This window comes from Macrotis lagotis, chromosome X (genome assembly GCF_037893015.1).
Source record: "Macrotis lagotis isolate mMagLag1 chromosome X, bilby.v1.9.chrom.fasta, whole genome shotgun sequence".
Lineage (NCBI taxonomy): Eukaryota > Metazoa > Chordata > Mammalia > Peramelemorphia > Peramelidae > Macrotis > Macrotis lagotis.
This window is the reverse complement of record NC_133666.1, coordinates 402705770-402825340: the sequence shown is the minus strand read 5'-3', so window position 1 is coordinate 402825340 and position 119571 is coordinate 402705770. Positions and strand designations below refer to the sequence as shown.

At 34.9% G+C, this 119571-nt stretch overlaps 1 protein-coding gene across 6 annotated transcripts; it reads right to left on the bottom strand.

Annotated features, from left to right (window-relative positions):
- Nucleotides 1-9785: 9785 nt before the first annotated feature.
- On the bottom strand, nucleotides 9786-104004 carry JPH1 (junctophilin 1). Of its 6 annotated transcripts, none has more exons than XM_074205983.1 (6): nucleotides 103626-104004; nucleotides 94540-95296; nucleotides 48760-48878; nucleotides 31340-31986; nucleotides 18034-18129; nucleotides 9786-17859 (listed from the first exon to the last, which is right to left on the bottom strand). In XM_074205983.1, exons 1-5 carry the CDS (start codon nucleotides 104002-104004, stop codon nucleotides 18049-18051), a joined length of 1983 nt encoding a protein of 660 aa, XP_074062084.1. In that variant the 3' UTR covers nucleotides 9786-17859; nucleotides 18034-18048. The 6 variants fall into 6 exon arrangements, with proteins under 6 accessions (XP_074062084.1, XP_074062085.1, XP_074062087.1 ...); XM_074205984.1 differs by having other exon boundaries at nucleotides 9786-17826; XM_074205986.1 differs by having other exon boundaries at nucleotides 9786-17552.
- Between the last annotated feature and the right edge of the window lie 15567 nt (nucleotides 104005-119571).

Below are 119571 nucleotides of genomic sequence, written 5' to 3'. Positions count from 1 at the left end.
AGCAAAGAGTGCATTCCACATGTGGAAAGATGGAAGATGGCATGTTGGGTTCAAAGAATAGCTAGCAGTCTAATTTGGATGGACCATAGACTGTGTGAAGGGAAGGCACATGAAAGAAGGCTAAAAAGTTGGTTGGGACCAGATTGTAGAGATAAGCCTTAAATGTCAAAAGAATTCAGAGGCAATAGGGAGCATCATAGGGCTTTTAAGCAAGAAAGTGATACAGTAAGACCAATACCTTAAGAAGATTATGTTAGCAGTAGGTGGAGTATAAATTGGAAAGAGCTAAGACTAGAAGCAGAACTACCAATAAGAAGTCTAGCACATAATCCAAGCATAGAATCATAAGGAGCTGAACCAGAGGTATGCTCTAACTGGTCCATAAAGAGCCAACTGTTAAATTTTCAATTCATAAATATCTCAGAAATCTATAAATTGTACAAATCATGTCTTGATTTATTATTTTGTTGATTGTTTAGACTTAACAAAGTGTTAATAATGCAGATTAAACCTAAAATGTGTCCAGAGTATACTTCCCCTCTCCTCTCCCGCCCCACCCCCAGGTGAAAGTGAGGGTTGGATGTTAGTGGTCATCCTAGTGAACAGAAGAGGATAGAAATAAAAGGTTATGTGGAGGTAGTATCTATTAGACAAGACAACTGATTATATAGAAGCGGTGAGGGAAAGCATATGTCAAGAATGACAGAGATTATGAACTTGCTAGTGGAGAAAAACCTTACATATTAGTAGAATCTAGAGAAATTAGGGAGAAATTGAAAATTTTCTGAGCAGGTAATTGTGAGGAGGATGATAGCCTTCAAAAATAAAGTTGGAAGAAGTGAATTTTAGATAATATGAAGTTCATGGAGGGGAAGCTGATGTGTTCTGATATGAATGTGTTGAGTTTGAAATAACCAAAAGGTTTTCATTTAGAGATCTCTGGAACCTAATTAGTGATGCTAAAGTGGAACTTAAGAGAGGATAAGCATGGATATATAGTTTTGTGTGCAATCTAGTAAGAAATGATTATTAAATCCATGAAGTAGATGGAATAGCTAAGGGAGGTAGTATAAAGAGAGAAAAGAAGGGGACTCAGGACAGAATTTTAGGACATAGTCGCAATTTGTAGAAGATGGATGATTACCCCACAAAAGAAAATGAGAAGGCAAGGTCAGATAGCAGACCTTAATGTGAGAGAATCCAAATAATGAGAGGATATTCAGAAGGGAGTGATTCAAAGTGTTGATAATTATAAAGGGATTCAAGGGGATAAGAACTGAGGCAAAACTATTAGGGTCAGCAGTTAAGAGGCAGATGGCATACTAAGGAGAGAATTTCTAGTTTTTGTAGTGTTCATGTCATGGAGGGTCTGAGGCATAGGTTTCTAGTGATGACAGGGCAATTGTGTAGGGCCAAAATGGTCTCCTTATGTAAAGAAAGGGCAGAAGAAACATGACAAGAAGGATGAGAAACACTAAGGAAAACTCCAATATTAATGTGAAAACAATAGTACTTCTAGAATGACTTTGTGATGAAGAATGCCCAATAAAAATGTAATACTTCAAGTTGTATTTCTTGTTTTAATAATTAAACCTTTGGAATTCTGGTTCTAGACTTCCTAACTATTCATAATGGTCAGTCTTTGGCATTCCCTTTGTCCCAAGAATTTTACAGACTCAAAAAGTATTGAGCATCCATTTATTGAGAGTGATTGTATTTGTTTTACCAGTATCATTTTTGGATCAAGAAATGTCAAAATGATCTTATATAATAGATGAAATGAAAAGAATATATAAAAGACTCATCAATTATACGTCCATGAGAATATCTTGGAAGTCCTGGAAAAAATGCAGGCTTACCAGTTGAATAGAAAGCATATCCCAAACCTGAATGTTAACAAATATAAATGAATAGGATAATAGCTACCAGTGGACAATTATTCCCAAACCCATGAATGAGAACTACTTTCTAGTAAACAATTAGATTTCATAGAGGTGGAATGTATATACATAATCATTGTCTAATTTAGATGACAACACTTCCATAAACATTTAACTTTTGTGTCATGAACAGAGATTCTTACTTAAGACAGACTTTAAAATAGTGCATTCTAGTGTGTGATAAAAGTTTCTGAAACATACAATAAATTGGTACAATTCTGTATTGGTAGGAAATTCTGTAAAGAAACCAAGAAATTTTCTTTATCTTTGTAACCATTCTGAAAGTACCAATATTCCCAGTGCTTTAAAAAAACAATGGAACTATTGAGTTTAAAACTTCCTCAGTGATTTTGGCAAGAATACAGTCTATCTTAACTTCACCATTATACATAGCAACCAAGATTACTTTTTATTACAAGTGAAGGGTGTTTTCATTATGCCAGTCATAAACTAAATATGTTCTGCTGCTATTCATGTTTGGATAATGTGACAGTAGTAATTGTTCATATTTTATAGATATGAAAATTAATGCTCAAACAGGTTGAATGACTTGATAACAGTCACATGACTTTAAAGTATAAGAGACAGATTTTGAACTTAGAATTCAGGTCCAGTACTCTTTCCACTATAACTTGTGGCATCTACCATGTATATATACATTTTTAACACTTATACATATGTGTGTTTATATGTATCTTTTTGACCATATAGATATTACTGAACAATATGTAGCTTTGTAACTATATACATATTACTGAACAATATTAAACTTAATGTCATAAAAGTTTTTAGAACTTTGTCTCATAAACACCACATGAAAGACATGACAGGTATATTGCTCTGTTTTATAAATGAGGAAACTGAGGTATAATCAGTTTGAATTAATTAATTAGGACTAGATTGGAAAATAAATTCTGGCTATCTCCCAATTCTTATCACTGAATGAGTTTGTTTGCAACCCTCTTTTTTTACTTAATATGGGTTTGAAGTCCCAAAACAGTAAATAAGACAAAATAAGAAGGGCAATAACTGACTGTGTCATCAAATAGTTTTATTTTATAGTCAAGTATAGACATCATTTCCAATGTGTGCAGACAGTAGATTCTGATACGGAATATCATGCACCTGTTGAAATGTCAAAGTGAATTAGAATTACTGGGTGAGAGAGTATTTCACATTAGTCCCTTTCACACACTCATTTTACAGATTGAGAAACAGAGGGCCAGATGAATTAAAAGACTACCTAAGATCACACTAATTAATAGTAGAACCAGGATCAGAACTGGCTCTTAATACTTTCAGTTCAATGTTTTTTTGCATTAATTCTCTTTGCCTTTGAAAGTGTTAATTTGGGTGTTAAATGATCCAGATACGTGTCTCAATTCTCTAATTCATTTTATATGTGCAGATAAGGCTTTGCTCCCATATAAAGGTCTAAGAGATTTCTTTTGGATGGAAAGTCTGGAACTGAATTATGGTAGAAGTATCATTTGAGTCGAGCCTTAAAGATTAGATAGGATTTCAACAGTCAAATGAAAGTCCCTCTAGGCCTAGGAATCGACAATGAACACAGGCATAGGGAAGTAAAGGATGTGTTTAAGTATATGATTGGGCAGGGACTAGTAATATAATTTGGTTGGAGTAGAAGGTATGTTGAAGAAATAATATAAAATTGGAAAGCACAGTTGGGCCAAGGGAGGGACTAGCATGTGAAGTTGAGTAGTCTGGTCTAGGTCTTGTCTTAGATGGCAGAGGCAGAGGCAATGGGGAGCTATTGGAAGTTTGCGAGCAAGGAGTAAAATGATCTTTATGCATTAGTAATATACATCTTTTTTTTAAAGCGGTATACATCTTGCAGTAATATATATGTAATTTAAAGACCGTTGAGCCTGGAAGATCACTTGGTACGAAGCTAATTTCTAGTATTGAAAAAATATGAATTTTAGGGTTTATTAGCACAGAATATGGGTTTGGGTATGGTTTTTAGGAAGTTCTGTTGAATATGACATTAGAATGCAATTGACACATTAACATGGCATTATTAGGGTTATATTAATAATAATAATTAATGTGATATAATATAACAATCATTATTATAGTGCTTTGAAGTTTAAAAAACATATTTCTTGAATAATCTTATGAACTAAGGTTAGTTTGACTATCCCTCTTTTACAAAAAAAGGAAATTTATAGGCTCATATAAATTAAGTGGACTGTCTATGATCACTCAGCAAAGAGGCAGAAGCTGGATTTAAACTAGTCTCTTGGGGGCGGCTAGGTGGTGTAGTGGATAAAGCACTGGCCCTGGAGTCAGGAGTACCTGGGTTCAAATCCGGTCTCAGACACTTAATAATTACCTAGCTGTGTGGCCTTGGGCAAGCCACTTAACCCCGTTTGCCTTGCAAAAACCTAATAAAAAAAAAAAGAATCTAAACTAGTCTCTTGATTCCAATGGATCTATGGTTCTTCATATGTAGGCTTGATTATTGTCCTGTTCAAAAACTTCCAGTGTGTCCCCTGTTGCCTCTTAGAAAACATACCACAAAACATCTCCACAATTTGCTTCCAACTTTCCTTTTGAGTCTTACGTTTTTTTTTTTGGAGGTAATCAGGGTTAAGTGACTTGGCCAGGATCACACAACTTTTACTCTTGAGCTTTATCTTACAACTCACCTTCACGTACTCTCCATGTTCTTCAGATTTAGCATTTCATTTCCAACTTCAATGAATTTGCACAGCTCTTCTGCACAATGCATTCGCTCCTTATCTCCACCTCTCAGAATCCTTATCTTCCTTGGAGGATCAGTTCAGGTACTACCTCCTTCCTGAAGCCTTCCCTGATTCCCTTTTCCCCATTAAATTGCTCTCTCTTTTCTTATATTATATCAATATATATAGCAACTTTCTTAGGAGCAGGAATTGTTTCATTTTTGCTTTTTCTATTTATATTGGGGGAAAATAAGAAAAGAAATAAGAGTGATGAAAGAAAATTATGAAAAGAGAATTAACATTTTGATAAAAGCACAAAAAACCCCCCTAAAGAAATTAACACCTTAAAAAACAGAATTTACTGGGCAGTTAGGTGGTACAGTGGATAGAGCACTGACCCTGCAGTCAGCGGGACCTGAGTTCAAAACCTGTCTCAGATATTTAATGTTTACTTAGCTGTGTGACTTTGAGCAAGTCACTTAACCCTATTGCCATGCAAAAACCAAGAACCAGCAACAAAAGAAACAAAACCAGAATTTCTCTAATAATAAAAATTCATTGAAGAAAATAACTCCTTAAAAAGCAGAATTGGCTAAATGGAAAATGAAGTACAAAAGATCACCAAAGAAAATAATTTCTTAAAATAGAGTTGGGCAGGGGGCAGCTAGGTGGCACAGTGGATAGAGCATGGACCCTGGAGTCAGGAGGACCTGAGTTCAAATTCAGCCTTGGACACTTAATAATTGCCTAGCTGTATGACCTTAGGCAAGTCACTTAATCCCATTGCCATAAATTAAAAAAAAAAGTAGAGTTGGGCAAGTAGAAGCTAATGACTCCTCAAGATGTCAAAAACAATCAAACAAAAATAAAAGAAGAAAAAAAAGAAGAAAATGCAAAATATCTCACCAGAAAAAACAACTGATTTGGAAAACAGATCAAGAAGAGATAATTTAAGAATTATTGGATTGCCTGAAAGCGATGGTCAAAAAAAGAGCCTAGACATCATATTTCAAGAAATTATAAAGAAAAACTGTCCCAGGATCTTAGATCCAGGGTAAAATAGAAATTGAAAGAATCCACTAATCACCTCCTGGAAAAGATTCCAAAATTAAAATGACCAGGAATAGTTTATCCAAATTCCAGAGCTCTCAAATTAGGAGAAAATACTGCAGTTAGAAAAAACTTTCAAAATTCCACAACATTCAAATATTGTGGAGATGCAATCACATAAGATTTAACAGCTTTCATATTTAAGGAGCAGAAGGCTTGGAATATGATATTCCAGAGGCAAAAGGAGCTAGGATTACAACCAAGAATAACTTGCCTAGTAAAACTGAGTCTAATCCTTCAGGGGAAAATTGGACATATAATGAAATATTAGGACATTAAAATATTGAGTAGAAAATTGGATATTCAAACCCAAGACTCAAGAGAAGCATAAAAAGTTAAACAGAAAAGAGAAATCACAATAGATTATACTATTTATATAACCATATGTGAAAATCATACATGTAACTTCTAAGAACTTTATCATTATTAGGGCAGTTAGGAGTCTACATATACAAGAGAACATGGTTATGAGTCAATTATGTTGGTTTAAAAAAATGAAGAGGTAAGAAGTGGAATGTATTGAAATAACAGAGAAGGGCGAGGAAGAATTGGGGAGACTGTCTCACCAAAAAAAGCTAAAGCTTTTATAGTGGAGGGGGGAAAATGAAGTTTGGGTGGTGGGCAACACTTGTATCTCTTATTACAATTGATTTAAAAAGGAAGGCATATACACACACACACACACACATATGTGAGTGTGAGATGAGTATAGTCATATATTGTACTCAATAGGTAAGTAGGAAATGGAGAGGATAAGAGAAAGAGGTTAGAGGATAAAATGAATTAAAGGAGGTAGTGTTCTAAAACAAAACAGGAATAAAGAAAAAGTCGGGAAGTGGCAATGGGGAGCAAGGACTGTTCTGACCGGTGAGTAGGAGGGTAATGAGAGAAACTGTAGCTATTTCTGGAAAGAATGTCCAGAGATGCAGTATTAGCTGGATAGACTTGATTTTAGTGAGTGCCAGGAGATGGAAGGAATCAGAAAGGAAGTGATATAATATGAAAAGAAGTTTGTTAATTAAGGAGCTTAAGTTTTGAAGGGTACCAGGGAAGGAATGGGATGATCTAGAATGAGGCATTAGAGAAAGGTTTAGATGGTTGGAAGTGAGGAATTAAGTTCTTTGGTGGTAATTGAGTTCTTGGACATTTGGGTATTCAACATTACAGAAATGGGTAAAGTAAAGGAGAGTGGAGATGTAGGAAGTTGGGGGGGGTATGCTAACTATTGGAGAATGAATTCTGGTAGAGTTATCAGTGAAGTCTGATGATGAAGGCAAGTAATTAGAAGGGTCAAGGTTGCCTCAATTAGATTCAGCAAGGCCTTTAACTGCCTGGAAGTTGTTTCTGTATCCTAAGAAATATCTGGAAGCCCACCTTGCATCAGACATGAGCAGAATTTGGTGTATTCCTTGATAGCAGTGCAATGTCCTAGGAGCAGATTATGGCAAACACACGCAGGGTTTTGTTGTCCAGAAGCTTCCTGAGGAAGGAGATGATGAGAGCTATCTTTCTTGTGGGTTATAACCAATCTTATAAGATCTAGAGTTGGAAGGGATTTTAGAGACCATCTATCTCAATTTTACAATGAGGAAACTGAGGCCTAAAAGGACTTGCCAAAAGTCACAGAGTTTGGAAGTCTCAAGCGGAGTTTGAGTTCAGGTCCTTTGACTATAGAGCTAGTATCATTGCCATGGTAACATTCTACCTTCCCACTCTATCTTGGCAACATCCTTGTGAAACAATAAATGCCAGCATATTTGTTTGTTTTACAAATGAAGAAAGGCTCATGTAAAATATGTTAAAATTAATAAATTGTCTTAGTGACAAAATTGGAACTAAACCTAGACCTTTCAATTCCCAGTTTAGGCCTTTTGGGTACAAAAATGTTTCTAAGTTACCATAATCAAATTTTATACTTGTCAAGTTTCCTACTGTCTGGATAAAATGATATGTTTTCTGTTTGGTCATTCATGTCGTTCATTCATTCATCCCATTTGGGGGTTTTTTGGGCAACTGGCAAAGACACTGAAGTGGTCTGCAATTTTTCCAGTTCATTTTATAGTTGAGGAACTTAGAAAAACAGGGTCAAATGACTTGCACAAGGTCACACAGCTAATAAGTGTAAGGTTTGAGTTTAGGAAGATGAATCTTCCAGGACTAGCATTCTAACTCACTCTGCCAACTAGCTGCGTAAGAGTAATAGGAAAAAAAAATAATGGCTACTGGTGCAGTTCTCCCACTTCTTTCTTTTTATTTACACTTGTGGTTCCATAAAGTGCTTTAAGTTGGGTATAATAGGGTCTGACTGGTTCTTTTTGAATCTTGACAGATTTAGGGGGAATGAGTAGAAGTGGCAGAGAGCAGACTTAGATAGGCTATGTATAAGAAATTCTTCTTAACCATCAAAGCTATTAAAAAATGGATCAGGTCGTCTTCCTCCAGCCTCAGGAGGTAGTGAGTTCTTTCCTACTTGAAGTTTTCATGAAAATATTGATTGGGCACTTATCTGGGAAGTTGGAGAGGGGAAGGATTGTACTCTATGGCCTCTGAGGTTAATTCCAAATCTTAGATGCTGAGTTTCTCACATGGAAAGACAGAAAGTCCATGTAGCAACTGGGCCAAATGCTGGCAAGTGGAATAGTATTTGTTAGTCACTGTTTGTTACTGTTTGTCCATCTTTGTTGGAGAGGGCCAGTGATATCTACAGGATGCTATGTTGAGTTGCCAATGAATTGGATTTAAGTGAGTCAAAAATTATACCAAGTTAACAGTCTCATTGTCTCTACAGGGATGATTAGCAATGGCACAGGGATGATAGGTTTGGAGGTCCAAGGGAGCTTAGGGGCCACTAAATCCAAACTTCTCATTTTCAAGATGAGGAATGAGAGACATAAAGATAAAGGAGCCTGCCCAAGGTGATGCAGCTATAAGTGGCTGAGGCAGGATAGAAACTTGGGTCTACCTGACCCCACATCTAGCTTCTGTTCTTTCTGCTGCATTACTTGACTAGTTTAGGCTAAGTTTCATGTGCTCTATAATGCAACAGTTCTGACTTCTCTAGGTGTCATTTTACTAATGGTGTTTTGAGAGAATTCCAACCTTTATTTGGGGTAAAGCCAAAGGAAAAAAAAGTCTGCAACTTAGTCAAGGGTTGGGGGCAGGAAAAATGGAATACAGAAATCCACTCCACCATAGCTTTGGGGAGTCAGTAAATTCCATCCTGAGTAAGGAAAAGCAGAAAAAATTCCCCAAACATAAGATTGACTGGGCAGGGTACCATTGGTACTGTCTTGTTTCTGTTTCCCTCATTCTAGAATTTAAAATTAAACTTTTGTTGAGAGATCAGTCTTGGTCTGTGAGGTCCACTGAAGGGCTCCTGCTCCAAATGCACAGGAAACAAACCAAGAAGGAACACAAAAGAAATCCTGTGCCCCCTAAAACAGGAAGAGGAATGAGCTGAGAATGAAGAGAGGATGAGCAATTGACCCCTGGCCCTTTCCCTAGGTCTCCGTCTGGCAAGCTATCCTTCAATTTTCCTTAAAACCTTTTAGGAAGCCCTTCCTGACATGGCTTCCTTTATTTCCATGGTTTCTTCAAGTACCAAATAAAATCTCATATTCTACAAGCTTTTCCCAGCCCTTTTTAATTTTAGTGTCTTCCTTCTGTTGACTGTTTTCTATTTATCCTGTATAGAATTTATTTGTACGTATTTGTTTACTGTTGTCTCCCATTAGATTGAGGGCTTGGACTCTCTTTTGCCCCTTTTTTGTATCCAGAGCTTAGCATAGTACCCGAATCATAGTAGGAATTTAATAAATGCTTATCAACTGACTGACTGTTCCCATTTTTTGTACTGCAGTCATCCCATTGACTAATTACTACTGATATATATATGAAAATATACATATATAACCATACATATATGTATATAAACTCACCCCATACACATTATCTCATTGAAGTTTCATAATAACTAAGTGAGCAAAATACTTGCAGGTATTTTTAAGCCCTATTTTTTCAGATGAAGAAACTGAGGTACAGAGTGATTACATGATTGACCCATTCATGGTCACACTATTGCAGTCAGTGATAGGTTTCCCTGACTTCAGGTCTAGTACTATTCACTATACCTCAATGTCTCTTATGTAGTACTAGAAGGGATCTTTACAGAACACTTAGTTTCATGACCATGTAAATGGAAAGGCTAAAAACCTTCCAAAAAAACCCCATTATAATAATCAAGTCTGACCCCAAAGAAAGTATGAGTAAATATATCTCCCAAATTTCTTTGAAGAGCTGGTGAATGGAGAACTGGTAGGGAATATGGGTGTGGAACAGTAAATATTGAATCCAATAGTTGCTGTGTTGTTTAGTTTTGCTGAACTGTTTTATTTTATTTTGTTATTCTTTACTACAAGAGACAGCTCTCTGGGGGAGAGGATGGGATATATTTGGAAATAAAGATGATGTAAAAACACAAGATATCAATAAAATATTTAAAATCTTAAAAAAGGGAATCAAGTAAAATACTTTCCCCTTTAAAGATGAGAAAACTGTGGGTTAACAAACTTCAAGAAACCTGTTAAGTCCCTTTTATCCAAGGAGAGACTCTGATATAAATGGAAAATGCCCCTATAGTCAAACATTATACTGTCAGAATAGCCAGGAAGATGGCTTTTATAGGGAAATGACAGTTAAGGAATTTTTTTAAAGAAATGTAATCTTATTTCTTTTCATAAAGTTTAATTTGGATATAGAGCTATACATAGTAATTAACAAAATTAACAGTTTGCCTAAGTAGAGAGATCTTCTTTAAAGAATAGAAGATAAGAATGCTTTAAGAGGTATTGTTGTATGATGAACAGATGTCAGGAAGACAAGGTCACAGTCCAGACCAAAAGAACCTTACAAATCTGTGCTAGCTCCCTTAGCAATTCTCAGACTTTCCCCTTCTCAAGTGACCTATGTAACTATATGAGTGATTTAGGTTGACCAACATTTGTCCAATCTGGACCACTTCCTAGTAACCTAGATGTTTCTTCACATAGATATTTTGGGGAGACATCAGTACTTTAGTTCTTAAAAGGTAAATGAGGAGTGACCTAATTTAGTCTTGCCCTCAAATGATGCTTCATGATAATAACTTGCAGGGAAATTTTGAAAAGCATTTTTCTATAATTTCTGATATATGCCTTAAATGTTAAAATGTTAGTGATCTGAACTTCTAAGTCAAATGAAGTGCTTACCAAAGCCTCCTCAGACAGTTAATTTCCTTCATCTGTTCCATGGTACAAGTAAGGAGCTAATGCAGGATGTTTTCCTAAAAGCCCCCTTACTTCCTGCCAATCATTAAGCCTTTCCTCATAACAAAGCTTCCTTCAGTCCTTGGTCTCAGAGGGAATTAGGTAGGATAGGATGAAAGCTATACATGCAGACTGATAGCACGTCCCTCTATATTTTCTATGGTTCTTCAGCTGTTAACTAGAAGAAAACACTGCACACACTAGCAGCCTACACAGATGGACAGAGGGAGTTCTGTGTAGGCTTGCAAATGTGGGAATTTGAGAACAGGCTGATAAAAATAAGAGCATTATTAAAGGGTGCATACTTAAAGAAGAACATGGTCAAACTTGAGAGGAAAGGTCTGTTAGACAAGCTATCTTAAGTTAGGGAATAACTTGGGTCCAATAACATCACAGAATCTTGTCTTCCTTCACATGGCTGTCGCATAGCTACCTGGGAGGCAACATTCATTTTTAGCTCACCTAATTTACGGCAGTCACAATGATTCAATCTCTAAATCTGGGTACATGTCTTAATATTTTTCTTGCTGATTTTTTTTTTCAGAACTGTGATTTCATTGGTGGGGAACTCCAGATGAGGAAGCTCTCTCTACCCATGTAGCTGGAGGATATCAGCTCTGCAACCTATGGTCACAGAGAGTTGGCTGGGCACGGAAAGGTTAGATTGTTTGGAGATCACAAAGCCAGTGTTATAGGGATTAGATTCTAGGTTTTGCTGATTCCAAGGCCAGCTTTTTATCCTATACAGAATGCTGCTTCTTTGGCTGATGACTTGCTTGATAAATAGGCTATTCTGATGGGGATGGGGGTAGAGTGATGAAAAAAGGAACAAAGTTTGGTAAATGTAGGTTTTCTGTGACTTGAGTTTCTATGTTTACTATGGGGAAAACAGGGGGAGAGAAGAGGGTATTTAGGGTCTATGGCTTCCCATTCTCTCTAATTATTATGGCATAACAGATACAACAGAAACAGTAGATGAACTGGGACTCAGGAAGACTGAAATTCTACCTAGGATAGTTACCAACTTTTTGAACTTGGCATGCCATTTTCTCTTCCCTCAGCCCCAGTGTCCTCCTCTGTAAAAGAGGGGAGAGTCATAGCACTTCATATAGTTGTGAGAATGAAGCAAAACAATGTATGGAAAACATTTGGTAAACCTTAATGCAATAAATATTATTATTTTTAATTTTAAAATAATTTTATATTTTTTATTATAACACATACCCCTTAAAATAGCTAATGAAGTATACAGTTTAGAAAATTTCTACAAATTTGTTAAGAAAAATTCCACGAATTTAGGATGTTGTAGAATTTGAAAAGATCCATTCAGCTGTTTCTATGGCATCTCAGGAAACTATATTTCTCATCATTCCTGCATCAACCATAATCTTCTAGCCATCATTAGTGGGACTATCCTCAGTTCTTGGAAGATCTTTGGGCCTGGTGTGCCTTCATTTTCTCATTAGATATATTTTCATTTATCTAAAGTCAGAGTCATTTATCTGTTTGATAATCCCTCTTTTTAAGAACAATGACTAAGCCCATTAATTCATTTTTCTCTACTCTTGTGATTATCTTTCTAAGTTGTACACTTACTGGTAATCCAGTTCTTGTTGCTAAGGTTACAAACACTGTGGTGGATCTGTCAGATACATTTCTTACATTCCCTAATTGTCTCTTTCTATCATGCATTTTGATAATAGACCTTAATGTTTACAGGTAGTATTTATAATGGTCAAGATTCCTGAATATGTCTTTAAAAATTTTTTTTATTTATTTAAGCCAATGGGGTTAAGAGTTACTTGCCCAAGGTCACACAGCTAGGCAATTATTACATATCTGAGGCTGAATTTGAACTCGGGTCCTTCTGATTCCAGGGCCAGTGTACCACTGTACCACCTAGCTGCCCCCTCCTGAATATTTCTGACTCAATTATGACATGCATCAGTGAGGACATGTACCTTTTGATGGGCTCTAAGGAACTTTGAATGAAAATTCTTTGTGCTTTGCTTTATGTTTTTTTGGTAAACTACTCTGCAGCAAAGCTCTACTAAAATTCTGCGCTTCATTATGACATAGAACTGTCTCTGGGTTCTTGAAGGCAATAAATTACAGGGAAGTTCAAGTACTGACAGTTCCTATCCTCTTGGGAAAACTTGGTGTCTGTGAACCAGACTCTTAGTTAAGGGTGGGGATCTCTTTACAAGATGTTTGGACAGTGGGTTTTTTTTTTTAATACATAAACACTTTTTTTCTCTCTGTTCATATAATATATATTATACTATGCTATATGTCTATATGCTATATATAATATCCTATAGATAGTATATATGTATATGTATGAATATATATGTATTGTACATATAGAAATTTTTAAAAATTAAAAAAATAATCACAAGGCAGGCTGTAATCTGGTTCAATGGAGGGGTCCAATAATGATAATAATTTATCTTTAAAAATTATTTTTATTGAAACTCTTTTCTTCATATCACATTCTCCCCATTCACTCTGCTCTCCTCTTTCCCAATCCATTATATTTTTTAGCACAGGACAGGGATGAGAATATTAAAAAAAGTGATACTGTGGTGATAAAGCCTCCATATATTCCTTCTTGTATAACCATTGGGATGGATTATTAATTCAATTTGACATTTTTGAAGTATAATTGATTTTAAAAGCTTGGGGATAGAGTACCTCACCCACAGATAGACTTGGACTGTAATGTAGACCTTCCATTTCAAGTTCAGAGTGCTTTTCACATATTACACTAACTGGAAGTTGCAATCATATTGCTGGTTCTGGTCTGGGAATAGACAATTTTGGAATTCATGGTGAATTGCTCGATATTAGAACTCACCTCATTATAGTAAGAGAAGGAGAACTATTCTTCCTCATTGTGTTCCTGGGATGAGAACTGAGGTATGAGAGGAGAAGTAGTAATGAGTAGATTTTTAGCATAAGGAAGCCTATGCCAGAAAAATAGTAGGAGTACTTTATTTAACCCATGTAACAGTGCAGTGGAGTGGTTAAAGTAGTGGACTTAAAGGTAATAACAATTGCTAGCACTTAAAAAGTGTTTCAAATTTTGCAAAGCACTTTACAAATGTTACCTCTCATTTGATCCTTACAACAATCCTGGGAGGTGGTTGCTATTTTTACTCCCGTTTTACAGATAATGAAACTGAGGTAAATAGAAATTAAGCAATTTTCCCAGGGTCACAGAGCTGGTAAGTATCTGAGTCAGTATTTGAATTTAGATCTTCCCAGCTCCAGGTCCAGCAATCTATCTGTTGCACCACCCAGCTAGTTTCTAAGCTCAAACCCTACCTGGGTCATTTAACTAGCTATGTGGTCATGGGCAAGTCTTTAGTCCAATTTGCATCACACATCTTCCAGAGCCCCAAAACAATGTCTGGTTGGATATTCATGGTACCTGGCTCAGTTGGGGGGGGGGGGTGTCAAATTATGACCTATTCTCTTTATTCTTTGGCATAGTCTTTAGGTTGCCCACAGTTTCTTTGAACCCCTTCCTACACAATAGTATCATATTTATAAGCAGTTTGCCCTTCCATAATATGGGTCTTTGTCTCCTGTGAAAAGTTAAACCTCTGAGTTGTTTTTAAAAATTAATTAACTTGCTAAAAATCTCGAGATGATCAATTACTTCACTTCATTGTGATAATGACTCAATCACTTAATTAGGGACCTTCTATCCTTTCACACAAAGAGATAACTAAAGGATGGAAACTGTAAAATAGGAGCTATTTGGTGGCAAAGAGACCTTTTGCTGCCTAGTATGCTTACATGTCTGGTTAATCTTAAACCAACAGCAACATTCTGGGCTCAAAAGGGAGCTTAAAACTCAAGGAGATTCAGTAACCTGAGAGTTAATTGGGCTTCCAAGGGTTTCTAAATTGCCACTTATCAGCTTAGGCACTAGGAGACTATGGTAACATACTAATTTATTCTGGGCATTAAGAAAAGGAGCAAAATAGCTGAATCAATTTTAATTAACTGAAAGATTATTATGTAGGAGAGAAGTTTATATTAACTTAGAGAGTTGCTTTAAATGTAAAAGTAAATTCCCTTGATGAGGCAGTAATCCAATTTTTGAAAGTGTTAAATGAAATGTTATATTTAACATTTAAAAGTGATTGTGTTTTTTAAAAGGGAGAAGGTGGCAGAAATAAGGAAATAAATAATTTTATGGGAAACTTCTGACATTGTCCTGCTTTGATCCATTTTAAATTCTACTGTTAAACTTCCACTGGCAATGTCAATAACAAAAAAGTACACACTGTACAAGACTAATTTAAACACAAAGGAAAACCACCTACAACTTTATTAATAACCAACTTTTTTATTAGAGCAAATACAGTTGTGAAAACTGTACATTATACATTTTGGGGTCAAGGACTATAAATAAAGGAACTCATAGGTAAAGAGTTCTTTCACAGCAAGAAACTTTAAATAAACAAAGTGACATATTAAGTAAGTACATTGGCAGACTTCATGTGCTGTCCAAAATGTAGTGTACAGTATAACAACCCATTATAAATAGCCTTTCATGTAAAATACAGCTTGTGCACATTTTAGAAAAATACCAACAATTTCTGTTTGAGCTTTGTTTTTAAAAAAGCTTAGAAATCATACATATATTTATAAATGGAACCACCATGCTTACTTTATAAACATTTTCTGAAGTTATCTATTACTCATTATTTCCAAAGCATTAAGTACTTTAAATAAACATTTAATAAGAATTAAATATTTCAGTTAAAAAATCAGCTTTCCCAGTAAGGAGACATGGAGTAGGACAAGAAGGAGCAGTGACCTCAAGTACCAAGTTTTATATAGAGACAAACATTTTATATTTAAAAATCTTGCTTCCTAAATATCAAAGTAAAATTAGGATTTTCTAAAAAAATAAATACACATGTTGCAATTTTCATTTGCTCTCTTTCTGCTTTCTTCTTGATTCCATACTGGTCACACACAGGATTCTCAACATACTGTACTTCTGCAAAAAATACCACTGGGTTACTACCCTGCAGTTAGCTGGCTCAGGAGACAAAGCATTAAGTCCTCACCTATGTTACTGTAAGTGCTGCCCTGAAAAGACAGCATACAAGTTGGAAATAATTCTGGTTATATATTGTGCACAAAATAAGGGTTTACAAAAAAATTTCCCAAACTGCAAAGGATTAAATATTGAAATAAAGAGACAAAGAAGTCTCTTCCTTCCTCCAATTTATTTTTTAAATAACAAAAATGTTTACTTTGAGGACAAGCATCCTACATACAGTTTCTGCAAGTAAATATGCATGCTTTTAAGTAATAAAGAATATAGTAATTACAGATTAACATCACAAAATAAATGTAACTCATGTAATAATAAATACTGCAAAAACAAATACCCCAAATGAAAATTTCTAAGGTTTTTAAACTTGAAACAAAATTACATATGGTCTTTAAAAAACACAAAAGGCATAAATTTGATAAGCAGTGATTTTAAAAACTTTGTATGCTCTACCTGAATGTATTCAACACAAAATTAATCTATTCCCCCATCCCCCAATATTAGTTATTATTATTATTGTCTTAGCCTCATTTTCATTGGAACTGGCCTCTAGCAAGATCATTCACTTATAGGGTATGTCAGTGATGAAACTGAATCCTTTGAACACTTATTACTATCAACAAGAAGGCATTTAAAAAAAAAAAGAAAAAACAAATCCCCAAACCATGCAAAGCCTTGATTCTACTTCTCAGAATCCTTTTGTAGTCTAGCTTCCCATTTGTGAATAATACCCCAAAGAGCCTCCATGTTTCATAATTTATTCAGTGTGATACTAACATAAGCAGGTCAACTTTAGTGACTGCTCAGGATACATCATAGTGCCTCCAGACTCTGCCCAATCAACATGAAAGAGAAACAGAGTTTTACCAGTTTAGGAAAACAAATGTCATGAAGAGCTCGACCTTCCTATCAAAATACACATGTATACTAGATTTCTGTTTTGCATTTACCTCAAGATGCAACAATTACATTTTCACTAGCCAGGACTTCATACCATTTATTATCATGGCTATACATCAAATTTAAATCAATAGCAAAATGAACAGTCATGCACAAGCAAAAGAAAATGTAATCTCCCAGAACACCACAGAAGTTAAAAGCAGCAGGTAATGGCATAAGACTGGTGAGTGATGCTGCTAACTATTTCTTCTAATGAGAAAGGAGTGAATGTTGGAGTCACTTCCACAGCAACAGTATCCTCTGACCGCATTCCTCTGGCAGTCGTTTCCCCAGCTCCCTACTAAAAATGTCAGATGGTAAAACAGTAAGGCAGCTGTTAGCTTCCATCAACAAAAAGTGCAGCTCCATACATTTCCAGTTTAGTCATACTCTGCTAGGACAGATGGAGTAGCCAATGCACTTCACCGGTTGGGGGCTGCAGCAGCAGATTTTGTGTTTTGTTTGGCTTTTGCTTTTTAAATAAACAAAAAATTATTAAGTTTTGCTCTCCAACATAGCTGCTTGCTTCAGCTTTCAGAGGACCCCAAAGCCACAAACCATCCCCAAGGGAACTGAACAGGTCCTCTGGCTGAATTTTCCAAGTCTCAGATATGTCTCTTGCGATCCCATCCTAATTCCAAGCCTCCTTCCCTGTGTCTGAGCATGACTGGTGTGTTGCCATTTAAAAGGCTGATGACACTATTGCAGAGAACTGTGGGCTAATTCCACTAGTTGTCATGACTTCACTGAAGGGTCAAAACAGTGATATCAGTAAGGAACTACGTTGAATCACATTCAGGCATAGCCAAAATGAAAATAAAGGACATTACAGAGATATTAAAAAACAAAAACAAAAACAAAACAAAAACAAAAAAAAAGTGATTATAAATTTGAATAAGGGAATTGAAACTATTATGTCTTGTGAGTTTACATGAAAATGATACTAGTCTTACCTTTCCTAATTCCAATCAAGTTAGAAAGTGAACAAAAAGAATGGCTAACCCAATATTCAACAGCATGACCAGGACAATCATGACTGAATTAGGACCCTGAAAATAAAATAAAATAAATATTACTTTTAAATGTAAATAAATTCAAATCCTCAAATATAAAGTTAGCCCATTAAGTGAATTACCAATTAACACAGTTTTGTAACATAAAACACAACCAGTTGCCAAAGTTGTAAAGGGTTAAAAGCGACAATAATGTATCTCAATTGAGCACATACAATGCTAGAGATTATTCTAAAAGTGATAACACAGCTTTATTTAGCTAGCTTCTAACATCTGAATATCAGTCCTAATAAAGATAGAATCTTTACCTGAGATGGTATTCACGGTCCCTGTGGATTTCAACTACTGAGAATTCAGTTTAGGAAGAATTATTTCTTCATAAATGTAGTTAGGTTAAGTAAAACCTTCTCCAGCAGTTTCAAAAAGAGGTCTTGCTTTTAAAAATTTTTTGATTATATATACAAGTATAATTTTAATTATAAATATTGTTCTTGGTAATCTTATGAATTGTTTGATGCATTAAAAAACATTATTTTGAGAGGGGAACATCAGACAAGACATACACAAAAAAGGTTAAGAATCCCTGCTCTAAACCAAAGAATTTAAATAACAAGAATTTAGAGAAAGCTAAAATGAAATGCTATTTCTCTTACCTTTTCCTGGTACCCTTTTAGATACCATCGCTTTTTCAAGATTTTTATACACACACACACATTTATACAAATCCACATTATATATACATATAATATGGGAAATTATACTTTTTTACAGGTTAGTTTGATGGGAGGTATACTTAAAAATACATGTTAGATATCTAGAAGACATGGAATGTGTGATACCTATCAGACTTCTGAATAGAAGAATTTAAGAGTAAACAAGGGATAGGGAGCATTGTGAGATATTAATTGGAAGTATTCATTTCATTAAAAAGTTTTTGTGTATATAAAATCAATGTAACCAAAATTAGAAGGAAAGAGAAAACTAGGAAAAAATTTTATAGAATTTTCTCAAATAAAGATTTCATCTCAACTATATAGAAAACTTTGCCAAATTTATAATAATGACCCCAATTGATAAATGGTCAAAGGATATGAACAGACATGTTTTCAATGACAAAAATCAAAGCTATATATAGTCATATGAAAACCAAATCATTATTGATTGGGGAAATACAAATTAAAATAACTTTTGAGATATCATCTTATCAGATCTTATTAGATTGGTTAAAATGATAGAAGGAGAAAATGAAAAATGTTGGAGGGGAGGTGGAAAAATTGGGACACTAACACACTGTTGGTGGAACTATGAATTGAGCTCTCTATTTTGGAGAGCCATCTGGAATTATGCCAGAGAATTAAATCATTTGACCCAGAAATACCACTATTAGGTATATTTCCCAAAAGTAATCAAGGAGAAAAGAAAAGAACCTATTTATTATAAAATATTTAAAGCAGCTCTTTCTGTGATAGTAAAGAACCAGAAACTGAGGGAATGCCCATCAATTGGAGAATGGCTGTGCTATAAGAAATGATGAGTAGGCTGATTTTAGAAAAGCATGAAAAAAACTATATTGAATAATGAAGAGTGAAATGAGCAGAACCAATAAAATGTTGAATACATTAATAGCAATACTGTTCAAAAAATAATTATGATAACTGAATTATTCTGAGATCTAGTAATACTCCAATCAACTATGAAAGGGAGATGCCATCTACCTCCAGAAAATGAACTGATAAATAGAAGTGTAGCATCATTTCACATAGATTTAAAAATCTATGTTAAATGATGACCTTTTCTTGCCAGATGGAGAAAGGGGGAGAAAGGGAGACAGTTCAGAACTTAAAAAGTAACAGAATAAATCACTTAAATTAAATAAAAAATTTCTGACAATTTTGTAATAGTAGATCAGATTTAAATTACCCATCTTCAGAATTAACTTCATAGATGCAAATTTTCATTTCCTATACACATATCCAAAACACACTCTAAATTCAATATTACCATGTTCAATGATGATTTTCAAGGCAGGCTCCCTTTTTAACATATACTCTTTACAAGAAGAGTCTATTCCCACCTAACTAAGTTATTTACATGAACTGTTCTAATTAATTTGCTGATTTGATTTTTGTTGTTTTTCAGTTGTATCTGACTCTTCATGACCGTACTTGGAATTTTTTGGCAAAGATATTAGAGTGGTTTAACATTTCCTTCTCCATTTCAATTTACAGATGAGCAAACTGAACCAAACGGGTTAAGTGATTTGTCCAGGGTCCCACAGTTAGTAAGTTTCAGGTGGTCTTCCTGACTCCCAGTCCTAGCATTCTATTATTGTGCGATTTATATGCCCTGTTGATTTGATTACAAGTTCTAAGGTTCATACAATTTTTTTTTTCACCAGACTCAGTCCAGAAATCAGTCTTTTGTACTGGCTATTCTTTTTTTTTTTTTTTGGTTTTTGCAAGGCAAATGGGGTTAAGTGGCTTGCCCAAGGCCACACAGCTAGGTAATTATTAAGTATCTGAGGCCAGATTTGAACCCAGGTACTCCTGACTCCAAGGATGGTGCTCTATCCACTGCACCACCTAGCCACCCTCTGGCTATTTTTTCACTCCCATTCTTGGCCTGAGCATAGGAGCTGAAATACTCCTTGCTCTTCACTATCATTTCTAGACTCTTCTACCATTACTTAGTAACCTCTCCTGTGCAATTCACAGTATCAAAATTTTCTACCTTATTAAAAATCATGCTGTATGTTATCTACTGGCCCCAGGTCATTTCCCTCTCCTTTCTTAAAGAGATCATTGCTTGATTGTTCCCTCTTCCCTACAGCTATTCTTACACATTCTTCAAAATCCATATTGATGTTCCTTCAAAATTTCCTAACTTCTTAATCCCTCAATTTCAAACTCTACAGCCCATTCCTTAACCCACCTTAGCCATACAGCAATAGTCATATCCCAGATTCATCATTGCTCACAAGTGTTCCATTACCTTAATAAAAACTCTAACATTCCTTTATTTTACCCTAACTTCCTTTCATTCCATTCCTCCTACCCAAACCTTTTCTTTGAGCTCACTGTGAATGTCAGTTTTTCTATTCCTCAGTATTTTCTCAGGTCAACTACCCTAATCTGATTTTACTTTCCTTCCTTCCCAATCTTCACCCTACAGTTAAGCAATTCAATTCCACATGGTCATCAACCTGAATCCCTTGCCGCCTTGTTCTTAAACTCAAACCTTGGATTATTCCCATTGTGATCTTTCTTTGCACCCTACTCATGTGTTGAACATAGCTGGGGAAAGTCATAAAACCATGCTGACTGGGCATACTATAAATTCATTTCTCCCCAATTAACTCCTTGACTCACTCCTTTCAGAAGCAATAGTACATCTTTTCTCTTTTCCTCAAGTGTCCCTTACCCATCTTTCTTCCCCCAACAGTTTCAGTTGTAAAGTTTACTTCTTGATAGTGAAACTGAGGCATTCAACACGCAGCTCTATACTTCAACAATTCAGTGGTGTAAAACTCAAATAGAAATGGATCCCTGGAGACTACAATAGAGACTTAGAGAACAATAAATCAACATTATGTTATGTTCTATTTTTATTTATTTTGTTAAACATTTCCCAATTACATTTTAATCCAGTTTGACACCTCTGCTTTTATCTCAAAATCCTTTGACTCATCTTTTCTTTTCTCCTTTCTCATTTTCTGTGAGTCTCTAATAGGGAATCTCTTTTTGCCAAGGCAAACCCTTATACATGTCCTTCTCCAGTAGATTATATCCCTTATTAATATTTAATTTCTCCCAATCTAGTGCATCTTTCCCTGTTCTCTTCTCCTGCTGCTCCATCCTTAAAAAAGCACTTCACTAGACTCTATTTTCCTCAAGATGTCATTCAGTACATCTTGCCTCCCCCTTCCTCAGGATGCCTAGAAAAAGCTAAGTCTGTTAGCTTCCTCTCCTCTCCTTCAGCTCTTTGCAATCTTACTTGAACTCTCACTCAACTGAAACCACTCTTCAAAATTACTAACAATTTCTTAATTTCCATATCACATGTTCTTTTTTTTTTCACTCCTCAACTTAACTGACCTTTCTCCTGCATTTGAAAATCCTGACCATCCTGTCCTCTTGGATACTCCCTCTTCTCTGGGTTTTTGTGACATTACTTTCTCTATATTCTCTTCCTATCTGACTACTTCCTCTTAGTCTTCTTTGCTGGCCCATTTTTGATATCAGACCCCCTAAAACCCTAAGATTGTCCTGGGTCCTCTTCTCTTCTCTATTCATCTAATCAATTCTTTTAGTTTCAATTATTTTCTCAATCCGGATGACTTTCACATCTAAATATCTTGTCCCACTCTCTCCTTTACTATCCAGTTCCACATCATCCACAGCTAATTAGATATTTTAAACTGGAAGTATAAAAGATATCTCAAATTCAATGTTCTCAGAGAACTTATTCTCCACCCCCCACAAATCCACCACTTTTTCAAATGTCAGTACTTCTATAGAAAACACCACCATTCTCTCATGCTTATCATGTGTTAACCTCATCTCCTTGCTGTCTCATTCCATATATTCTATCACTGTTGTCAAACTTTGCTGTTCCTAGGACTACAATTTCTTTTATATGACCCTTTTCTTCCTATTCATGCACATACCACCTTAATTCAAGGCCTCATCATTTTTCATTTGCATAATTCCAAGTTTCCTAATCGTGTTCCTACCTCACTACAATTGTTTTTCCACTCAGCAGTCAAAGTGAGTCTCCTTAAATGAGTCTTCCCTGCTCAATCAATCTCAGCAGTTTCTATTGCTTCTAGAATAAAATATAAACTCCTTTGTTTGACTTTAAATGCTCTTCTCAGCCTGCCCCCCATCTTTCCAGTCTCCTGTATCCCCTCCTACTCCACAACCTAGCCAAACTAGCCTTCTCTTTGTTCCTCTCTTATGATACTTCATTTTCATCTCTACTTCTTTATGGAATATAATTCATTCTTACCTTTGGTTCATAAAATCATTCACTTTCTCCAAGACAGAACTCAAACATCATCCTCCAAATATATTTTTTCACATTCCTGCCCAACACCCCTCACTGCTACTGCCTTTCTTCCCAGATGCCCTTGTTTTTAACTATTTTGTATTTATTCTTCATATTCTTATATATATATATATGTGTGTGTGTGTGTATCTAATGTTAACTCATCAAAATGCAATTTTCTTGTGAATAGGGATTTTTCATTCTTTATATTTTTATTTCTATTGTCTAGCATTGTGCCTGATTTGTAGTAGTCCCTTAATAAATGCCTGTTTATTAAATGGTTAATAAGCATATCCTTATAAACAAATTATATCGTTTCTTTCACTTTAGTCATTTCCCACCTTTTTCCTTGAAATGAATTCCCCCTTGGGATAAAGATAATAATTAAGTAACACATGTGATGCAAAAATCTTTTCTGACCAAAGGTATGGCATCTTGGAAGTCCTCTACTTTGGCACTATGTGGGAGAAGTTACATTTCATGATCTCCTCTTCAGGATCTTCCATTTCTGAGATTTCAACTTCTTTTTCACTTAGACTGTTGGCATCACTGTGCATATTATTCCCTTGGTAGTGCCAATGATACTCCTCTATCAGGTCATACAAATTTTTCAGCATTTTCCCCTACAGTTGCTATTGCTAACTATATTTCTCTCCACCCTATTGCCCTACCCCCATCTGTTCTGTTCTTTCTCTTTCATTTGGTCCCTCCTCAAAAGTGTTTTGCTTCTGACTATCCCTTCCCCCAATCTGCCGTCCTTTCCATCACTCATCCTTCCTTTCCCTCATCCCATTCTTCTCCTCCCTTCCTGTAGGGTAAGATAGATTTCTATACTCAATTGAATCTCAAAGATATTTTTAAAAGGATATTTTGCATCCCCTTATCTCAATTTGATACAATAGGGTAGAAATTATCTTCCTTTTTTTTTAAGATGAGAAAACTAGTTATAGTAGAACTGTATTTGAATAGATTATAAATTAACACTAACTAAACAACAGATGTAATCAGGAGAATTTTTCTAAGATGTCCCCACCTACTAAGAAAGTGTTGATAAAGAGAAATTCTCTCAGGGTAAGGAGAACAATCAATTATGAGATAGAAAATGGGCTGGCAAAATCAGGAAGAAGAAGAAATAGAAATGGGGGAGGTCTTGAGCTGGCATCTAGTAGAAAGAACAAAGATACTTGTGGATGATAATACTGTAGGGATAGATCTTAATTTACATAAAATTAGACTGTAACAAAGCAATTTTAGTATGCTGCCAAGTTCTTTAAAATCACACTCTATCTGCATAATGTAGTCTTCTTAAGACTATGGGAAAAATAAGATGTGTTGATAATAACTAATTAACTCTTCTCACATGGAATTTTAAAGGTGGTTTCCACCTAGTACAAAATGAGGCCTAACTTGTATTAATGCTAATTATATGTTCTATGTAATTAATAAATGAACAAATGACATCTTCAGGTGATTTGGTTTGGACTCTGCCATCATTCACCATAGAGACTAATTAGATGCTGAATTTCAATTTACTTCAATTAGTAGTCTGTCAATGAGTATGTTATATTGCAAAGCATTTCAATTCTTTCAGGACACTGAAATTCATACATTACTTCTGAAGTGAAAAACAGGGCACCTTAGCCTATACCAACAGGGCATCTTAGCCTGTACCAGCCATGGGTCATTAAAGACTGTGCCAGAGTATGGCAAGTATCCTTTATAGAAGAAGACCTGATATTTTGGTAGCCCTTTAAGATTTGCAAAGCACTTCAATTACATTTCATTTGATTCTTTCCAGGACTATAAGGACTCTAGATACTATCCCTAGTTTATAAGATGAGGAAAAAGTTAAAAGATATGTTCATAATCAAACATCTAATTAAGTGACAGAAACTGGAGATCATGGTTCCCTCTATCAGATTGGTTCTGGTGTCTATGTTAAAATTCCATATCCTTTGTTCTTTCCTGTAATCAGTTTGTGGAATTACCTATGAATTTGGTAAAAATGTTTTCACTTGTATAAATTCTAGAATAAAATTATGCTTACTAGTTAGTGTGAGACTCATGGTTTATAGGGGGAGATCAAAGGAAATTATATATAAGAGATCTAGATTCTAATGATGGACAAATCTTTTAAAATCTGAGCCACAGCCTTTCCCATAAGTAAAATGGGGATGATAATCACTTATTTTAAAAGTTCTACTTTATTAAGTTCCATGATATAACATATAGGTAAGTACTTAATAATACTGAAGTCTTAGAAAAAATGTGAGATATTATTACTTTTGGGACACATTTGGGATCTGATTTTCAATTTTAGTGGGAAAGTCTGCAAATCAATTTATAAATCTGTCCATAAGTAATAAAATATAACACTGGTTAAGCTACTTTCTGGAATATTCTCTGTAATTTTTTTTTAAAGAAGCCTCAGTAATGTTATATTGTTAAGCTCAAGTAAGCAGCAATATGAAGAAAAAAGCCTATTTTGTCACTTTTAGCTTTAGGCCACAGTATTTTAGACAGGTGCCAGTGGGTGATCCTTTCATTCTTCAAATATCTATGTTATGTGCAGTGGAAGGCAAAGTCCCAGAAATATGACTACCATGCCCAGTGGGAGCTTGACATAGCAAAATGAAAAATCAGTCTTTGCTTTTCAAGAGTGATCAGGGAAGGTCCAATAAAAGAAGTGGCAGCAGCATGAAAATTTAGTCTTAATTAGAACTAATATAATATCTTATATAAGAAAACATGGGCCAGTCAAAATTTTAAATTAAATTTTAACTTTAAGGAAGTATAGTTTTATTCACGAGTATGTTGTTCTTATATCCAATTAGAAAGAATATTCTTTTGGAAAGAAATTCTGAATCTGATGTGAAAAGTAAAGATAAGTGAGTCAAAGATAACTAGAAATTTATCTGGAGAAATCATTCCTAATGATATTCTAGTGTTAGTTAAATGAGCCTGATTACTTTCCTAATGATATTCTAGTGTTAGTTAAGTGAGCCTGGTTACTTTCCTTTACTTTCCAAGTAAAAAGGAGCTATTTTGGACCAAAACTAAATGTATAAAACAGTTCCTTCATTATCTGAAATAAACCTGAAACTTCTCTCTAAAAATAATTATTAACAGATTATTCCAGGTTCAAGCCTGATTTGCTTTGGAGATTATTTAGGGCTTACTTCAATTCAAAAGAAACTATGTATGACCTGAGGAAGAATTCTATTCAGGTAGTGCTCAAACTGTTCTGGAAGAAGATCAGAGTAATGACTAGAAGAAACCAGAAAAAAAATCAGGGGTAATTTTCAAAGATAATTGGTTAGGATCTTCTACTGGAAAATGTCTCAGCTTGCTCTGAAGACAGTATCTTAAATCTGTTTCTACTGGTCCAAACCAAAGTCACCATCTTGAAAAATCTCATGAAATTGTGTATCAAATGGAAATACACACTTAAGGAATAAGGTTACACATGAACAGTCACACATTTGTGTAATACAAAATCCTCATGGATAATTTCTAACTCCTCTCCCCTTCCTCAACGTATACATTCCCTCAAATAAACTGTGCTATCAACCTGTATCACAGATTTTTTTGTGTCTAAGATATGGAAATTATTTAGAATATTTAGAGAGGACCTAAAATTACTCTCCAGATGGACCAAGTTTTACTGTAGAACTCAGATATTCATTAGGATTTATCTGCAGAACTGGTATAATAAAATTATTGCTGCTCCATTTCAGTTTGCTTTAGTCTTTCTTGTTCTTGGGAGTAGTATTTTCAGTAGGTACACCAAAACTCTTAATTTTCTGGTTTAAAAGTTTTGGTTTTTATTCTGTTCATTTTCCTATCATTTGGAGACAGATAGACATTTCTGAACTTGTTTATTATAAATTTAAAATCTTCATGTAAAACGAACCATAACAAAGTTATATATTGTTTTTCTTCTCAAATTTATAGGAAGTATAGTTTTGTGCTAATGGTATCCTAAATCCTCTCTAAATATGCTAGATAAGCTTCATCTCAGGCACAGACACAAAAAGGTAGACAGATTGATTGGTAGCATGGTTTATTATAGGAATGTATGTGTTGGTATTAAAACACCAAGGAATGGATACTGATATTCAATGACTATTTGGGACAAAAAAAATTGTTACTGAGGATGTGAATAGCAGCTCCAATTCTCAAAGATGACAACATGTAACAGTTACAAAAAAATTTTTGTAAATAAAATATACCTTATTCAGGATTACTGCAGATTGCTATGGAATCAGGAAATCTATTATTCAATGAATCAGAGCAGGGAATGTATTAAATTATTGAGGGGTAGTCTTTTAAAGTCAACTAGACATTTTTATTCATCTCAGATGGGTATGCCTTCAACCTTCCATAATTAACATATTTGTTTTCAGAAAGGATACTATAGAAAGTAGGAATAATAAGAGAATTAGAACTCTTGTCTCCTGACTCATAGAACACTAATAATCAACATTTTATAGGGTTCTTAAATTTACAAAGGACTGTCAGTCAATAACATTTATTATGTGCCTTCTATGTGACTGGCACTGTATACACATTAGAAATCATTAGAACCTTATACAATTCTGTGAGGTAAGTACCATAGTTATGATTCATAGTTCACAGATGAACTGAGGCTCTAGGAGGTCAAAGGATTTAACCTTAGTGTCACAACTCATGAGATCTGAATCCATCTCCCTGACACTGAACCTAGTACCAAATCTGCTACATTATGTTGACTAAAATAAATAGCTCATACTTAGCAATAATTTATTCTAGTCCCCTATTTGATATATAAATCCTCTCTATAATATTCTCAATAAATGTTCATTCAACTCTCTACTTGATTGTGATTAGTGATAGGGGTGCAACCCTTGTAACCTATTCCATTTTTAAGACAACTATTGTGTTGAAATTTGCTTTCTCTAAACCATTACTCTTTTTGATTTTGTTTCTCTCTTAAACTACCCAGCTGAAATAAAGACTAATACCACATTTTAAAAGATCTAAGGAATAGAAATGACTTTCATGGATACACACACAAAAAATACCTAGATACCACTGGCTCTAATTTTTTACATGCATGAACTCTTGAAGAATAACCAATAAATGGATATAAATGCTAAAAAATGAATGATAGGTAAATATGTTTAATAAATTCAACAACCCTGTCAATGTATACCGTCTTACTGATTCCTCATTAAAAACAAGTACTCTAGAAAATCAGAAAATCTAGCAAATCAGATTTACTCTATTGAAGGATGATATTTTTGAGATGATAAAATTCATTTGGGTAATTTATTTTTGGCAATTTAAAATATATTCATTTAGAGAAAAAACTAAATTTATAGCAATGGTAACTAATATGTCAGATATTTGTAATAATCTCAGAAATAAGAAGACCCAAAGGGATAGACTTCAGATATATTTTAATTTTAATTAATGAACTTCAACTATTTTATCATCATATCAAGGTTACCATCAGTCTGTCTTTTTTGTCAGACTATTCCAAATCTGAATTTAAAAAAATGTCATTTTGAAATTGTTAGTTTCTTCTTTAAACTGATTGAAGTTCTGTTATTCTACTCGAGACATTTAGGCTGCTTTGTAATTGCTAGATAGATTTATATTATTAATTGTAACTGCAGATTCTATAAGAACTACTGAGTCTGGGAACACACTTTCTTCATTGTCACTGTTTACCAGATATCACTATATAGTGAAGAAACAGGCTTCACAAGTCATGTAGGAGGATCAGTCACATGTAGAATTTACCAGCAACACAATCAAAAGGAATTAAAAAAGGTCTTGTGGTGAAAAATAGTAAGTTAGAAGCAGTGATAATAAATAAAATAGGAACAACAGGTAGCAAAATTATCCACTAAAATCTTGGCTGTCTAAGAACATTTCAATACATTTTCTTTGCATAATCTAAGTTCTTTTGTAAAATGTGGAATTTTTTAGTCATCACTTAGGAAGCTGGTAATGAGGAAAGATATTCTGGTTGCAAATCCTGTATATGATATTACCTTCATACATACATCTTTGAATTTCAAAGATGTATGTATGAAGGTAATATCATATACAGGATAAACTAGCCATGTAATATATCTTTAGGTATACGCCTGCTTCTTAAAAAAAGATAAATTATTTAATATTGAAGCAATCAAACCCCCACAACCCCTCATATTTTGGTTTTGGGGAGTAGGCATGGATGATTTGGACTTCTGATTCCATTGGCATGGGGTATTCTTGATGGGTTGCTAGAGCCCTGATGGAGCCCCATCTGTGACTGAGATTTGTCTATAGGCACTGAGAAGTTAGATGAATTACCTATCCTCACACAGCTAATGTTAAATCTCCCTGACCATACAGCTAACCTTCTATCCAACAGACTGTAATGTCTCATTTTTGTAATAAGGAATTGAGGACTAAAGAGGACTGATGTGTGTCTATTTGGTTATGGATGCTGAATAGCTCTAGCATCAAAGTAAGGTCTAGAAGCACTGTCCTAGAACTATTACTTATTCCTTGGCAATCTGGCTTCTATCTTTGGCTATTCTTCTAACAGTGTCTCTTCAAAGTAATGCCCTCTAATTTTAGACTAAATCTATGGCTTTCTGTTCTAATTATCCTTGTCTGATCTAACTGATTTGATACTGTTATCACCCTTCTCTTTCTTGATATTTTTTTCCTTGATATTGTGATACAATATTCCCATGTATCCCTTCCTACTGTTCTTCAACATGGAGATGGGGAGGTAGGAGGAGGAGGAGGAGGAGGAGGAGGTTGTGTCATAGGGACCTATTCTTTTCCTAAATGAACTTATTAACTTTCCAAATGTTTAAATGATCATATTTATGCACATGATCCCTAAATCTTTACCTTCCCTGGCAAGATTTCCCCAGGGATTGATATCCATCTTTCCAAATGCTTACTGAATAATCCCTAAGTACGTGAATTGATGGCACTGAGAATTCAATATGCCCCAACCTGCACTCATTATCTTCTCCCCAAAACCTGTCGCTTCTATATTTCTGTTGCTATCACCTCCCAGTCATGCATCCTGGTAACCTTGTCATCCTCTTTAATGTATCCCTTTAATGTATCTCCCTTGAACTTTTCCTTCTCTCCCTTAGTCTTTATGTCCAAGAAGTTATCAAGTTCTGCTGATTTTATCTACCCCATTGCTCTTACAATCATCTCTTTTTTCCCATTATCAGAGAAATGATCCTAGTTTAGACAGGCCTTCATCTCTTTTCCACTGTACCTGTGTCCTAATTGATCTCCAAACTATCCTTTACTGCATAATCTTCCTCATGATTGACCATATAAGTTCTCTAGTTTAAAAAAAGAAACATTTTAAAAAATCCTGTAGTGACTCCCCACTGCCTAGAGAATAAAGTATAAACTCCTGATCCTAGAATGTATAGTCCTTTACAACTAACTGACTTCCAGCATGCCTTTCCAATACTACTTTTATTTGTGTACTTTCCAGTCAAATCATCTCATATTTTTCCCTCCTCAGTCATTTTTTTCACACTTCCTTTACAATGGACCCCTTACTAACTCCACATTTTTCTATCTGAAGTTCCCTTTTTTCCAAGGTCAAAACTCAACAACATTTCCTTCTTGAAGTTTTTCCTGGGAACCCCAGAAAAAAATCATCTCTCCTTCCTCAAGCTTTCAAGCACAATGCTCTTTTGTACTTACCAAACTCACTTTAGTTTTAGAGTCTTTTTTATACATTCCTTTTACTCACTACTAGATTTTAAGCCTCTTGAAAGCAGCTTCTGTATCATCTCTTTTTTCTCTTCCAAGTCTATCACAGTATTTTGCAAACAGCAGATATTAATGGCAATTATGGAGCAAGCACTCCAATTTCTTCCTAGCACTTAAAAAGTTGCTCCTAGTGCTGGAAAACATTAAAGGTTAACAAGTGGGCAGGCAACCATTAATTTTCTGTGTTACCTAAACTTGACTGAAAAATGAATATTAGAAGATTTCTGAGTTGAAAGTGCTTGGATTCCAACTAACATTCTAAACTTTAGAAACAATTCTGTGGACATACTTGGCTTATGCAATTAAATAAACTCTGGGCTAGTAATCATTCCACACTGCAAGGAGGAAGGAAAATCCCCTGAGAGTATGTTTTGGGAAAGAGGGAAAAGTTTCCTATAAAACTCACCGAATTATCTTCTTTTCCCAAAGAAGAACATGAATCATTGTTTGCTGGATTCTTTGGTGTGGCAAGTTCAGACTTCTTCATTTTTGGCTCAGATTTGCTTTCTTTGGCAGCTAGTTTTGTCGTGGACTTAGAGGGACTTGACTTCTGATGTGGTTGCTTGGGCACCAGTGCCAAAGAAGACTGGTTCCCACCTCTATCTTCCTCCTTGTCTTCTGGTGGTTGCTGTGGTGCATTCAGTTTCACATAATAGCCATGATACTGTGAATGCAACTCCCCATTGCCAGGGTGGAAGGAGGTATTGTGGCGGCCAGAGTACTTGGACTGAGGCAATGCTGTTACTTCCTCCTTTGGTGGTACCTTTGAAAGTAGGGGCTTGTTGACAATTGCTGTCACGTGCTCATCATCTATACCCTTATTTTCTTGATTGAGTCTTGCCCCTGAGCTGGGGTTTTGCTTTTTCACTGGGGAGGAAGGCTGAGGAGAGTGACTTGATTTTGGGCTTGGCTCAGGGGATCTAGGGGGAGTTGTGCCTTTCCGATAAAAATGAGGAGACTCTTTTGGTGAAGGTGGTTTTTCTGGGACTTTTTCTTCTGGGTTTTCTTTAGTTTCTATGCCTTCCTGAAATCTCTGTTTGATATAATCAGGACCTGTAAGAGATAACAATGGGACAAGTTACTAAAATAGGATATGGATGCTTTATTAATTCTGATGACAGTTTCTGCTGGATTAAATTCACTCATTCTACCTTTAGATGTGAAGCAGAGATATGTTTAGGCAAGCTACACATTTTAATTCGAAGGTGGATATATATTTGCTATCATGGTATAGTGATAGAAGGTTGACCTTTGAGTTAGGAAGATCTGGGTTCAAGTTCAACATCTACTATCTATGCAGAAGAAAGGAAGGAAGAAATAAAGGAAAAATTATCATTAAGTACCTACTGTGCTTAGAGCTGTAAAAATATATCTCATTTGATATTCATTTGATCCTAAGAGTTACTATTATCTCTATTGTATAGTTGAGGAACTGAGGCAAACAGTGGGACCTGCCCAAGCTCAAATACCTTTAGGTGTAAGGATGTATTTGAACTCCAGTCTTCCTGACTCTAGGTTTAATGTTCTATTTACTTAATACTGCAAAGATTTTTAAGTTTCTCACAAGCTGTACACCTGGAAGAAGTTTCTATACTTATATTTCAAATTCCTTATCTTGATGACAATAGATCTAGAACCACTTCTTAATACTACCCCTACCACTGGCCTGCACACACGGGTAAATATAGAAATAAAAAGTTTGAGAAGACTCAGATGACCCCTTCCTATATTCAGAAAAGAGTATCAAAGATAATGCCAAAGGGACATTAGTAACAGAACTGTAATTCACAGCGAATTTATCTAAACAATTCTGAGCTACATGATACAGTCCAAATCTTATGAATTCTTTTTTTGAACATGGGGTTGTGCAAGGCACTCAAGGTATGAAGTAATGTTAGAAAGAAACATTAGAGATGGTTTTTAACGTTATTTGGACAGGAGACTCTTAAAAATCTCTCTTAATCTATTCCAACATTTACTATCAGAAAAGCTTTTACCTAACCAAACAATCTATGACAAACTTACTTCTCCATTTCCAAATCAACAAAAATAATGGGAATATGTTAAGACACAAAGAGAGGGGCGGCTAGGTGGTGCAGTGGATAGAGCACTGGCCCTGAAGTCAGGAGTACCAGAGTTCAAATCCGGCCTCAGACACTTAATAATGACCTAGCTGTGTAGCTTTGGGCAAGCCACTTAATATCATTTGCCTTGCAAAAATCCTAAAAAAAAAAAAAGACACAAAGAGACTCATGATTCACAATCTCATGAAATTGCTTGGAAAGTCGGTAACATCAGAACAAACTCTGTGGGGCATGGCATTCTCCTCAGTTGTGAGCTGGAGTCTTATTTTTTTGTGGACCTCTCTTAGAGGGAAACATTAGGAAATAGGTTGAGCAAAGGGATGAATGGTGGCAATGAAAACTTGGACAATTATTCCTATGGTCTAGAAGTATGAAATCTCAAGAAATAAGAACAGACATTCATATAGTTAATGGTTTGAGATTTTTCAAGGTACTTTACATACATTTTCTAGCTTGATCCTCAAAATAATCCTCAGAAGTAGGTACTCCAGGTCTAGATGGGGACATAGGTTACATAGTTACTCATGGTCTATCACTTTTTCCATTACATCAAATTTCTTCAAAAGAAAAATGCTAGTGGCCATTGCAGACCTCATTATTTTCCATAAGATAACTTTTTTTTACTTGAAAGCAATGTATGTTCTATGCCTATTACAATCCTGTCTCTGACACTTACTAGCTGGATAGGTAATTTAACCTCTCAGTCTCAATTTCCTTATCTATAAAATGAGAGGGCTTAGAGTGAATGTTCTTTAAAGTCCCTTCTAGCTTGAAATCTATAGTAATATAACAACTGTTTCACATTCTCTCTTCTCAGCTGTATATGATTTTCTTTCAGGAACCTCCTCTCTTTTTCATATGAACATATTATTTTCTTTGGCCACTACAATCTTGACTCCTTCTATTAAAGCTCAATTAGGGCAACTAGGTGGATAGAACACTGGCCCAGGAGTCAGGAGGACCTGAGTTAAAATTCAGCTTCAGACACTTAATAATTACCTAACTTGCTTGGACAAGTCATTTAACCCCCACTGCCTTGCAAAAAAGAAAACAAAACAAAACAAAAAGCTCAATCAGGTAAGAGCAATCAAATATTTGGACAGAATGTGATGGTTTCCTCTTCTGGGAACAGAAAATTGACTGTTTCCTTCCGATTTCTTTCTAAGTTACTTTTGTTTCTTTTAGTGGCGTGCTCATTGGCACCACTCACTCTAAATATATGCACTAAGGATTTTGCACAGAGGTTTTACAGTATTTGTTTTTATTCCACAGAATCATACATTTATTATAAGCTATCCCAATAGTGCTAAGAGGAATGTGATTCTGGAGGTGGACACAAATGCAATCCGAAAACAATCATATTTTTCCTATAGGTGCTATACAATATAGGAAAATATTCTATCTCAGAGATTAGATATCTTTAAGGTCGGTCATTAGATGTCTTTAAAACCTGTCAAGGAACTTGTATTTGCTGAGTTAGTGTCACTAGGCTAATCTTCTGTATGAGGACCAGATGGTTCAGCAATTTATACAACATGCTAGAAACTTATCTTGCCATTTAGAATGTATTATGAACTAAAATTATTGTCAAAACTTGATGAGCAATGGTTAAAAAAAAAGCCCTGGTATTTGTGTCTGAGATCCTTTTGCAAGGAATAGATATAAATATTCATGAGACAAGAGTGGGGGCACATCAGTATGGAAATTTAACAAGGCAATAGAAATCATAGAAGACATCAAGCATTTCTATTTCTAAATTATTCTCACAGGATTGCATCATATGGAAGTGATTCAAAGAACAGAACAAACAAACATTTAACCTACTAATAGGAATTGTGTTCCCCATGGGTAGGGGTTGAAGGGGTTGCATCAATAAATAATATTAGAGTATAATATTCTTCCATAAACAGCCTTCTAATTTAACTTAATTTATGGATGAATCTTATTCCTTAGAATCTAGAGGACAGTCAATTAATGAACACCTTTATTTTCACACTAATTTCTTACTATGATGACGACAGAGTGTGAGTCATTGAATAGAATAAATTAAAAATAAAATAGTCCCTACCCTCAAGGAATTCTTTCTATACCACCAGAAGGTTTACAACGACTTCTAAAATATTATCTCATTTGAGCTCCGTATTGCAGAAGAAGGAACTTGAGGCTAAGAGAAACTAGGTGACTTGTTCAAGGCCACATATATAATATGAGTGAAATTACAAATTGAATCTAGGCCTTGATTCCAAGTGCAGGCCTCTATCTACTGGGCCACATCACTCTTTTATTATTTCAACGAATTCTGGGAATGGCATAGAACAGTATGGAAGGAAAATATGCATATTCACACACACACACACACACACACACACACACACACACACACACACAGATATCTTTCCTTTTACAATAACACCTTCCTTCTATTCTTCCTAATCCACTACCTTCTCGCTTCTCCTACCAATGACCAATACCATTGACTTTTTAAAAAGAACCCATCTAGATGTGATATGTAGATGATCTATAAAGTAATCAAATTATTTTCTGTGTTTTCAAAGAGTTTATCATCTAGGACAAATAATACTGTTTTGTAAGGATATATGTTAAGAATAGGAAGAAAAAAACTAAATTTCAAATATATACATTATTAAGAGTTTACATTGTGCATAAAGTATCTAGAATACAAGATACCACTTTGTAAAAGTGGTCAATGTCTATGTCTCAAGAAAGCCTTGGGGGGAAAAAAGCCTTGAGACAATCTGACTTGTCCTAGGTTGAATTAGGTAAAACCTGACTTTAACATTTTAAAAACACACCTACCCTTTCCCTCCTCCCCCATAGAAATAAAAAAGAGTCACATTTGATTAAATTTAGTAACAAGATTTCTGACCATCTGAATCAGCCTGCAAAGAATCAATTGGAAATGAAAAAAGCCCTCTGAGTAATGAGGAAAAAACCTACTACAAAGCTCATACACTTTACTTTGTAAGAAACACATGAAAACTCTCTTAGGCTGTGGTTTACTTGTTGATTAAAAAGTGTGCAGAAAATTAAAGGTTCTTGCTATATAATAAGCTTTGCTACCTAAAGGAAGTGCAGACAAGAAAAAGTGATAGAAGAACTTAAGACAGACTTAGTGATTCCAGTGAGTAATTAGGAATTAGGAAACACCCCATCAACTAGAAAAAATACAAGAAAAAATTGCTCCTCATACTTGATAACCTCTGTCAACATGTGTAAAAAGATGGGGACCAATTAGGTCAAAGGAAGAAGAAAGATTCAGCTATGCCTTAGAGGCTCCAAGGAGAAGGAGGAAACTGAAACCTTGAGAGCTTATTTAAGAGCATCAGGAAATTACCTTGGATAGAAATAGGCTTGGGAATAATGGAAGAGTGAGTATTACCCTAACAGCAACATGGGGGTGATGATCAACCATGGTGGACTCGCTCATTCCATCAGAACAACAATTAGGGACAATTTTGGGCTATCTGTGATGTAGAATACCATCTGTATCTGGAGAAGGAATTGTGGAGTTTGAACAAAGACCAAAGATTATTACCTTTAATTTAGGGGAAAAAACCCCATTATATTATTATGTGACTTTGCTATCTCTTATACTTTATTTTTCTTCCTTAAGGATATGGTTTCCCTCCTATCACATTCAACTTAGATCAATGTATACCATGGAAACAATGTAAAGATTAACAGACTGCCTTCTGTGGGGGGGTGGGGAGAGTCAAAAAAGGTTAGGGGTAAAATTGTAAAACTCAAAATAAATAAAATCTTTCTTAAAAAAAAAAGTATAGTTTTTGACAGAATGAAGTTTGTGATGAAAGTTTGAACAGTGATCCAGGGAGAGTGCAAAGAGGAAGAATGGTGCAAGTTTGATTCAATGGGTATATGGGGAACTGTTTATTACTTGGCAGTTAAACAAAAGTAAATATATAGGCAGAAGAGGGAAGTGAATTATTTTGTGACTTTAGAGAACAGAGTGTGATAGTAAATGAACTTGTATGTACCAGAGCAAGTGCAGAGTTAAAGTCAATAAGATCATTATATTTAGCGGTGGGACAACAGATTAGTTAAATAAACATCCCTCATTTTGTTCAGTCATTTTTCAGTCATGTCTGTCTCTTTGTGACCTCATTTGGGCTTTTGTTGGTAAAGATAGTGAAGCCATTTTCTTCTTAAGCTCATTTTGTAGATGAGGAAATGGAAGCAAAATGTTGAGTGACTTGCCCAGTATCCCACAGCCAGTAAGTGTCTGAAGCCAGATTTCAACTCATGAAGATTCGACTTCCTGAGGAAAGACTCAATCCCTGATTTTGCAGATGAGGAAACTCATCTATAGAAGTGAAGTGTCTTTGCCAGGGTTACATAGAGGATAAATAGCAGGGATAAGAGCTGAATCCAAGCTGTGCATTAAGGTTTAGACTGCAGCAGGTAGAGAAGGGGGAGGAATGGGATTGCTGGCCCAGAGGATAACCTAAGACACATGGTGAATACAGTAGTGTGCATCAGTAGCATGAAGTTATCATACCTAGACAGCACAGTGATCAGAGCATCAGACCTGGAGCCAGGAAGATCTGGGCTCAATACTGCCTCAGACACATACTAGCTTTGTGAGCCCAGGCAAGTCAATTAACCTCTGTCTGCCTCAATTTCCTTATCTGTAAAATGGGAATGATGATAATAGCCAGTATTTAAGGTTTACAAAGCACTTTAAAATATTATCTTACTTTATCCTTAGGTTAACTTTGGGAATCATGTACTATAGTAACAATTGCACCTATGTTAGCTAAAGTGTTATATCAATGCTATTTTTTTTACAATATGTAGTATATATGCAACTATATACAAGTAAAGTAAAATAAATGACACTCAGAATGACTCATAAAAATGAGATTATATTATATTATGCTATTTATTTACTAAGACAGAAAAGAAATTGAGATTTACATAAAATGATTAAAATAAAATTTTTCAGCATTACTGTTATTGGACTTTAAAGTTGCAAATGGCTTTAAGTATATTATTTTGTTTGGGCTTTACAGCAAGGCTATGAGTACTAGAGGCATTATTATCTCCATTTCAGAGATGAATAAACTGAGGCACTGAAGAATTAAGCAACTCAACCCATGGTCATGTAGCAGTAAAGTCGGTGAAGATTTAGCTCAGATCTTCTCACCTCTAAGTGCAGGACTCAATCAATTATCCTTTTTCAAAATACCCACTTAAACAGTACATTCCTTTTATGGGAAAGAAAACTCATTTCTCAGAGAAATATTAAAATAGTACTTGAACGTCAAAGTATTTAAACATTAATTCCTTTTAAAATTGATTTTCATCCAATTTGAGAACTATTTGGCAGCCATTTGGTGATATTAGTTTCAAGAAATAACAACAAAACAGAATTATTTAAGTTGCATGGAAAGATATTTGGGATTTTAAAAAATAGGATTGCATATTTTGACAACCAAGCAAAAGATTTGCTGGATTTTGATGTCTGATCTAAAAGTGATAACAGAAACAAGGGATAGTTTTAAGATGAAATATTTTGAAATGAAAAGACAGAAACTTCCTTCGACTCATTAGAAATTTTTATCACTTTACTGACTGTCCATAAGCTCTTATATTATACCAATATAAGACTTAAGCTGTTAAGACAACTCTCACTTCATTTGTTGTCATAACAAAAATATTGTACATGCAAAAATGTTTACATGACCCAAGACAAAAGCTAAGTCAAAAGCAAAACTTGAATGTTCATTTCCAATAAACAATTTTCCTTAAATAATTTTTGTCCCAGTTTCTATAACTTGTTGAACCAGAATCAAAACAATTAAAGAATATTCTACTACTAGTTTCAAGTTTACTGCTGAATATTAAAGCATGAATAAAAATGATGAATAAGAAAGTATTTAACAAATGCCTTGGGAAAATGCTTTTAAACAGAAAAGCAATATAGTACCGTAACTTTAATCTGATGGGTCATTTAATTATTGAAATAGTCTTCAAATATGGACTGGCTAATTGGGTATTCATACTTAAAGTTACTTGATTAAAGGTCTACTGATGTCATTAAATGCTTTACACACACACACACACACACACACACACGCACACAAATACACAAAACACACAACACACAAGCATACAAGCATAGAGGTAATTGTTCTATTTCCTGGAACTTTTTCAGTTCCTTCTACAATCCAGTATACTACTTAGCAATCTATCATACCAGTTTGATGGTGAAAGCACTGAGTTAATGATATTAAAGAAAAGTCAGTTAGAAAAACTATTCCATCCAGAAATGGAAGGGAATAGGTTCTGAGAGTGATGGTAGTCAAAATTTCCATCTTTCTTTTTGAAAGAAAGTAGTAGTGTCTATGAATCTCAGATGATTTTATTTAGTGTTCCAAGTTAATGGTATCCTAGGTGGAGACCATTTGACCCACCTAACATGTTATCTTCTGGCAAAACAGGTTCAGAAGAACTACCTAGAGCACAGCTGGTCCAACAAGACTGAGATGCTAGTTAAAGCTGCTAACTTTTGTTCTGAAAGGCAGAATGAAGGACAATTACTAATAGCTCTTACATAGAAGGCACACATAAAGTCAAAAAAACTTAAAAGAACAAAAACCTATTTTGTGGTATAGACATGAGTACTTGGAAGTAACCAGAAAAGATTTTCTTAGGACTGTGATGTTTGATATGGAAAGGAACTCCAGTTTTCTATATAATTTATAATTATGTAGTGATAATTTTATTTCTGAAAATAATACAGCCTTAGGTCCCTAAGGCTAAATAGTTAGTGAATGAAAGTTTCTTATCAAGGATACCCCAAAACTGAGATAGCTTAAATGCACTAAAAGCCTGCTTTTGAAGGAATCTTACAGAAACTGGAATGAAGAAAAAGGGTTAAGTTTTCTAATTTGACTAATTTTTTTAAAATTCCTTGTTAGTGAATGAAAGTATCTTATCAAGGATACCCCAAAACTGAGATAGCTTAAATGCCCTAAAAGCCTGCTTTTGAAGGAATCTTACAGAAATTGGAATGAAGAAGGGTTAAGTTTTCTAATTTGACTAATTTTTTTTTTAATTCCTTAAAAAGTGGCCTGGGCACATCCCCATAAGACCAGAACTTGGAGAGTTGAACTTACATATTCTTGTTGTTAGTTTATTTTTAATGAAAAGGTTTAAAAATTATTTGCCTCAATGATTCAATCCCTTCAGATCATAAACTTGTATATGAGGTCTGTATGTGTCTGGTGCAAGACTTCTGGTATGATCTGAAGGATCTGGTAGGATTGACAATGTTTTATGCCTTCCCAAGACCAGTCTAAGCTAATGATGAAGTTTTTAGTTTTAACAACCTTCAGGGACTATTTGTCTTTTTTTTTTTTTTAGGTTTTTTGCAAGGCAAATGGCGTTAAGTGGCTTGCCCAAGGCCACACAGCTAGGTAATTATTAAGTGTCTGAGGCTGAATTTGAACTCAAGTACTCCTGACTTCAGGGCTGGTGCTCTATTCACTATACCACCTAACTGCCCCAGACTATTTGTCTTAAAGAATTTTACCTTTCAATTGGAAATCAAGTAAGTGTCCTTCAAATTGTGCCATATGTATGTCATGGAACACTATTGTTCTATTATAAACCAGGAGGGATGGGATTTCAGGGAAGCCTGGAGGGATTTGCATGAACTGGTGCTGAGGGAGATGAGCAGAACCAGAAAAACACTGTACACCCTAACAGCAACATGGGGGTAATGATCAACCTTGATGGACTAGCTCATTCTATCAGTGCAACAATCAGGGACAATTTTGGGCTGTCTGCAATGGAGATACCATCTGTATCCAGAGAAAGAACTGTGAAGTTTGAGCAAAGACCAAAGACTATTACCTTTAATTAAAAAACCCCCCGATATCTTATTATGTAATTTTGCTATCTCTTATACCTTATTTATTTTTTAAGCCACTAGGTCTTATATTTTAAGTTTTTTAATTTGGTAGGAAACTAAGAACTAATGCTCTGTTGGCATACCAGACTTAATTGTAAGAGCAGGACTTCTGGTATTCATATGCCTATAAATGTTAATGGTGAAAATTTAGCATAAGTATCCCTCCTCCCTTCTGACTCCCCACTCCCAATTTCCCTTACAATGTAATTCAAAAGACAGTTTATTTTTTCATTATTATTTGAATCAAACGTGTGATTTTGTTTATATTGTTAACTTCCAGTGTGGTAGTTCCATCTACCAATATCAGCACCTATTATACAATCTGAAGAGTTGCTTAAGGTATGAAGTTAAGTAACTTGAAAAAAAGACACCTACCCAGTGCATGTCAGAGGTGACTGATAAAAAGTTCTTAGATCTAAGGTTGGTTTTCAATCCACTGTCTCTACTGGAAACATTTAGCATATTTAAAGAAAAAACTACCATGTTAAGAAATAGTTTATTTTGAATTATTTCTTTAATTCAAAATATAAAGGAAAAAACCCCAAAACAACCCAACAACTCCAAATCAAAAAAGCACCAATTAAACAGAACTGCTTTACAAAATGCTAAAAGTTCTAAAACACCTGATAGAGCAAGCCAGACTTTCAACATTTAATAGCTATTTATTTTGTTGGCAACTGACAATGATTCAAGACACTTTCCTAATATTGTATTATAATATTGACTGGTTACTACTTTAGAACTTTTCCACATTCAAGTTCTAAAAAAAACCCCATTTTTTAAAAAACTCCACAGGTCATTTTTTTTTGGTGAAAAGCCAAAAAGGATATTATAGACATGCTTGGAGATGAGAGTAATCAAAGACAAATATTATAGTTAGAGTTTTGGAAGGAGAGTCAAGAAATATTTGGCAGAGAGGGATGATAGCCATCATTCCAGAAGGCATCTTGGAGAATGACATGCAATGTTTTAAAGAATCAACTATGGGGTTGAGAGCAGGGATGAAGGGGAGCTGAAAAATATGTTTTTCCAACTATAACAAAGACAGTGAACTGGATATATTAAAAATAAAGGTCCTACATTAAATGGGGTTAGTAAAAAGTTTAGAATCACAGAATCATAGAAGGAACTTTAGAGACCATCTTCTCTGTTCCATCATTTTGCAGATGAGGAAACTGAGGGCCAGACCAGGGGAAGTAACTTTTGCAAAATTCTGAGACAGACTCTGAAGCCATATCCTCTGATTCCAAAGTTAGTGCTCTTTCCACTGTATTATGTTGGAAAAATAATTTTTTTGATGGTATACTTCATCTCTTTGCTTGAAGACCATCAATGAAGGGAGACCTACTTCTTTTTTTTGGGGGGGGGGCAGCTCATTCCACTTTTATTAACCTGGAATCATTAGGAAGTATTTTCAGATTAAGTTTGAATCTGCCAGTTTCTTCCAATGCTTTCAAGGAGAACAAGTTTGATCTGCTGCTTCTCCCATGTGACAGTTTTTGATATACTTGAAGACAGCTACTGGAGATTTGGAAGGATTCTTAGCAGTCAGCCAATCTGATACACTAACGGAAACACCACTAGAATACACTCAAGAAATGATCATCCAACCTCTGTTTGAAAGCCTCTAGGAAGGAAAAAAATCTATGCCTTTTTCATGTAGTTTATTCCATTTTGGGATAATTCTGTCAGGATTTTTTTTTTCTACTGTCAAGCCTAAATAGGTTCCCTTCCAACTTATTCCCATTGTTCCTGTTTTTGACTTCTGTAACCAGACAGAGCAAGCTTCGACTTTCCTTTATATGACAGTCTTTCAAATACTTGAAGATAATTACTGTGACCTCCCTGGGACTTTTTTTCAGACTAAATATTCCCAGTTTATTCAAATAATTCTTATATGACATGAATTTATGACCTTTTAACATTCTGATAGGCATCTCTTGGACACTTTAATTATCAGTGGATAAACCATAACGCCCAGAAATGAAGACAGTACTTCAAATGATGCAGAGTACACTATTCCTGCAAGGTATATCCCTCTAAATGCAGTCTTTTGGCTGCCACATTACATTGTTCACTCATATTGAGCTTGTGAGTTCATTAAAATCCACAGAACTTTTTCAGAATAACTGCTATTTAGCCATGCTTCTTACATCTTGCCCTTGGAGTTGTTTTTTTTTTTAAATATCCAAAAGACTTTACTAATGAATTAAATTTTATTAGATTAGTCCAATGTTCTAGCCTGTCAAGATTTTTGGATCTCTAGTATCATTTATTCATAAATCCTTTTGTCTATTATCTAATTGGATCTATTATTCTAAATCTTCCATCTTTTTCAGGACAATAGCATGAGGTATTTTATAAAACTCTTTGCTAAAACCTAAGTAATAATAACTGGTATTTATGTAGCACTTTAAAGCTTGAAAAGCAATCTACAAATATATTATTTAATTTTTTTATAATTAAAGAAACTGAGCTTAAATAACTTACTCAGGATCATATAGTGTCAGAGATAAATATATCCTAGGATGCCTCAACTATCAGTTTAGCATGACTTCTTATTGATGAAGTCATGCTGGTTCTTTGTAACAGATGCTTTCCTTTCTAGAGCTCCTCTATCTCTTTAATGATCTTTTATGAAATTTTCTGAAGAATTGAAATCAAGCTCATGGGTTTAGAGTTTGTACACTCTACTCTGTTCTTCCCTCAAAAAAGCAAAAAAAGGGATATCTGCCTTTCTCTGATTTTTGTGTTACCTCTTCATTTTCCATAATCTTTCAAATGTCACTGACAATGGCTCAGCAATCAAATCTTCATGAGGGCGATCAGCCTACACTTGGAATAGTTATACAAATAACACAGCTGTGGCAGAAATACAAGCATTGCACACTCAATGCCAGTCACTGCACAATTTTCCCTACTCCTCTTAATGAGTGATATTTTTATTCTTAAAAAAAAAATTACTTGTGGGTGTTTATAACTCAACCATAAGCATCTAGTTAAAACTTTTACAAAACTCCACTAAGCAACTTTTGCTTAGTCTCCACAATTCCAACTTTTTTATAGCCTTTCACCAATTTTCCCACCTCCCAAAGAGTTCTATCAATTTACCACACTCTTTTATTACTCTCCTTGTTTTTCCTTCCTTACCTTATCAATTACTTTCTGCTTATCCTTCTTGATTAACTCTTCAGTTCAACTCTCGGGTTTCCCTTTATTCTCCTTAAATCTCTTATATTCCCCCTTAATTGTTCCCCTGTTTGTCTTCAAATTGAAAGTAGAATTTGGACTAACTGCTGGGACTTGAGATTGTTTTCCTTCAAATTTTCCTAAGGTTTTCCCAAATTCCTCCTTACATTCATCCTCTGATGTACTTAAACAATCCAAAATTATCTAAGTCTTTCATGATTTTTTTCTACTTTTCATTCATTCTTCTATCCATCTTTCTCTTCTGACACAGAAGTCAGACTAGAACATCTGATATTTTCATTTCATTTAAGCTATAATATTCCTTTGGAAAAAAAGAAGACTGAACTTGGATCATAGTTCTTGAATTCAAATCCTAAACTCTACCTCTGAGATATTTTTGACTAAGTCACTTATTTCTGGGTTTTAGTTTCCTCAACTATAAAATTGAGGGAATTGTATACTACCATTTCCTGTTTTAGTTCTATGATCTCATGTCATGAATTGCTCAACTCTACTAACAATTGATTCTTGAGTTTAGCAGCAAGGGGTGAAAAATTATAAGGATTTTCCTCATCTGTAATGATACTGCTTTCTGTATTTATGAACTTAAATACATAACCTAAGATCTTTTTCTTTTTTTCTTCAATTGCCAGAAAACTTAAAACAAAACACAGCGCATGATTGTTATAAGTCCAATTCAGGTCCCTGAAAATATCACTTCATTTCCAATACCCTCTAGACAATCTGTCCAATTTTAATTTTTAAATGTCATGCTTTATACTATACTTTAACCCATAAGATGCCCCAGGAAAGACTATAAAACATTCTCAATTTATAGTTCAAAAAACCTAATTATATTGTATGTACACGTCCATACTCAGGATAGTGTCAAAGAAATAGTGTGATAAAAAAGAAGGGCTACTCACATGGTGAGAATGAGAGATATATAACCTATATACTCCAATGGTATCTTCCAGTAGAATATAAACTCCTTAAGAGCACCAATTCTATCCTTTCTGCCTTTGTATCACTAGTGCCTACCCCAGTGTCTGGCATATTACACACAATATACACAGTGGGTGTTTAATAAATATTTGCTGAGTAAATGTTAGAATCTTTATGACATCAAGAGAAAGAGAGGAAGACCCTCGGCACACTGATTCCCACCACTCCCCCACCATGATGAAATTATTAAGAAGACATGATAGGCAGAAATTGATGGATTGTGATTTGCACTGCGGGGAACAACCTCATTGAAGAAACGAAATCCATTTGAAATCATAGAGCATTTGAGAAATTTGAGTCCTGAGTATGGTAAACATCACAATTTTCAATGCTGAGCTGTACTTCTTTTGTCATATTTTGCTTTAGACTCAAGGTCAAAATATATAATTTATTGGTAGACATGACTTGTGATAAATTTGTCACTGTGTGTCAACTGCTTGATGGAATGGGTATTGGTTGAGTAAAGTACTGTTTGTATATGCATGTGTGTGTGTGAATACATAGGCTATATCTTTCCCTGGCTTTTCCTGAAACAGAATAAATTCAGTTATTCCTTTTAAACTTCCATCATCACAGAAAATATATCATATAAATGCTAATAGAGTCTGTAACAAATAGCCAACAGACTGTAATAGTGTAGGGTTTGGTGTGTTTTATGGTGTTCTTTGTGGTTATACAACAATTCTTCTTCCAGAACAAAATGCAATCATCCTGTTGTATACTTAGGTAAAACTAATGTGTTTAGACAAAAGAATCTGAAAGAAAATAGTACAAATAAATAATTCATTGATTAAAATAAAAAAAGCTATGAGTGAAATTCCTTCTTTCCTCTGCCTAGGATTAACAACTTTTCTAAGAAAGATAATAGTCATTTAAAATAACTGAGAGCTTTACATCTGAAATATGTAAATCAGCTCTGCAGTGTAACTTAGAAATAACTATTCAAAGTGTCTTTAGAAACTGTCTATCTTGTTTGATCATCCTGTAAATGAAAGGTAGAAAGCTTGAGCTATTCCCTCAGGGACATCAATAATACTCAGCAAACGAAAAGCCTTCTATATAGTCGTTTGAAAGAAGAGTTGGCTGTGGGTCAAATGGGATTGTGGCCTCCACCCTTGCTTCTTTTCTTAAATAGCCCTGTTGTCATTTCATGCTTCTGTGATGTATTCATTACAAGAAAGACAGCTTACTTATATGTGGCTGTCTTAGCTAAGAAAAGGGTGGAATTACATTTTCCCACAATATTTTTTTTCCAAACACTTTTTGCACTATAAAGAGCCTTTTAAAAGGCCTTTTAAAAGTCTAGTCAGGGAAACTGAGATGACTCTACATATCATTTACTTCTCAGTAGCACCTAATGGAAATCTATAGGGATGCTATGTACCAATAGACTGTTAAAAACAGAAATGGTAAGTTACCATCAAGGAACAACAATAATAAGTTGTTTCCTTTTAAATACAGCACAAACTTCTGCTGTTTTTCAAAAACGAATTGTTTTATGGTTGAAGAGATTTACTACAGTGATCTATTCCTCTGGTGAGCCAACCCTGGAAGGAAGAGGAGAGACAGTGAAGAAAGAAAAACGCCTTCAGAAGATGCAGATTCTACTTGGTATGCTGGGATAGGTAGTGTGACAGCTGAACTTCAGTACTGTAGAGGAATTAATGGGTTGATTTATTTTAAATATCTGAATATAACTTATGAGGGGTTACATTAAAAATGGAAATTTTAGGTTTTATAAACAGATTGAGCTGCATTTCCACAAGATGTGAAAAACTAGGAATACAGGTGAAAAATAACACCTCTTTATCACTGGTTGAATCCTGAAATGGAGATGCTAGGGAAAAAAGGCATTGTATGCTAACAGTATAGCTTTCATATCCAGTCCCTATGGTCCTCACTCTAACCATTTTTTGTCTCAGAAAAGTCTAGTCATCTCTAGGAGTCTTTCATTTTCTGTTGGGATTTTTTTCTGGGCAAATAGAGAATACCCAGAGGTATTCCTCTCACATCTATTTATGCTTTATAACAGTCAACCCTCCCATTTTAGACTTGATCCTTCCATAATTTCCACTATGGCTTATTTGTCTTCTTTGTTTCAGCCCCAATTATTACATCTTCTGTGTTCTAAATTTATACTCTCATAGGAATAAGGTAACAAAACAAAAAAAAAAGAAAGAAGAGGGTAGGTAATTGAGGAATCTTTTAAAAAATTTAAAGAAAAAAACAAGCAATGCAGAAAGAAGACAATTGAGCAGGACAGCACTGAAAGTTACAAGTGACATATTTAAAAAGAAAAGCAACTTATAAACTTCATGTACAATCCCTTTTTCTTTATTCTATTATGTATATAGAACAGCTTATTTTCTTGGTATTTAAGTTTAGAGTAAAAAATAAAAGTATTTCATCATAGTCATCAACCACAAATATTTATTGAAGTTGTAACAGATTGAACTGGATACCTCAGAAGTTAATTAATCCTATCAGGCAAGCCAAATTCATAAAACACAGACCTATCAATGCGGAAATCATTGTTCAAAAAGTTTTCTCTGAACTCCTAAATGTTAAAAGTTGGAAGAATCTGATTTTAATGTGTCCTCCCATCTGCACTGGATGACATTGGACAAAGCAACTTTATGTAAACAAATGGGAAAAACTAGGGGACTACTTTATACAACATAGGAAAAAACTGAATAACTAGGTTATAGAGACGAAAACATATTTCAAGTCTTTATCAGGAAGTAGGCTATCTTTTTATCTTGCTAATATTTTAATTTACTGCTTTATGACATTTGAAGTGCTGTCTATAGATAAACCTATGATACTTATCCTACAAAGTAAGATAAGTAGTCCAGTCTTACAAACTAGATTAATAAATATATCAGGTATTTGTACTGGCTTTTCTCACAGAGCTAGAGTATTCACAGAGAATCAGTGTTGAATTTGGAGGACTAGAGTTCACCAATGGCCTCAGACACTTAATAGCTGTGTGACCCGGGACAAGTAATTTATTTTCTCTATCGCAGTTTTCTCACCTGTAAAATGAAGATAATAATAGCATCTATTTCCCAGAGTTGTTGTGAAGATTAAATGATATGCCATTTGTAAAGCACTCTGCAAGCTTTAAAGCACTCTATAGATGCTGGTTGCTATTATTATTACTCACTGACTTAATTTTTATGGATATTTATAAGCATCTGAGGGACATCATCCTTTTTTTCAATTTTTCTTAAATTTGTTATCATAATCATCCCAATTTCTTTTAAGTCCCATTTCCCTTACCTACCTGTTTGAGTCGTTTAGAACCAGTTTGCTGGTTATTTGCTACCAAGGCAAAACCAAAAATAAAAACAACAACAAAAGACAAAACTCCACAATGGAATGAAATCTCAAATCCCCAACTCAATACTTAGACAATTCTGTTGCTGTTCTCTCTCACTTGTTTTGTATTATTGCTGGGATTCAAAAGGAAGGAATATTTAGTTTAACAAAGAACACTCTCTATGGAAAGTAAAATGAAATCAAATAAACTGAAAGGCCAATGTCTGTTTCCCACACTTCTTTCATGAAAGGAGAACAAATGGCTTTTACCTGGTTGATAGAAATTTGGTGAAAGCTCTCTTGCAACAGCCCTTGCAATGTCACATTCTTGGCGGGCAGACAGGGCAGCCTGGTCAGCAGCATCCGCTTTAGCTCTTGCATGTGCAGTCCTAAGCAGGGCACAAAAGTCAGGAGTCAGCAGAGGTGCCATCTTATTAACTCGCTCAGTTTGAACAAACAAATCCTTTATAATCCTATGAAAAGGAACATTTAGCATTATACCAAACACCCACAGAGCCTAATCTTAAATTCTTCTCCAACTCTCCTTTCTCTCCTTTCTATTAGGGAAGTGAAAATAAGAATAGACCATGCAAAGAGAAATTGTGGGTCAACTTTTTAGTCTTTCTTGGTCAAAGTTTAAGATTATTTTAGCTGTCAACATTTCTGTACAAGGGAAGAATTGATCCAGTGGAAGGAATCTCGGAAAATAGTAGTTATTTCTTACTAGAGGTCATTAAGCAAAAGTTAGATGACCACTCATCATTACTTACTGAAAGACCAGTTTTTAAGACCCTACGGTATATTGGGTATTGTGTCAGGAGTGCGGATATAACTTTTATCCAAATATGAAACAACCTCTGCCTCAGAGTATCTACATTCTATTTGGGGAAGCAATGTATACATAGATCAATACACAGAAAATAAATACAAAATAAATGCAAAATAATTTCCTGTGGCTGGATTCCAACAAGGATAGGATTAACCTGAAGTAGAAAATGGTACTTGAAGTAAACCTTGAAGGAAGTTTAGGCTTTTATAAGGGCAAGTATAGAGGGAGTGTGTTCCAAGCATGAAAGAGAGTCTGTGCAAAAAGCATGGGGATAAGATAAGATAGGAAGCTGACTTTTTTGGTCGGATAATCAGTCTAAAAAGATAAACTGATCTTTGAAGGGTTTTAATATTATAAATGGTTTAAATGCCAACAGTGTTGTTTGTATTTTATCTTAAAAGTCAGTAATCAAGCATTACATACCCGTTACTGTCTGTTAAGTGAAGAAAGAAAGATAACAAAAACCTAAACTCAATAAACAAGAAAACCCAATTCCACCTCTCCTGTGCACAGTCTAATGGAGGAGACAATGTGTAAACAACTAAATACAAATAAGCTATTTACAAGTTAAGTTGGAAAGGAGGCACTAAGAATAAATATGATTGGGAAAGGCTTCTTGCAGAAGTAGAAAGCCACTGAAATTTCTTTAATGGGAAAGTAATATATTCAGATTTGTGCTTTAGAAAAATCAATATGGCAACTATTTGGAAGATGAATTAGAGGGTGGAGATGGAGGCAGGGAGATTATTGCACAGCCCATGGGAAATATGATGAGGGTCTTTACTGATTTATGTCCTTTCCCAGGCAATTCATAACAGTGGATTTTCTTTGTTGCTTATATAGGTAAATAAGATAAAGAGACTTGAGAATGATTTTATGTTGATGTAGAGGGTAGGATCAGTAAGTCTTAACAACTGATTGTATGGATATGAGGGAGAGGAAATAGTGAAAGGAAGACATCTCGATTATGAATTTAAGTGAATAGAAGGGTAGTGGGGGCCTTAAACTGATATTGGGAAGACTGGAGGACTTGGAAGGGATGTTGGGATAGTTTTGTTTTACACATTTATTTTGAAATGCCTATGGGACATTCATTTAGAAATATCCAATTTCCAAGTCTAAAATGTCCATCACAGTTTGTAATGCCCACAGAGGGTGGGAGGGAGTCAAAAGATAGAGACATAGATCTGAGAGTGAACTGAATGCAGATGATAGCTGAATCCAAGAGGTACTAGAATATTGATGAAAACAGGGAAGAAGGTCCAAACCAAAGCTGGTGTCCACATATTCAGAGGGAAAGATGATACAGCAAAGGAGACTGAAGAGAAATGATCAGTCAAGTAGAAGAATCATTGATTTAAAGTTGAACAGGACCTAAGAGATTATTTAGTCCAATATCTGATTTTGTGACTGAGGAAACTGAGACCCAAGAGAATATAAGTAACCTCCAAAGTCACCCAGATAATAAATGAGAACTAAGGGAGAGTGGTGACATGAAAATCAAGGAGAGACTAGGAAGTTAACAACATCAAACCAACAGGTCATATAGTAAGAATGAGAAAAGGATGGTGGAACAGGGATTCTTTTTTTAGGTATAGGTTGGACAAGAAGGTCACTAAAATCCCTTCTAATTAAGAAATTCTCTGATTCTAGACCCAGAAGTAATCGATCCATTACTTTCATTTTTTATTTGAGAAATTGTAAATATTTGTGTCAAACCTTATTTGACAGTTATTGAGGTATAGATCCTCTTCTGTGTTTCTTCACCCCTTTTTTTTAGTGTTTTCCAATTTCTTTTTGGTGGCTTATCCACAACTAGTGTACTTATGTCATTCTCTCCTAGAAATGGTTTTGCATTCCAATGCCTCCACTCAGCTTAGATAGAGTGATTTCTTTCTCATCAATATTTATGTCCTTTCCCAGGGACTTTTATTACAGTGGGTGTTCTTTGTTGCCTACATAGCCAAACAGGGAGAAAGGAAAAAAAGACTCAGTTCTTGTATCACTATGACTACCAGTGATGGCAGCTTGGACAGATGATCAGATACAAAGATACCAATAATACACAAGCACTCTAATAATCTTGAAACCAGACGGTTAGTCTTTAGGGGCTGGATCTTAGGATCTGAGAAAGCTGTCTAACAAAACTGGGAGATTAAAAGTTAATGGTAAATTGTAACAACTATTAAGTGAGTAAACAGAATGTAGACAGAATGAAACATAACTGGGACTAGAAAGCAGATCAAGTGTGCAAAAAAAAGAATATGGCTTCTTTTTAGAGTAGAGAACACACCTCTTTTCAGTTCACTTGCTGAAATTCAGTTACTGCATATTTGACAACTATGGCCAGGGAAAACTAGTAAAATCATAATGTAGATCGATGCCCAGAATGTTTGGATTTCCCCAGATTGGTTAATTTAGGATATATGTAGTTCATGTGAATTAAGGTGGATTTTTTTAAAACTTGGATGTGAATGAATTAGCATTATTCTATTCCTATTCTTGTGATAGGATTATAAATCATCAACAAACTTACAAATATTGCTATTGGTAGCAATTGGGACCAACAGTAAAACAGGATGGATAAATAAAAATCCATCACCCCTAGTGTAAAACTCCTTAATGTCCTACCTACTTACAAATGATGAATCAAATAGTCATCTTAAAAATTAAAATCCTTAATGTTTTTGCTAAATTACTGAAATTTTAGAATGTGTGAGAAAACTTATTGCTGTTTCACAAGCCAATCTTTGAACCTCCTCCTTCCATAGCAAATCTCCTGATGATATCAGCTACTATGCATAATGCATGGTCTTGCATTTCTAGTTGTGTAAATGAATAAGGAATGTTCTTCTTGTTAACATTTTAATAACTATAAGTTGGCATCTAATTAAAGATAAATTCTAAAGTATCACTGTCTCAAATAGAACTAGATGAGATCTCAGATCCTTCCCTTATTTAAAGACTTGTCTACAAGATATAGGTAGTAAATTGAAATAAATGAGGCTTAAAGTCAAGCCCTTTATCTCTAGACCTATAAATCTTCTCCATTGTTCTCACTGTCCTACTCATGGTTAAGTTCCACTTCTGTTTTTATTTCATATACTCCTTCAATTCAGAGATCTTTCAAACAATCATTTGAATTTTAATACTCCCTAGTTTTTGCATCACTTTAGGGATTTTTTTCACACTGCAAAACACATTCCACTATATAATATTTGTAAAACTCTTAAAAGTATGATACCTGAACTGTAATAGGTGTTATGTCTAGCTATATATCTATTTTACTATCCATATTTATATGTAGATGGATAGATATGCTGATTCTTATCCCCCTCTCCAGTGTCCTCATTGAAGGTTACAATCCAGTTGATCTAACTATAGAAACCTAATTAACTGAGTTTGCTATAAAATATGTCTTTAATTGCAAGCATCAAACAATAATTGATTTCTCATGTTTTCTAAGTTCATAAAATTGTCTCTGAACCTTTGTAAATTATTTTTTATCTGAGATTTTTGAAATTTGTCTTTATTCTTCCATGTTTTAGAATATTCTCTAATGAAGTAAGAAAAGTAGAGGCAAAGACACAAATTGATTTAGTAGTTTGTCCGATGACATTAAGGCAATCAAGGAAGAGCTGTGAATACAGGACATCCCAAAATACCTTCCATAACCAGTTTGACTGAAAACTTTTCATTACTGCCTAAACTGGTTCCCCATGCAAGAATTTAAAGCAGCTATGGACTCTGGGCAAATCAGTTAAATTTCTGTCTGTCTTAAGTTCCTTTAACTGTAAGATGGGGATGATTAATAGCACCCATCCCACAGGTTTGTGGGAATCAAATGGGATAACTGTAAAGTTTTTGAATAGTGTTTGGCAAATAGGATATGCTTAATAAAAATACTGGTCCCCTCACTTCTTCCCCTCCCCTCCATGCCCACTAAATTCATCCAATGGGGGGGGGGGCTTCTCTGGCATTCAGATATTTCAATGCTTCAAGAATCTATGATTTCTTTAATGTGAATGTTTCCTCCCTCATAAATTTTGCAATCTCTCTAAGCCTTCTTAAAGAATTATCTTCCTGGGCATCTAGGCATCACTCTGTGGTCAATTTACTAATGAGCTTCTATGAATTTGGCTAAGGTAATCCCTGGGCAAAAGATATGCGATTTTCACTGAGCTAAACTGTAGGCTCTTTAGCCACCCTTCTGTGACTTAACACACAGGAATATGAAAATGGGGCCTTAAGATGACAGAATCTCAGAATTATAGTGAACTTGGTATTGTGGATTCAAATCCTACTGAGATAGCAACTAGCTTGACCAATAGGTCCATAGTAGATGGACTGTTGAATTTAAAGGTTAGAAAGACCTGGGTTCAAAGACTGCTTTAGATGGATAAAAGGCATATAAGTTTAGATAACTTTTAACTTTTCCCAACTTTAGGCTCCTCACCTTTAAAAAAAAGGAAATTATGACAGTACTGTCTCATAAGGTAACTGTTAGCTTGAGATATACAAAACACTCTACTCATCCTAATTATAAAAATCAGTCATTATTATTGTTGCTGTTGCTATTATTTATTAATTGAGGGGGTACATGTAATTGGGAGGCACCTAAGGACTGCTGTAGAATCTGAATTGGGAAAAAAAGATGTACTAGTTGGTATTATGAGACTGTGAATTTGTCTCAAGATTGCAAATTCCTTGAAAGCAGAGACTATTCCTTACTTCTCTGTCTCTTCAGGGCTCAGCACAATGCCTTATACAGAGTAAACTCTTAGCAAAATGCTTGTTGATTTGAATCAAATTCTAACCCCTACTCTGTCTTAGTAACATTAGGAAAACAAAAAACCAAAACCTTAACCTGTCAGAATTGCATCAAAATACCCAGGACTGACTATTTACCTTGATTCTCAATTTTTACTTTCAGCATTTAGGATTCTTCTGTACATGAATTCTTATTGCTGAAGATTTTATTTGCCCTTTCTTTGACATATATTAATCTATGATGATTTTCTCTAAGACCAATCTGTAGCTGTACTTGAAGTGTAAACAATAGCATCTACTTATGTAGTTTCCCTCTCACACATTTTCCCTGTGTCATACCCTTCTTTCAATTTTCATGATGAAATTTAAAAAAATGTTTTTTTCTCCTTGTAATTTCTACCTGGTGGGCTGCCATGGTCAACAACTGAAAAAAACTAAATCTGAAGTTACTCTTTTATGTTTTTCTTAGACCAGAACAGCAGCAGAAAATGTTCTTCTTGTCTGGCAAAATAAATATCTGAACCAGAAAAACATTGTACACACTAACAGAAACATAGGGGTGATGATCAATCTTGATGGACTTGCTCATTCCATCAGTGCAACATCAGGGACAATTTTGGGCTATCGGTGACTGAGAATACCATCTGTAACCAGAGAAAGAATTGTGGAGTTTGAACAAAGACCAAAGACTATTACCTTTGATTTAGGGAAAAAACACCGCTGTTATCTTATTATGCAATTTTGCTATCTCTTATACTTTATTTTTCTTCCTTAAGGATATGATTTCTCTCTCATCACATTTAACTTAGATCAATGTATACCATGGAAACAATGTAAAGAATAACAGAATACCTTCTGTGGGCAGGGTGGGGGTGGGGGGGGAGGGAAGCAAGAATGAGGGAAAAATTGTAAAACTCAAAATAAATAAAATAAATAAATATCTGAAAAATACTTAGCTCTTTTTATGCATTTTATCTTAGAAGTGAAGGGGATGAAGAGATTATAAAAAAAAGGGTAAAAACATCACTTGTATGGAAATATTCATAGCAGCCCTGTTTATGGTGGCAAAGAATTGGAAATTAAGTGAATGTCCTTCAATTGGGGAATGGCTTAGCAAACTGTGGTATATGTATGTCATGGAACACTATTGTTCTATTATAAACCAGGAGGGATGGGAATTCAGGGAAGCCTGGAGGGATTTGCATGAACTGATGCTGAGCAAGATGAGCAGAATCAGAAGAACATTATATACCCTAAAAGCAACATGAGGGTGATGATCAACCCTGATCTCTTATACCTTTTTTTTTCCCTTAAGGATATGATTTCTCTCTCATCACTTTCAACTTAGATCAATGTATACCATGGAAACAACGTAAAGACTAACAGACTGCCTTCTGGGGGGTGGGGAGGAAAGAAGAATAGGTGGAAAATTATAAAACTCAAATAAAATCTTTCTAAAATAAAAAAAAACTCAAGGGGAAACACTGAAGATCCCTATGCATGGGGAATGAGATTTAACTGTTTATTCAATATCCAAGAATCAAAATGGTGTTTGAGGAAGATTAATATTGGCAATGCAGGCTATTAGAAGCAAGCAGAGAAGTTGTTAAGTAATCTAACTTAAAAATTTTGGGTGACAGACTGTTCTTTAGGGTACTAACCAAAAGAGAGAAGGTTAATAAGCATAATAATAAATATGAGTTAATAAAATAAATGAGAGACATTGTGATACAGTGGAAATGGCACTGGATTTGAATTCTGGCTCTACCATTCAGCACTTTAGTGATCTAGGGCAAGTTACAGCTTCCATGGGTCTGAGTTGGTTCATCTGAAGGTACTGAAGTAGATGACTATGGCAGTCTCTTCTACCTCTAAAACTGAAATTGATTCTAGGATCTCAAGAAATGAGAATATTTTGCAAAAAATCCTTACAGTAGACTTTTTGGGGAGTAGGTTGAAAAAATAATAGATATATTTTGAGTTACGGGTAAGTGGAATAAGTACTGCCTAGTTCTCCTTTCATAGTAGAAAGGGAGAAGCAATGAGCAGAATTATTTAGTATTTTCTATGACAACTTCTTCATAAATAAAATCACATTTTTTTCCTGATAAAAACAAAGTTCAAATCAAAGTGTAATAAAAGTGAAACTCATACAGTGAAATCATTCCAAATGCCAGTAAATGAATGCAATGAGGCAATTAATTAATATGGTATCATTAAATGAGGTCAAATGAGTTGGCATTAGTCAACAGCAGAACAATCTGTCACCATCACCATAAGATTCATAACACAGCTGCTTTCTACATTTGAATGTGAAGTGTGTAAACTTGAAGTTAAAACAATTTTTGAGTGGAAATACCACAATAGTTATTTCTCATTATTGTTCATTTTGGTAAGTATAGTAGAATGAGATGATTTCCAAAAAAGCATAGAAGCTTCTGCTTAATTTGTGGACAGTCTTTTTCCTTTCATTTCAATAGCACTCTGGGGAACAGCAAGTTACTTTTATTTAACACTTCAAAATTTATTGTTATAGTGTATGTATTTCCTGTGGCACTTTAAAAATAAGATGAGGATTGACTAAAGATTGAGAAGTTTGCTTTGGAATCTTATCTTTTATTTTATACAGACATTACCCTAGATAACAAAGTCCATTTTGCCAAAATATTTATTCTTTTATTTTTGGTCTTAAGGTGAATATTTGTGAGACTTTATATATATATATATATAAATAATTATGTCTTCACAAATGGTAATTGCTATTTGGAATTTGTTATATCCTAAAATCTGACCCCCCCAAAAAAATCATTTAAGAGCTAGCATTTAATAACAGCTTGGAGCTAGGTAGTATAGTTGAGAGAGTAGTCTGGAATCAGGAAAACCAGAATTCAAATCGGCTTCAGACACTTACTAGCTGTGTGACTCTGGGCAAGTCGCTTAACCTTGTTTACCTGACTTTCCTCATCTATAAAATAAACTGTAGAAGGAAATGGCAACTACTCCAGTATCTATTGAGAAAACCACAAATGGGGTCATGAAAAGTCAGACACTATTGAAATGTTTAACAACAACAAGCATTTACATAGAGCTTTAAGGTTTGCAAAGCACCTTATAAATATTATCTCATTTGATCCTCATAACAACTTTGGAAGGTAGGTGTTCTTCTTATCTCTATTTTACAGGTAAGAAATTTGAAACAGACAGACATTGTGTGTTTTGCCATGGATTGCCTAGCTAATAAGTGTCTGAATCTAGACTCAGGGCTTCCTTACTCTAGGTTTTAATATTCTATGTCCAGGAAATTTTCTGAGACTCTTAAATTGCAGAATAGTTGTCAATTTACATTGTTAGAAGGAATTTCATTACCGAGAATTCCCTAAACAGGGGAAACTACAAATTTGGCCACTCCTCAAAGAAAGAAAATTAGGACTTCTAGATTTTAAGTCTGGAAGATTGCAGATTATTCCTTTCTGAATACTGAAGATGAAACATAACAGAGAAATAAATCTAAAAAATAACCTTAGTTAAGAAAATCCTATAGGAATTAATGAATTAATAGGGACTCTAGGCCAAATTCTCAAAGTTTTTTTGGGAAAATTTGTCAAAAAAATCTAACCATATTTTAAAAATGTTTTATGACAGAACTACATAATTCTATGAGGCACTTCACACTAATACATGGATAGTTATATTTCTCTCTCATGTCCCTATTAATATATATAATGCTACTGATAATATTTCTTCCAGTATAACAAAGCAGTCTCTAATAAATACACATTCTTGATTTTTGATGTCAGAATAACATTTGAATGGATTGTAGCTCAAATTGCCTTCGTACCTTCACAGAAGCTGTTTACATGCCTGAAATTCACTCTCTTTCTTCATTCTTCCTTTGAGACTAAAACACAGGTATTTACCACCAACATGAAACTCTTCCTGATTCTCTTGTTTTCTCTCAATAGTCAAACTATTTTGCATTTCCTTATCTATTTATATATATATAAACTCCTTGAGTACCAGGTCTGCTTTTCTTTCTTTCTTTTCTTTTTCTTTTGTATCCCTAGAACCTTGCTTAGTTCTTGGCACATGGTAGGTGTTGAATAAATGTTTGTTTATCTAAAAAAAACAATTTATTCAGTTTTTGGCCACCAACTCTTAAATAATGTTTTCATTCTTCTCTTTCTTGTGCTCTGGGACTATATTTTTGACTTAGAAATTTTACTATGTGCCAAGAACCCAGGATGCCCTACCTACTATCATTTTTTCCAGCCTTTAATATCTACCTCAAAGCTATCTTTTCCCATCTGTTAGCTGTCCTTTGGCAATGAGTCCCTCTCACTGCCATTTGTTGTAACTTCATTCTCGGCTATTTTTGTTCTGGGCAAGTTGTGGTAGTAGGCTATATTTAAACTGGACTGCTTTGTGAAGAGAAACATGGCAAATGGAGGTGGCACCTTTTTTACATAAACCAATTGTGTTTCGGCCCAAGAGCAACCTTTGTATATATTTATAATATATTTGTTGGTATAATGATCCTGCTACCCTTCCCCTTTTAATACTTATTTTATTGCTAAAATGGGAGAGGCAGGCTCACCCTCATGAATTCTGTCCTTTTAGAATCACTGCTCTGGCAGTAGTAAACTATCGGAGATGCATCTAAGCAGAACTTGCCCCTGTGGGTTATTAGTAACAGTAGTGTTCTGTCAAGATGAGCCTATAAGAGCAACCAAAGAGACATGAACCGTGAGAAAAGAAAATTGCTAAGGCTTCTGTGGTTTCGACTCTAGAGTCTAGAAACGTGTATAAAGTGCCAGACTTGAAGTTCAATAATACTTGTGCCTTTCAATTTTCATAATACTCAATACACTACTTTCATCGTGAATTTTTGTACTTCCTCTTTCAAAAACTTTTTTCTTTCTGGTTTCAACACTTCCAGTGTTTTTCTATTTGATAAGAAGCCCAAGTTCTTAGCCTGAAAAGCAATATGGTCAAAGAACAGGGGTACAAGGGGAGGAAGGTGGTTTAATTCAACAATGTAACTAAATATGAAAGTTAAAATATTAATTTCCAGATGAGACTTCACTAATTTTCACAGCACAGCAATAATAAATATTAACACATTGTCAAGAAGATTGAATATGCACTAAATTTTGGCTTCTGACAAAGGGCATTAAAACAAAAAGTACTTTTGTATAAAGACCACAAATTGCCTTACAAATAATTATCTCAGTTCATGTTGGCGAAAGGCATTAGGTTCCTCAATTTGCCTGTAGGAAAAATTATAAAATGGACAGACTTGTTCAGTCATTTGGGAGGCTGACTTAAGACAGCTAGAATTAAACAAAACTGGAATTTCTTGCTTTTTTTTTTGTAGCTAGAATTATCCACTCTTATTATTTATGTTGTCTGAATTCACCCCAGGATTGCCCAATCTCTATTTTATTTTGCTAGTTAGACTTGGCCTTTGAGTATCCAAGTTACACAATTGTTTGTATTTATAGGATAAGCGGGAAAATTTACATAGAATTTGCTTACAGAAACTTATCAAGATACTTCAACTTTCCCCCTTAACTAATAAGACTGCAATTAAAAAATGTTTGAAAAAAAATCTTCCTTCAAGGTAAAGAAAGTGTTTTTTTCTTAATAGACAAGAGCTCCTGACAGAGAATTAGTAAAACTAAAAAGGATGACTGTCTCCTTCAAATCTGGTAGGACTGGATTACAGGTGACACTATTTGTTCTTATTAGTAGTTATATCAGTGTTAAGATACTAATTCTAATTTGATACATGTTATAATGTGTTCAAACTTGAGATTATAATAGTAACTTCACTGCTGCTGTATCAGATTTTGTCTTTTGAATTTATTTAGCTCTCCTGGAAACAGATGAAGTGAAGAAATAGAGGTTTACAGACTATAGAAAGTTAATTCCCTATTATTTTTTTTTATAAGTAAGGCACCAGATTCTTGTCTAAATGAACTATTTGGTATCCTTGCTGTTATTCAAAGGATCACAAGAATTTTAGAGTTGGAATGGACCCTCCTGGTCATCTTTTCTAAATCATACCCAAAAGGAATCACTACTCTACCATACCTGATAAGTAAGTAGCCATTCAATCTCTTCTTGAAGATCTCCAAAGAGGGGGTTATTCACTGTTTCTTTGGGTGCCATTTTTGATCAGTTAACATTAAGCATAAATTCTATCTCCGGGACTAAAACAGGACAAATCTAATAATCTAATTCTTTCCCATACAAGTTAGTCATAGCAATACTTGGAGATAGCCATCATGCTGCCCCTTAGCTTCCTCCAGATTAAACACCCCTTGTTACTTCAGCTGAACTTATGATATGGATTTTACATCATTTTTACTATTCTCGTTGCTTTTCTCTAGACATTTTCCAGAACTTTTTTAAGTGTCCTTTTTTAAGTGAGGTACCTATATAATTGAAACTATACTGTTGAGAGGACTAGGGAGGGCAGAGTATGCTAGGGTCGTGTTTTTATATTACCATTCCTGGAATCTTTGTGCAGCCCAAAATCTCATTGAATTTTTATTTTATTTTAAAACTTACTTTCAGATAAGAAAAGTATTAGTCTTCTTAATCCAGCTTTAAGATTTATTCACTCTAATTTGCAAAGTTACAACTCATTGGGAAATGGTCTTCCTCTCAATAATAGTTTATATTTAACAGAATTGGTTAAACATTTACAAATATGGGTCAAGAAACTGTCATGGGACTAATGCCAGTTTAAGAATAATATCAGATGGGTTACCTGAAGGGGTAAATATGCCAAGAGTGGTGCATAGTAAAAATAATCCTGAATATACAGTAGAGAGCTCAAAATGTTTTATGGAAATGAATTCTCAAGAAAAAAAAAAACTTAAAAAAAAAGACATAATGGCTTCTTTCCCAAGTTGTGCTGGCTATATAGCAATTCAAATAAAGGGTCAAGAACTGTGATTCTGGTTCCAGAATTCAACTCACAATAATAATGCAAAGCCAATGGGAGTGCCATGCTATTGCTGCACCCTCTCTCAGGACCGTGCCCTGAAATGCCACTGAAGTTTCCATGCAATCCGAAAATGGATAAAATCTCAGCAAGTTCTTTCTGATTATGTTTGAATCTTTGAGGATCTCCTCCAGTCTCAGAAGTGGCATTTAATACATAAAGGGGATCCTAGTACTCTTCTGACTGATCTCCCTGCCTCAAGTCTCTCCCCTCGCCTTTTTGGGGGTGATTTTTCTAAAGCATAGATCTAACCACATCACCCTCTTAATGAGCTTCCTATTTCCCAGGACCAAATATACACTCCTTTATTTATCATTTAAAGTATTTCATAATCCAGTCCCTCCAGATGTTTCTTGCATGAGACATCTGCTCTCCCAATGAGACATTTTCACTGGCTGTCCCCTTTCCCTCATGCCCCATTGTTGCAGACAGTTCATTAGCTCTGAATCTAAGAGATTCAATGGAGTCCCAAAACTGGTGTTGAGTGTGGACTGGGGGTATTATTCCAAAGCAACCTGAATTCTGGGATATGGATGTTTTGATCATATAAACATTCCTTTTCTGCAACTATCTCACCTGAGTGCTGAGTGAGATGCTTTTAAATGTACCACCCAGGAAGTGCTTGATAAATATTTGTTAAATTGATTTGACTGGTGCCCAGGAGTAATAACATTATTGTGCAAATGAGTAAAATAAACAATCTGAGATAGAGAAAGTGGGGCATATGGACAGTATTAAGTAAATTCAATAAGTAAAAATTCCAGAAGGAATATATTGAGATAAACAAGTATAATCATATTAAAATGTCTCAAGAGGCATGCAGTTTATATGTGTGTGTGTAATATATGCACACAAATATATGTTGTGCTAATATATACATATAGATGCAAATATATATAGGAATGTTGTTAACACCTTTAAAGAAACTTTACATTTCTGAATTAAATGTGGCTGAAATGACTTGCCAAGGGGTTCATGTCTAGAGAAGGCATGACATTCTCAAATTTAATTGTTAGCCCGCATTTCTCCTAACATACTATGAATTGAACTATGTTTTCAACTCCAAATAACTAAAAGGCTTTCAAAATGTGTTTCACATAGCTCACTGAAACAAAGTATTTTCCTGATGGGTACTGCTTCTGTGTGTTGCTGAGAAAAAAATAATTTAAGCTATAAAGTATGAGTTGTCTTTAAATATTTATATTTTAAATATATGTAAATAGGGCTGGAGGTGGGAGTAGGGAACTCCTGACCCTAGTGCATACAATGGGATTAACTTTCATTATGTCACTCTTGAATAGGTGGTGGTAAAGGCAAGTCAAAGGAATCAAGTGGGGAGGAAGTGAAGAGCTCCAGAAAGGGAGAGAAGGAAGGGACTCTTAGGAGGGAATTAAATGAGACTTTGGGTTGGCTAATCATAAAGGGGCCAGATGGTTTCATGTGCTCCACTCTGGCAGGTATACCAAGGCTAACCTCCCAATATGGAAATTTTGGTTTCTGCCACCTAATTCAGCTTTTTTAATGGAAGAGAACTAGCAAAATGTCCATGTTCTATGATAAGGGAAGCAGAAAGAGATTCCTTTTAAATTTTTTATGTCAGAGAAAGAGAAAAACACTTGGGTAAGTTCAATGTAAGAAATGTAGTATGCCATTCTTCTACCTTTATTATTTACCTATTAAGCAATTCAGTCATAAATGTAGCCTTTTATGCTGATGTTATCACATTTATTCTAAAGTACTTTTGTGCTAAGCTTTTAAAAACTACATGTAAAAAAAGATGGCTTAAAATGAGAATGCTTATAAGTATAAAGAAAAAAATATGAATAAAATTCAGATCATGCTTGTCTTAGAGCAATACAACTAGTGGAGAAAACCAGATTATAGTTGATGAGAGGGAGATATCACCATAGCAACAATCTACCATTTAACTCTAACAGGGGAAGGGCATGCCATTCTTCCACTTTTATTATTTACCCATTAAGCAATTCAGTCATAAAGCCACAATCTTTAGAAATTGACCAGGAAGATAACATCTGAATAAGCTGTCTTCTGTACTTTTTTACCTTATAAGAAGCAGTAGTTTAACTGGGGTGTGGTGGACACAATGGGGGAAAGGGAGGGCATAGATAGAAACAGAAGTCAAGGGAACAAAGAAGCAGTGGTGACAAGCTGAGTAAAGAGCTTTCACTCACTGTGACCATTGATTTCTACTAACAAAAACAAGGCAGTGAATGTAAGGGGTTTACCAATGCCTTATTTGCTTAGGGATAAAGCAGTAGGAAGCTGCTAGCATATTTAAATATCTCTGTGCATATTTAAGGTGGAGGATGGTAACTTCAGGGAAACAGACCTGGGTGTAATGAAAACAGGAACCCAGGGGAAAGGGCAGCACTGTGTAGTGGAATGAATGAGCACTAGAATTCTGAAAATCTAGGTTGAAATCTTAATTAATCTGGCCTTAGATAAGTCATTTTACCTCTCCAGGCTTCAGTTTCCTCATCCTTAAACTGAAAGGGAGGAAGATATATGGCTCCTAAGGTTCCTTCTAATTCTAGGTCTATATTCTTATAAACCTATAACATGGAAAGGACTTTGGAGGTCACTTAATTCAATCAACTAATACAGAATTTGCTCTGTAATATTCCTGATAGATGGTTATTCAACATCTGGGGAACTGATTACCTCATAAGATTCCCTATTCTATTTCTAAGCAGTATGAAGAATATGCTAATAAATTAAAATCTGCCTTCCTTTAACTGGCTCCCAGTGCTACAAAGAATAAATCTGCTTCCTCTTTGAAAACATTTAAAAACAATAATCAAATCTTTCTAAATTTCCTTCCCACTCCAAATATCCTCTTCACTTTTTCAACTTTTTGTTGATTTAGTTTTAATACTTTATACCAATCCTAGTCAATCTCCCTCACACTTGTACCAGGTAATTAATACACCCATAAAATAACAAAGAAGCAATGGTAAAAAGCTTATTTAAGAGCTTTCAGTCACTGTATTCATTGATTTCTAAGAGACACCAAATGATACCATAAACAAATTAAGAAAACATGGAATATAGGGCAGTAAATTGGTGCAGTGGATTGAGCACTGGTCCTGGAGTCAGGAAGACTTAAGATCAAATCTGACCTCAGAAACTTAATAATTAATAGCTGTTGGACCATAACCTCACTGCCCCACAAAAACAAATAAACCATAAAACAAAAAAAACCAAAAAGAAAGAATGGAATAGTTTTCTGTCAGATTTATGAATGAGGGAAGAATTTATGACCAAGAATGAGAGAGCATTTCAAAATGTAAAATAGACAATTTTAATTACATAAAATTTAAAAGTTCTGTACAAACATAATCAATGCAATCAAAATTTAATCCTAAATTCTTGCAACATGCATACCTGTATACATATATGAATATATAAATATATATATGAGAGAGAGAGAGAGAGAGAGAGAGAGAGAGAGAGAGAGAGAGAGAGAGAGAGAAGTGAAAAGGTGGTAAATTCAGTTTTGGAATACTAAGATGCCTGAGGGATAGTCAGGTGGAGATGCAGGTCTGAGTTCAAAAAAGATAACAGCATCGGAATTTCCCGGTGTAAAGTTGGTAACTGAAGCCACTGAAGTGAATGTGATTGTCAAAGAAAAGAGCATAGCAAGTAAAAGGGTCATATAGATACTTGGGGTAAATCTACATTAAAAAGAAAATTAAGAGTAAAGAAAACAAAGAATTAACAGAGAGTACTAGCAGTGTGGCGTTTCTAAATTCAGGAAAAAAAAAGTAACTGTAGATGGAGCAACCAAAAATGTTAAAAGCGACAAAGGTCAATTAGGATGAAAACTGAAAAAAAAAAGGTATTGGATTCACTAATTATGAAGTCACAGAATACTTCTGAGAGAAATTTTAACAGATTAATGGGAACCAAAAGAAGGTTGCCCTCACTTTAATTATTGGTATCTGTTATTGCCCAGAATATCCCTTTCGGTTTTCATTGTGATCTTTGAGATCAATAAAACATAAGACATGTTTTACATAATTAATTTCCTGTAAATAAGACATAACTTCTGTATAATATGCTCTACCCTGCACCAAAATAAAATTTTCATTAAGATAAAAAGTTACATTGTATACAAATCCCCATCCAGCCTCAAAAGGGAATCAATAGTTGTGTTACTATCATAAAATCAGGGGAATGGTTGTGATAAGTTAGAAAAAGTCCATATGAAGTTGGCATCATTTTTTTAAAACAGCAAATCATATTACATGTAATGTTTATAAAATTCACACATATTATTGAAGATGAGAAATTGGCAGAAAAATAATCTCAGGGGAAAATAAATTTATCATTTTTAGTAGCTTGCCATTTTATTATCCTTAAAATCAATAATGTCTTAAAAAAATCATTGTTTTTGCTCCAAGAGACCTAGTAATCAATTAAAAAAATCAGCATGTATGTCCATATGTATGTGTATGTGTATACACACACACACACACACACACACACACACACACACACCCATACATTTAGGCTTCACTCTGGCTCATATGACTCTCCTCACTTGAGAGGAATTATCCCAAGAAAGTAAGAACCATAAGGATTACAAAAACTAGTTAAAAATCAAATGCCTACTATAACTGCATTAGGTATAGGGGATATAGACACAAAAAGTGGCAGTGCCTTTGTCCAGGGAGCTTACATAACTACTAGATGAAATACCTCATTTTTATAGATAAGTAAATGAAGAACATCACAAAAGTATACTTTATCTCAGGGAAGATACTAGACCAGTAATTTCATCTATATAGAGATGCCCTCTCCCTTGCAACATGGATCAGCACTTATTCTACAAACTAAAATTAGGAGATTTTATTAGGACCCTGAGAGGCTTAGCTTAATACAAAGTCATGAGGGACGGTGAATAACACTAAGAATGTTTGGTTTGTTTGTGGACCTGACTAAAATTAAGTTTTAATGTATTCAATATTTAATAATGCACATATCCTAGAAAATCTTACCTTCAATAGCACCAACTTTTCTAAAGTGAACGATACATTTAAAGATATAGCTACAGTTCTCTCATTGAATTGTATGGTCCAGAACAATTTTCCCCTCCTCAGCACTGTTTCTTTACAGAATTAGAAAGGGTTAAAGACAAGGTCATGTCAACACTCAATCAACTGGGGCAATGATAATATCAGTAAGATCCTTCAGGAGAGTCTTCTATCAATATAGCAGAAAGTCAAATTGATTAGGAGAACAAAATATAGGAGAGATACAGAAGGAGAGGGAACAGTGGGGGAGGAGAAGAAAGGGAAAGAGAGGAGAGAGGGGTATAAGGAGGGGAAGCAATTGTCTGGAGGTAACTTTCTGAACTTAGTTTGATGGGCCGATACTATTTTTAGAAGAGTTTGTAACAGTTTTTCAAAATGTTTTAAGCACATCCAAATCACACTAATCAACATTATGTATATATGAAGTTGATCTGATCTAGTACAAGTAGAAGGGTTGTTTGTGATTTCATCAGTGGAAGTAACACCTATAATGATGAAAGCACAGTCATTTTGAAATTTTGAAGTTGTATCCAGAGAAAGGATAAGAGAAATATTCAATTAACTAGTTCTATGCTCAGTTCTCTATCACATTTTAAAAGTGATATTGAGAAACTGGAGTCCATCCAAGGGAAGATAACTAAAATGGTGAGAAAAACTGGAAACTATAATATTATGAGGATAGAGTGAAACAAAAATATTTCACTTGGAGTTTAGGGGAGATAGAACACTGTCTTCACTGAAAGCTACAGTACAGAAGACATTATGCTTGTTCCTTAGAATTAGAAAGAACTAGGACTAAGATGTGCCGAGTTACAAAGAAGCAGATTTGCACTCAACAAAAAGAAACATTGCCTAATAATTTACAAGTGTACAAAAATGGAATGGATTGTCTAAGATAAAGAGAGCTTCCCTGCCATTGGAAGTCTTTAAGGAAAAAAACAGATGCAAAAAATTTTGATCCTGTCATTGAAGAGTTGTGCTTTGGGAATGTTTGTTGGACTAGATAACCCTTAAATTCCCTCCAACTCTTCAGACCATGATAGTTTTGATAGTCCCAATTTTTATAAAAACTATTATAAAACATAAGCTGATCATTGTAAGGCAGGTTCTAATTCTTTCACTAACTCTAATTTGCTAAGTATGTACTGGGCATATGGCACAATATAAAAATGTTCACTGGATTGAGGTGTGTAAAGGAACCATAGACTTCCACAAGTACTTAATAGTTTACACTTTTCTCCCACTATTGTATTGGTATCAAAGATATGACATATCATTAGGGTAAATATGAGAATTTCATTTTAAGGTGGTACACTAAACTTAATGCAGCTATAGTGACTGTCACCAGAGAGCTTGCACTTTAGCAAGAAAAAATTCTTATCAATTATTTAATTTTTCCCATGCCATTATTCCAGAAGATAAGAGAAGAGGGATGGCCTGATGGAAACCATCAGCATTATCAAATACTTGAGTTGTGTGGAGGAAAATATAACACAAATGGCATTTAAAATTTTATTAAATCAAGAACATGCGAGTAAAATCAATTGCTTTTTAATTAAGTGAATTTCAGTATTTTAAAACTTTAATTTTTAAAGATTAAAGTGAACTGAAATTCAAGTTCAGATGAAAGTTTTCCCCCTGAGATCTTAAATTTAATTCTCTGAACTGGAATAGTAAAATAGAAATGAAATTGCCAAGTTTTTAAAAAAGTTTTAGAATGGGGGCAGCTAGTTGAAAGAGTACTGGCTGGGATTCATGAAGACCTGACACTTAAGAATTACCTAGCTGTGTGACCTTGAGTAAGTCACTTAACCCCATTGCCTTGCAAAAACAAAAAGTTTTAGAATGTAAGTCTCTCTCTCTTTTAAAAACAGACCACTTCTAATCTGACCAATGACAATTGGTGATATTTTCATTACAAGAATCAAACTCTTGGTTTTCATTCTATTTAATCACCTTTCTCATTAAAAGATTAAACTGATATTTCTAGAAAGGGAAATCATTTTCTTACATATGGAACAGCAAAATTATATACACAGAGTGGCCAAGGAACTAGCAGGAAATGTGGACTTCTGAATTCTGAATTTAGCTTTCTCTCTCATCACTCTGCACACAGAACCAAAGGAGAGAACCATTAGAAAACAACTCCATTGCCAGGACTTTGAACCAGGGACTTCTGGCAGTCAGTTTTTTGGTCACTCAATTTGGGGCAGAGTCATTAGTAAATTGGAAAAAGGAAGAGAAATACTGAGAAAATGATTCTGAATAAATGCTCAACTTTCTCCTGAAAAGTGTGTGTGTGTGTGTGTGTGTGTGTGTGTGTGTGTGTGTGTGTGTGTGTGTGTAAATACATATATATTACTTTAGGAGTGTCATTCCCATTGAAAACAGAATATTTTAATTGGAATTTTACAAATAAATGAGATACATAGATAAAACACACTTAGCTCAAATAAATGATAGATAACAAATTGATAAACCAATCTGTGAGGAAGTTGATAAAAGAGAAAAGATGGGCTTCTGAGTTTCAGCTGTTGGACTATATTCCTGTCAAATGTTGATAAGGCCAACTCATGTGTTGCCTTATTTAGTCAGACTCCTCTGCTGAAACACCAGCCATACTAACATGTGCATATGCTGTCTTAAGCTTGAATCCTTTTCTCAGTAGTATACCTACATGTTAAATTAAAATTCTGTGTTTATTTAAATAGCCTTATTGCTTTTACTGTCAAATTCTCTGTGAAGGATTATCTTAAAAAAAAAACCCAAAACTGAACATGCACATGTTAGTATGGCTGGTGTTATTTACAAGAATCAGATAAAGAGGATAGTCAACTACATTCTGTAACTTTTATTTTACTTTGACAATAGAAGATTATGGTTTATATATTTAGAGCTAGAAAAACTCTCAAGTCCAATGCCTTTACTGTATAGATGAGACCATATAGATGGAAAATAGGAGAACTGAGATTTGAACCCAGGACACATGGTCCCAACTCCAATGTCCTTTCCAATGCACCACTCTGCTTTTCATTTATTGGATAAGTGGTTTGCTAATTCAGTTAGTATTTTCCACAGGTTAAATATTCAAAAAAACAATATGATCAAATGGAAAGAGCATTAAGTTAGAAGTCTAGAAAACTGGTTCTAATTTAAATGTACTGAGTGAGTCACAACCTCTTAATGTTTCTTAGTTTCCCTTTTGGTAAAAAAAAAATAAAAGATTTGGATTACTAAAAGTATTAAGGTGAAGTCAAAATAAAATAAACACAAATATACTGAGTACCTAGTATATGTAAGGCATTGTGCAAGAATTTTCTAAAATTCTGCAAAAAGCACTGTCCCTGAAGTCAGGTGGACCTGAGTTCAAATTAGCCTCAGACACTTTGCCTAGCTATGTGGAATTGGACAAGTCACTCTTAACCCCATTGCCTTAAATTAAAAATATATATATGCAACACAATTTGACTCCATCATAATGGCCTATAGGAATATATATGCATCATAAATTCTTTTTAGTTTCCCCCAATGTCTAGTGGCTGGGCCAATCTCATTTGATAAACAATGCACTACTTATAAAGCATGTGGTTCTGGTCAGATCTATATTAAAATATATTTTAAAATCTGTAACATATTTTATACTTCTTCTAAAGGATTGACTAAAGAGAGCTAAAAGAACTGCTACAGTCTACCACTAAAGAACATTTTATCTATGTGAATTTTTACCAGTTTTCTACTTTTCTACCAGAATAACTTTCCCTTTTTGCTTTTAAATTTCTCCAAGAACCCTAATCTTGTCCTTCCTCTTCTAAGATATTGGTTACAAAATTTACCTTCTCTACAAACCCTTCTCCATCTAAGCTCATCCTGGGTACCAGACACCTCCCAATATCATATGCAGAGATGTAATCAGTGCCATAAATTTTAGGACAGCAAATACCTTTAGAGCTTAAAACTGAATTTTATATATATATATATTTATATTACTGTTTTTATTTGTCCCATTTCCTCCATCTGACTTGAAGCTCACTGAAAGCTGGAACAGTTCTTACTTTTACTTAGTTCTCTGAGCGTTGTAGTTGCATAATAAATGGTGACTTAATGGCATAAGCCTGATGTTGCATTACAAAAACTATTTCAGTGAGCTAAGATGCTATTTTTAAATATTAATGACTTAACCTTTTCAGTTTATCTTATGTACAGAAGGAAACGAGTCATTGAAGATATATTTTAACACTCAAAATTAACAGGTAAACTCTTATTATGTATACAGAATTAGATGCTACAAAATATGAAGATTAAAAAAAAGAAACAACTATACCACCCTCAAAAAACTTACCATCCACTAGAGAAATAAAATGAATACATAGAGAAGCAAATATAAGATAAACTGAGGACAGAGAGAGAGAGAGAGAGAGGGTAAAAATTACCTTTTAGTTTATTGATCTAAGGTTAAAGTAAATTATATTTTGGTTCCTATAGGACTACAAGCTTTCCAATCATGCTTTTGAGTCTTTGCCAGTGTCTAGCACAGTTCTTAAAATTTCCTAAATACAGGGGGTGGGTGGAAGTAGGGGAAATAATTAGCAGTTTCTGGGAAGCTTCCTGATGATAATCTTTAGCCACAGACTTAAAAAAAAATTACACACAATTTACAATCAGCAGTAATTAACAAAAACCCTCACAAGCATAACTTACTCTTTCTTAAGGAAGATAAACCATGTAGTAATGGAAATACAACTGGCACCATTTTCTATCTCTAGAACAAACTGCTCCTTGACCTTTGTTGAATGGCTATTTGCAAGGATGAATTTATAAGTGTATAATAAAACAGGATTTACATCATTCTTAAGAGAATAACCTAGCCGTACCTTTGAATTCCTAATTTAAAGTTCTTCAAAGTGTTCTCATATTTTCCACTGACTATAACTGGAATGGAATTCAAATTGATCAGTACTTATTCACAAAAAAATAAAGATTTAGATATTTCAGTTGTTACTAAAAGCTACAGTTTTACTCATTTCACTACAGATAATTTGAATAACAAATTTTTATTTGAAAAATTATAATTTTTTCCTTTCCCTTTCCCTCAATGTCCTGTCCCCAAACTCTGAGGCATATACTTTTTCCCAGTAAAGTTTTCCAATGCCACAGACCATAGCGTAAGCCTTTGTTAGATCCTGTGAGGTTATGGTTCATGGACCAGTCTGGCTAAGTTACACACAAACTCACACATACAAACTCCCAAAATTCATTAAACAGTCGACCTTTTGGTACAACATGGACAAAATCAAGGATCCTTAAAAAAAAATCACATGTTTGGATATATCATTGGGCTATTCTATTTCTTGACTTCAATTGACCAAAGTTTGTTTAAAAAAAAGTTGGATGATTCTCTTCCAAAGATAGACTCCAAAATATATTAAACAAGCTAATAGATTCTATAAAAACTGATATATTCTCTAAAAAAGGAGATATTTTCTCTATAAAAGCAAAATTGAACTGATGTCCAAAATTTTCATTTAGTGATCAAAGTAAGTTTTTCTTTACATGTAGAAATTAAGGTGAGTGACCTAGTTACAATGGGGCAGTTGGCTTGTACAATGAGTAAAGCTTGGGACCTGGAGTCAGGACAAATTCTGTATCATAAATTAACTAGTTGTAGGACTTTGGACAAGTCGTTTATTTTGTCTACCTTATTTTCTTCTTCTGTAAAACAGGAGTAATAATAACACTTACTTTGCAGAGGTTAGGATCAAATGCCATATGAAAAGAATTCTGCAAATGTTAGCGATTATTACAATCATCCCAAGCATCTAAAGGAATAGGGATAAAAACTGGACTAGAAAGTGTTTAAGTATAAGGAAGTGAACACTGGGAAAAATGTCACCAACTAAATCACATTTCCCTCTACACAACTTTTTCCTGACTTGGTCTTTACACTGAAATATTTTGTTCTCTCATCATCTGCTTCTTTCCCCTTTTTGCTGCCTTCTCCTGTACTCAAAAGATACTTTCAACTGTTGAAAATCCTAGGTTTGCAAATTGCTGAACTGGAGCTCAATGTGGAGTTAATTGAAGCGCTAAGCACCTATGCTAATGGATCTAATAAGAACAGCATTGGCCATCAATCAATTAACAAACCTTTGTTAAACAGCAACTGTTTGCCACTGTGTTAGGCACTGGAATACAAATACCAAAAGACAGTCCTTGCTTTTAGGTGCTTACATTTTATTAGGGGAAGGAATAAGTATGTCTTAACCCCACTTCACAGTTTTCTAGAATATTTAATAAAAAATTGCTTGTAGATGATTTCATAATTTGATCAGTTTTGTACAGTAAGGTAATAGATGGATGAACAGAAATGAAATTGTGTATAATTCCAATGGCTGACTGAAATATAAAAAATGCAACCAATATAAGTTTTTTAAAATAAAATCTTAATATACATATTTAAGCAATATTAAATTTAGAAAGAAATATTTCTTTTTGTGGAAGCACAGCAAAAATCCAGTTGATACAGGTATTCAGTTCTTTAAAGAAAGAAAAATCAAAAGGATTGCAATTGGCTTTAATGTTCTTCATTAGTTAGTTAACAAGCATTTGATTGATTTATTATATATAAGGCATAATCCATTATATACAGATAGCAATGTATGATAATAACTATGGTACTTTTCAGGGAAGAGAGAATACATCTGATTAGTCAAAAATTCTAGTTTCCTAACATGTTAAGTAATAAAATATCATGCTCCTGTATAGTATCTTATAATTTTAAAAGCACTTTTCACAAGCATCATCTCATTTGGTTTTCATAATTTGGGGGATTAGGCAAGGAAGCTAACTTCTCACTTTTCAAATAAGGAATCCAAAAGCACAAAGTATAGGAACTTGTTTAAGACTACATGTCTTAGTTTTGGAGTAGGCCTCATAGATCAGCTAGAGCAGCTTCCTCATTTAAAAGATGAGAAAAATGAGGACTAGGGAAAGTGCCTTGCTTAAGACAATATAGACAATATGTTTCAGAGGTGGGATTTGATTCCAGAATCCTGATTCCAGAACCAGTGGAGACTACTAGAATCCTGACCTTCTATCACTATACCATGAAGTTTCTTTGTTTCTATTAATTACATTTTTCATTCAAATATACAATTACAACAAAAAGTTTTGAAGAAAATGATTTTATTCTATTATACTGGTATTCAAATATGTCCATACTATACCAGTAGTTTACACTTCTGAAAAAATTATTATCTACATTCTGGGCCAACAAAATAATAATTCCACTGCCACACAAAGAAAAATAAAGGAAGAGTTAGACAGATTAATGAAGCCTAAGAAAGTGAATGGGGTAGTGAGAGGGAACCTAACATATAGCATATATGAATGCTCCATACTCAACCGATTATGTCTTTTTGACTTTCAATTGTTATATATTAATTTATTCTCTTTCACAATAGTACAATAAGAATTTTTTTTTGTTACTTCCTTAAGTGAATTTTGGAAGAAAAAAGTAGAAAAAAGATACACATACCAAATCACCAAGTCTTCTGAGTCACCAAGAAATCTCTTTTTAACACTCAGGTTGGTTTTCATAACATTGTAACAGAAAAAAAAGCAGCAGAACAAGAATTTCCTACCTTTCTATTAATTTTTTCCCAGTATTTTAAGTGGACTAGCTGCTTCATCAGAACAGGTTAACTGAGGCAAAATGAAGCATAGGAAGCCTGAAAGGCAAAATGAGGTGGGAAACTGCTGAAAAGGGAAGTGTAATCAGGTTCTATTCATCAATTTGAGGACTGTGACAAAGAAACAGATGCTTAAGCATAAAGCTATTTAAACTTTCATAGCAGATCACAGATGTCATGTTATTTTTACCATCTAAAGGAAGGTAACAAGAGTTATAAAATTCTGACCAGAAAACTTAGCCCAATTTAGTTGTCTTTGGCTATATTCACAGTTTGCTAGAATGTTGGAAAAATTTGGGGGAATGTTATGTTAATTTATCCACCATAAATTTATTTTCATGATATGATACATGAAATATACTTATCTGTAATCCTGTACCCTATCCCCACTTGAATCATGGGTTGGTATTTCAAGTTTTCTCAAGATTCTAGAAATAATTGCTAGTCACTTCACAATTTTTGAATTATAATGGATTCCTTAAAGAAATGCTACTGACCATATGAATATCATATAACATTAGAAAGCCTTAAATGGCTAATATAGCTATATAATATCTGTTACCAAGAATTTATAAATCTTCTAAAACATGCCACATACTGAGGAAAGTATTGGGGTCAGAAAAAGGAAAATTAAACAGTCTATCCCCCTTAAGAAATTTTCTATCAGAAGATACACACACACACACACACACACACACACACACACACACACACACACACACACAATACAAGGTGTTCTTGGAGAGGGTGTTACTAGCAGTTATAGAGATTAGCAAAAGCTTCACGTAGGCTGAACCTTGAAGGAAATGCAGAATTCTAAGAGGCAGTAGGGAGGAGTGAATATACTCCCAGAATGGGGACAGCAAATGCAAAGAATCTAGGATGAAAATGAACTACTATATGAGAGGAACAACAATAAGGCCTGGATAAGTCAGTGTGAAGAGGATTAAAAATTAGAAAGGTAAATTAGAGCTAGGATAGAAAGGGAGTTAAAGATCAAATGGAGGAGTTTCATTTGATTAATTAATAGGAGCCAATTATAGTATCCATTCATAGGAGACAATGGTGTTTATTAAGCAGAAGAGACATGATGAGATCTCTATTTTAGAAATATCGCTTTGGCAGCTTTGGGGTTAGACTTGAAGTAGAAAGCAGGATAAACAAGTTAGAATATTAGTGTAACAGTCCCAGAGAGAGGCAATGAAGCCTTGATATAGAGTAGTGGTCATATAAATGGATGCCAGGCTACCTCTGAAGGCAATGAACAGACTTCCTCTCTTTGTGACTTCACCTTTCTGAACTTCAGGAATATAATTCACAAAACAAGGAGGTTGCACTGGATGATCTCTATGGTTTCTTCTAGTTCTCAATCCTATCATCACTTCATGAGATCCAGAGCAATTAACTGCCCAAGATCACCCAGGAAGTTAATGACCAAAACAAGATTAAAATTCTGGCCTTCTTAGTCCAAATCTAATACTCTTTACTTTGTAGATACTAAATAAATGCTTATTTCCTTATTAGCTTTTAATACACAGGTAAATTCTTCATTATGTGTACTAGACATTTAGCAATTATATTTTAAACAGTCGCAGTAAATTTTCTTGTACATTTTCTATATCAGTTCAAAAAAGAGCTAGACAACATAGGGGTGATGATCAACCCTTATGGACTTGCTCATCCCTTCAAGGACAATTTGGAGCTATCTGAAATGGAGAATACCATCTATATCCAGAGAAGGAATTATGGACTTAGAACAAAGAACAAAGACTATTAGTCAAATTAGAAAAAAAGTCATTATATTATTATGTAAATTTACTATCTCATTATTTTTCTTCCTTAAGGATATGATTTTTCTGTCATCACATTCAGCTGAGATTAATGTATAACATGGAATCAATGTAAACACTAACAGAATGCCTTCTGTGGGGGTGGGGGAGGGAAGCAAGGATGGGGGGAAATTGTAAAACTCAAAGTAAATAAAATCTTTCTTTAAAAAAAGAGCTAGAGAATTTTATATATATAAATAAGAAATAAATATTTATCTAACACTTGCTCTGTGCCTACCTAACACTGTCTTTAAATGATGAGTGGGAAAAGAAACCCCACTTGTTGCTTACATGAGCATTTTATTCTTAAGTATATATTCTTATATGGACTCTTTGTTTGATCCGCAAGGAAACATTCCTATTTTAGAGACCAGCTCTCTGGACACTATGCTTTACTCTCTCAAATGGTACACAGTAAATAACATATAATTTACAAATTAAATTCCTTTAAGCAAAACCAAGGCATTTTCCTGATGTTTATAATTTTTAAAATTGTAACCGTGATGGTTTTTTTCTGAACAATTGATCTTGGTCAATGTTCTCAAATGATTTTTGTACCCTCCTGTTTCTCACTATTTTCACATTCTTCTGAATTCTAGGAATGATTCTAGTTTTAACTATTACTTCAGTGAATTTCAATATTTATACAGATAACAGGTATATGTTAAAAATCTATTTGTAGACATTGAAATGCAGAAAGCAAAAACTAGTTAAACCTATAATTGCAAAGGTGGGATAAGGCAGGGGGCAAAACAAAAAAATCAGAAAAAATATTCCTCTCCAAATTTTCACATTTGGGCCTTCAACTTTGAAATGTAACAGAGCTGTTAATCCTATGAGCAAAATACATTACATAATACTTTTCGTAGGTTAACAATATAGTAAGCTTTAAATCTTCAAAAAATAATGAAAAATAAACATTGTCAATTTCATTTTCCAATTACTTTAAAAAAAAAGTGTTTTTGTATTGTTTTTGAAATGCCTGGGAGTTTTACTTCTCAAGGTTGTACCAAATACATGAGGTCATATATAATTACAAAAAATAATTAATGAAAATTACAAGACTTTGTAGTAATGCCAGAATAATGAAAAGGTTTTGAAGAAAATGCTTGTGAATTTTTCAATACATTTAATTTAACATTCACTGCATGATTTTCTTTAATTTTAAAAATAATAAATACAAGCTGAAAATTTTACTTATAGAAAGAACAGTAAGAAGATATGGGGTGTATGTGGTATTTCTCCAACAACTAAGCTGGTTTGTCCAGCATTACACTTCATCAAATGTAAACTGTCAGAATTAAGTTTGTTCATTAGCAAGGAAAGGAGATTTCCAAGAACGATTTATTATTTCAAATGTTGGAGACACTGAAAAGTAGGGGAAACTCAATTGTTTATGATATTGCAACCAAAAGCTCATCTATGGGTTCTTGCAAAAAAAGTTTTCCAGTTCACAAAGATATTCTTCTGGAGTAAGAAGGAATTATGAGGTGGCTATTTCAATGGAGGGAATGAACCTGAAAAGTATTAGAAAAGAATGTAGAAAGGAAGATAGGAGAAAGTACTGAAAATAATTCCAATGAATCACTTTACCAGGACCCTCCATTCTTTTTTGGCATTGTTTTTCTTTTGAGGAAAAAGATACTGTGCCCACTGTCTTATATATGCATTCTGCTCCATCTTGGATATCATATTCACTTTTTTGACCAAAAAAATTGCAATTCAGAATTTTCAAGTGCCTTACTTAAATCACTACTAGAAACTTATTATGGACCCTTTGTTTGATCTGCAAGGAAACATTCCTATTTTAGAGACCAGCTCTCTGGACACAATGCTTTACTCTCTCAAATGGTATAGTAAATAGATGCCTTTCATATAATTTACAAATTAAGTTCCTTTAAGGAAAACCAAGGCATTTTCCTGATGTTTATAATTTTTAAAATTTTGGCCATGATGGTTTTTTCTGAACAATTGATCTTGGTCAATTTTCTCAAATGATTTTTGTACCCTCCTGTTTCTCACTATTTTTGACATTCTTGATTCTCTTTGATGTTTTTCTAGCTTTGAGTTCAAGATGCTGGAATACTTCCCTATGTTCTCTTCACATCATCTTCTCCCATACCATCTCCCAATCTCCCCTCACTTCGTCTATCATTAATTGTTGGGAAGAGGTATAAGGAAAAGAGAAAATTTCTAGAGAAAATAGTTTGAAGTTTCTCAATTTTTTTTATTCCTCTTGGACACTCAGATATATAAATGCCTTTAATTATCATTGAAACACAATTAATTTCTTAACAATATCCTGATGGATTCTCAAACTTTCAGCTTGGATGCCCAGTCACTTAAAACTGACATGTCCAAGACAGTTATCATCATGACCCTCAAGTCTTGTTATCTTAGGTCTACTAGGCTTAGAATCTTGAAATTATCATTCCACAACTCTTCTCCCCCTCCCAAACTGATCACTGCCTTTTCCTTCTCTCCCTCTCCCCCTCCTCTCCCCACCCTCTCATAGGTCTTATAATCTAACATTTTGATTAGTTAGTCTTAATAACTTCTCAGATGGCATGTTATCCTTTCTCCAATATACTCTATTGATTGTAACTAATATTTTTGCAGGATTTTTTTTTATCCTATCTCATTTGGCCCACTAACTTTATAAATTTAGTACTATAAATATTATTGTCCCATTTTACATATGAAAAAAAACTGAAGATCAGAGAAGTTTAGTGACATATCCAGGGCTGAAAAGAACTAACAAAGGTCAGAGGCTGGATTCAGATTCAGACTCTCCTGATTTCCAAACCCAGTGCTTCACACTAATCCAAACTGCCATATTAAGAGAACCTCAAGTGGCATTTTGATCTCAGAACCTAAAATTATTCCCTTTTATATGATCACAGATTTTGCATTGGAAGGGATATAAAGGGACATAAAGAGATAAACTGGTCTAATCCCCTTATTTTAAAAATGAGGAAACCAAGATCCGGAGAAGTCAAGTCACTTGCAAATGGTCACCTAGTATATTAAGAGACAATATCTGGGGGGGGGGCAGCTAGGTGGTACAGAGGATAAAGCACCAGCCCTGGAGTTAGGAGTACCTGAGTTCAAATCCAAACTCAGACAATATTAACACCATTGCCTTAGATAAAGATTAGAAAAAAGAGTCAATATCTGAATCCATCAGAAGAAGGATTTAAATTTCATTCTTTATCAGACCCATCTTTTTCTCTGAAGCAGTTCTCTATCTTTCAATAAAACAAAATATAACTGGGAATAATCTAATATTAAGGTATGGATAATCTTGAATAACATAATCTAAAAATCATGTTAATTTGTTTTTAGAATTCATTTTTGTACATTTGTTTGAGTATGGCTATAGGTGACATTTTTGAAGTACATACTAGTTGAAGAGATTTCCTGTCTAACTACAGATTGGTTTATTTGAGTTCTGGTGATTCTATGATTAAAATATGCTATCCAAAACTGATAGGAACTATCCCCCTCCTGAATTATCCTATCTGTCTAACTCTTCTATATGTATAATATAAATGAAAAGCGTTTTCTTACAGTCCAATAAAAATCACTAACCTGAGAAGAACCAGCATCACTTTTCACAAATATGTTGTCATTTCTCGGTGAAGGAAGAGGGGAAAAATACATTCTTTTTAAAAGTATTTTCCAATTTCTATTAGCTTGCATGAATGAGTAAACAAGCTCATAATAGGATTATGTCAATAAAAGAGATATTAATCTAAAAGCAAATCATATATGCATATATGCATATATACATATATGCATATATACATATATACAAGTATGCATACAGTTCACACAGATACACATATACACATATGTAAACATATATATTGATCTTATATTAGTAATATATATATCCCAAGACTACTCAAGCACTTTACACACAAGATACTAAGTATGTATTGTGAAAAGACAGATTCAAACACGGACAACTTTTTATATACAACTGAGGATTAAAAGAAATAATAGACATATAGTAACTTGCAAACCCTAAATCTCTACAAATGCCAGTGGTTGTTAAGTCTGAAAAGTTATTGAAAAGAATCAAAAAAGCCTCAAATATTTTCTTCTTCTCTCCATTTAAATTATAGCCTAGTAAACATGCATTTTAATTTAAAATAACAGCATTTCTCATTTTTAATTACAAAAAATATTCAATTACAGCAAATGCTGAAAAGGATGCTCCAGATTAGTGAGAACCATGAAATGTAGTTATCATTACATTTATTTTATTGTATTAATTTCATGATTACAAAATGTATCTAGGCTAGTTTCCTTGTAGAGTTCCTTGGAACTTCATAACTCATGGAGTCCCTATTCTTTGTACCATTTATTTTGGCATTTAATCACAACCTGTCTTATGCAAGTTACCTAAGTTTTCTTCCAAACTATAGTGGAAGCGGGTGGCTAGGTGGTGCAGCAGATAGAGCACTGGCCCTGGAGTTAGGAGTACCTGAGTTCAAATCCGGCCTCAGACACTTAATAATTGCCTAGCTTGTGTGGTCTTGGGCAAGCCACTTAACTCATTTGCCTTGCAAAAACCTAAAATATACATTATATATATAGGAAATATAGGAAGTCTCAAAATGGGTGGGGTGAGCAACAAGGTGACAGAGTGCATAGACCATTGACACTGGACTCAGGAGACCTGAGTTCAAATTTGATCTTAGATACTAACTAGCTATGTGTTCCTGGGAAAACCATTTCCCTTGTTTCCTGGCAAAGTACTCTAGAATCTTTACCTAGAAAACCTCAAATGGGGTTACAGAAGAGTTGGACACAACTGAAATGATTCAACAAGAACAGATGGGAGGGGCAATGTTTCCTTTTAATTCTTTTTATTTCCTCAGCAAGGTTTTACTGCATTTTCTAAAAGAATACTTCCTTGAACGAACACTGGTGATGGTTTTCTAAAAATAAGGGGATAAAAGTAGTCAAAGATAGGGGCAGCTAGGTGGCACAGTAGATAGAGCACTGGCCCTGGAGTCAGGAGTACTTGAGTTCAAATCTGGCCTCAGACACTTAATAATTACCTAGCTGTGTGGCCTTGAGTCAGCTACTTAACCCCCATTGCCTTGCCAAAAAAAGAAAGTAGTCAAAGATGGGGGTTGCATGATGTAACACAGGAGTTCTTGATGTGGGTCTATGAATTTGTATTTTAAAAAATATTTTGATGAGTATTTCAACATAATTAGCTTTTACTTCAATCCAATGTATCGTAAAATATTTTTATGAGGAACATATATACTTCAAAAGGGAGCCAAAACACACAGATACACAGACACACGGACACACAGACACACAGACACACACACACACACACACACACACACAGAGTTAAGAACCTTGGATGTAGTGAAAAGGGCTTCATTTGAAATCAGAAGAAATGACTCATTGGTTGGATTAAATAAATCTCACTTCTAAATTGTGCAATTCTGTTGGCCATGCACATGATGAGGCTGAGTCTCATCTGCTATTCTTATATATTAAATCTCCTGAATTGATGGTCTTCCCTAGAGTACTTTCCCTTTTGATATTAAGTGACACTACTCATTACTGGTCTTCTCTTCTCTGACCACTTAGTCTTTTGCTGGATCTTTAATCATATCCCACCCATTAACCATTAGTGTCCTTCAAAGGTATCTTGAATCTTTTTCTCTTTTTTTCCTCTCAACTATACTACCTCACTTGATGAGTTTATCAGTTTCCATGGATTATCATTTTTATATAGATGATTCCTAAATCAATATATCCAACCTCCTAAGTTCCAGTCCTAAATCAAAAACTACCTTTTAGTTATCTGAAACTAGATATCACCTTGACAATTAGATGACACAATGGATAAAGTGATGGCCTTGAAGTCAGGAAGAGTTAAGTTCAAGTCCTGTCTCAACTACTAAGTTAAAAGAATACAGCTTCTCTCAACCTTAGTACCTTAGTTGCTAAATGGGGATAATAATATCTACCTCACAAGATTATTTTGAGTATTAAATGAGATAGATTTTATAAATATATAATTTATGTATAAAGCACTTTGCAAACCTTAAGTGACATAAAAATGCTTCCTCATATTATTATCTCAAACAAAACAGGTCCAAAACAGAACTCTCTCTTTTCCCAAAAAACCTTTCCTATTCCAAACTTTCCAATTACTGCCAAGAGCAGCAACAATCCTCCTGGTCATACAAGCTCACAGGTTTGGTATCATTCTCCTTATTCCCATCCCACATATACAATCCATTGTCCTTTTTTATTTTCATAACATCTTTTATATATGCTGACTATTCTCTACTCACACAACTGCTACCCTAACAAAAACCTTCTAGTTGCTCTCTCTGTCCCAAGTTTCTTCTCACTCCAACACTCCTCCATTTCAAAACCTGGTCTCTTCCTGCTTTTCCAGTTTTATTAGATTTTACTTTCTACCACACAATGTATGATCTAATTATACTGTTGTTGCTCAGTCATTTTCAATTGTGTCCAACTTTTCATGACCCCATTTGGGGTTTTCTTGGCAAAGATCCTGGAGTGCTATTTCCTTCTCTGGCTCTTTTTACAGATGAAGAAACTGAGACCAAGGGGTTAAATGACTTGCCCAGGGTCACATGGCTATTAAGTGTCAGAGACCACATTTGAAATCTGGAAGAGATGTCTTCCTGATTCCAGATCCAGGATTCTAGCTACTGAGTCACCAATTTGCAGTTCCTCAAGTATGTCATTCCATTTCCATTTCTAAGTCTTCACACTAATTGTATGAAGCCTGGAATGCTTCTTTATCTCTTAATTTCCCTATCTTCTTCAAAGACTCAGCTCAAGTACCCACCTTTCGGAAGAACTTGTTCCAGATTTTGTTTCCCTCCTACTTTGATTCTCCACCCCCTCCAATATCTCCCCAGTTGCTAATAACCTTCCATCTCAGATTATTTCCTATCTTTATGTAATCTTATTTATAACTTAGTACTTTACATGTTTCTCCTCATCAAAAAGTACCCCTCTTGAAGGCAGGTATTGATTTTTGCTTTTCTTTGCACCCTCTTCATTTATCACAGTACTCATAGTAAATTTACATATAGTAAATGCTTAATAAATGCTTATTGTGACTAATAGTGCCTCTGCCAACAAGTTCAGTCTCCCCAAACACTTGATGCACCCCTCCCCTCCCCCAACAATCAGAGAGAATTGATTAAATTAGGAACTGGCATGCCTCTTCAGAAAATTGGCTAACCACTAATGTAGAAGAATAAACAGTTAACTAAGAAAACAAAATCAGTTTGAACAAAATCCGGCACACAAATTGCTAGCAAATGTTGAAAAAATGCATTTTAATAAGGAAAATGTTCTTGTTTAAACTATTAAGTACTATATTTTTAAAAAGGTAAACATTTACTTGTATCTAGGATAATCTAGTGTCAAAAAAGGGACTAAATTATCAAATTTATTTGGCTAAATTAGTTTTTTCTTTTATTACATACACAGAAAAGATAAGGGAAATTAATTTAGTTTCACTATTAATTATGCTCTTTTGGCATCATTTTTATTCTTTTGTAACTAAAAGCCTGAATTAAATACTTAACATGAATTTAACATATACATAAAACATCATGATAGCTAAGATCAAGGGGTAAAATGATTAAAAATCTGGTTTGGCTTTATGCTTAAGAAGTCTTTGTACTAAAGCTGAACAACTACATAAATACCTTTGGCATTTGTTGGAACCTATTCCTAAACACAATGTTCATATTTCATCTATAATAAGAAAAGCATTTCAAAGATTTGCAAGGCACTAGTCTTGCAAGTGTCCAGTTTGGTGTCTTGAGTAAAGTGAGATTGGTAGAGTCAGCTTAATCCATAATGGAAAGTTGTGTGCAGAGCACATAATTCAGCATAGTTTGGCTGACCAGCAGCTGCTCTGTGAAGAGAGTTCAAGCTCTGTGAATATGCATACTAAATTCTCCTATTCACAGGGGACTACAGTCACTACAAGCCAAAACTGAATTTTTAATGGATGGCACTAAGCATTTTGATTAAGTATCAGTATCATCACACACAAAAAAATTAATGTGGATATTTTGCATTACAAATATGAAGGCTAGACAAAAAAAACTCACTATATATATATATGTATATATATATATATATATATATATATATATATAAATTATTTACGTTTAAAACTCTTGAAATATAGTCTATTTAGTATCTTTCACACTATTATGAACCACAATCCCAGAGGACTCATGAAACATTCTACACACATCATAATAGGCATGTAAAGAATTTGGGGTAGAGATTTAGACATTTTTTATATGCCCAATACAGATATTTGTCTGCTTGACTATGCATGCATTATAAGGATTTTATTTTTCTTTCTTTTTCAATGGGGGAGAGATAAGAAGTGAAAGAGAGAGAAAATGTCACTTGAAAACAACTCACATAAAACAAAATGAAATATTGGTGATGACTTATACCTTTAGAGGTGTTTTACTGAAGGATACATTGTTTTAAACAACTTTTCTTCTCTATGTTTCAATCATTCTAATATATAAGAGTTTATGATCAACCCCTTTCCTCCAATCCTCTAAAACAGTACTTCTAAAGTTCAAGACTAACTTTAGCTATTGTCAAGTTACAGTCTTCATGTTATGCTGAGTAATTTGTTCCTTGTTTTCTGAGTAGAAATTGTATTGTTTAAATGAAGTAAAAGTTTGTGGGTAGATGATAAATTAAGATAAATCAGAATACACTGGTCTCTCCTAATTATTGGGGCAAATGTTCACTTTAGTACTTACATTTGTGAATAAGTTTGGGAATTGTATGATTGGGTCTGATAGGAATTTTTCATGACTGATTTGTGATACGAAGCATTAGAAGATGATGCTGATGTTGAAGTCAGGCTTAGGCAAATATATGCTGAGGGGATAGAGGATAATAGCATAGTCCTCTTCCTGTGCTCCTAAAACACATTATATACAAATTGTTAGATCACAGCATTGTATACAAGAATAATTCCCTTTAAGGGAAATGGTCAAGGATGAAATGTTTTACATTTCAAAAATCAGTAGATATTTCTAGGGACTTAGTGTAGACTAATTTTTCTACTTTCTTTGGGAAATGGACAGCCCCTGATGAGGAATGAAGAATTAAGTTTCATAATATCATCTTTACATTGAAAGCTTATAGCATATAAAAATTGATATATCAATCTCTTAATAATGTCTGCTTTGTTTAATTCAGTATCCCTTCATGATATCATGGGCTCCAAAGCTGTTTCTCTGCCTACAGTTACTTCAAAGGCCCAAATTATTACATACTTAACATGTAATGTCTCCTGTCTAGTTTTTCTTCCCCTCCTCATTTTCTTTTTCCTGTGTTTAGAAAAACATTATTGAGAATTTACTGTGTATATTGAGATATGACTTCACAGAGATTTGATTGTGGAAGGGTAGGGCTAAAATTCTACATACTTGAGATATATTCATACCCATAGATAGTTATTTGGCCCTGTCTGTGTGACTAAGCTGCCTCCACTTAAATGATATCTCATTCTATTTACCAATTCTTTTCATTCTTTTCTCTTTTTTTATCTCCTACAATCATATTTTTTTATTTTTTCTTCCCTACTTGAATGTTCTATACTTGTATCTATTACCTGAACAAGGAAACAATCATAGAGATGGTAAAGAAGCTGTAAAGAACATGGCCACCTCAACTTTGCTTGAAGACTTCCAGTGAGGGGGAAACCTGCTACATATACTCTCTAAAAGAGTACTAGAACTTTCTATTGTAATATAACTCAAATTGTTATGAAGTATTTCTACAACTTTTGCCTCAGTTATTGCTATTAGCACTGCTTCTGAGGCCTCTTCCACAAGACAGCTGTCTTGTTCTCCTTGAGTCTTCTCTTCTTTAAACTAAACTTACTTTAACTTTAACCAGTTTTCATGTTTTTTATAATCTTTAACCTGCAGTCACCCTCTTTTGAACATCCTCTACCTCATCTTTACCCTTCTCACCAACTCCCCTTTAATTCCCCAAACCAGTTCTTTTAAACTGGATCTGGCTATTTTGTTCAGGTTGGAGGTAGTTAACTCAACGGCTTGATCCAACTGCTGACTGGAACAGAGGCTTTGACAATTTTAGTTATTGATCTGGGTCAATACATCTCTCCCCAGGCAACTCAGTGGTTCCCCCCTTCCACCTCCCTGGGACTGGTTCCTCATATTGGTGCCAGACTTGGTATAGACATTTAATTGGCTTTAGCTCTACTACAGCTCAGAACTGAGTCAAGCAAACTTGACTTCCTTAGCAGGGATTATAGGTATGCTCCTTCCTAAAATGTGGTGCCAGAAATAAACACAATACTTCAGATACAGTCTGACTGGTGTAGAGATCAATCAGACTAACCATTCTCTAATTCCAGATAGAAAACTCCTCTTATCATTCCCTATAATCACATTATCTTTTCTGGTTGCCATATTCACATTGTTACCTCATATTGGGGCTTATGTGCACAAGTCTTTTCTGAGTAACTTCCATCTAATAGCAACTTCAAACAATAATCTTAGCATATTAAAAGAATACTGGCATTGCACACTTCTTTTCACACTGAACAGCATACATACATCAACCGTCATTAATAAAATATACTTAAAATACACACCCATGTATAATAAATTCAATATGAACTTGCGTATCACTAGGAATTTCAGATATAAAAAAGGAACAACAAATCACAGTTTTCTCAATTTTTCCTTCCCTGAATTTTCACCTCTCTTTTTAGGCAAGCAAACCAATCTGTCTGAAGGGTTATCACTGACACTGTTTTGAATACTTCCTTCTGGTAACAGGGCCATCTTCATCCTCTGATACAATTATTTGTAATTCACTCAAATTATTCTGATTCCTTTTCTGGTTGAGGTGGGAATGGAAATAGATAATGCCCAATGGATAGTAACCATCCATATATTTTCAAATACTGCTTAAATTTCTAAAATTTTACTTCATACTCAACAAATTAACAAAGATACAAAAGGAAGTGGTGAATATTGGAAGAACTGCAGGGAGACAGGAACATGAAATCTACTGTTGGTGGAGTTATGAATTAGACCAATCATTCGAGAAAGCAATTTAGAATTATGCCACAAAAAAATAGCAACTAAGGTGTTTTTCCCCTCTACTTTTCTTTTTTAAATTAATTACAAGGGATAATTCTCTGGGCAGGCAAGAAGGGAGGGAAAGATATGGTAATGAAGATTTAAAAACAAATGTCATTAAAAATAAGGTTCAGAAAGAAAACAAAATAACATGTCAAGATTTGGTCCTTATTCTTATAATAGTAGCAAGTTTAATTTGAATCCACAGTGTATGCTGACTCAGAGTAAGAACTTTCAATGTCAGAAAGCCTAAATGATGAAAAATAAATGAAAAATAAATTTAGCATATTAATCTTGCCAGGGATTTCTATTTACCTTCCATATTGTCTGTAAACTTAAATTATAATTAACAGCATAGATTTTTTTTAAATGAAGGAAGAAGTTACTACACAAAATAGAATTTCAAAAAAAAATGCTCATCATGTTCAAGATTAGTTTTTCTAAAGACTATAAGATCTGATCTTTTATATAAGTTGTAATTTGGCATATTTTCCTCCAGAATATTTTTTAATATTAAAATGATATTCTGAGGTAACAAATGTGGTCTGTATTAAAGTTGTCATAGCATGAATAAAAAGTTAAAGGAAAATTATTGATTTCTTTAACTTACAAATCTATGAGAGTCACTCTCATAAATTTTAATCTGTAGGAATTGCATAGCTATTAAAAAAAGTAGATATTGTTTGTCTAAATCTTGAGCCACTGCTTCCTTATGTATGCTGCCATTATGATAATCAATATTAACAAGGTTTACTATTAATTAAGGGAAATTGTACCTTTAACATTCATTTCCATCTTCTTTATTCACGATGAATACCAGATTTCATGGAAAAATGAATTATTACAACCAGGGAATCAGTCTTAAAACCATGATTTACATGTCTGACACAACATAAATTAGAAGCATCCACCACAAGATTAAGCTTACAGTACAAACTCTAGTTAGAGAGAACTTCTAATTGGCTTAGTTGGTTTTAAATGTAATTTCCTGTTGGTTACAACATATAATTGTTTATTCAAGTTAATTCTAAAGTCATTTCCAGTTAAAAGGTGAATGAATCACAATGGGAAGTTGTGGAATTTTTCTTAAAGAATTTTTAAAATCTTCCAGGAAAAAAAAATATGCTGTAGTTTACAATGATTCAAATTAAATTCATATAATTAACCCCAAGAAAAGTTTAAATAGATTAGTAATATTAAAAATGTAGTCACAATACAAAAGGCAATTTCTTTTCTCCTGATTCTTTACCATTCCTTGTTTCTGCTCTTTAAACACAGTTGCCATCAATAACATGAATGGAGTTAGGGGTAGCAACATGAACTTTTTGTGATTTTTCTAAATACAGCTGCTGGCATATAGCATCAGTTCCTCCTCCATCATTGTCACTGATAGGTCAATGTTAACAGCAACTGAAAGAGCCAACCCTGCTATAATTATTGATAGATTTTAATGTTACATGTGCATTATTCAACTCTACTGACTTTGATTGTTTAGGCTACATTTGTAGAGACACAATGAAATAAAAAGCAATATTATTTAAATAGGTAGGATGGCTCAGTTGGGAAAGAAATTTTGAATGGATAGGCTATTTAGACTCTCTTGAATTAATTCTGTAGCCTTCCATATTTGCTTAAATTAAGTAGATCTAAATGTAGAAATTCAAATGTCCTTTCTTAGTAACCTCCAAGCTATACTTAAAGCAGTACAAGTAATAGCCCTCTCCATTTAGATTTTTATATTTAACTTGTTTTCTTCAATTCTCTTTCCAGGATCTAAGCTTATTGTCTATCTCTTCTATGAAGGGGTGAATTTTTTGTTAAATGTAGACATTCATGGTTGCATTCAATTTTTTATCTTTAGATTCCTGTTGTTTTAATTGACTTTTTTTAATTTGAAAAGCAAAGAAAAAAAGATCTAACTAGATATTGATGGAGAAAGAAATCTTTTTCTATATTACTATCATTACAGATTATTATAACATTTTACAATCAAGAGTTTCTAGTTAATTAATTCTCTTCATGATTTTCTAATGGTTGCTAGTTTTAATCATACTCTTGGAGACGCAAGAAAATTAATGATTTCCAATGACACAGTGACAAAAGCTAGACTCCTGACATTTCATTCCATAGAAAGCTTGGCCTCCTCTTAGTCAATTGGTTCTTCATTGAAAAGAAAGAACTATAACATAGGAAGAAACAAAAGTCTTATTTTAATCAATGTTCATATAGTCCAAGAAAGAAACATTGACTATTACTTTTTTCTCCCTTTCAATAACAAGTTTGCTACTAAAATAAATGAGATTCATCTTTATAACTGGAAAATGTCTTTTCCTTCACCAATACGATCATGTGCTTATTTTTAAACATTAGTTTCTCTAGAACATCTAAGACACTGAAGCCAAAATCAAAAGGCTCCTATGTTATTTGATGGTAATCTCCCTCTATAAGTCCTTTGCTAGATAACTCTCTGTTTCCACCTTGAATGAATTTTTTTCACTTAATAATATTCAGAACATATAAAATTACTATCTTTTCATTAAATTCCCTGTCTCTTTTTTTTAAAAAATTAGGTCTGTAATTTTATCAGTTCCAGTTAAGTAACACTCAAATAATACAGATCCACATCTACTCTCCAACTTATGTTTTCTAAGAATTGCTTGCAAGTATTGAGAAGTTATTTGACTTGGCCAGGGTCACACAGTTATGTGTCAGATGGAATATTCCTAGCTCCAATATCAGGTCTACTCACAATATCAAATGAAAAGAGAGCTTAGTAGGTCACCTTTGGTTAGTGAACATGTCATGGATGAAGAACCAATAGAGAAGACAGGAGAGGTTGAACAGATAGGGGCAGAACTAGATAAGAACAATATCATGAAATTGATGGATTGAACTCCCTGTAACTAATATTCTATGATTATCCGTTCTTCCAATTCACACTAGCCATCAATCAAATTATTTCCTAAGGCATCTCAGTTAATAAATTTAGCACACTACAATCAGCACTATAGTCATAGTTCACCCAACAGCACTGCAGAGATGTAAATGAACTTCTGATTTTCTCTCTAATTTATTAACAGGGAATAGGAATTGAGAGAATTAAGTTCAATATTTTATTTTTTTTACAGAGTTCAAGGATATTTCTTCTCCCTCTTGGATTTTAGGCCCTCTGAAATCCTTTCCAATTGAGACTGTGACAATCTCAAAATTGTGAGGTTAGAACAATTCCGAAAAGACAAGGCAGAGTACCATGAGAGAAACAGGTTATTGCACTGAAGTCATAGTAATATAAATTCTACCTTTTGGATAAACAAACATGAAAAACAGGGAAAAGCTGCATGCTAACTACCTGACTCTTTTGTGGTTTTACTTGCAAATAGCCTTTACTTATTAGTTAGCATTTAATACTAACTAATAAATGTTAAGTGGTAAGGGAATAAAGGAAGGGAACAAACATTTATTAAATACCTACTATTTGTGGGTAATGTACTAGGAATTTTTACAAATATTCTCTTTTGATCCTCTCAACAATCCTGATGAATAGGTAATTATTATGATTTACATTTTACATTTGAGGGAACTAAAGCAGAAGAGGTTAAATGACTCGCTAGTAAATCATACAGCTAGACTGTATTTGAGGCAGTATTTGAACTTCCTGATTATAGGCCTAGTGCTCTAACCATCTAGATACCTCTAAGCTAAGTAACTCCTTATCATGGATCAGAGAGCATGTTTTTATAAATCCTCAAAGTAAAATTCTCTTTATATGCAGCACAGACACAGATTAGCTTTCCATGTTGATTCTCTACTTCAGAATCCATGGGTTTTACACTATCAGAATATGCTCTTGATACACTATAGCACTCTTCCATACATCTTTCAGATAAATACCACTGACTGATACTTCAGAGAAGAGTAATTTTTCCTTGAGTCAACTACAGGCTTGGCTATAAGGCAAAATATGAAAGGGAGTAATGAAAAGGTTCTTCTCTGAATTTATAAACTATAAAATCTTTGGAGTGCAGGGGAGGGTCAAGGCTAAAATATATTTTGGATACAACTACTAGGTGAACTCTAAAATATAAATTAATCAATAGCTGCTAATTGATTTCCCTTTCTCTTACTGAGAGAATGACCTCATGGTTTAATCAGTGGGAAAGCGCCTAGAGTCAGATTTCTAACTTTGATTCTGATACTATCATTTAAAATCCTTACAATTTTTCTGTAGCTTCAAGAATAAGATTCAAATTAATAGTCATTGGAGGAACAGGGAAAAGCATTAACTAGGAATTCTGACTCTACAAAATGTTATAATAATGTATAGTGACAATAATATATAGTATCTTTTCCCCCAAGCAATATTTTCAGAAACTGTGGAAAGACTTTTATTTTCCCTTTCTCTTTTTTGTATTAAGAAAGCCTTAGGAAAAAACACAGAAATATAAAGGCTGTGACACTGTAGAGAAATTGAATAGAAATCAAAAATAGCTAACATAAAAAAAAATTCTTCCCTTCATGACTATAATATATAATAAAGGCAAAGAATCTGGGAGAAAATGGAAATGAAGAGAATGAGTCAAATATAACAAATATAACAAATAAAACAAAACTTATTTGTTTTTAAATGTCTATGTTTAACCTTTAAAAAGCAGATTAATGGATAAAAGGACAAGACCTTACACAAGTGGTATCAAAGAAATAGAAATGGATCCCTATGGACTGCATGGCAACTTACAATACCACAAACAAACATTGTCTATGTTGTATTGAATTTTTTTTTAAATTGTCAAAAATGTCCAAGTTATATTTTAATCTAGTTCAGGTGGCATCAGGGACTTCTGCAGGTTTGACAATTTTGCCTTGTCTTGCACCAAAGCACAAAATGTGGGATGAGTGTGTGAACATTCAGTGCATGAGTATTTCTATTGTTCTTTCCTTTCCCCTCAGGTCAATTATATACTTAGGTTTATCATGAGATGGAAAAACATGAAATAGCATTTTCTATTATTATAAAAAAGATTTTATATGCTAAGAACATTCTAAGTTTTCTTATTTAGACTCAATGGAAATGCTTCACAAGAAGCATTGACATAGCTGGTACACTACCTTATGTCTGACACCAAAGAGCATCTAATAGTACAAAAACACAGTTCTGTGCCCATCACCTCAAAAAAAGAGCATCACTAAAGGTAATGCTGCCAAGAGTCCAAGCTGTAATTTCATAATTATTAGGAAAGTTGAAATAAGTATCTAAATTCTGATCTAATCATTTTTATGATCTATTTTTCTTATTCAAATTAATTTCCTCAAATTTAAGTTAATCTTTAAAAAAACAAATAGGATAAGGATTTTAAAATCTTGTAGCTTAATTCCTAGTCACATATCTTTTCCACATTCCCAGCACTCACTTCTAATAAATCATTAGGCTGAAGAGGTGAAAATCAGATTAGAGATTTCCAGATAGCACACTAGACTTAAGGTTTATAGAGAGGTTCAGTGTTAACAAAATCATTATTGTTGTTGGTAATTGCTAAAAGCAATATGATGTAGTAAAACAAGCAGCATATTTGGGTTAATTAAGGAAGTAAAAGTTTACATATGAAATCATTTTGAAATCTTATGATTACAGTAAATTATATAGCAAGCAAAGATAAAAATAAAAAAGATGGGTAATTTGAGAAACTCTGAAGAAATGCCCTTAAGATACAGGGAATAAGGAACAAGCTCAATTCCACTAAACACTATGGCAGCTGCCCTAAAATGTTTAATTTCCTCCACCTACCATTAGAGCTAAAGGCTAAGAAAACCCTGACCAGTCCCTCTTTACTGACTCGGGATAATAAAATATAAATTTATAATAATTATACTGAGGAAATAATGAGATAATTTTTCAAACTCTCTAAATTTGTTCAGTCTCTTATCAACCCTCTTAAAACAATGTCTTACAGATGACACTCCTATGGGTTCATATGCACCCTATCTAATAAGTGTCAAAGTTCTCTCCAGATCTCAATATTTCACCCTGTCACATTCTTTTAACTTCACTTTGGATGTAATCTGGATGTCTCCTAAACTATCACATTCTTTCCAACCATTTCCAATTTTCTTTGACTCCCACAAACTAAGAATATCTGAAAAAGAGGAAGATGTATGTTTGGCTCCCCATTGCTATTTCCAAACCATTCCTCTAGCACAAATCCTCAATAACCTATCCTCTTTTGAAGTCCATGCTGCTGTTAAAAATAATGAAATTAATGTACCACATTAAAGTTTTTAAAACACTTTATATGCCTTCTCTCATTTAAGTGACAATTCTTCGAAATACATACTAAAAGTATCTGCCCCATTTTACCACAGTGCTAGATTTCTACTCCATCTCTTGCTGATTGTGGGGGCTTAGAATTTCCTACTGACAACCCCTTAACAATCTGAATACAAAATTCTTCAGTGCTATTGATTTCTACACATACTTTCTTCAGTCAGAGGAAGGTACAACCATAGACCTTACCATTTCCAGAACTGCAAAACCTCTAAGATCTAGAACTTTGAAATTCTTCATTCTCACCATAATCTTCTATTCTTTCACCTCTCTCTCATTTTCACTTACACTAAAAAAATTCTTTAACACTATGTGCATTCATCTTTTTTCTTTGGCTCATCCCTATTTTCCAATTCCATCTACCTTCTATTTTTATTTGTCCCTATATTCAGTTATGCCCAAGCGATCTTCCACTTTAATTTTATTATCCTAGAATCCTCTGCATTCCATCCTACAGTTCTGACCTTCAGATCCTCATCCATTCCATCATATTTTTCCTGTTCCTTCTTGAAGCTTTAGAAGATCACAGAACAAGAAATAATCATGAAATGCAGTTGATCATCTGCCATAAATTTATGGCACAAAGTTCCAGGTGGGCTCTTGTTGGTATTCAACAAATTCCATCTCTAATTTCCCACAGCCAATGTGTCAAGTCTTTTTTCTTTCACTTTTCTCCAACTCTACTCTTATGCTTATAGAAGATTACTTTAGCCTTTTGTTTCACTACGAAGATTGCCAGCCAACCTAGGCTTCCATCTTCCATTCTCAAAAAACTTCTCAATATCAATCATTTTCTTCTCTGTAAATGAAAAATAAATTATCCTGCCTGTTCACTAGGGTTACAGGAATACTCTACGAAGTAATTTTACAGAGCTCTTCTTTGTTCAAGTTCCATCCTTAAGCAGGAAAATGAAGATGGATTTTTGTATTTGTTACCCTTCCTAAATAGATCAATACTGTGTTCCTAAACATGCAATACTTGCTCCTTAGTGTAGCATTTCAAATGATCTGTTTGGCATTGTTCCAAAGATACAGAAAGTTGACTTTTTGGTGGCAGATCATAAAAGTGGAACTTGATGAAATTTCAATACTACATTAATTGGTAATTTGGCAATTTAAAATAAAACAATTTTTATTTTATATATCTCTTTGATGATAGAAACTTAATATCTTAGTGTAAGGAAATTTCTGATTTTCCTAATACTTGAGATTATTTATTTTTCTATACGTTTTCTATCTATCCTTAGTGTTTCCAAAACTCTTTTGATAATGTCTCTAGCAGAATCACAAATATAGCACGTGATATTCTACTGGTTTATAGAACCTGATAAAATATTTATTTGCTATTACATACCTTGAAGTTGCTATTTCCACTTTAGTTCTTGCCATAGCAGCTGCCCTTTGTGCACCCTCTATGGCTCGGTCCACCTTCTCCCTAGTTTTTGTGTTTCTTATTGGTATAAGCTGCTTCCTTATTCCACGGACCAGAATATTATTTTTATATTTTCCCTCTTCTTTTGAGCCATCAGGAAACACTGTACATCCATATCCATGCCTCTTGTTATTAAGCCATTCTCCTTCATACTTCATCCCATTTGAGCGCTCACTAATGCCAAAACCATTTCGTTTGTCATTTTTCCATTCTCCCATGTAAGCTTCTGTTGTTGTAGCATCAACATGATCTTCCATTGGGTAATAATCACAATCACCGTCTCCAAAACTAATTGTTGAGTTGGCATCACTGGAGCTAATTCTGCTCATAGCTGCATCACTGCGGACAGAGCTACGCTTACTTGAGATCGATGACTTAGATTCAGATTTTCTAAGTTTCATACTACCAAGGAGGGATCCTCTTCTAAATAATCCTCCTTTTTTCTTACTAGTCATTAATTCGGCATCAGTATGGAAATTCAAGACAAACCCACCTCTCGTTCCAGCTGGGCTATCAGAGGTAATGTCATGGAGTACACTGCCATTGCTTTGCTCACTGCGTAGGGAAGCCAGAGATGTTCGGAGGGGTGAGCGGATCACAGTTGCCATGCCATAGGGCACACTTTGGCGCACACCATATCCATGCCGCATCCCTCCAGTCCACTGTCCCTGATAAGTACCTTTGAAAGACCAAGGCAAATAAACAAAGCACAGAATGAGTTAGTCTAGAAAAAGGAAATGAAAATAAATTATCTATGCCCACAATAAATTTTTCTAGATTTAGCAATAAAAATAGAAAACAATATAAATCTGTTATATATATGTATATACATACATATATATATACATTATATATATGTGTGTGTGTGTGTGTGTGTGTGTGTGTGTGTGTGTGTGTGTGTGTGTGTGTGTTAAAAAAAAGCAAATGGGTAAATTCAAGCCTAGAGATATTTTTTAAATTGTTAAAACTTTAATATCTTTTATGATCTGGTCTACTTTATAAGATTGTGTGATTTCAAATTTCACTTTTAGTGCTTTAATTTTGTCTTTATTTTCAAAAAACTAGTAGCTCTCTTTTCATATATATAAAACTTTAAATGTGAGAGATGACATTGAACAATGAATCCAAGACAGATCTAATAGTCAGGAACATTTGGGATCAAGTTCTTCCTCCAATAAATACCTGCTGTATAATCACTGGCAAATCAACTAAACTCTCTTGATCCCAGAGAAATCTCTAATTCTGTTAACTACAAATGTGATGGATGAAGTTTCCATACTAGAAGATCTCTACAGTGAGGAATTGTCTTAGCAGTCTTAAAACATTTATAGGGAAATCACCAACTAGAGAACAGAAACTTCTTTCAAATGCTAAATCCTTCCAGAGAAGCAATGACAATGATAAGATAGAAATATGTGTTGTCAGTATTGTGCTAATAATTCAATTAGAAAGCAATTCCTTCATTAAGATTAAACATGGATAACTGGATTAAGATTTCCCACTAGCCACAATGCTTTTGGGGCAGCTAAGTGATGCTCTGGATGGAGTGCTGAGCCTGGAATGAGGAAGACTCATTTTCCTGAGTTCAAATCTAGCCTCAGACACTTACTAACTATGTAACCCTGGACAAGGCACTTAACCCTATTTGCCTTGGCTTCCTCATCTGCAAAAAGAGAAGAAAAATGGCAAACCACTCTAGTATCTTTTGCCAAGAAAATCTCAAATGGGGTCCTGAATAGTAAGAGATGACTGAGCAACAAAACCAAATATGTTTGTTTTTTGTGAGGGGGAGGTTAGAAAGGTGAAATTTTATATTCCTTATTTTACTGAGCATAGATATAAGGGCCTCCTTTCATTTTTTGCTACAATATTTATGCAAAATATATCTGGGAAATTATGGGATTATTTTGCCCCAGTGTGAGAAAATTAAGGATTTAGCCTAGTTTAAGTTATAAAGAATTTCCTCTTCTCTTTAATATATTCTTTGGCTTGAGTTTCTCAAATATTATCCTTCCAGATTTCTTCCTAATTTTAGTACTTTTAGGGTATTTTTTGCTGACTCTTCCTTTTATACTCAAAATTCAATACTGGGCTTTTTAAACTTTTCCTTCTTTCAGATATTTCATCCGTTCATTCCCTTGAATTCAAACATACCAGTACATAACAACTCCCAGAAATATAGCTCCAGTTTGGTCACACCCTTTACTATCTATAGAGCATCCCCAAGTCAAAGTTTCTAACATAATCTACTCAAGTTAACAGATTGTCCACTTTCACCTAGCTTTGTGATCACTAAATTGAACACTTTTCTCCCTCATTCAAACATCTACTAAATTATATTGTTCTCTTATCCACTTATTGTCTTTCCATCCATCATCCTTGTTTTGGCTTTTAGAATTTACCTGAACTACTGCAATAGTTTCCTAACTGATCTCTCTCCCTTTGGCATCTCTCTTCAGTCTAAAGTAATATTGCTAAAACACAAATATGACCGTGTTGCTCCCCTGCTAAATAAACTAGAGTGGCTCCCTATTTTCTCTGGGAGAGAGATTTTCTCTCTTAAAAATCTTTTGCAATCTAGGTCTAGTCAACCTTTCCAGAATTACTGCACATCACTTTACTTTCACACAGTTTACATTCCAGTCAGATAAGCCTTCTTACTACTGCTTGTACAAAACTCTACATTTTCAATCCAAATGCCTTTAAGCAGTCTTTCAAGCCTAGAATACAATCCTTTTCCACAATAGCCTCCTAGTCTATCGACCACTGTCCTTAAAACATTTAGCTCAAGAAACACAAGGCTGTCCTTGATACACATAGTTGGTAGGGGCCACTCCCTTGGAAATTACTTTGTATATGTTTTTATTTGTCCATGTTTAGTTATCGTTGGCCATGTTTCCCTTCAACCATGAGAAAGGATTGTTTCATTTTTGCAACTGTATAGAACCTACCAGAGAACTGAGTCCCTGATGTATGCATTTATTAAATATTTAATCAATGGATGAGATGGTTCCCTAATCCACTCCAAATCTCTTACAGTTTTATCACAGGCAGCAATTAAAAAAAAATTTCCTTTAAATAATACCTTTATTCATATTAATAACTAATTATTAAATTATCCCACTTTCTAGTTCTCATCTCCCAGTCTATTATCTTCCAAACATGCACGCATATTTTCTTCCTGTGTCTATTTTTTCTTTTCTTTCCCTCATAATTCTGAAACAAGTCTACCAATAACCCATTGCAGTATCAATTCTGTCCTTCTAATAACAATTCAATTTCTTTGTGAGACATTCCCAATTATCTAAATAAAATCAATTCATTCATATATATTAATATTTAAATATAAGTTTAGATGTACTCATGCGCATATTATTTAATTTTCACCTCACTTATTTCATCTTACCTCCCCACCTTGAGGACAGGGATTACTTCTTTTTAATAAAACACAAAATTCCCAAAATTCTTAGTTGGGTGTCATGTTATCTAGAGGTATTTAGTAAATATGTAATATTTTGCCTTATGGTTTGCAATTTTCCAAATACATATCCTCTGTAGACCAACAGAAATGGATTATCCAAAATATAATTTACCTTAATCCCCTAAAAGATCTCATGTCATGATATACATATTCAGATCAATTCTTAGTCACTGAAAATATTTATTCTACTTTTTCACCTGATTTAAAATAAAAGAAAATCATACATGTACAAACTTTCAACCATTTAGATAACACAAAGTACTTTCTAAAATTAAACAAAAAATGTTTACTATCAACATTACAAAACAATACAGGGAACTGTCAGAGAGATATTCAAGGTTTAGCAACTTTGAAGCATTTTTGATGAATTTTCTTTAATTAGGGCCACCATCTAAAATACTTTAAATTCTATGTCTTTGATTTAAAACCAAGGACTTCTATTTATGAAAATCAGCAATGAAGATAAAAGTATAACCTAATTGTGTAACATATATTAATTTATAACATATTGTAACATATTTTTTGGTTCTTAGAAGGAAATGGATACCCATGAGAATGTAAAAACCAGGGCAATTACTCTATTATCCTTGTGTGTTGATCAGAATCTTTTTTTTTTAACTAGGATGATGAAATCAAAGTCAGCTCTTCTAAATAGGACAGAGAGAGCCTATATACTATCTCTTAAATTCTAGAGCCTCACCCATCCACTCCCATATAAAATTAAAGGGATATTTTAGCTGTTTTTAAAAAGACAATTCCAACTATATTATTCATCAAGGCTCATAAATACACTGTTTGTAGTCTTTAATGAAGAAAGTCTACCTTCCTTTAATGTTGCAACTATAACATTTTAAATTCTTTCTTAAATATTTAGTTAAATTCTCTTGGAATTCTAAAAATGTAAAAAAATTCTGTCATTATTCTTGATAGACTATACAATTCCAAGATGACATACATATTGTTTATTTCAGTGACTGAATTTTTCATCTCTCTTGCAGGAATTTGTGTCATATATACAAAAGAACGACATAAAAATGTAGTTTTATCACTGGAGATAGTAATTTAGAGTGACCATTTTCTTGGAATGAGGGTCAAAATTATCTAGAAATTTTGACTCACCATTTTCCTTTGCTTTTGTACACAGTCTAAGAAATCTTGAATGATAGTAAAACCTGAGTCATCTGGTGATTTAAAATATTTTGAAAATATAATACCCAATTTGTGGTTCTTGAATAAGATGCACTAGAAATATACATTTTTCCTAAAATAATTTCCAAAATGCTGATGTAAAATGACTTTTCTAAAATAAGGCTCAAACTATAATATGTTTGTTATTCAACTAAATTGGAATAAATTTACCTTATCACAAAATTTTTAAATAAACTGGAAATACTTCAAGAAAGGAGAGATACAATTTAAATGTGAGGTGATTACAGTAATTACAAGAATTAGGTTGTAACTACTAGACAACTCTACTAGCACATATTACATCCTATGCAATTATATGTATAGAACATAGAAAAGCTGATATACAGAAATGATTTTTAAAAAGTTTTTTAGTAATTCTTTATGATACACTTGATATTCATAATAGATTTACACTTAATAAATAAAACTATATAAAAGAGACTGCTTTTCTATTATTACTTTAGAAACAATTTCAGAAAAATAACAATACATATAATACTGTTAGTTTAGCTGTTTCATTAGACTCTATTTCTTGTTTAAAGTTTTCCAAATTGTGTTCACTTGATTATGGCAAGCACTTGGTTCAAAGCAACTTGTAATCACAATGAGATTAGAATCCTGCTCATTACACATTTTTGTACTACAAATTACTAGAAATAGCTTCTTCCAAGTTTTTCTCAACAATAATGTTTTATGATGGGTAGAAACCTAATGAAAGACAATAATATGTGCACAAGAAGCATTAGGTAATTAGGCAATGTGGCACAGTGGAGGAAACCCTGGTTTTGAAGGTGGAAGACTTGGGTTTATGTCCCATTTTTGACCTGACTACCTATGGGACTTTGGACAAGTCGACTTTCTCATATGTAAAATGAGGAGGTTGGACTACATTAACTGTCCTAGCTAACCTAGGGGTTCCCTTTCAGTCTTTACGCTACAATGATCCCTGATAGATGAAAGTCACCAAGAGGCCATCTAAGAAAAAAAGGTGCTTTAAAATAATTAGTAATATTTTATCCTATTTTTAATTATCATGTTGAGGTTTGGGAGAACATTTCCTACTTTAGATAAAATAATCCAAGGCTGATTCTTAAGAAAAGACATGAGAGAGTCTTCTTATGGAATTACTATAACTTACAGTGCAGTACAGTATAGTAGTAGAAAGAATCTGAAATCAAAAAACTTCCTTTGAATCCAGTTTCTGTTTAACCATAAACAAAGCACTTAAACTCACTGATTTTCAATTTCCTAATTTTTGTAGGATGATGTTGGTAGTACTACTTATATGTTTTCCACTCTGCCATCATGTCCTTACTTTAAAAAAAATCAAAATAAACACAAAACTTAATGGAATTTATTGAGAGCTGACATGGTTGTAAGCATATGCAAAGGCAAAAGAGAGGATATAGGTTTATGGACTGATTTTTATAGAAATTATATTTCAAAGCATCTGAAAGGCTTTGAAAAATATTTTCAAGGTTGATAATGTCTTTTATCTCGAGGGAGCCTTTATAAAATGTATGTCAATACTCTTTGGTTCAGATACACCAGTAATGGTTGTACATAGCAACAGTGGCTATGGTAAGTTGCTGATGGATCATCTATCTGTTCCTGTTCATATTCTCTCTCTCTCTCTCAAACTGAGCTATGGTGAAGTTAAATTTCCAGATATTGTATTATCTAAATATAGCATTAAAACAGTAGATAATCCCATGTACAAGTTGAGACTTTTAATAAAAAGTTAAATTGGATATCTACTTGGACTTCCTATTACATATTAAAATTTTCCTTTATTGTTTGAGCTGTGTTTACTAGAAATGAGACATAATTGGATATAGCAAATGGTCTAAACATGTATTTAATGCTCCTTAGTATCAGCATAAATTCTCCCAAGAATAATTCACAATTTATACTAGTTTTTCTTTTTTTTTGGGGGGGGAGGGTAGGTTTTTGCAAGGCAATGGGGTTAAGTGGCTTGCCCAAGACCACACAGCTAGGTAATTATTAAGTGTCTGAGGCCGAATTTGAACTCAGGTACTCCTGACTCCAGGACTGGTGATCTATCCACTGCACCACCTAGCCACTCCTATACTAGTTTTTCAAAAATGAGCTATGGGAACTTCATACTCCCCCCCCCTCTCTCCAATCACCAAAATTTTTCACTGCTTCCTAAGATTTTAATCATTAGAAAAAAATAAAATAAGTCACATAAAATTTTAACAATGCATGAGAATGCTGAAATAATAAAATTACCTATTATATTTAGCAATTTGAGCAGCAGAGCTTGCAATATACCTTAAGTATCTAATAAAGACAAATAATAATAATAACAATAGCTATCATTTATTAGTGCTTTCTGTGTACCAGCCTTAGCATTTGATCCTCATTTGATCCTCACAACAACCCTGGCAGGCAGTGCTAACATTATGCCCATTTTACAGATGAGAAAACTGAAGCAAAGATTAGGTAACTTGCCCAAGGTCACAAAGCTAGTGAGTGTCTGAGGATAGATTTGCACTCTGGTCTTTCTGATTCTAAGCCCAGTGCTCTATCCATTACACCACCTAATTTGCTTACCAACTGATAATGCCATTTACAGGAAGGAATCACTGCATTCTTCTTTCAGGAATCCTTTTCTTACTCTTCCACCCGATGCACTGAAATAATTTAGTAGCTCTAAATATTTACTAAAACCTAAAATGTAAAGGTTGGGCATTTTATATATGAAGCAGAGTGGGGAAAATGAATTTCCAATTTTAATATTACTGACATTCTCTTAAATAAGACAAGAGGCAACTGGATAAGCTTTCATATAGGCAGGTATGAATGATGCTGCAATGAATTGGTGGTGCATTCACTGCCATATCTAACAACTCAAGTCTTAGCATAAACTCTTTAGAAATGACTTGGTCTGAAAATAATAATTGTATGAAGGTGGTAAAATATTATTCAGACTATTATTTTACTAAAGAATATGGGAGACATCTCTAGCTAAACTTTCTAATATAAACCAATTGACTTATCTTAATGATTTAAAATTTTCTTAACACAAAAGATAAAGGAATAATTTGCCTTAACAGTTTTGACAAGAAGGTTGTTTATATGCACATTGACATAGGGTTAAGTCTGTTCATTGCCTTCTTTGGTGTTTAGGTGCTAACAAATAGAAAAAAATATTAATGATTTCACTGTGGGCATTCTGAATGAGTAATCTGAATTCTTTCTAACTCAGTCAAGACAATGTAACCACCCTGGACTAGGGGTAGGGACATACATTTTTTTTTTACATCTGAAATTTTATGCTTTTCAAGGCTTTTTTTTTTTTTTTTGGTAATAGAAAGGTAATCCCTACTTGGTGCTCCAGTCTAGGAATAAATTGTGCTAGTTTAAGAGACTAATTTAAGACAAGTTTAAGTGATATTTGGAAACCTCTTACTTCCACGAAACTGTGCTGTGGTTCATTTCCTCTCTCTACAATAATGCACAATGCACTCAATAAGGCAGAATTATTCGAGGCTCCCCTCCCCCATTGGTGGGTTCTGTTTCCAACAGCGAAGTATTCACCCGGGTTGGAAGTGACATACTGTGTGAAGTCTAGGGAAGACTCTAGGTCTCCAGAGTAATTTGCTGGGCCTAAGAGCCGCCAAGCCCCAGGGCTTTCAAGTGCACTCTGTCGAGCTCTCTCCAGGAGAGTGCTTGGGAGAGGGGTTGGGACAGATCGGGAACGTAATGTGACAATCTCAAGTGACAGTCCCCCTTCCATATCAGCTCTCTGGGGCCAGAACTCTGGGCGGGGGTGGAGGCTGGCCCTACCGCCTTCCCCCCGGCGGTGAGGACCCGCTGTGGCAGGTACATTCAAGCCACGTAACCCCACGGAGCGGACGCACCGCCTCCCCCGGGTCCGAGGGAAGGACCGAAAGGTATCCGCTCAAGCGCACCGAGCCCAAACCAAAAGCAACTTTCCCCCCTCTTTTTTTCTTAGAGCTTAGAGGTCGAGGTGGAGGGGGGTGCGGCAGGGGATGGGTGAGCAGTCCCCGGAGCTCCAGGTGTCTGGGGCAGGTTTCCTCACACACACACACGCGCACACACACACACACACACAACACGTGTGTGTGTTGGGGGTACATGTGCGCGCGCCGAGCCCTCCCCACGTCCAGCCGCCTCAGTGGGCGCCGACACTAGGAAGGGAAGCGCCTGCTGGGCTCACCAACCAAGCGACTCATCTTAATGATTTAAAATCGTCTCAACACCAGCGACGAAGGAAGGATCTGCCTTGGCAGCACCTCGGGGAGCGCCCCTCCGCGCGGAGGGGCGCGGACAGGGTTAGCGCTTCGCTCACCTCCGTCGCCGTAGGTCTCCACGCCGTAGCCGTCCTGAAGCCCGTTACTCCAGGTGCCCTCGTAGCGGGCGGGGGTGCAGAGGCTCTGCCGCACCCCGTAGCGCCCCTTGAAGCCGTGCGACCACTCCCCCCGGTACATCCATTTGCCCTTCGTCTCCACGCCCAGCCCGTGCCGCTTGCCTTGCGCCCAGTAGCCCTGGTAGGTGTTGCCGCTGGGCCAGGTGTAGCCCCCCACCACCTCGAAGCCGTGCGACCAGGAGCCCGAGTACTCGCCCTGCCCCTTGGGGCCCGTGCAGATCCCGTGCCCGTGCGCCTTGCCCTCCTCCCAGCCGCCGCAGTAGGTGCCGCCATCGTCGAAGTCGAACCTTCCGCCCGTCATTCAGGGGGCTGCCCGGGCGCGCTCGGCGCTGGGGCGCGGACGGCAGGGGCGCGGGGAGCCGCGGGCTGCGGGCGGGGGCCGGGCGCGGGGCTGGCTCCTCTTCCGTCCCCAGTCCGGCGCTGCCCCGTCCTCCCGGCTCTGCCCTCCTTTCCCCGCCGCCGCCTCCTCTTCCTCCTCCTCCTCCTCCCCTCCTCCCCCTCCTCCTCCTCCTCCTCCTCCTCCTCCCAAGCCACCTCTTCAGCCGCGCTCAGCCCGAGAGGACAGCCCAGCCCGGAGCGCGGACCTTCAGCTGCTCCCCGCCCACGTGAGCCGGGGCGCCGCCCCTCGTCCCCTCCCCGACGTTCCCGGGCCAGGCCCTTCGGCGCCCCCACCCCTCCGTCCGCTCCTTCTTCCCACCCCAGCCCCTCCCGGGGCTGTCGCCTCCCTGGCGGGAGTGGTCGAACTGGTTCTGGCTGCGAGCGCTCCGGAGCCTCGGTGGGAACCAGAGCCGACCTGGTGGAGTCACGAGTGAGGATCTGTGTTTGTGCCTGGAGCGTGCACGTGTGTCTTTATGTGTCGGGGCGGGGAGAGCCTCCGCGAACTGGTCTGGGCGTTTTCGCCAGGTTAATCTCTCAATGAACACCGATTCAGCGCCTCCCGTGGGACGGGTCTTAAGGCTCCGGTCTCTGAACGAAAACCCTCGTGTAAGCCTTTAGTTATGTCGCCTCGGCGTTCTAGGCATTTATGGTGGCAGTCGTTTTAGTTTGTCATCCCTTGTCTACACGTCAACAAATGCCTTATTTTGTTCATTCAGCCAATATTTGTGAGATGTAACCAGGTAACCGGTACTGCTAGGTGGCGCGGTGGTTAGTTGGGGGGGGGGGCTGGAGTTTTGAAGATCTCCTTTTAATGAGTTCAAATCCTGCCCCAGACATTTAGACCCTAGGCAATTCACTTGACTCGATTTGCCTCCTCATCTGTTAAATGTTTCTCCATCTGTTAAATGAACTGGAGAAGGAAATGGTCAACCACTCTTTGCTGAGAAAATCACAAATGGGGTCGTGAAGAATTGGATTTGACTACAAAACTATCACCACCGGGTAACCAGGGAGACATTCAAAGTTGAAATGACACATTACCCTCCCTCCCTTGAGGAATTAGTCTAGAATATGGAACTGTCTTTAGAATAATAATGTATATAACATGTTTCCGGGAGGTCATCAGATCAAACCCTAACCCCAATATTCCACCAGGGGCTGTTCAGCGTGTACTTGGTCCATACCAAATTGGGAAACTCGATAACTCTTAGCATCTTAGAAAATCATAAATTGAGAGCTGGAAGACATCTCAGGGGCTCCTCATTTTATAGATGATCTAATTATCCTTGGTGCTCACCCTTCATCAGTATCTAATGCCTTTCTGATTGAAGAATAGAACCATGAACTCCAAATCCTACTTTTTTTTTTATGGACATGTCCCACAATAGCAATCATTTAATTTTTCACCCAGATTCTACATTCTTTTGAACTTCTTTGTTGTTCAGTGGTTCAGTTCTGTTCCATCTCTTGGTGACCATAGTACTCTAAACTTAGGGGAAAAAAAAACTGATCTTATTGTCTGATCGTGCTATCTCTTATACTTTATGCTTCTTCCTTAAGAATGATTTCTCCCTCATCACATTCAATGGAAACAATGTAAAGGCAAATTGCCTTCTGTGGGGGGTGGGGGGGAAGAAGTAAGATTAGGCGAAAAATTGTAACACTAGAAATAAAATCTTTAAAAAATTATTTTTAAAAAGTCTTCCCTAATACCACAATTTGAAAGGATCAATTCTGTGACACTCAACTTTCCTTTATACTCTAATCCTCACAGCCATACATTTCTACTAGAAAAACTATAGCTTTAACTATCAGGATGTTTGCTGGTAAGGTGATATCTCTTCTCTTTAGTGGGCTGTCTAGATTTGTCACAGCCTTCCTTCCAAGAAGCAAACTCTTTTAATTTAATGGCTGTAGTCACTTTGATTGCATGGCCACAGTGATCTTTGAGCCAAAGAATATAAAATCTGATAATGCTTCCATTTCTTCTCCCTCGATTTGCCAGGAAATAAGGAAATAAAGGTTGCTAAGATCATGATTTTTTGAGCTAAATTTCAAGCTCCTCTTTTAAACTGATCAAGAGGCTTCCTAATTCCTCTTTACTTTCACTGGGCTTGCATTCCCCATTATGCCCCCAGGAAAACTTCTTCTTTGGGAAATTTCATCCTGAAAGATCCTAATCATCCTTGATTAGGAGAAACAGCTAGATGGCATAGAGGGTAGACCTGACATCAGGAGGACCTGAGTTTAAATTTGAACTCAGACACTTACTAGCTGTGGGACCTTGGACAAGTCACTTAACCCTGACTGCCTTGCATCCAGGGCTATCTCTGACTGGTCTGTTTCATTATTAGAAAGATTTCACATAAGTCTGTCTCTACAATTTCCATGTGTTCCTAGTTCTATCTTTGACACTTATACTTTTTCAAAATTTGTACGACTGAATGTATTTATTGGTATATTTGTATACAAAAATTCTGTGGGCCTAATTTTTAATAACAATAAAAATATTTTTCATGAGTAAAAACTTTTAAGTCCTTTTAAAAAAAATAGGGCAGCTAGGTGGCACAATGGATAGGCCCTGGAATCAGGAGGACCTGAGTTCCAAGCCAGCCTCAGACACTTATTACCTAGCTCTATGACCTTGGGCAAGTCACTTTACCACATTGCCTTAAATAAATAGAATTTTTTAAAAAGGTTATGAATATCTGTTAAACTTTGTGCAACCTTACAGACTTTTTCTTTAGCTTGAATGTGAGTGCTAAAAGAACTGCCAGCATCAAATAACTAAATTCTCTCTCTCTCTCTCTCTCTCTCTCTATATATATATATATATATATATTATATGATATATGAATATATGTAGACTTTTTGCTACTCTTCCACATAGAATTTTTTTATTATAGAAATATTTTATTTATTTTCCAATTATATACAATAGTAGTTTCTACCTATCATTTTTTGGTAAGGTTTTGAATTTTACAACATTTCCCCTCACACTCCCTTCCTTCCCCCTTCCACCCTCCCCCCACAGAAGGAAGTTTGATAATCTTTCCATTGTTTCCATACTATATGTTAATCAAAATTGAATTCCACATAGATTTATGATTAAAGAAAGAAAACAGAAGCTTTTAAAGTGAAAGAAAATTACAATATAGACTTAATAAAGAAGATCTGTAATCTACAAAACTTGACTTTTGTAGTCAAGCTGGGTACTATTTACAAATCAGTCTATTGCTTTATTGAATTGACTTTGGTTAAGTTAGTTAAATAATCTAAACCTTTGTTTCCCTATCTCTAAAATAGAGAAAACTATGTTAATGGCTAACTAGCATTTATGTAATACTGGTTTGAAAAGTATTAAGTAAATTTAAGCAAATTTGGACTAAATTTAAAGTTTTCACCCTCATTTCCATTTTTTGGCAGGGTAAAGAAGCTAATAGGATAAAGCCATCTCTTGTGGATGGTAAGGTCTACCAGATTCTCCTATTTGCTTTTGTAATGAAAACATCAAGCCTCAGAACATTTTAGTCTTTTGGAAAAAAGCTGTAATCACTCAAAGGAATGTGATCCATAGAAAAGACTTAAGTATGAAGAATGTCTATTGTCCAAATTTCTACATACATTTGAAGGAAATCCCTGTAAAACTTGAACTTCAGAATGCAAGACATACTGTACAGAAGAATAATGGGTTCAGAGTTGAACAACATGGGGAGAGTTAGATGTGTTGCCTTTGATCTCAAGTTTCCCATGAAAACAAGGGTCCAACTTTCAATCTAAATATTCTACCATTGTTATATGGCAATGAGACATGGATTACAACTGCCTGTAAAGAAATAAAAGTAAATTATTGCTTTAATAACAATGAAGAGGCACAAAATACATATGAACAGGGTACAACATATAACCAAAGAGGGGCCTAAATAAGAGCAGGAATAAAAGATATCATCAAAATATTATATGATAGTAAGAGAATGTAGGTTGCTTTCATAGCAAGAATGATGATGGACAAAGGTTCATTGGTATCCTTAAAAAGTTAGGAAAATGGAAAACCTTCAGTTCATTGAGTGGGTCCCCTGTGGAAATCTTAGGGCACAAGGATGCCTAGGATGAAAAGGCTACATTTGATCTCCTGCCTGGACTCCCATCTTTGAAGGAAAGTGGAGAAATGTTATCCTTCAATTCTCCCCAAACAACTAGTCCCCTCAGTTGAGCTACCCAAGTCTCTGAGACACTCCACTTTTATACACTCTAGGGACATTGCTTACCTATCTGAACTCATTCCTCAATGATTCACAAACCAAATTTCCCCCCTCCCCATCCCAGTGATTGTAGACTCCTCTAGGTCATCATCCAGATTCCATTTTCTGTCTTTCATTGTCTGACTCCTAAATCCTATCCCCCTCAACACAACACCTCAACTTTCCAAGGTCCATTCAAAATTAACTCACTCCCTTCCACTATTCTCTCTGAAATAATGGCTTTATTGCAAGAGACCTGATATTATCTTAATTTTTTTTCTTTGGCACTCCTATTTTTCTAGGTCTCAATGAGACCTGGCTGCCTCCTAATGCCACATTCTCCCTAGACACACTTTCCATATTGAATATCCTTACACTTAAACACCTGTATTCACTGCTTTAGGTAAATTAGAATATTTCTTGTAACTCTTCACTGCCACTTCTAGGCTCTCTCTGTACTACCAGCATAACCTCTCTTTTGTGGTTTATTCCATTCATATCTACTACCTAATCAAAATTCTCAGTTGTGTTTTTTGCTGACCTCTAGGATTATCTCTTTTTCCTTCTTTCCTTAATGAGTTCAGTGCCTCGATAATCTTGCTCTCATGCTATATAGCATACACATTGATGCTCAGATACCTTAGTTTCCCAATTCTTCCACTTACTCATTTCCCATGACCTTTTCTTCCATTCCACTTCAACTGCATACAAAGATCTTGCCATCATTCACAAATGTACCACCTCCATGTTAATGAACTCTCTAATACCTTTTTCTTATTATGATTCATTCCCCTTCCTTTTCTTCCTTTCAACTCCATACCGTTTGTCATCCTCACTGGGACTTCCAATCTCTTGATCCCTCAGTTCTTTCTAAGGTCATTACTACTGTACTAGTTACACTTTCTTTACTTCCCCATCTTGACCTTTGGTGAATCAAATCAACTCTACATTTTCTTTTTCTCTAATCCATTCTTTCTTTATCTCATCAAAGATTTTATTTTTATCTGCCAAACTTCATCCCTGTATTATTCCCACAATCTGTTACCTTTACTCCTACTCATGAGCTACTGAATGAACATGGAGAAAATTATGAAACCATGATGATTGGACCTACTACAAATTAATGTTGCATAATCTTACTGGCCCTCACTATGGGAAGGCAATTTCTTTATGACCTCCATAATTTCCTTCCTCAGACAGAGAGATAGTAAGGTGAATATAGGGCCAGCCCTCAGGAAGAATAAGTTCAACTCTAGCCTCAGTTATTTACTAGCTGTGTGACTCTGGGTAAGATACTTAACCAACTATTTTCTCTGTTTCCTCATCTGTAAAATGAAGTGGAGAAGGAAATGGCAAACCACTTTTGTATCTTTGTGAAGAAAACATCAAACGGGACGTGACTGAAATGATAGAGTAACAAAAATTACCTTACTATCACACTTTCCATAGTGGAATGTCTAAATCTTTTCATTCCTTTTCAAATCCTTTATAACCACCCCTCCCACCAATTCATATTTCACTGAAAAAAATTGAAGTAATTAAAAGAGTTCCTCTTTTCCCCCCATCTTCTCATCTTTGTTCACCCAGGTGCCTTCTGTACCTATCTCCTCCTTTTTCTCTTTCTCACATGAAGAGGTGTCAAGATTAACCCTTCTTCATGCACAAGTGATCCAATTCCATCTCATCTTTTTTTTTCTTTTAGAGATTGCCATTCCTGTCATCCTTCCTCTCTCACTTATTATTAATTTCTCCCAGTCTACCAGCTGCTTCCCTATGGCTTACCAATATACCCTTGTCTCCTTTAATCTAAAAACAAAAAAAAGCAGAAGTCCCTTACTTCATCTGTCCATCTATTATCCAATTTTTCCCTTCCTTTTCTTGTTGTTAAATTCCTCCAATAATTGAATAAACATTTATTAAGTGCCAACTATATGTCAAGCTATACTTAGAGATGGGGATACAAGTAAGAAATAGAAAGACAATTCCTGCCCTCATGAAACCTACAATCTAATTGGAAATACAGAATACAAAAGGCAGCTTGGAAGGGAAAAGAGATTCAAGCAGGGGCCTTCTGTTGCAAGCCAAGTAGAACTCCAATTAATGGAGTGGACTGAAAATCCAATTTCTTTATAAAGGAAAACTTTGAGAGGAGTTAAGGGATCCTCTTCCACCCTTTGGGTCAAAGGGAGAAGAGGCTAAGGAAATATCTGAGTCTCCAAGGTTGAGTTAGCAGCATGAGTGGGATTAGAAGGAATGAGTTTATCCTAGAAGGAGCATCTTGTTACATGAAGTTAAAATCTAGCTGAATTGAAGATGGAGAGTGGAGTGACAATGTCATCTACAACACTGTCTCTACCAATATTCTTTTTTGCTCTCTTCTTAACTCTCTATAGCAGGGGTGGGGATCCTTTTTTTCTGTCAAGAGCCATTTGGATATTTATAACATCATATTAATTCACCTCTACAAAACTACTAGATTTCTTGAATTGTGAGTCCTGCCTGAGGTTGCCTTGGTAGTACCAGAGCAATATTGCCTTTGGACCAGAGGTTCCCCAGCCCTGCTCCAGAGTCTGGTTTCTGACCTAATTATTTCACCAAAAACATCTCTTTCCAAAAGTTACCAATGATCTCTAATGACCTTTTTTTGGATTTTCATCCTCCTTGATCTCAGCAGCGTTTGACAAATGTCAATTATTCTATTCTCCTCGATACTTTCTTTTCTTTAGTTTTTAAGAACCTAGATTCTTTGTTAGATTTTTCTGTAGGTCTTACATGCCAGATTTCAGTATCCCTCCAAGGCATTATCCTGGGACTTAACCTTCCCTACTTCCCCCACCTCAATAATATTTCACTTGGTGATCTCAGCAGCTTCTATGGATTTGATTATCATCTCTATATTGATGATTCACAGATTTACTTATCCAATCCTGGATAAGTACTTCAGCTTCTAGTAGATGTTTCTAATTGGATATCCCTCAGAAATCTTTAACTGATTGGATTACATGGATTACAATTGCCTGTAAATATCCAAATAAGAATTAATTACCTTTCCATCTAATTCTTTTATCCTTCCCAAATTTCACATTACTGTTAAGGGTACTGCCATCTTCCCAGACATCCAGGTTGGTAACCAAGATATCATCTTCAGTTATCTACTCTACCACTCTCCCATATCATCAGTTATCAAATCTTGTCATTTCTCACATTATTACATTTCTCTCAATGGGTTTGCTGTAGTCAACTCATACAGATCCAAGAGAGTTGATTATTAAATTTCACTGTCAGCATTTACATATTGGAAATCAGCAAATGCTTCAGGTTAGGGCTTGATTTATTTTGTTGATTGTCTAAACTAAAGAAAGTGATGGAAAAAATATTAATAATTCAGAATAAATTATATCTGTATTGTGAATAATTTTCTTTTCATGTGGTACTTTTAAACATTTACCAGTACATTCCTATTATACTCTGAGCTCTTCTCCCCTTTGATAATGCAACCACCCTGTTACAAACCCCCTCATCACTTTATACCTGAACTATTGTGGTAGCCTGCTGGTTAGTCTCTGTGCCTCAAGTCTTTCTTCACTATAGCCCCTCCTACACTAAGTTCTCAAATTAATCTTCCTAAAATATATATTTGACAGTGGTCCCCCTCCACCTCCCTGCTCCAGGAACTTCTTATTACCTCTAGGTTTAACATAAAATACTCTTTCATTCAAAGCACTGAAAAACTGTCCCTTTCCTATTTTACCCTTCCTTGCTAATTCCCTCCCCTAACTTCTCCTCCACAAACTGAGGTGTTTGTTGGTCCTATCACAAGACACTCCTTTTCCAGATTCTTGGCATTTTCACTGGCTATTCCCCTTGTCTAGAACTACATAGTAACCTTCTAGTTTCCCTGGTTTCTTTTATGTCCAAATTATAATCTCCAATTTTTCCATAATTATCCAGCTAATGCTTGTTTGTTATCCAGATAATGCTTGCTTGTCTATGGTTGTTTTCATGTTGTCTGTCTTTCCTTTAGACTATGAGTTCCTTGAAAGCAGGGACTGTCTCTTACCTTTCTTTGTATCCTTAGAGTACCTGGCACAAAATAGGTACTTAACAAATAATTGTCGACTGATGGCAGACATGAAGAATGATAATGTGTATAGCCAAAGTAAGCTTCCAAAATAATGTGATCACAGATCTATTTGAATACGCAAGTTAAGGAAAAAAAAGGTTCCAGGCTAATGGAGAGAAAAATTATTCATATATGTGTGTGTATATATATATGCATATACTATACAGATTACATTCATACATCTGTATATGCACTTGTAAATATTGACTGATGCATATCTGTACACACACACACATGCACATATATATATATATATATATATATATATATATATATGTCTATCTAAAATTAGATTTAAGCAGGTCATTTGACAAAAATCTCAGGCTACTCTTGTGGACAAGATGGAGAAAATTGTGTTAGCAAATTGTACAGTTAATTGAATTGAGAATTCAGAGAGTTGTCATTAATGGTTCCATGTCAATTTAGAAGGTTTCTATTGAAATATACCAGGGATTTGTGCTTGATCCTGTTGTTATTATTTTTATCATCAACTCAGAATAAGGCGTATTTTGAATCTGAAAAGATCTCAATAGGCTAAAATGTTGGGACAAATAGGATAGGATGAAATTTAATAGAAATAAATGCAATTTCCTACACAAATAAAAATTAATTTGAGTGTTGCTTCCATAGTAAAGGTGGAATTCTGTTTAGACAGAAATTCATCTAAAAAACATCTTGGAATTTGATGGCCCAGAATGCTAATTCAATATAGGTTGCATTAAGAAAAGCATAGTGTCTAGGACTATGTTACTTATAGCTGTATAATTCTGGGCTCTCTATTTTTTTTTGTTTGTTTGTTTTTGCAAGGCAATGGGATTAAGTGACTTGACCAAGGTTACACAGCTAGGTAATATTAAGTGTCTGAGGCTGGATTTGAATTTAGGTCCTCCTGACTCCAGGGTTGGTGATCCTGACTCCAGGGTTGATGCTCTAAACACTGCTCCATCTAGCTGCCCCTAGAGGGCTCTATATTTTAGAAAGGACAGTGATAAGATGGAAGGTAATCCAAAATGGTGAGGGGGGAGAATGGTAGCTGCCTTCAAGTATCTGTTGACATTCAACCTTGAAGATTTATTTTGATTAGTTCTTTTGGGTCCAACTTGGAACAATACTTGGAATTTCAGAGAAGCAGTTTAAAGACCTGATATATGGAGAAACTTACTCGTGTAGTTTGCTAAGACTGTAATGTTTCCCTTTAATCAATATCTACTCATTGGAATTCTTCTTATCCTTCAAGGTGAAGTTCAAATTCCTGCCCTTCCATATCACTTTCCTCTTTCCAATCCTTCCATGATAAAAGGGATTATACCTCTCAAATGCACTTATATTTTCATTGCGTGTGTGTGTGTGTGTGTGTGTGTGTGTGTGTGTGTGTGTGAATTGGAGATGCAATGAAGGGCCCAAAATCCATTATTATATTGTAAGTCTGTAAACAATCAGGAGCAATATCAGGAGCAAAATGATGTTATTTTGGTACTTATTTCCATAGAACAGCTGGATCCTAATTCTCTAGATGTAGTAATAAGCACTAGAATATCTGATATGAATCTCTGAGTTATGCAAGAAAAGTGCATAGGAAGAAGTTGGTGTGTCATGTTGGGCTTAAGGAAGCAGACTTTCAAGGACACTGCATCGTAGGGTATTCATGTTATTCCTTCAGCTCTGTGGCCTTTGGATGACTGGATGAACATTAATGCTGCCAAGTGTTCCCTCACCAGACATTTGATAATCAGATAAAAATATAAGGGCAGGTGTCAGCGAAGGCAGCAGGGAAGAAGTAGACTATATCTACCAGAAAAGAAACTGGAAATTGACTCTGGTAAACTTCAGCTCAACTAGCTGGCTATTTCTGTTTGATTTACTGAAATACTGAAAGAAAACCTTAATGTACAAAGAAGCAAACAACCAAGGCGAGTTTGTAACTTTTGTCAGAAAGCAATATATGGGGTTAAAAACAACTGTGGATTCGTTAAGTATGGCAATAGTAGTACTCCTGTGGACTAAATCAGTTAATGCATCCATACTAAGCATCCTGATCAGAACTAGAGATTGGTTTAGAACTGGGAAAAATAGAGTTTAACAATTTGAAGTGAAGCCATAATTCCATTTCTATTGGTGTGGGATGGACTAGAAACCAGATCTAGATCAGAGACATTCCTATCTATTTTGGTGTTCTGTTTGATCTGAGAAGCAGTACAGCAAGGAGAATGCAGAAGCCAACTTTTCTCTCCTCTTTTGAAACTGGCTTCTTCCCTAAATAGAGCAGTTCTTAGCCCCTTTAATTTTTTTTGATACCCATTAGTCTTAGAACTGTTCTGACACTTATAGCTTAATATTTATTTGCAACACAGGAATTAGAAACACACTTTCTAAAGAAGCAAGAGCAAAGCATTTATTTCCATTTACAGAACTGACATCTTAAAGAATGCTTTCGTTTTCATTTTTTTCCTTCTTTTGTCCTATGATCTGTATGACAGCCAAAAAGAAATGCCTGTATTTGGACTTAATCTGTGTAATTTCAATCTAGTTGTTTTTTAAAATGATCATATTTTCTTGATATTTTTGTTTAATATCACATCTCTTTCCAAATGTATCCTTTCCTAAAATTTCCACTTAAAAATCATTTTGGCTTGTTTATTTAAAAGTTTAATTACACCTTGAAAATTAGCAATGGATTTAATATGATATAAAACAGAGAGCAGGTTGCTGGCCGCTAACAGAATTATATTTTATTATATTACATGTTATTTATCGATCTAGCCAATTTCTTGAGAGGATTATTGCTCAAATCAACTATTCCAACATCCTACCTGTTCTTCTCACCCCATTCAAGTCAACTATTAGAAAGGAAAATTTACAGAAGCCTATTATTAGTTGAAACTATATGTACTGAGGATTGTCCTTAGTATGTAGCATGTCATTGTGTAGCTCAAAGAGAGACAGAATATATTATCTCTCTAGCCTTTCCTTCTTTCCTACTCATACCATTCTCTAAGGGGGAATTTAATTCTACCAGGAGGGGAAGCAAGAAGTTGGAAGTGGAGGCCTCTGCTTTGCTCTCCTCAGGAAGAAGGGGGTAGCAAACTAGAATCAATTCTATTTGTTCCGTTACATATGGGGGAATGTAATTTAGTTTCACAATGAATATTCACAGCAATTATCAAAGTTCATTTATCTAAATCAATAGCAAATAAACATCAGAGAAAGTATACATCTAAGAAAATAAAGATGAGAATAGAGTGAAAGAGCTCTCATTGGGAACTCAGCTTGAGAGAGACAGAGGCAGTGAAGGGGCAGTAGATTGGGGGGGGGGGGGAAGGAAAGAAAGAAGCAGACCTAGATCTCACTCATAGGAAAGTTCCTCAAAGTCTTGTATATATAAACTGGGGTTAGGGACATGATGCCAGCTTCTCTCAAGTTGTCTTCCTCACAGAGTCATTTATTTCAGCAACCTGAATTGGGATTGACCTTGTCTAGCTTCCTTCTTGATGCTGGAAACCTAAAGTACCCAAAGTCTAAAGAGATGAAGTAACATGAAGAAAGCTTGAAGAAGACTGTCATTCTCCTTAATATTCTCCACAACAACCCTACTGATGACACTGATGTGGGAAACTAATCATCACTAATAAAGAAAAAGTCCCAAACAATGGATTTTTGGTTATATATAATTTCATTAAGAATTTTGGGAGATTATTCTGTAAACTTTTCTATTATAATCATATTGGTTCAATTTAACCAGCAGTTCTTCCCCCAACATACTTCCTTACCTAAACAATTAATTCTTCATCTGTACTCAAACATCTAGCTCCTTTCACCTCTTCCAACTGAAATTTCCACTCCTCCCCCCTCCCCACATCCTCATATTCTTCTCCAGCTCAAAGTTATCCTTAGGTTCTACCTCTCTACTGTTCTGGAGTCCTTACTAGTGTATCTTTTAGAAAATGTGTTAAATTATGAACACGTTTTCCTACATTATCTTCTTTAATGTGACCATGTATTTGCCTTTCACTCCTTTCTTTAATTGGCTGCTCTCAGAAGGAATAGTTTCCTTCTAAGTCTTTTTTCTAAAGTTGTTCCTACTTCTAATTGTTATTCCACCATCTGTTAATAATGCCTTCCCGGGCAGCTAGGTGGTATAATGGATAGAGCACTGGCTCTGGAGTCAGGAGTCAGCAGGACCTGAATGATGCCTTCCCTTATGAAGTCCACAGTCTCATCACTGAACTTTGAGTTCAAAGGGCTTAGGTTTGTATTCCACTTCTATTCTAATTAGTTTTGTAAAGTGGGCTGGACAAATCAGAAACTCAGGATTTAGAGTTGTAAAGGGTTTTAGAGAGAACCTAGTCCATCCATTACTCACTTTTACAAATGTGAAACAGGCCCTGGAAATTAAATGACAAGGTTACAAAGGTAGTAAGCAACAGATATTAATCTGGGTACTCCAAGACATGTGGTACTTTCTGAAAGTGTATAGTAACACTACACTGCCACTTTACCAGAATCTTATTTTACTTATATGCAAAAATAAGGATAATACAGCCTTGTTAAACTTGTAAAACTTAGAGTGGCATTTGAATATCAGTTATTCTTATTTCCATTATCCTTGTTTTATTTTTTTATTTCTCTATTCTTCTATTTTATCTCTATCAGTTGATATCTAGGATCTGGCATAATGATAAGAGTACTAATTGAGATTAGTATTTAGACTTCCACTTGAGTCCCCACTCTCCCACTGGAAAAAAAGTGTGACTTGAGGCAAATTTTTTCTTCTAACCTTTTTGAGCCTCACTTTTTTCATTTCTAAAGAGGAAATAATATAGTGCTTGCAATACCCAACTCGAGGTTGCAATAAAGTATTTTGCCAACCTTAAAAGTCTATGGAAATGTGAGTTATTGTTATTTCTTGCTACCTTTAGAACTTAGATCATTTTTCCAGACACTTTGGAGCAACCATACTTGGGGGCTTCAATTTCCATAGATGGATGCTAATAATGCTAATAATAATAATAATAATAATAATAATAGCTGTATTAGAAATTTCTTATGTATTACATAATTTTTCTTTCTTTTATATTTTATTTTCTCCTCAAGGATATGATTTCTCTCCCAACGCATTCAATTTCGTTCAGTGTATAGCATGATAACAATTAAAAGATTGCCAAACTGCCTTCTTTGGGTGCATGGGCAAGGGAAGGGAGGGTGGAGGAAAGATTGTAAAATTCAAAAACTTGCAGAAAATGATGAGTAGAAACTACTACTGTATATAATTGGAAAACAAAAAAATATTAATTAAAAAAAGAAATTTCTAATACAGCTAGAAACTTCCCATAACTCTTTTGTCTCTCAATTTTATTATTCTATTTGTCTCTAACCTTTTTACTACTAAGCCCATTGAAAGAAAAGTCCATGTTGCTTCCTCTTCTTTAATAGCTATTTACTACTTAAATCCCTTAATATGTTTCTATACATAGGATGATAGATTTGTTGGAGATAATCAGCTCCTTTATTTTAGAGGTAAGGAAAATGGGGTGGGGAAAGAAGCTAAGAAACTTATCCAGTATCAAAGCTAAATTCAAACTCAGGTCTTATTGATTTAATGCCAGTACTCTATTATCTTTGTCACCTAACTCTGATGCTATTCCACTTGAACATTTCTCTCAAAGGTTATCAGATTATCTAATTGCTAAATGTTGTGGTATTTTCTTTTTTGAGTCCTTACTGTTTTAACCTCTTGGCTACATTTGAATCATTGATTTCACCTTCTTTAAAACATTCCTCCTTTGCTATGACACTGAACTCAAGTGGTTTCCCTTATCTCCTTAATTGTCACGTCTCTGTTTTCTTCACTGACTCCTCTTTCTATTACCTAAAATTCATATTCCATAGGATTCTGTGGACTTTAACCTATTCCTTTTTCCCCTTCCTGCAATCTCTTCTTTGACAATTGTATCTAATTTTGTGGTTTTTAAATGATGATGATGATGATGATGATGTTTGTCCTTCATTCTCTTTTTTAACCTGTGAAACACTCAATTTATGTCATATTTCATCAAACAAAATTCCAAAGTGCCGTGTGATTTCATTTTAAACAGCAATAACAAACAAAAACACTTCAGGCAAAGGGCATCTGGGTCCCAAGTAGGTTCTCCATACAAGATTTCTGGTGCAAAGTGGGGGTAGGTTTTCAAGTGACCAAAGCAGCAAAAATTAAGCTCAATAATTAGGCAAGTCCTAATAAGTCTCTCTCACTCCTCCCCATTACCAGGCCATACCTGGCCCTGCCCACCAAGCTAAGACTAGACCTGGCCAGGTCCTGGGAACCAATACAGCTACAGTGGCAAGACAGCAGGTCTTTTCCAAGCTCAGCTCCAGACAGGCAGGAGGTGGCCAAAGTGAACTGCTGGTGCCACTCCATTATCTTTGCTGAGGTGAGAAATAAGTGAGTGTTTGGGTTCCACAAGAATGTGAAGGGAGGATTATTAATTTACATTACATAGACTAGGGTCTGCCTATATTGTTGCCTATGGGCAAGGTATTGAGTTAAAGTCAAAAGACTTAGCCTCCATCTGACCAAAAGCTGATGAGATTGCCCCACCTATTTTTAAGTTAACCTGGAGTCTGCTTTGCACATACACAAGGAGCTCTAGCTGTTCTTGCTCATTAAGTATAATGAGCAGGGTGGGTGGGGGCGGTGATGTATGGGGATCAATGTATCATTTAGATTGTGACCTCAGCCTGTAATTGGCAGGAGGGGGCAAGTACAAGACCTTTCAAAGTGCACAAAAGACCTTGCATTTTGGGATTTCCTCACCCCTCTCTCCCACCTTGAGAGGTGTGCCATTTTGTTAAGATATCTTAATTAAAAAAACCATTTTAATCACTCTGGACTATGTATTCATGAGCCATTTATAACATCTGAGAAACCTCAAATAGGGCATAAAGAATTAAACATAACTGAACTAGCCTTGGGAATTACCTTGAGGATAATTCCAAATGTGAAGAATTGAACCTTACAGAGGTTTATATTCTAGTGAAATTTATGTGGAGAAAGAAAAAGATGGTTCATAAGGTTCTAATATAGCATTTGGTGAGCAAAACCAATGGGTGAAATAGACAGTACAGGTCT

What these genes read in the sequence shown, in the direction of transcription:
- JPH1 (XM_074205982.1), bottom strand. Translation starts at nt 104,004, where the DNA reads ATGACGGGCGGAAGGTTCGACTTCGACGATGGCGGCACCTACTGCGGC. An exon ending in ACCAAATTTCTATCAACCAG is followed by an intron (nt 31,987 to 48,759) that starts GTAAAAGCCATT and finishes TATCTCTTACAG; the next exon opens with GTCCTGATTATATCAAACAG. An exon ending in TGGGAAAAGAAGATAATTCG is followed by an intron (nt 18,130 to 31,339) that starts GTGAGTTTTATA and finishes TTTTATTTTCAG; the next exon opens with GGTCCTAATTCAGTCATGAT.